Genomic DNA, 144,179 nt, shown 5'->3' with positions numbered 1-144,179 from the left:
GGCATAGTGAGAGACAGATGCATCTGACATAGTCCTTCATTATGAGGAAGTTTCAGAAATCTGGTGTGAAACACATTTATAGAGTCTTCTTTGAAAAATAAATCTAACGCTGCGATGAAAATACAGTCTATCATTTAAGATTGATTTATTTTATTCTCATAAATTCTTTTTTGTGAGGCAGAATCTCTCTCTGTAGCCCAGGCTGACCTCAAATGCATAATGCTCCTGATTCAGCCTCTCTAGTGCTGGGATTTCAGGTGTGCACCACCAAGCATGGCTTCTAGTAAGTTTTATTGAGGTTTGCTACAGACTGGATGCTTGTGTCCCCCAAAATTCTTACATTGAAATTATAATTCCCAAGTGAGGGTATTAAGAGGTGAGCCTTGGGCAGGTGATTAGATCATAAGAATGTAACAGTTATGAATGGGAGTAGTGCTCTTATAAAAGAATGCCTAGAGAGTTCCCTTGCCCTTTCCATGTATGGATACAGAGAGAAGACTGCTAGCTGTGAAGCAGAAGCCTGGCACTCACCAGAGAAGAATCTGCCCATGCCTTGATCTTGAACTTCCTACCCTCTGGAACTGTGAGAAATAATTTTTTGCTGTTTATAAGCCACTCTGTCTATAATAGTTTATTACAGCTGCTAAATTGACTGAGACAAGGCTTTATAAAATTACTAAAAATACACCCTTAGAGCTTACTATGTGTCCACACTGAGCTGAGCAATTTTACCAGCATTATCACATTTAACCTTCAAAACAACCCTGTAAGGATGACAATGCCCTGTCTGTTTTATAAGAAAGAAATAGGTAACCCATACAAGTTTCCCAGCTTGTGATGACAGGGTTTGGGTTCATACTTAAGTTGTTTTCTCTCACTGATAACCACTGTTGTCTATATCCTCCCCAAAATGTGCATTTAAATTGGGTAGACTAGGTAAAAGTTCAGTAGATAGCAGATAAGAGCAGAATATTACCGCTTTGGATCGGAAGGAGAAAAAGGCACAGACACATGAGACACTGTGTTTAGATATCAGTGAGTAAACGGATATGGATGTTGGAAAAGCTTGGCGAGACACTGGAAAGTTGGAACTTAACTGTAAATAGCACTGAGTGCTTCTATAAGGAGTCATTTACTTTGTCACTGACAGGGAGCCACTGAAGGTTGACGGGAGGATAAAAAACATAGTTTATCCTATTATATGGAAACCCCATTGGGGGATTTAAGAAGGAGCTTCTGAGGAGGTTGGAGACAGGACAACACACTTTCCACACTGTACACTTTCCCAAATGCAGTCCAGCACTGCAGCATCCATAGCCCTGATCAAGTCCTTGCCTGTACACTTATGTCTCACCAGCACGGTGCATGGAATATTTGCTGACCTGAGAGTCAGTCAGACATCTGACTCAAATGTCAATGCAGCTTTGGGACAGGTCAGTAAATAATAGGCATCATGATCTCCTTTTCATAACCAAGAAGAGCCAGGAATCTCCACAGAGTTTGCTTGTACAACCTGGATGTAATGAAAGCAATTGAGCTTTCAGGTGTATGAGAAATCCTGGGGAGAACTGACCCCTCCAAGAAGTTCATACATATCCTTCCTGACTTAAGGAGAGACACCTGCTTCCTTTCTTTAATGCCTGTACCCATACATCCATCTTCCTGCCACATTTTTGTACATGCATGTCACTTTGTGCTGCTTCCTGAGGATGATTCTGAAAACGGTATGGTTTTCAAGTCAGACAAGTATCAGCTCAACCAGAAATTCTAAAAATAGCAGCCAGAGATGTCATTGCCCATTCAAGGCTTTCTGTGCACAACTGGTTATTCACTTATTATTCAGAAACAGACTGCCAGTGCCACTTTTAGTGGAGCTCCAACATACAGGAACCAGGGGTCCTCTATTATGAAATTGTCCCCTCCATCACCTGTTACTCTCAAGGACTCCTGTGGCCACAAGTTCTAGCAATCCAGTCAACTGATGTGACCATAAAAGATAACATCCTGTGCAGTAGCAATTGCATTTTGACAGAGAAGTCTCAAAGGAATTCCAGGTCTACTAGCAGGTCCAAAGGGAAGAAGTTTTCATGGAATCCAAATAGTGATGCTGGAAGGATTCTTAGAGACCAACTTACCAACTTGGCCAAAGGTTCCCTGTTTGTGGGTGGAAAGACAAAGATAACCCAATAAGCATCGTAAAGAAACACAGGAATGCTGATACATGTAGAGAGGGGACAAGAACAGTGTATAGAAGATTCCCAAGTCTGTGGACTCTCCTTTTGATAGACCTTCTGAATCTCCAGGTGGATCTGAGTGTGCTATTATCATCATGGCTACCAGACTGCAATGCCACCATCAAGGACCTCTGATGCAGGCTGGTCCTTTTCCTCTAGATGAAGAAACTGAGGGCCAGAGAGCTGGAATGAGTAGTCCACACTCACATTGGTGGGAGCAAAACAAGCTCCTGCAATGCCCATGCTTCTTTCTAACATTTTGAACAGTTACATAGTTATGTATATATTTCTTACTATCTATGTTGTAAGCTTCCTGTAGGTTCTGTCACATCTGTCTTCACACCATCTCTAGCACCTGCCAGAGTCCTTGGAGCAGAGCAGAATGCTCAACAAATATTTGTTGACAAACCCACTGGAGTGTGAGCTTCATGAGAACAAGAATGAAAGCCAGCTTTTAATGAGAGCTTTCATGTGCCAGGAAGTGCTCAGTCCTCCTTATTTATATTAATTTATTTAACTCCCAGAATAATCCTCAGTCAATGCTCATGTTATTTTTGCCTTCCTTTAGATAAAGAAAAAACAGCCCAGAGAGGTTAAGTAAATTGCCAAGTCTCACACTGGGACTGGCAAACCTAAAACTATAATCCAAACATTGTTTTTCAGACCACATACTTTTTTTTTTCATTTTTCTTTTATTATTCATATGTGCACACAAGGCTTGGTTCATTTCTCCTCCCTGCCCCCACCCCCTCCCTTACCACCCACTCCGCCCCCTCCCGCTCCCCCCCTCAATACCCAGCAGAAACTATTTTGCCCTTATCTCTAATTTTGTTGTAGAGAGAGTATAAGCAATAATAGGAAGGAACAAGGGTTTTGCTGGTTGAGATAAGGATAGCTATACAGGGCATTGACTCACATTGATTTCCTGTGCGTGGTTCTAGGTTAATTCTTTTTGATCTAACCTTTTCTCTAGTACCTGTTCCCCTTTTCCTATTGGCCTCAGTTGCTTTAAGGTATCTGCTTTAGTTTCTCTGCGTTAAGGGCAACAAATGCTAGCTAGTTTTTTAGGTGTCTTACCTATCCTCACCCCTCCCTTGTGTGCTCTTGCTTTTATCATGTGCTCATAGTCCAATCCCCTTGTTGTGTTTGCCCTTGATCTAATGTCCACATATGAGGGACAGACCACATACTCTTAAAACACTACCTCTTCATCCCTCTCTTCTATGCCTTAACTCCAGAAGAATACTGACATAAACAGCTCTCATTATATATTTATAGAATAAATGGTGTGTCATCAGACAGGAGCTCTTCCAGTATCAGGTAGTATTGCTGGCTCCATCACACAGAGGGTCATTGTCCCAGCTCTGAATAAGGCACCCTGGATCTCCTTTGGGTGAGAGGAACGGTCTAATTTGGTTCTTTCTTATTCCAGCTCAGTCTTCCTCCTGCAGCCATCTTTCAGTTAACTCACATGGTCTGTTAGGAAAGATTGCCCTCTGCTGACATGGACAAGGTCCTGCCGTCTCCAATCCTAGTGTAGTTGGGAAGTGCCACAGTGCCATTCCTAGTCCCGGCCCTCAGACACTTCACATCCAGATTAATCTTAATGCCAAACAAGAGGAAAAATTGTGTTTATGAGTGACAAGCACACTTTGGCCCAATGTCTAGTTTTCTATCTGCTCCCAGGCTAATATATCCCTTTGACCATCCTGCATCCTCTTCCTGTACTGCCTCACTTCAGGATCCATGTTGAGAGGTCCCAGACTGTCTCTGCATTATCCAAAAAGGGCCTGTGCTTCTTGACTTTTAATCTATCTGATCCTCTCTCCAATCCATTTCTCAGTTATCACTTACTGTCTCAGTAAATGCCATGTTTTCATTTTTTGCCATCTCAATGGGGCCTGCTCCACCTGTGGTACTCCCAGCTCCTACCCATCCAACATACCTGCTCTAGTGGAACTATAGTCAGAGAGTGGCAATGACTATGCTTTTCTTTTGTCTCAGTTCCAGCACTGGACTCAAGTGGAAGAAGAGATATAAGGAAGGTACAGTGGGTGACAGGAAGCATATACTAAAGATGGAGTTATAACTGCAAGAGATTTGGAACAAAAGGGGAGAGAAATCCAAAAAAGTAAAGGAGATGGAGTCATGGGCCCTGTGAAATAGAGGGGAAGACAGGAGGTTGGGATAGAAAGAAACTTAGACCATAGTGCATTTCTGAGGAAGCCTTGTCATTGGGTTCAATGAGAAGCTCCAGAGCAGATTGCTCATACAGAGGTCCCTCATATTAGGGGGAATGGCCATGTTAGGCAGAAAGTACCCCCTACTGCCTTTGCTCTGCTCAGTGACTGAGGCTACCTGGGGAGAGTTCAGCTTTGGTTCCAAAACTGCAGTGAATCCTGACAGCGCTGCAGCTGGTGGCTGCCAGCTAAGTGTACTCCCTGGGTCTCTCTTGAAGGGAGATCTGAGCAGTGATCCTTGTGGTTGCCACAGGACTCCTTCCACAATCTCCAAGAGGGGCCAGAGATGTTGCCCATCACAGCAGCATATACACATGACATCTTAGTTCCACAGCTGGATGAAAGCTAAGTAGATGCACTCATTGGAGACCCTAGAGCTGCTCTTTGGCAGAGCTAAGAAAGCAACTTTGAACAAGTTGCCTCTAGAGGAAATGACATTCAACTTCAGATAAAGTGGTAGTTTTGCTTGGATGGGCTCCAGAGCAGCTCAGAGCACAGATGAAGACTCAACTTATTTTTGAGCAAGCATTCTATTTCTTACAGCAACAAGCTTGTGAACTGACACAGGCTCTTTTTAATGCTGTTGTGTCAACACCATTATCGACATGGTCTATGTGCTGAAACCCTCAGCCAAACAGACCATCCTCTGCTTGAGGACAAGGGCAAGAGAAGAGCTCCCTACTGTTCATTTTTCTTTCGAACATGCCATCAAGTGAGACAAGGTCATAGGATAGAAGGTGGTCCTGACCTAGCTTGTCCCCATCACTGCATGACTCAAGCAGCCTGAGTAACCAAATAATAATTTTATGGCAAATTGACTAAGCCTTCTGAATTTCTTCACTAGTCTTACAGATTTAAATAGTATTTGGTCAGCTGCTTCTAACCTGGCCTGTTAAAACTTCACACTATATACCTCTAAAGTCCCAAGAAAAGACAAATCTAATAATGACACTAAAAATGAGGATTCACAAAAACCAACCTACTGTCAAAAGATGAAACAAACATCCATGAACTTTAAAGCTTTTAAAATTGAACTAAAGAAAAAGAAAAAAATAAAGAACAGATTAGAGAATGTTTTGGCTATGTTGGTACAACAGAGTAAGTGACTTACTTGAAAGTAGAAAGAAAAGGCCATTTTTTTTCACCCCACTTACCCCCATCATACTTCCCACACCTAGTTCAGATATGTCGAATCTGTACAGGGCATCACTTCCACTCAGGGGAGGTGCCTCTTGAGAAGAGACAATGGTCTACTACCACCATTCAACTAATCAGTCTCTTTACCAAGAGAACTCTCTTGAAGGCTGACTTCAGATGTCTCTGTCCTTAATTTTAAATGAAAAGATCTAAAAAAGAATTGTGGGAGAGGAGTTATCCTCCACAATCATGTGCTCAGCCTAACTGGTTTCCTTATATGGGCCCAAATGATTGAAAAAAACAAAGTATCAGAAATGAAACAGTTCAAAACATATACCTATCACACACAAGCTAAACTTGCAACAAATCACCTGAAGCTATTCTGCAGTCAATAAAGTCAGAAACCAAAATTTAAAAGTAGAGAATGGAGATGTTGTCCTATGAAAAACTGGTGGATCTTTCCTTACTTAAATTGGACTCAAATCCAGGAGAAGCAATTGAACAGTGGTGCTATCAAGAAGCTTTGCCAGCCTCAGGTCAAAGTCCAACTTCGCACATTTTCCAAGATTATCTGCTTTCATACAGATATTTTTCTTTTGTTTTCTGTCCCAGACCTCCACATCTGCATTACCCCTGCCCAAAAACAAAAACAAAACACAACAAAAAAACCAAGAAATGTGGTTTGGAAATAATTTCTTGTCAATTTGATAAAAGACTACATAAAACACTAACTGGGTCTATTCCATTCCAACTTTGATGAGCATGGCCAAACAATTTGTACAGTTGGGACACTGAGCTGACATAATTATTAGTTTGAAAATCTTTATTTTTTTCCTTTCTTCCATCTCTCAAAAACAGAAGTATAAAAAAGAACATAATGACCATTTTCATTGCCAAACATTATTAATGACTCTCTACATCTTTAAAGCCACAATGTAGCCTGAATCATTTTTAATTAAACAAGACTCACAAACCACCAGGTGAAAAATGCCTGTTACCAAAACCTTTACATAAAATCCATCAAGTAAATTCTACAAATATGTCTTTATTAATATAATTAAAATTCAAGACATTATGCAACCATGCAATTTTTGAGGCTTTATGAAAATATACTAAAATGCAAACTGAAATTTTTCTCAGTTTTGGATTCTAGAGTTCTATTTGTTCTTTCTTTGTATTTTGTTCTGTATCTATGGATGTTTTCCATAATATGCTTGACTAGTTAATGTGTATGTATGTGAGATCATGTATTATTTTGTGATTATCTCTTGCTCACAATTAAATAATTAAAATCTGTACAGTGAATAAACTGGTAGAAAATATGTTCAAATATTAATTTTACTTACTTTCAGATTGTAGGACAAAGGGTTCTGTTCCTCTGCTTTTCATTGTTTCCTAAATTTCTGTAATTAGCTTTTTTTTGTGTGTGTGGTATTGGGGCTTGAACCCAGGGCCTACACCTTGAGTCACTCTATTAGCCCTTTTGTGTGATTGGGTTTTTTGAGATAGGGTCTCACAAACTATTTTCCCCCAATAGCTTTGAATGGAAATCCTGTTGATCTCTGACTCTTGAGTACCTAGGATTACAGGCATGAGCCACAGGTGCCTAGCTTATTATTTTTTATTAAGAAAATAAAAGCATACTTCTTAAATATTATCATAGGAGCCAGAGTTGGGTGAGACTAAAAAACTGCCCTTGTGCACACAGGCTCAGGCTCAGGGTGTCTGAGGGCAAAGCCAGAAATCTGCTCCTTGGCCATCAACCTTCCTGCCCTATAGAGATGTCTTCCTGAAGTGTGCTATTGCCATGACAAGTTGTGAGCCTGCATCATCACAGAGCTACATCCCACCCTACCCCAAACTGTGGTGAGCTTTGAGGTAAAGGTAAGCGCAGCCACTTCTGGGAACCCAACGATAGGACTGTTTCCCCACTTGAATGTTAAAGATAAACTTCCTGGAGTAGATGGCACATAAACTGAGTCTTGAAATATGTCACTGAACAGAAGTTTGAGGTCAGTGAATCAATGAGGCTTAGAACCACAGTCTTGTTAGGTGGGATGGTGCACACCTGCAATCCCAGCTGTAATTATGTACACAACTGTTTCAGGAGGCTGAAGCAGGAAGATCAAGAGTTCCAAGCCAGCCTGGGATGCACAGTGAGGCACTGTGTTGAAAAAACAAAAACAAAACAATAAACCCCACAAACATGAATACTAGAAGGAAGAGTCTTAAGTATTTTTCCTAAGAATACCAAGAGTCACAACCCCAATGCCAGACTTCAGGATATTCAAAGTCATTGCCTTGGATGCATTTCTGATTCTTTTAAAACAAAATTTGGAGGAAGGGTCCAATGACAGTGTCTATCAGATGGGCTCAGAAAGATATGAGATAAGGATGTGTGACAACTAGGGACACATTGCCTTTACTAATTATACTCATTGTATAAGGCAATGGAAATTTTTATTGTCTGGAATTCCCATATGTGCTGATAGTTGTGACAAAAGCCACAATAGTGTGTGTAATCAGGGAGGGTGCACTATACTTTTCAGGGAACAAAGAAAAACATGTCACTGGTCTAGAGAAGTGTGTGTGTGTGTGTGTGTGTGTGTGTGTGTGTGTGTTGTAATCAGCAAAGGGGAGCCCTGCAGGAGACAGATGACAAAAGGGTAGGAGAGGCCAGTGGACTTCGTAAAGGAGAGTTTGTGAAAAACAGAGAGGAGGTTAGGTTAAGGGTTTGTTTTGGATCCTTTTCCTAGTGTAGGAGAGATTAAAACCAAGAGGGGTGTCTAAGCCAACTGCAAGGTAAAGATAAATGCCTCCTGGTGAAATATGTGAAATACTTTCAATTGCATTTCTCCATGAGACTTCTGTTTCTTTAAATGTGACTCGACCTAGAGATTGGACTGAAAAGTAATATTCTGGTCATGTTTTTTATGTCTGTATTCTTCCTTGTGCCCTAAGGATTTACAGTCTGGGCCAAGAGTCTTTCATGGAGCCACATGATCCACCAGGTGTGGCGAGCTGTGCACACCTAAATCATTGAATACAATAATGTTGATATTGAAAGCAAGCCCAATTTACAAGTTACAACTAAGTCAATCTGAGCTGTAATTATGTGCACAACTGTTTCTGGGCTGTTTGCCATTAAAAAGGTTCGTTAACATGCTTCAGGCCAAAGAAACATTTATTGAGCACCTGCTGAATTCCAGGCCCTGGGTGCTAAATTTCATATGTCTTGTTCAGGTCCCAGTTCTACAGTCCTGGCCTGGATTGAGAGGCCACCAGGTGCTACTCTAGAGGAATTCCTGTTACAAAGGAAGGTTAGCAGAGGCATGAGCAAACTGTCCTTTCCAAGACCTAAATGTCCTAGCTCCACTTTTTCTCTCTGCCTTCTGACTACAATAGAGGTTTATGGAAAAGTTTTCTATGGGAAAGGATTTGATTTTTAGGGTGTTTTGTTTACTTAAAACTAACGAGTTAGTGCATGAAGACATAAGATGGAGGGATGTTCAATGGAACATAATCTATAATTGGGAAGAACTAGAGAGAGCTAAATGCCCATTGACAGGGCTCTTGTTAAACATATCACCATATATAAGCATAATAATATGTTTAGTAGAACTACTAAACCACTTCTAAAGATTCATGCTGCTTCGGGTAAAGAGGTTTACCCCACTGCTAAGGGAGACAGACACATTCAATTTCTCTCAGCCCTTCTTAAGATACAATAAGAATAAAGAAATGCAAAACCTTAAAGAGAAAGAAGTATTCCTTGCTGTTCTAGGCAGTTGTAAAATCTGTAGTTAATGACATGGTCATATACAAGACAGCAAGGAGAAATGTGTGAGGAAAAATAAGATACTCTTTAAAAAGATGTAGAATTTTACTTAGCAGGAAATGCAAATGTAAACCACATGTGTAGAATAATCCCATTTGCTTAATAAAATCATACATATAGACTGTCTTTACGTTTCAGCTCAAGCTCTAAAGTTGGAAACAGTAGGTAGTAAATACTCTTCAACTCTTAAGGGAAGTGCCAAACACAACTGGTTCAATTTATGAAAAGACAAGAAAACCTGTCCTGCAGCCCTCACCCAGTTCCAACCCCATGCTATAAAGGAGACTACAGCATAAGTTACTCATATGAGTAGGGTCTTGAGATGCTTTTCTTCCCTCCTAGGGAAAAAGGATAGTAGGGCTCTTCTCCCCAACACAAGCCAACAGAGGAAAGACCCAAAAGAATAATGCACAAAGATTATAGGTACTGATAGGAAAGGAGACTGGCTCTTTACTCTAACCGCAGACTTGCTGGGCTCTAGCTACTCCTGACTCACATAGGTTCCCTCCTCCCCCTCCCCTCCTCACCCCAGCAAACTTGGCAAGAGTTCTGGGCAAGCAACTGCTGGACATGACAGGGGACAAGAAGAGAGGAGTCAGACGCGGGGCAAGCTGCACTTCTACTACTTTGTGGGGCAAGGAAGTCTGAATTTCCTGATAGCCCAGTGGGTGCTGTGGAAGGTGACCATACTACAGCCATTTTGATGAGATTCACTCAAAAAGGCTGTGTGCTTGGGGGAAGGAACACCACCAGCAAGTGGTTATAGATTGCATCTGTAGGTAGGACTTAAATGAGGGTCACAAGTGGTCAGGAAGCAGGAAATCACAGCAAGGAGGTCTGTGACAGACCTCCCAATAGCTCACTGTTGTACTAGACAGAAGGTATGCAGGTCAACTACCCGAGCCAAGTGAGAACTACAAAGAGCAGCCACTAAATAAAAAAGACTTGATCCATCTTCTACTGCCCCTGGGGAAGGAGATGGAAGGAGAATGAGTGATCTTTTTCCCCTGCAGGTTTCTGAGCCACAGGTCAGGTCTAAGATTGGGGGATGAGAAGAGCTTTGAACTGAATGTAAGATTTAAGTTTTAAATTGAACTGGACTGAACTATTTTTCAATGCCTGGAAGTGACCAGAAAGCTATTGTGTCTGCTCAAGCCAGTTTTCAGAGGGATTCTATGTAACAGAATGAATAGCAGGAGCAGAAGTAAGAGGAAGATGAAGCAGTTTCTTGTTTCAAGTTCAGCCCATTCAATAAGCCAGCATATATATAAAACAGCTATTTTTCTATATCCACAAAAGAGTTCTACAGAGACATAGAAGAAAATAAGAGTAGATATCTCTGTAGCTGGAAGGGAAAATGGAAAAAGACTTTTACTTTTGAGTTTTTATTATCTCTTATTATCTGAATGTTTTATAACAAGCCTGTATTACTCCTTTTTTTTTTTTTTGGTACTGGCATTTGAGCCCAGGGCCTACACCTTGAGCCATTCCACCAGCACTTTTTTGTGAAGGACTTTTTTGAGATAGGGTCTCACGAACTATTTACCTGGGCTGACCACAATTCTCCTGATCTCTGCCTCCTAAGTAGCTGGTGTGAGCCACCAGCAGCCAGCTGTATTACTCTTATAATTTAAAGAATTTATTATTTTTTTTAATGTAGATGCTAACCACATGCCAGGCCAGAATCCTGTAATGTTTTCTTAGCTAGTGAGCTTTAGGAGAAGAATTTGTTCAGTAATGTCCTGGCTACTAGGTGAAACAATGCTCTGATTTGCAGTGCTTGCCAATTCTGTGAGGTAAATAAATGGGTCTCAAGCTATCAACAGTTTAACAAGTAGCGCACAAAATTTCTGGACATTTAACAACTGTCTGACCAAATTTTTGGATATTTAACCATTGGCTTAGAGTGGCTCTAGCATGGCAGAAAAGCACTGTGGGGTAGACAGTGTCCAGTATTCTTTCTCTGGCAACTTATCTCCAGGCACTGTTAATTACAAGTTGACTGACAGGCCAGACTTCTGCCAGGAAGTAATGAAGGGTCACCAGTTTCGAGACCAGAATGTCAGAGCATTCCAGCAAGCCAGCCTCCTGACCCCAACAAGCTGTTCATTTGGGCCAAATAGAAGAGTCCTGTAGGGTTGGGAGGACAGGAACAGGCACAAGAATACATCAGAAGAGACAAAGGAGCAGAGCAAAGCTAAACCTTAGACACCAAAGACCTTCTGCAGCTGGAGAGTCCTCCCAGAGCAAGGATAAAAAAAATGCAGGAGAGTCACAAAGTCGACTATTCTACATCAGCACACCACAGTCTAATAAGTAGTAACCATTCTAATAGCTGCAATTTATTGAATGCTCACAATGTGCTATGTGTTTGTGCTGAAATACTTTACATGGAACCTCTCATTTCCTCCTCATAGCAATCATACCAGGTAAGCACTTTTATAATTTCCACTTTTTAGCAGAAACTGAGTAGACAGATGAAATGACAAAATCATCAAACTAGTTGCTGGTAAAACCTGTATTCAACCTGATATTTTATTCCAAAAGAAAGCTAGATTTCTTCACAGTTTTACTAAATCCCACTTCAAAATGAGACAAAGTCCCTTGCAGGAAACCATGATCCACCCCTGGGTGTTGCAGATGGACTTGAATGTCAGGCCCAGCTGTCACCTTTCTGTCTCCATTTAGGAAAGACTAAATGACCTGGCTGTAGAGAATTAAATGAAATAATCCCTCAGAATGACAGATCCATATACTGTAGAGATAGACCCATTTCCTCTATCAGTATAAATGTCTGTAGTGTCTGGGGAGTGTGAATCCTCTTTATGTAACCATCATTCCACAAATGTGTATTTCTGTGTGCCAGGCACTGTGCTGAAAGGTACCAAGGATACTTTTATTTTCATATAAAAAGTTGAGCATTCAGAAACTAGGAAATAGAGAAGATTGGGCAGAAGAAATTAGCAGTCTCACACATATATCAAAGTGCCTGTCACTTGGCAAGTCTAAGAAAATCACTCAGAAGTCAGATTGTTATAATAAGAAAGGTAAAGCCACTGATACCAGCTTGACCTGTGTTGGAATCTCAGCTCTGTCATTGGGTAACCTTAGGCTGATCATCTCTGAACTATTTCCTGGTCTTTATGTCAGGGATAATGCCAAATTCCCTTCCCAGAATAAAAATGAAGAACTTTATGTAAAGAGCTTAGTGCAGGCTCAGGGACAAGTAGACCATCCTTAAGTGATAGCTATGCATCTTATGAAAGAGATAATGACCCACTTTAGTGAGATCCCCACAGGCACAGTTGTTCAGAGATGGTAAAAACCTGCCTGGGTACATCAGTGAGGTCAGGAAGTAGTTGAGCTCCTGGAAGTTGTCTTAGGAATGTCACAGGACTCAGCAACAATCACACGCTGCACAAGTCTGAGAACCTGAAGGTTTCAGAACACCTGGGAGAAGGAGGAAAGAAGATGGTATCATTGTTTGGCTTATTGGTGCTCCATAGGGATAAACACACATTCCAAGCCCCTGATGCTCCAGCCAGATGAACAGCTGGAGTCTGCCTTAGGTACATCTTCGAGCTTAACAAAGATGGGTCTTCTCAGACTTCCCACTCCAATTCTCAGCACTCTGAACTTCCTGGTATCCAGAGACTTTGTCTTAACCTCCAAGGGGGAGACCTACATTTGTTCAGGGCTTTTCTCTCCCTCTTTATCACAAGTTACTCACTGGTTCCTCATCCTTGCTCTCAAGAAAGCAACAATAGGGCATATATGCCATCAGGGGTGGCACAATGCAAAACTGTGGTTTCTCCTCTGCAGCCCCCACTTACAAAGATTAGAAAGCTTCTCTAACAGCTAGAAGTGTCCGTGTCACTGAGTTCTGGACAATAGAATCAAAGGAGATGTCTCTTGCTTTTCTGATAAAAGAAACAGAAGCATTAGGTGCCATTCCCTTGCTTCTGTCTGTCTTGACTATGTGATGCCCAAAATGAACTCACTTGTGACCTCAGGTGATAGTCCTGGGAATGAAAAGCCAAGATGGCAATGATAAAGATGCAGTCGGGTCCTTGATGATGCTGTTGAGATGGTGCGTCAACAGAGAGACTGTCCAACTCTGGAATGCTTGTCCATAAACAGTGAATGCTCTTTTTATTTTTATTTTTTTGTCTTTTCTTTTTTGGTGCTGGGATCCAACCCAGGCCTCGTGCATGCTAGGCAAGCACTGTACCACTGAGCTACATCCCAGCCCATGAATGCTCTTTTGTCAAAAGCCAGTGTTAAGTAACTACTCTTTTTCTTACAACTGAAAGCATTTCCAAGAGGAAAAACTGGGTGAGACTGTTTTTAAAAGTTAGCATGCTAAAAAAGAAATTCAGGAATGGAGGCATGACTCAAGTGGTAGAGCAACTGACTCAAACCCTGAGTCTGAGTTCAGACCCCATTACTGAAAAAAAACAAAAAACAAAAAATGAATCCCCATCATCGTCCCCAACCCGCTAAGTTTCTTTGCTGGTGGAGTGGCTTAAGTAGTGAGTGCCTGCCTAGAAAAGAGGCTCAGAGACAGGGTGACCAACTTGTCCCAGGTTGTCAAGGGCTTCCTTGGTTTCAACATGAAAGTCTCACATCCTGGAACTCCTTCAGTGTGAGGTAAATGATTGATCTTCCTTCTTAGAGATACCCTTGGTTCACAGATGAAAATACTAAGACCAAAAGAAGAAAGAGGCTTGCCCATGATAACACAGGTAGTGACCAAACCAAACCTGGACCACAGGCTGGACTCCTGACTCTTAATTCAAGGCTCTTTAGCCATGTTGCAAATCCATGTAAATGTGTTGTCCTTCCCAGGAAACAAAATTATCAAAATTACTGCCTTCCACTTGAAGCATGGGGCTCCCCATGTCTCCTAATTTGTACCCGCTTCATTCTGGTATTGTAGACTTTGCTTCTGTGATACTGATGTATTGAGAGGAATGAGAAAAGGCTGCATCTGCAGGGAGCAAAGATGGAGGGAACAAGGCTCCCAGCTCTTGGAATGGCTGGGGCAGGTGCAGAGCCTTCCTTCATGGGCTGTTGTGGGTGTTGGCAACGATTGGCTCCCAGGAAAAACAGTTAATAAAGTTGGTAGTCACCAACCTTTTGTGCAACCAGCCATCTGTTTTTCTTGGTTTCAGTTTCAACAAACTTTTTTTGGAAGCTGGTGCGTTGAACAGTAGGGCCAATGATTTCACTTCAGTAAACATCACTTAATTTTCAAAATAATCCTGTGTGGTAGATACAGTTATATGATGCTTACTTCATAGATGGAGAACATTTTCTCTGAAGACACCCAGGTTGGTAACTGCAAACTCTGAGTGTTCTGGTTTTTGGATCTTATCTCCATACTTTTTTTCTTTCTGTGTGACTTCCCCTTTAGATTCTCCCTGACCATTCCTCTTCTCTGGGCCCTTCTCCTGGCTCCCATTTGCCATCTGCTTCTCTTGCTGTGAGTCTGGTGGGGGTGGGGAAAAGGAGGCAGAAAGCAACTGCTGGCTATGGCTGTTCTGTGATGTGTGCCTCTTAGCCAGATAAACCTGACTCTGGATGACCTTACAGAGATGCAGAAGCTAGGACTGGTGTGGAGAAAAGGAAGGAGGGTCCCTCAGAGCACTGACTTTAATGTTTCACATTCTGACAGATGAGTCAGTGATACCCTTGAAGATCATTTCAGGAGCCATCCCCCAAAAGTATTGTATCATTCATCCTCACTAATGTGTGAGGGGGACCTATCATATTCGTGACCTGACTGTGTGAGGGGGGTATCTATCATTTTAGTGATCTGATTGCAGAAGAGAGTGAAAGAGATTAGAATTAGGAGGGTGAGATAGATGTCATATGATAGAGCATAGAAAAAAATTTTGTCCTGGCAGCTGGAGTGGCAGCGGCTCCAGCCAGTAGATGGCAGCACAGCACCACAGCGAATCGAGCCTGAGGAGAAGGTGGGATGGGTGTGGAGTTGGGAGCTCAACCAAGAACTGTGACAAGAACTCACAGGAAGAGTGTCAGCAGGGAGATCACTACATGCAGGGCTTATGCGCTGGAGCTCCATTCCCAGGATGGAATCTCAGGATCTGGTATATTCAATGGGATCCACTCCTCATTTCAAGCCCTGTCACCTAATATTTAGGTGACTTTGGACAAGCCATTCACATCTCTGAGGCTTCATTTCCTCACCTGTCCCATCAGCTTGGGCTGTCTTAAAATAACACCATAGACAAGGTAGTTTAAGCATAGATATCTCACAGTTACAGAGGCTGGGAGTCTAAGATCAGGGTGCCAGCATGGCTGCTTCTTGGCTTACAAGTGGCTGGCATCTTGCTATGTGCTCACATAGGCCTTTCTTCAGTATGCACAAGGAAGAAGAAGGGGGAAAAAGAGCATGAGAGAGAGAGAGGGAGAGGGGGACGGGGGGGGGGACAGAGAGAGAGGGAGAGGGGGAGAGAGAGAGAGGGAAAGGGGGAGAGAGAGAGAGAGGGAGAGGGGGAGAGAGAGAGGGGGAGAGAGAGCAAGAGGGAAAGGAGGATGGGTAGGGAAGGGAAGAGAGAAAAAGAGGGAATAAGAGAGGGAGAGAAAGGAGATAATATCTCTTTCCCTTCTTATAAGGACAGGAATGTATAAGATTAAGATCTTACCCTATGACCTCATGTGCACTAGTCAGCTTTCCTTTACAAATACTTATAAAAGAGAAAAGATCTATTTTGAAGCATAGTTTTAGAGGTTCCAGTCCATGATTCATTGGTCCCATTGCTTTCGGTTTTTGGCTTTTGGCAAGTTAGCATATCATGGCAGCAGTGCACAGCAAAAAACATTCACTTTGTGGCAGGGAAGGGAAAGAAAAAAGGGGAAAAATCGGGGGCCCACAATCCCCTTCTAGGGCATCACTTCAATGTCCTGATTTCCCACTAGGCCTACCTCTTAAAAGTTTCCACCACCTCCCAGTAGCACCATGGACTGGGAACCAGCCTTTATCACATGGACTTCTGAGAGACATTCCAAGATCCAAACCTGGCATCATGTAAACTTAATTACCACCTTAAAAGACCTATTTTCAAATACAATGAACCCTCCACATCTGAGGGCTCTGGATCCCAGAGTCAACCAGCCATGGATGGAACATGCTATGTAGTCAACCTAGGATGCCTGCATAAGTTCTGAACATGTATAGACTTTTTTCTTTTCATTATTCCCTAAACAATACAGTGTAACAACTATTTACATTCTGTTAGGTGTTAGAAGCCATCTAGAAATGACTTAAATATACAGAAGGATGAACATAGTTTATGTGCAAATACAATGTCATTTTAAAAAGGGGACTTGAGTATCTGTGGATTTTGGTATTTACAAGGGGTCTTGGAACAAATTCCCCAGGGATATAAACGAATGACTGCACAGTCATACTAGGGTTTAGGCTTCAGCATATGGTTTTAATCCGTGATAGAACTTCACAAGAATATAGTCAGTATAGTTGTTATGGGGAACACACGAAAACATATGAATAAGATAACAAACCAAAGGACTCTGGCCAGTCTGGGTGGTGAATAATGACATTAAAATTCACTAAGGCAGTTGAGCATGGTGGTACACATCTATAATCCCAGCACTCAGGAGACAGAAGCAAGAAGATTGAGAGTTCTGGCCCAACCTGTGCTATATTGATAGACTCTGTCTCATGTTCCAAAAATTACAAAAAAAACAAACAAACCCTAGGAACCAGAAGGATTTCAGGGGATGGGGAGAGAAAACCCTGTGAGTAGCGGGACCTTGCTTCTGTCCTTTCTTATCTCCTAACTCACATCAAGAGAACCCAGGATTTTCCTCTCTGGAAGACAAGCTGCTTACTATCTATTCCTTCTTGACCATCACATTAAGACTGTTTGAGATTACACTTTAGGAAGGACTTCCTGGTAGGCAAGAGACACAAGACAGAATGTGGAAAGTGGTAAATCATCTCCTTTCTCTTCCCACTGGTGATCTGAACATAGACCCAAGTAGCATGGAGGGCTTCAAGCAAGAGGTGGGCTTTGAGCTGAAAATTGAATATTAATTAGCAGTTAGACAAGAGAAGAGAAGAGCAATGGAGGTAGCAGAAAAGCAAGGAGCAGGTGCCTGGGAAGAGGGTGATGCATGCCATATCTAGAGTCTCGATGCCTGGTGCTGAGATAAGCAATATGTGATAGATAAGACTGAAAGAAACTGGTGACAGTTCTTGGAGGGTCTTGAATGTCAGGCAGGGGCATGTGGATTTTCCCACTAGTTGCTCTTGGAGATGGGGGTTTATCTTCATTCTGCCTGGACCCAGGACCTAGCAGTTTCTAGCAGTTTCAGAGCAGTGTCTAAATACCTACTTCTTCCCCTCACCACCTACCAAAGATTAGTCCAGGTGCTAAAGCCTCCTGTACTATAAGAGTACAATACAGTCTGACATGGCTCAGAAGGCTCTTCTTGTAATGCCCAGACAGCTGTCCCCTCCATGCAGAAGGCATCTCTCCTCCTCCTCCCCTCCTCCCCTCCTTGGCCTTCACATTCCAATTCCCCAGCTGTGTACTCATGTGAGATCATAAGTCACAGTACCATAAACCACTCCAGAGTGTGTAATAAGTGAATTATTTACCAATGACCCTGGCTAAATGTTCACAGGGATAAATGATTAAGCCGCAGATCTGTCAAAAAGTTCCCATAAATAAGTAATTCTGTGCTGCCTTAATGGGCTTTGTAAATTACTCATTCATGCCACTGCTGTATCACTCTCTGGGGTAAATTTCCCCGACCTACTGATTTACTGCTGCACAGGGCAAGATGAATTCTGCTGGCCAGCTGGGCAGACTCCCCAGGTGCCAAACCACCTGGCAGAGCCCCCAAGGATGAGGTTACTAGAAATAGATTACTTTCCTGTGTCATCTCACAAGAATGTGGGGTCAGACATGAGCTGACCTTCTTGGCCTCCTGGAGTGTGTCCTGCAGGATAATACTGCAATGTCCAGTGTCCTTTTCCTACAGATACTCATTCAGTGAGCATACACATAGCACCTGGTGTCCCAGGTGCGGTACTAGATACTGGGAAACAAAAGACATAGAAGTATACTCCAGTGGGTTCTATCTAGTGAAGGAGAATACAGGTGCAATGTGATCAACACTACACTAGAGGACTATTTGAATCCATGGGGGGGATATCTAATTCAGCTGGAGAAACTGGGGAGACAGCAAAGCACACCTGGCTCCTAGAGCTTCTAGCCAGAGGTGACATTTCTGCTCCTGTTTTATTGGCCACAGCAAGTCCCATAATGGTGCTTGAGTTCAACTGAGACAGAAAATTCTATATGGGAGGAGGAATACTTATAAGCAGCCCTAATGATTACCCAACATGCAAATTCTAGCTTTGTGACCTTTTTAGCTGCTGTGGTTATATAGCAGCTGATATGGTTTTATATGGTTAACTGAATGGTTATAGCCTCCCAAATTTGTATGTTGAAGCTTTAATCCCCAAGGTGACGGTATTTGAAGATGGGGCCTTTGGGAGGTGATTAGCTCATGAAGGTGGAGCCCTCATGAATGGAATTACTCCCTTGAGAAAACAGATGATCCTTCCTCTCCCATGTGAAGATACAGTGAGAAGGTGGCCATCTGCAAGCCAGGAAGAGAGCCCTCACCAGAACCCAACCTGGTCACTCTGTGGATTTGTTATAGCAGCCCAAGCTGACCAAGATACTAGCTATGCATCTATGCTCAGGTTCCTAAAATTCTTTCCTTCCATTTTCAGGGGTAACAACAGTGGTGACGTTTTTAGAAGATTAAATTAGATAATCCATGTAATACACTTTGTACTGTACCGGGCATGTAGTAAGTGCTTAGCAGCTTTGTCAGTTATTGTTAATAAAATTATCACTGTCAGTAGTAGGAGAAGTATCATTTCATAGTAGAAGTGAACACTGGAAGCTGAACATTGATGAGTAGGTCACACCTACAAATACACACACACACACACACACACACACACACACACACACACACACACACTCCCTTCACTGACCAACTTCATCTAAGACAACATTCTCCCAGGCATCCTCTCAGCATGGCCACCCTAAAACCTTCAGCAGGTATTGTAACAGGCTGCTCAGCAGGCCTGAACTGGTATCATCTTCTTCCTCTCTACACACTCACCCACCCCAGGCTTCAGTTGCCAATTTCACTGCAAAACCAAAGTGATGATACAATATGAAGGCCCAAGCACTGGTCCAGAAAATCCTTTGAATTCACCAGTGCCTTTGAGTCTCCTCTCCAACTGGCCTCACCTCCAGCTTGCAGTCTTCCTGGGGCAGCCTCTATAACTGGTCCTTCGTGATGTATGGCCTGGAATCCAGCAGTGGCCAGGGAAGGATAGAGCTTTAGATGGATCCTGGGCCTCCTTTGCCTTCCCAGGGCCAGAGAGACATCTGTTTCTGTGACTGTCACATCAGCACAAAATGCTTGTAAAGGGAACAAGAGGAGGAAAATCATGTAAGTAGCTTGTTTTCTGTGAGTGTCTCCTGCTGACTCCTAGAGGCATGACCCCATTGCTGGACAGACAGCCCTGAACTGCTTGAGCACCACGAGGCTCCCTGCCTCCTTCATTAACTTGCATGGGGGATTATGAGACCTAATAAGCTAATTGTTGCTTAGATTATCAAGGGTGCAATTCTGGACCCACAGGTCAGAGCTCTGCCTACTCTGCCTGAGCAAGCCCGAGGTCACTGGGAGCCTTTATGTTCCACTCTAAAAAAAAGAAGACATGATTTCCCATCTTTCATAATCGAACCAACTCACACTTATTCACAGCTTGGCAGGCTTTCAGCACTGCATGAGCATCAGTCAACTCTTCATTCAGCTCATTCCACAGCAAGTCTCTGCCATGAGCAAGGGCTGTGCTAGGCAAAGGCAGGTACTCAAGACATATTTACTGTGCAGTTTGTGCCTTCTGGAAATGCACAGACGATTAGAGGAGGTAAGACAGAGGTGCTGCAAAATGATAATGTAAAGCAGGAGGCATTAAATGTGGCAAGGGTCAGTGGAAAACAACTGCTCTCTGATGACAATCAGCAGATGAAGGAAAGGCTCATAGTGTGAGAAGCTTCCCCACCCCCTCTCTGGCTTGTGGACATATTTAGGAGGAGGTCAAAGTTCAAATTGCTGAGTAGGGGTGAACTACACCGTATGGAGGTGAGCATAGTGGGTAGGAAAAAACAAGAATGACACTTGAGTAGATCCAAAAGCTAGCCCATCTGTCCCTAACCTATTTCCACAAGCAAGGGCATGCTGGCCTGGTGGGTACAGGACACAAAGAGGAAAAAAACTGGGAGGTTTTTCCTCCTCCCATGTAACATTTCTGATATCAAAATTCAAACAAGCTGGGCACTGGTGGCTCACACCTGTAATCCTAGGTACCCAGGAGGCAGAGATCAGGAGGATTGTGGTTCGAAGCCAGCCTGGGCAAATTGTTCACAAGACCCTATCTCGAAAAACCCTTCACAAAAATAGGGTTGGTGGAATGGCTCAAGGTGAAGGCCTTGAGTTTAATTAAATTATATTTAATATATATTAAATATATATTATATATAAATATTTTGCCTTTCTATTATCTGTTATGCAATGCATTGGGGACTTTCATTCTATTATTTCATTTATTCCTTGCAGCAACCCTTTAAATGTGTTGTACAATTCTTACTTCCCAGATTCCCAGATGAACAAAAAGGGTCAAAGAAGGAATTGACTCACACACTGATAAGTGTTGAGCCAGAATACACAACCAGGTCTGCTGCATTCTCCAGTCTTTCCCACAAAGGCCATCCTCCCCCAGTCAGCCATAGCAAAGCTCTTAAAACACCAAGCTGGTCATGTTCCTGAGCCTAAAACCCTACAATGGTTCCCATGATCCTCAGAATGCAGTCCAATCCTCAATGTCTGGCTAATTGTGTCTTCAATCTCCTATTCTATTAATCCCTGCCTCATTTTCTGTGCCCAGTAATTAGAAGAGCTAGCATTTAGTGAACATCTACTATGTACCAGACATTGCTACAAGCTTTTTGTGTATATTAATTTGTTTCATCTTCATGACAACTCTATGAGGCAGATATTGTTATATTCCCACTTTATGATTGAGGAAACTGATTCATAAAATCGTTTAGTAATTAGCCCAAGGATGTGTATATTGCAGAGTGTGAGAGTCATGCTCAGAAAGTCCAGTTTTAGAAGAAAAGTGCTGAACTCTGTGTGATTCACACACACATAGCAAGTTATTTCCAGCTTCCATGATTTGATCCATATTCTTTCTTCTCTCTGAAGAACAATTCTCTTCTTTCTTGTCTTGAATAAAAATCACTTACCATTCCAGACTTGGTTTGTAACTTATCTGTTCAATGGATTTTTCCCCTAAATTGGTATAGAATTTAAAATATTTTCTAGAGTTTATTGCTAGGGAACCCTATGAACATCTCTATGTCATCACTTTGGGTAATGTGTTTATCTCCCTTATAGGCTTAAAGTGACTTGAGGACAGATCTCACCATTTGTTATCTTTATTTCTCCTGTCTTGAATTTAAAAAGCTTGATCCCATTTGTTCCTGTAACTAGTACTGGAGCTTGAATCCAGGGCCTACTAGCCCCTTTTTTTTTTTTTTTTGGTGATGGGATTTTTCAAGATAGGATCTTGAAAACTATTTGCCCAGGCTGCCTTCGAACCTCAATCCTCCTGATCTCTGCCTCCTGAGTAGCTAAGATTACAGGTGTGAGCCACCAGTGCCTGGCCTCACATTCTAAGGGTTAATGAGCCCACTGCATTAACCCTTAGCCCTCTCTGCTCCATCAAGTTTATGTCAGCATCACTTGTGACCTATTCATTCAGTTCTTATCTTGACCCACAAGTAGCCTGTCACATTATTGAAATCCTCTCTTCCTTTAGATTTCAGGACATCACTCTTAGTGGCTTTTTCTCTGCTCTCCTTCAAAGTCTCCTCTACTGGTTCCTTCTGTCTCCCTGATGTCTAAATACTAGAGTGCTCCCAATTTCAACCCATGGATCTCTTCTCTTTTCTTATCCATGCTCATGCCTTAGGTGATCTCATCCAGTCTCATGTCTTTAAATACCATCTATATGCTAATGACTCCCAAATTTATATCTTCTTCTCAGAATATCCTTTCTTAAATTCTGGATTCCATTATCTACAATTTACTAGCTTTATCTATTTGGGTGCCTAATAGACACCTCAAATTTAACATGTCCAAAACCAAACTCCTTGTGGTTTGCACCCTCTCCAACTCAGACCTGCTCCTTTTGTGCTCTTTGCTATCTCAATAATAGGTGACAAAGCCTTTTTCCTACCAGCATCCTAGGAGTCATCCTTGACTCTGCTTTTTTCTCATACCTCGCACTCATCTATCAATGAATCATTCCCATGCTGCCTTCAAAATTCAGAATCCACCTCACCACTCTCAAAGCTCTCACTTTGGTCCACGTCACTCCTAACTGATGGCAAGCAGTCTCCTCACTGTCCTCTTTGCTTCTGGCTGTCTCCCTTTGCAGTCTGCTCTTAACATGGCAGAACATTGTGGCTGCAGTTAGCACATCTTACTAATATTCAAAGCCCAGAGTCTTTACAATGACCTCAATGGCCCAGAGCTCACTTTGTGGCCACCTTTCTGATCTTTTCACTCTTTTCTTTGCTGCTCCTCAAATGCATTAAGTATGGTCCACCTCACAGCTTTCACACTTGCAGTACCTTCTCAAGAATGCTTCACCAGATTTCTGCATGTCCAACTTTCTCACCTTCAGGAATGTATTAAATGTTACTTTTGCAATGAGTCTTTCCTTAGCAAACCCATCCCCCAACATCTTCCGTTCCTCCTTTCTACTTTATCTTCTTAGCACTTATCAATATCTAACACGCTATATATATACTTATTTATCATATTAGTTGTCTATTTCTCTCCATAAAGGCAGGGATTGGGGGGTGGTCTCTTTTATTATTGCTGTTTCTCCAGTGCCTTGTACAATACTGAACACACAGTAGGCACTCAATAAATATTGGTTGAATGAATGAACTGAGGCCCATCCTCCAAGTCCACTGTACTGTGGAGTTTCCTTATTGGCAGCAAGCGCTGCAAATTTCCACAGCATCAGATGCTACTCCATTCACATGTAAATGTAGAAATGCAGCCCCAAGCCAAAGAGAAATTACTTTTGTGTTCTCCCATATATGTGGATTGCCTAGGCCTCTGCCCATCTATCAGAGAGGGGAACAGACAGCTGACTGGAAAGGGGTTCACTTACAAATAGAAGAAACGGCTTGCAACCCAGCACTTGATGGGCCAGGTTCTGGAAAACGCTCTCTTCAGAAGGAGCGAGGCAGTTTCTTGCTCACCTGGGAGGAAATTTCTGGTTTATTGTGTTTCTCTTCAAAGTTATGGCTTTCCAATCCTGCCAGAAGCCACCATGGGAGCACTGCCTTTCAGAGTGGGGCTTCCAATTCTGAAAAATTAATTTTAAATAGAGACACATTACATCTCCCCACAGAGCACTTAGCAGGAAAGCACTACTTAGACTCAGCTCGTCTGCCAGGTCTACTCAAGCTGGGGTACTGATGGTGGGTGGCTGTCTGTCCCCAGCCCATCCTTATGGGCTCCATGAGGCTCCCAACCTCCCCCTCCCTTCCTAAGTCTCCTCACATGGTTCTGCCTTATCTTGTGCTCTTCATCAGCCGTTTAAATTCCACACATTTATTGTGTGTCTGCTTTTTTGCTTTGCACAGTGCTAGGTACTGGGAAAGCATGTGAAAACAGAGTGTCATTCATTAAGATCACAGAAGATATATTACAGAATCCCTCAAGAACATACTCTTCATGTAAGTCACGTTTATGGAATGCAGGCACTGTGCCAAAGACTGTGACAGGTAAGCAGACAATATGTACAGATACACACACACACACACACACACACACACACACACAATGGAATACTAACAGAAGATGCACAGCAAGCTAAGTGGTAATATGCTGCAATGACACTAACATGTCATTGGGATTCTGATGAGCTAGGTACAAGGTCCACCGTGACATGGAGGCTGAGAGTGCAGGATCTGATCCTATGAGATGTTGCAATGTGGGGTCTGACTAGGCAGTGGTATTCTGAGACATTTGTCCAGAGAGAGAGGGATGGAGTCTGAGGGCCCAGCCTATGTGGAGAAGGGGCTCTGGTACTGGGTAGGAATCGATGAGGCAGTGATGGGGGCGGGTCAGACACAAACTTGGCAAAGGTACTTTGCAGATGTAATTAAGGTCCCAAATTGATTTTGATCCAGGTGATTGAGTTCATCAAAGGGAGGTTATCTTGAGTGGACTTGCTTAATCAGGTGAGAACCCTTAAAAGCGGGGCCAAATTCATCATGAAGAAGAGACTCAGAGCAGCAGAAAAGAATCTTCTGTTGGCCTTGAAGCAAACATTCATGTTGTAAACTGCCTACGGAGAGGGCTGGCTTCATGGAGCCAAGAGCTTAGTCCTACCACCACAGGACCTAGACTCCGCCAATGACCTCCCTAAGCTGAGAAGAGGACTCTGAGATCCAGAGGACAGTGCACCCAGCCAGCACTAATGAAACCCTGAGCAGAAAACCCATTCGCTGGTCCATGATAAGCCCTGCCAGACTTCTCCAGTCCCATTTGGCCTTTGTCTCCTGCATCATGGGCCCTAGACCTACTGGGCTATTTATTGCCTTCCTTTCCCATTCCGTTACCATATTCCAGCTTCCATGTCTTTCTTTCTGCCTGGCTTTCTAACCTATAAAAGTTCGAGTAAATATATCTGTGTTCTTTTAAGTTATTAAATGTCTGATCTTTTATTACATAGCAATAAATAACTAACAGATGATGGGAGAGTGTGAATGGGTCATAAGGCTTACTTCTAATCTTACCTGCCTTTTTTAGTGATATCACCAGTCCCAGAGGTCTTGAAACAGCAAAGCAGTATCAAAGAAATTTGGTCTGGGCCAGCCATGGTGCTACATGCCTATAATCTCAACTATTTGGGAAGCAAAGATTGAGAGAATGGCAGTTCAATGCCAGCCTGGGCAAAAAGGTGGCAAGGCCCTCATCTCAACAAACAAACTAGGTGTGATGGTGAACATCTGTAATTCCCAGATACATAAAGATCTAGGGAGAAGGATTGAAGTCTGAGACCAGCCCTGGGCAAAAACAAGAACAAAAACAAAAACAAGACCCTCTCTGAAAAATAGCTAAAAAGTAAAAAGGGCTGGGGATATGGCTCAAGTGGTAGAGTGCTTACCTAGCAAGCATGAGGCCCAGAGTTCATATTCCAGTACTACCAAAAAAAAGTAAGAGAAAAAGAAAGGAAGAAAAGAAATTTGTCTGGTGTGAAATTCTAAAATTCTGGAAGGTTTTCACACAGAGCAGAATAACCATATCCTCCCTGCCATCTTTTGTTCCTCTTCCTTCCCTCCAGGCCCTGATTTCTCCAGGTGTTAGGAAACCTTTGCTAATTAAGGTTTTCAAGACACTGCTCTGGACAGGACAGGCAACAGAAACAACCCTGTTATCCCTCTATAGAGAATTGATTAAATAAATGATGGTACAACCACATAACACAAGTGTTAAAGAAAAAGATGAAGCCATCTGTATAGCTATGGGGAAATCTCTTGGATATATTTTTGGGCAAAAAGAGCAAGTGGTAAATCAGTGAATACTATCATTTGTGTAAGAAAGGAGAAACTTATGTGCCTGCATTGGAATGGGCTTGTATTTGCATAAAGAAACACTGGGAAGATGAAGAAGCTAATTAAACCAGTGCCCTATGAAGGGTGGGTTAGGGAGGAAAAAGATGGGAGGAGGTAGGAGGAAGAAGACTCCCCAATGTACTCATTTTTATGTCATCTTCTAAAACTTGGAATCTATTCAAAATAAATTATTTAAAGACACTGAAACATTTGAAGGAGAAAAGGAAGAGATTCCTAAAGAAGCAAAGGATTTGCCAAGCTATGGTTCTGCAACAGGCGGCCCCCAAACTGCAGAGAAAGGAGCCAGAGGTTAGCTCTGCTTTGGGGACCCTGTAAATGATATCCCAGTGCTCTGGGTTATATTTACCAGGTCACATCAGCCTGTAGGATCAGGTACTTCTGAGAGGTCCTGAATGTGTGAGGGAAAAGTGAGGTATATTAGGCTGTGTTTGTGGGTGACACAGTGTCTAGACTAGAGTGGTCTCTTATTTGTCGGACTTGATGGTAGACTGGTCTGGACGTTAAAAGTGTTGCAAGCCAACTGGGTCCCCTCCAAATTCATACATTGAAGTCCTAACCCCAAGATTGGGGATGGGGTCTTTACAGAGATAGTTGTGTTAAATAGAGTCATAAGAGTGGGCCCTAATTCAATATAAAAAAGAGGAAATTAAGACACAGACACCACCGAGGGACTTACAAGCCAAGGAAGGAGCTTCAGAAGGAATCTACCCTGTCAACACCTTGATTTGGGACTTCAGCTCCAGAACTGTGAGAAAATAAAATGTGTATTGTAGGCTGCCAGGTGCGTGGTGTTGTTATGGCAGCTCTGATAGACTAGCACAGAAGGGGCAAGGAATGCAGCGGACAGCTTCGCTGGGACGGGTGAGATTGGAGGAGGCCGTGGAGGTGGTACTGGGGTGGGACCTGGAGCACAGCTGGAGGAGTCGGTGGTTCTGGGAACGCTTTGAGAGGGGAATTAGGAACTTTGCAATGAAGGGGGATGTACAAAGCAGCGCCTCTCATTTATCTTTTAAAATCTCATTTCCCTCTGGGCCAGCCCTTCCCCGGGGCCACATTCTCAATGTCGCTCTGTTTTGCTCCGGGAGCAGACGGTTTGGCTCTGAGCAGGGGACTGTGCAGAACTGTCCCCGCCCCTACCCACCATCTGACGGCCCATTGTGCCCACTGGCCTGGTGGGGCGGGAGGGTGAAGAGAGGGGAAATTCCCTCCTCCCCGGGAAGTTGTGGGACTCCCGGGGTTCCTCCGCGCCATGGGAAGGAGGTGGCTCCCAGGCTGGGGAGGGGGCTGCAGTCTGCGGGCGGGCCACCGGGGATTTGCGGGGGCCTAGGCTGCGTAGTCTGCTCCCTCCTCCGTGCTCGCGCGCCCCCCGCCCCGTGGCAGCTGGGCCCCAGCCCTCCCCTTCCCAACCCTTTGTGGCTTCAGTTTATTTTCCAGTTAATGAAATGGGGAGGCTGAGTCACCGCCGCTGCCCCTGGAGACACGAGAGTTATGAAGGCATCTCCTCCCGCCCGAGCCTCCAGCCTGGGCCCTGTCCCTTCCCTCGCCCCGGCCTCAGGCTGCCGTTGGGTGACACCTGCCAAGCGTCCCCTCCGCCAGCCCGCCTGAGCGTGACTGCCAAGGGCCCTGGGCTCAGGCCAGTGAGCAAGTGGTGTGGAGGGAAAACCCTGCGGCTTGCAGGTCTAATCCTGCTTCAGCTATTTGTCAGCTGTGCACCTTCAGCTAGTCACTCAACCCCTCTGAGCTCTGTAAGACAAGCTGTAGAAAGTTCAGGGATTTTGCTCTTGGCTCTGGAGCCAGGGAAGGTGATCCAAGCAGAGCAAAATCAGGCCTCAGGCTTTGCAGCCTCCTGCTGAATAGGCCTGGGCAGGTTATTGAACATCTCAAGGACTTCGGTTCCTTGGTCTTACTGTAAGAGAAGGGAAGATGGAGTTGTGGAAGGGTCATAAGAGAGATCTCACATAAAGTGCTGGGAAGAATACTGGCCACAGCAAATGCTGGGGAAAGTGCTGCCACTCTTCTTACCATTTCACATCACCTTGATAAAATACCAATGCTGTGTACAGAGACCAATCCAAATCATGGGACCTGAAGTTTATGCCAGTTGGGAGTTTCTCCCTAAAGGAAAAGGATACAAAATATCAATGTAAAACTCAGAAGTGAAATCTTATTTCAAAAATGGGAATTGTAACAGTTATAAACTTTTTAAATGGGTAAATCCAAAATCAGGAAAAACCCAGAAAGTAATATAATTTTTTTATTAATTAAATATTCAACACACATATTTTTCCTACCTTTTTTTGGCTGCATACTCTTTGATTCTTCACAATGATTTTGTAATGTTTTTATAGAGACAGCAGAAGGATAATTTAGTTTTCCTCTGGCATGGATGATCAAAATTTGATAGTTTTTAAAAAATGCCTTTCAATTTTAAAATTACTACTGATAATACCATATATAATTTTAGCATTGTCAAATTTTGGGTGGAAAAACAAAAAGCCTCTACAAGTCCTTTTTTTTGTAATTGAACTGAAAATTTCAGGTTTGTTCAAGTCTTCTTAAATAGTTGGTTAAAATGATAGTAGTCCTTTACTAGTTAGTGACAATAGTAACTGTCATTAATTATTGTCACTAACTCTTTGTTCTAGTTATCTTTATCAAATCACCCAGAAATTTAAAACTTTTGCCACTGTATCCATGTGAATCACTCCTGTTCATTAACTGGATTATTAAACAATCCAAGAGCCTATTAGAAATCTGTCTCATTCTCTTAATGTAGTATCTCTTTGGGGATAAGCTGACATCTATATTACAATTCACTTCTTAATGTCAATAATTTCTAATAATTTTGTATAAAAATACATGGGAAGCATTTTTATACAGTGTGTTTATATTAGATATACTGCATGATTAAGCAGACTGCTGGCAGGAAAGGACTTTCCTTTTGGCAAAGCATCAATGAGGACCAAACCCACTGCCACAGTGTTACCTATCTGGTGATGAGTAGACTTTTCTGCACCTGGCTTCTGGCTCCATACATTGCAAACACTGCTTCTTGAGCACCATGACCCTCTCTCTGGTCCTGAGTCTACAAGTCCCAGGGCTGCCTGAGTCAGCTTCAATGACTACTGGAGTCATCCTGGAAGTCAGTCCCATACCAGAGAGCTGGCAACAATCAGATGTGCAAATGGTTGTGCACCCCTTCACATTCCCTTTAATCCAACCTAAATGTGTTCTCTGCTCAGTTTCCACTAGAGGGAAGAACACATGGAGGAAAGAGACAACAGATTCAGTCAGTTGTGGTTATAGTATCTTACTCTTGCATTTTTTATGCAGAATCATATGGGCTTCTTGGTAGGCACCTCCCAGGGCCTTAACAGGGCTTGAGTGAATGAGTTTCATTAGCTTTATGGCAGGTCTGCCTGTAGACTCTTGGACCAGGTATAATTTCGGGCCTCTAGAAGGTCTCTTCATTATATTCCCCAAATGTATCATTATCAAATTTAAGGCATCTATAATTGCACTGTCAGAAATTTGCTGCTTTTGTTAAAGCTTTCTTCCAGTGCTAACTCTGTCATTTAAAATATGTTTGGTGGGGAGAGCAGGATATGAAGCCACTCACACTTTAGTATAAACTCATTCCCCAGACAAGTTTGAGCCATAGGAGAGTTCTCAAAGTCCTGAAAGAGAGGATATGTCACCAAAGACAAATCTCCTTCAGTTCTCCCTTTGCATGTGGAATGGATTTGCTGGGTTCTGAGATCAATTTTTGGATTGCAAGTATGAGGAGATAGAGTGAAGGAGAGCCTCCACAGCATCCAGCATCATTTTTAGTCACTTTGCCATCACAAACAATAATAGAAGTGGTAAGAATGATTCGTGATATTATCAGGAGCCAGGCACAGTTGTGCACACCTGGAATCCCAGCACTCAGGAGGCTGAGTCAGGAGGATTTCAAATTCAAGGCCAACCTGGGCTACATAGTCAGATGGTGCCTCAAAATAATAATAATATCAGTATTTTTCAATGAAATTACTTTTCTTTGTAAATATTTTGGATTTTATTGAATGCTTTAAGTCACATGTAGGTGACTTAGTCTAGGATGAGTTGGAAAAACATAATTTTTCTAATTTACTTTGGCCTCCTTTCCTTACTGTCACCTGTACCCATTCCCAGCCTCAGTTTAGGAGATCCTGACAGGAGCAGGCCCAACTGATCTCCATCCTCACTACCCTGCCCACCATGGGCAATTTCTGGTCCAAATTTTCCCTGAAGTAAGAGTTTGATGTCATGTCTGTCAGAGGGAGAATCTCTGTCCACCTTTGCTTCTTTTTCCACTCAGAGTCTAAACAGAGGTGGTGGTAAAATCACTTAACAAAATCCAGAGCAAAGGGGTGGAAAACCCAGAGGAGACCAGTGTTATGACAAGTGGCTCTCTGGCAGGTGACTTTGCCTCAGTCCCTCAGATTGTCTCTGAATTTCTTTTTCCCATGTAAATGAGCAGGGGAGGAAAAAGCTCTAGAACACAGAAGAGACCTGGGACTGCATCTTTTCTAGCAGCGACTCTCTGAGAAGCTTCCTCCACATTGAGGGCTCCATGGCCTAAGCTGCCTGCACAAGCCATATTGAAGCTAGGGGTGCTTCTTGGTGGGCTGAGGACAGTGATTTGAGAAGAGAGTGTGAACTCTAGGATGTTAGATAGAAATCAGGCTATAGAACACACAGCCCAAGGTCTCCAGGGATAGAAGGAACATAGTCACGTTTGACATATGAGTTAGAATCCCATGACACATCCACTTGTTGTGTGCCTTTGGACAAGCTACTTAACCTCTCTCTACCTCAACTCCCCTACACAAATGTTGGAAAGATGTTTCTTACCGTGTCAATGTAAAGATTGAAAATTATACTTGTACAGTGCCTAGCAGAGTGCCAGATAGTTGTAGATGCACGAGGTGGAGGGGTTGGTCCACAGAAGAGACAGACAATGGATTGAAAAATATTTTCTGGGATTCTTTCATGTGGCAGACCCTGGGTGGAGGGAGCTAAGACATATGGGGAAGGCTCTCAAAGTTTTAGGAGGAAAAAGGGCATGCATGCAGATGACTATAATAGTAAACAGGTAGCCTCAAGATATGGAGCAATAGTGGAATAGGAAAGGGAACCAAAAAGCACCACTCAGGGAGAAAGGATACCTGAGCTTGGCCTTGAAGGAGGCATTTTGGTTAGAGACTGTGGTAGAAAAGCACCTCACATGGAGGGAAAAGCATAGACAAAGGAGCAAAGGGCATCAGTGTGGTGGCTCATGCCTCTAATCCCAACTATTCAGGAGCCAATTGGAGGGCAGTCCAGGTAAAAAGTTAGCAAGATCCTATCTCAACAAAACAAACCAGGTGTGGAGGTATACACCTGTAATTCCAGCTTTGCAGGAGACATAGGTAGGAAGATTGCAATCTGAAGCCAGCCCCAGGCAAAAGCAGCACTGAAAAGTAACTATCTGAAAAGTAACTAAAGTAAAACAGAGCTAGTGACATGGTTCAAGTGGTAGAGAGCCTGCCTAGCAAGCATGAGGCCCTGAATTTAAGTCCCAGTACCACAAGAAAAACAACAACAACAAAAATGGGGGAAGGGGAGCCCAAGGAGCAAAAACCTGGGAACTATCAGGGCAAACATTAATGGATTGAAGAGTTAGGGACACTGTGACATGAACAAAGCTGGACTATAGAGCAGCCCATGAAGCCAGCAGGTAAATAGATGTCCAAGGCTTTGTGTGCCTTGAATGCCCGGCATAAGTGTCCAGAATTCATTAACAAACCTGCACATTTTGGAGCTACAGCTCTGCTCCGCAGAACATGCAAGTACCCCAGCTATCCTGTTCCATCAGAAGTGCAAGGAATGTGGCTGCTGCTAAGCACAGAACAAGGGAAGGCAGGGAGGCGGGAGAACTACTAGTGAGTTACACCGTTATAAATACACTTTAGGGCCGTGTGACTTGGCCATAAATCCCCACACTGTGCTCAGGTGATGTCACCCGATGCTTGGCTATATTTATAGCTTTGTTCACTGTTCCCTGGAATTTTTTTTTTTTTATATTCGAGGTAATATGTGACTCACACACACACACACCTCACACACACTCACCCTGAACAACAGAAGATAAACTTTTATGCCATTTCTGCTCTTCTCACTCTAGCTTGCTGGAAGGATGATTTCCTGGAACTTACCAAATGTCTACTTAGTGGGGAAGTTCCTTTTGCAGTCTAATTACTAGCTTTCTGGCTTTGTACTCTGATTGATGGAGCCCAGTGACCTTGATACTCCAGAAAACCCTGTATAGAACTCAGACCGAGAAACATTTCTCTCTTTTTCTATATCCTGAAAGCCTACTTGGTGCCAGCTCTGGTGACAACAGTGGCCAATACCAGAAGTCTGCTCCTATAGAGGGCTTACAATCAACAGAGGAAACACATGGATTACCTAGCTAACAGTGTGATTTATGTCAGTGGTAGAGATAGAGGGTGTTTGAGGGTTATAACAAGGTGATCTAACCAGTATGGAGGAGTTAGTCTTCTGGGCAGAAGTGACATTAAGTGTGAGGTCTAAAGGGATGAGGTGGGTGTAGGGCCGCAGTTAGGAGTCACAGGTTAGTTCTAAAAGGGATATTGATGTTGTCAACTCTGAGCTTGAAAAAGATCACTGAGTCTGCAGGGAATACAGCTGATGAGGACAGGGTATGAACAAACACGGAGGCTCCTGCTAGTGGTCAAGACAGGAGCATGGACCTGGTGGCATCATTGGAGATGGAAAGAATTGAGCCATTACCTTGGATGAAACAATCAGCAGTATTTGGAGACTGAATGTGAATGGAGTGGGGAGGGGGAGTCAAGGATAGACTGGCAGAAGTCTGGTTTGACCAACAGGATAGGGTAGTGCCATGCTTGAAAGAGGACTACTGATGGAGCAGCCAGGGTTTTCTGTTGTTTTGATTTGGGTAGCAGGGCAACATTTTCTTTCCTCTGAATTTGCTTTCCCTTGCATGTAGTACTGAAGCTTAGAGTAGGGCTGTGCCTGGGGAGGGTTTAGGGATGGGGCAGGAGGAAGATTGAGACTCAGGGCTAAGGGCTGGTGGAGGAAGGGAAGCTGCCATGGCCTGAAAGCCAGGGACTTGATGCCAGGGCCTTATTGCTGGCTGTATCTTAGAGGCTGGAACAGAGGCCTTGGAGAGACATTAAACCAACATTCTCCATCTGTCCATTTAGAAAATACCACCTGAGCCAGCAGACAGACCCTGCCTGGCAGGCATTACTGGGCTTGCTCCTTGGCACAAAAGCAAGGAAGCCAGTAGAAGAGAAGGAGCATCACTGGCTAGAGTGTGGCTGTCGGGTAGAAAGACCCACAAGTCACATGCAGGGAGCAGGAGTTAGGAAGTGGGTCCCTGGCCCTGGTCCTCAAAAGGAATCTTGGCTGCAATTTTTAGGAAGGAAATGGGTCCCAGGACTTTTAAGAAACAGCTCTCAAATGCAGAGAATTTGTAGAACACCCTATGTGCCCTGATGGAACCCTCTTTAGGCACCTCCAGGGAATGGCCCCTAATACTGTGTTACAGGCAAGAGTATCACAGTACCAAGGGGGTTGCTATCTTATCCAAGGTCACACTTTGGACTGACTGAAGACCTTAATTCTCAGTTCTCAACTCTAGAAAACCTTTCTTGATGGCTCCAAACTGAACACAGTTATCCCTATATGCTACTTAAAAAAAAAAATTGGGTATTTTTCTATCTCTGTGTTTCCCAGCCCTGTTGTTTCATCTATCCATCTTTCCCATGGACTGTGAGCTCCTAGAGAAGAAGGAGGAGTGTATCATTCTTCTTTGTATCCCAAGTATTTTGCCCCATTCCTGGCATGGACAAAGCTTTTTAATACATATTTTGCAGATGAATAGGTGGGTGAACAGGTAAACAAACTGATTATTTAATTAGTCTCTCTACCAAACCCTTAACAAGTATTGTGGAGTTACAGAGATTTGTGTGACATTGTTAAGAGTCGTGCTTTGAATCAATGGCCCCTCTATGGTTAACATAAGGATTAAATACAACCCTTATACTTACATTCATATGAAACTTACTCAACTTCATCCTTAAATCTACCATGGTGTTCAGTGTCCTTAATACAACTTCAGGCCATAATCCTGGCTGCATACTAATCTCTACATTGGATGCAAATATAAACTGCAACCATGTAACTCATGCCTGATACTGAATAGGATCTAATGATGTATGGTTTTAGGTCTTCAAAGAGAGCCCTGGAAAATGCTGAAAGTCAAGAGATTGTGGTCTTGGGGCAGGATCGACAGGAATAAAAACCAAGGGCCAAAGGAAAATGATAGATCTCCTTCCTGCCCTCCACTTCCTGCCTACTTGCTTCTCTGATTTCCACAGACCTACAAGGAGACCAAAGCTGTACAATGGTCAGAGCTGTTTGGATATAAGGACAACTTTGCTGGTAAAAGTACTTGGTATGAGTCTGGAGGTCAGGGGTGGGAATGGTGGAAGTAGCAAGACACGTGGGTAAATGCTGGCCTGAGAAGCAAGAGGCCTGCATTCTGGTCCTGTCTGTCCTACAACTTGCTTTGTGACTATTGGCAGATCATTTTGCCATCTCAAAGGGAAATGGGCTTCATGTTGTCTCAGGCTCTTGTCTAGTTCTGAAGCTCAGTGATCCATCTTACTTTCTCCATTTTTTCCTAATTAAGTCAATTTCCCACTCCATGCATCCCCACCCCTCAGCAGCCCCCACCTCAGTGCCTCTATCTGGGGTCCCTGAATCCTATCCCTCTTGTCCCCCAATGGGCCGCTCTTTGGAAGTGAGATCTTCCTATCTCTGTGAACTCAGACAATGAAATCCTCATTAAACCTAATAAGAGATAACTGGTCCATTTAGCACAAATTGTCTCCCCATGTTGGAGATGGAATATGAAAATGAGTGGTATAGAATGGATCACAGTTGTTCACAGGCAATGCTGGTATATGGTAAAGACACACTAGGAGTATATCTTTGCCAAGGTCATCCTTTCTAAGTCCCTGCCCTGGAGGTGCTTCAACCCATTAAAATAATTTCTCCCTAAATATTTTGGACAGTCCTTCCCAACAGTCTCTTGTGAGATCTAGCCATTAGTCCTTCTACTCTAATAGCAGGACTGCTTCTTCACATAGACTCTGACTCCTAAACCCCAGCCATGGTTAGCCATGGCACCTAACTGTTTGGTGTTCCTTCTACTTCTTCAGGAGGCCAAGAATGGCTACCTTAGTTACCTAGGATGCCTACTTCCTGCTGACTTCCTCCTCAACACCTCATATCTTAACATACCAGGGAGCTGGGCCTCCACAGAAAGTCTGTTCTGCACATAGGAGGCAGCGGGAAGATATTCCATTTCAACTGCTAAGACCATTGGTCCTTGTCAAGACATTAAGCACAGTTGATAAATATGAGTTGAGGACCCGCCAGTTTGCAGGCCCAGAATTATTCTTCTCACTCCTTTGCAAATTCAGGTACTCTTTACGAGAGGCCAGACCTGATGGGACCCAGGTGGAAGATCCTGTGGCCACTAAGAAGTGGTCTGGAGCACTTCATCTGATGGCTGTTCGTCCTCCTGTTCTTTTACTTCCCCCACAGTGTGTTGCCATTAAGGCAATCCCTTGCTCCTTCTCCTATTCTTGTACATCTCAATAGTGGCATCTTAAGGAAAAAGAAGAGTATAGAAAAATGGGCTGGTATAGCAGGCAGAAAGTGGAGCAAGAATGGGAAGGAGGCATCTTTGCTGGGAGGAATTTGGAGAAAGAACACATCTCCCATATTCTGGGCTATAGCTTCTGCAGCAAAGCCACAGTGTGGTGCCCTCCAGTGCTCTCTCATCCTGAGAGACTTGAGGTTTCCTTTAGGGTCAAGATTATTTTCCAGGCTGAAAATCAAGATCTTGACCTTTCTCTCCTCTGTCTCTGGTAAGCATCAGGGACACAATCCTCCACCCCCTCTAGGGGGAAAGAGGACAATTTATAGAATTGTTCTGCTGTTCTTAGCCCTCATTGAGACAAAGAATTCATTTTTGTCTCTCAAGGTGGCTTCTCCTGCTGATGGTCATAAATTGCCTTCCTGCTCACTCCCTGGCCTCTTGATCTTTTTGCTTTTGTGCTTGAGAAATTATTAATATTTCTCTTAACTCCATATATAACCTTTGGCTGCTTCTTTCTCTTTTTCTCTAGGTGAAGTAGCATCCTTAGGGATGACTACCTCTGCTCCCATGCCTGCATGTTTCTGTTTGGGTAGAGCTCTGTGCCTGGAATGAAGACAAATCCATAGAAAAAAGAACCAAAAGGTCCCTGCTTTGGGGAGATCTAAAACCAAAAATAATCACAGCTAGCATTTACTGAAAGCTCACTGTGTGTCCAGCACTGCTCTAAGAACAGTATAGATATTAACTTGTTCAGTCCTCACAACTAACCTACCACATCTACTAGTCAGCTTTTTGTTACTATAACTAAGTACCCAAGCAGGATACTTGTGAAGGAAAGAAGTTTCTTTAGCTCACAGTTTTGTAGGTTCAAAGTTTAAAGACTGGACAGCTCCTTTGGTGAGGGTGGCTGATGGTATTATATCATGATGGGACTGCATATGGGTATGAGGAATCACATTTCACACAGGAAACCAGAGAAAGCTGGGTGAGGACAAGCTTGCTCCTTTTATAACAACCCTCTGTAAGAGCCAAGGGAACTCATGAAAACTCCTTACTGCCCCATGAGGAGGTAGTGGCCTCCCAGTAGACTTCACCTCTTAAAGGTTCCAAGGTCTCCAAATACAGCCACTCTGGGAACCAAGCCTCTGACCACACGGACCTTGAGGAGCATCCAAAGCATAACTCTGCATAAAGTAAATACAGTTAATATCTCTGTTTTTAAAGGAAGCAAGGATCAGAGAAGTTAAATTTATAAACTATCCACGGTCGCACAGCAAATACAGAACAAATCTGAATGTAAATTCCCACTATCTGGTTTCAGTTTCTGTGTTTTTTATTTACAACCACTCTTCTACCTCACTGATGTGGAAGGGGTGACCTAGCTTCTTCTTTACCAACAGGGAGCTCCAGACTAAGGGAACATGGACAGTTCTTATCTCCAAGGAGTCCCAAGTTTAATAGGGGAGACAGATATCCTGTCCTAGGGAGGTATGTCTAGTTTAACAGAAAAGACATGGGTTTACTCATCTGATATTGGAGATTCAGCATCAAAATGCCCCTGTTTGATGAGAGTTACGTGATTAGACTCCAGAAATCTCAGCTAATCCCATTGAGACAAAGATGAGAATGGAGCAAAGTTGGGGAGCTTAACTGAGGTTGCCCAGAAGGAGGAGAGGTGATACAGGATTGGCAACAGACAGACTACTAGTAGAGAGAAGAGGGCAGGGTGTCCTAGGGATGGGCCAGCTTGCTGAGGGCAATGCCTAGAAAGCAGGGGCTTGCTTGACTCGGTAGTTCTCAACCTTAGCTGCCCATTCAAATTACCTGGGGACTTGTTTACAACTACTGATGGTAGGGAACACCACAGAACAATTAATCCTTCCAGGAAGAGGCCTTAGTACAGTTTTTTAAAAGCCCACCAGGAGACTCTAATGCACAACTGGGATTGAGTACCACTAGGTGGGAACAGGGGTATAAGCACTAGGATCTGGGACCCTGAGTGGCTTACATAGAAGGGATTTTGGAGAAGTGAGTTTGCTATAGGCTGAGTTGGTGAGGATTTGGGATTAAAGCAAGAGCAGGAAGGAAAGTTAAGGGACCAGCAGACAGAAGAAAGAATGCTGCTTTGTCCCTTAAGGAGCTGGAAAAATTTAGGTCTTCTGATGTAAGGGTATGGAGATAAGGTGAAAGGCCCAAGGCCTCCCTCACATTGAGAATCACTATTAAGTCTAGATGCCATAGACTGGAAAGCAGGCAAGAAGCACTAACCTGAGGATATTGTTTTCCTCCTTCCCTTTTTCTTTTTAACATTTTCCTGTTGCTCTGTCCTTCTACTCCATGAACTTCAGTTCAGAGTGAAAGCGGGAAACTGTATCTCCAGAGCACCCCTACCTCAGGACCTTTGCATTGGCTGTTACCATGTACCTGACACATTCTGTCCTCAGATACTCAAGGGCTGAACCCCTCCTTTCCTTGGTGTGCTACTTGAGCAGAATAGCTTTCTCCGACTTTATATGAAAAGCAATTCCCCTCTATCTTCCTTCCCTCCCCATTCCTTTTATCCTGTTTTAGTTGTTTCCCATAGCATTTCCCAAAACCTGCTATATTTAAATATTTTTCTGTGGTCTCTCTCCCTCCTCCAGAATGGAACACTAAAAGGCAAGGGGGATATTTTTTTTTCCTACTTTTTTCATTGTTGTAATCCCAAAGTCTTGGATTGTGACTGAAACATAGCAGTCACTGAAAAAGTATCTGTGGAATGCATGATTAATGAGTGAATAAATAAAAGCCCTTACATGTCTGTGCGTTGGTGTGTGTCTGTGTCTGGTATCCTGTTCTTGTATCTCTGGGCTAGGTAGGACTATTTTTAAGCTGTGTATTTGGGTGTGCATAGGTATTTTTGAACATATGGAGGATTCTGTGGGTCCATTCATATCGTGCTTGTCAATATGAGCTTGTGTGTTTTTTCGCCTGTGTGTGCTCTAAGTTGTATATGGACATGTCTAGACCATTCAGCCTAGTGTCAGGATTATTGGAGGAAAGGGGCGCTGTGGCCTTCTTACACCAGCAGAGGGCACCAGAGAGCCATGTGCCTTAGTTCGGGGGACGAAATGGAGAAATCCGGGGGATGGGGGGAGTGTTGGGGACCCAGGAGACCTAGATTCCGCGAGGAAAGAGATGGAAATCTCTCTAGACCATTACTACTGTAGAGTTGTGCAATTCCCGTGACTCCTCTGCTATTTTCCCTTGATTCATTCCCAAGGGCCCAGAGCACCAGCACCCCCAGCAATCCTGTTAGCAGGATTTGTCTAGGGGTTGGGAGAGGAGTTGGTTACTACATTGGGCCCTTGAGAGGGACCTCTCCTGAACTCCCACATCATTAGGAATCCTTCCCTCTCCGGTTCCTCCATCTCTCTAACCCAAACGATCTCAAATTCCTGTGTGCTTAGAGATCCTCCTCCGGCCTTAGGAGAGGAGGCCTTGGCCCTTCAAAGCCGTCGGGTTGGCTGGCTCTTCCTCTGGATGGGTAGACGCCCGAGACAACAAAGAAAGAGTCAACTGTGTGTCTTCGAGGCCACTAAGGACTTCAACACTTAGCCTGGCCACACCGTGGCTGACGCTGGGGCTTAAGGCAGGTCCAAGAAGATTCTCCACTCTGGGATTTGTAGGTGGAGAGAGGAACATATACGCCCCCCGACTCCCCCCATTAATGCTGGGGGAAATCCGGAATTAGATTCTGGGTGTGGGATAAAAAAAGAAAAAAAGATCTTTAAGCTTTTTAAACACCCCCTCCCCACTAGACACACACCCAAACAGACATTCATGCCCTTCCCTGTCACAGCCGTTCTCTGTACTTAGAGGGTCGTCCTCAGCCCATGCATCCCACCCCATCCACTTCTCAGTTACGTAGTCTGAGGACAAGATTAGGTCTACAAATGATAGGACCGCGGTGGACCGGTCTAGCCGTCCTTGTCTTGGAGCCCGCGACTGTCGCGTTTCTTTACCCTTTTTGCCCTCAATTCCTTTCTCTTTGCTCTTCTTGCATCTCAGTTCCAGCGAGGGGAGTGAGTGTGTTTGTGCGCGCGCGTTGGGGGACAGGGAGAGGGAGGGCTGTTGGAGGGAGGGAGGCGCCGTCGGAGGGAGAGCAGACGTCAGGAGGAGGGAGGGAGGGAGGCAGCCAGGGAAGGAAGAGAAGGGGAGAGAAAGGGAGAGCGGCGCGGAGATCCGAGAGACTTGGAGAGATCGCGCTGGAGGGCAGAGATAACTAAGGGAGGGGAGCGAGGAGAAGGGCTGGGAGGAAAGAGGGACAGCGCGGAGGCAGGGAAGAGTTTGCGCGTGAGTGCGTGCGTGTGAGTGTGCAGGGCGGCGCGGGCGGGCGGGGGGCGGGGGGCGGGCTCCGGCTCCCTCCTCCCAGCCCGCAGCTCCTGCTCCCTCGCCAACTCCGGGCCCCAGCCGCGGGCGGGCGCACGGCGGGCGGACAGCATGCTGAGCCTCCTCGTCTGGATCCTCACTCTCTCCGACACTTTCTCCCAAGGTAGGGCTCCCACTCCGGGGCCAGGGACCGCGCCGCCGCTGGGGACTCGGGTGCCCCCGCGGCCCGGCCAGGCACCGGGGTCCAGACGCTTCGGGGCCGGGGCTCAGTCAGTACCGGCGCGGAGTCTTGGGGGAGGGGGGCGCGGAGTCACCCGGCTGGCGAGAAGGAGTTTTCCGCTGATTTGCCCAAGTTGTTTCCTCAGGCTGCGCGGGAGAGCGGAGAACTGGGGCCGTGAGGGTCGGGGTCGGGGTGGAAAAGAGACCCGAATGCTCGAAGTCTTTCCTATAGCCCCTGGCAGCTCCACCTCTGAGACCAGGGGTCCCGACGACTGGGTCTTGGCTAAGGGGAAACCTGGGAAGAGGGTGGGATTTCATTTTTAGGGAGTGGGGGTCCGCGGAAAGCTGGGGACCCGGGCTTCCGAAGATGCTGCTGCTGAGGGATCCCCTACTCTAACCTCCCCCTCCCCGGAGGAATCCGGTTCCAAATTGCCTGGAGCTACCAGCTTCAGAGGAGAGAGGGTGCCTCGGGGCCCCTGGTGGGGATTTGGAACCCCTGCCCGGGAGGCTCTGGTTTGGGGGTGGAGTTCCGAATACAGCTTCTGGCCCGGTTGATATGGAGGAGGGCACTTAAGGGGGCTCGGCACTCCACTTGGGGTCAGGAGAGTGTTGATGTCTGAGGATTATTTGGAAGTGACAAGGAGAGGGTAGGAAATGAGGGAGGTGGTTGAGAGAGATGAGGATGTTAGTGTACCCTGAGTAGAGCTGAGGGGTGGGGGTGGAGGACATTGAGGGAACCAAGGGTCCAGACTCCATCCAGGACTGGTGTCTGTGGGAATGTGTTCTTGCCTCCTGGATCTGACTCCAAGGAAGATTTAGTATTGCTGAGCTCCCCCCCACACACAAAAAAAATGGAGCTGACACCTAGAGATTGACACACAAACACTATAAAACAGTCACAGACACTGAGACAGAATACTCACCTACTGAGACACAGACATACACACAAACATCCCTCACACGGAGACAGACACACACACAATGACACCAACGCCTCTGAGAAAGACAGATTCCTTCCCCAACTGAACTCACACTGGCATCACACACTTCACTATCAACTCACACACACAGTACATGCATGCAAGCAGATACTCACAAGGACAGACACACGCAGAAACCCTCAAGCAAACAAAGAAACTTGAACAGACATTCACATAGGCAGATACCTATGGAGATGTGCAATCTACAAAATGGTGGAGGTGGTCCCTTTTTGGGGGTGGGTGCTGGGATCTGGGAAGAGAAAAGTCAGCTTGACTGAAGAGCCTCAGGCACAGCCCAGCTTTCAGTCCCCTTCCTGGATTGTGGGTGTGTGTTTGGAGGTGGGGTGTTCTGCTGGATCCCTCCTCTACTGGCCAGGCCCCTACCCAGCTCTGAAGGCAAAAGCCTGGCTGAGGTGATTCATCTTTCTTCACAGGGCCCCCAATCCCCCCCCCAATACACCCTTAAGATATGGGAAGTGCATACATCCTTGATCCGAGAGTGGGAGGTGGCGCTGGGGGGAAGGAGGCCTGTCCCACGGGTTGGCAGGCCAAGCTAGTCACTTGGCAGAAAGTTGGGAAGATGACTTAAGTTCTGACTTTGTTCAGCCAGGCTACTGGAAAGGGGGGAGGGGGAGGACTCTGGGGGAGGGGTGGCTGGGTTCTTGTTGGTATGTGTAGGGGGGGCAGCTTTTGCCAGCCCCTCTCCTGCAGCTCTCACATGTCAGCAACATGGATACGAATGGGCTCTAAGGAACAAAAGCTGCAGTTAGCAAACAGGAGAGACATGTGGATTGAATCTGGGGACAGAAACGGTCAGGAAGAAATGTGGAAGAAATGTGTGTGGTGTGCTTTTCTGCTTTTGGGAAAGGGGGAAGAGGCTAGAAAACACCAAACTCCCATGTCCTTGCCTCCACTATGGGTGAAAACAAGACCTCATTAAAGTGTGCAAAAGTATTTTGGGGTAGCGGGGAGAGGATACCAAAGAAAGGAAATGGAAGGGAGAGTCAGGAAAGGAAATCACTCCTGAGTGTTCAAAGGGTGCTTTGCTGGGGAGGAAGGCCAGGGAAGGAGTGGAGGACTGAGGACACTATGACATGCAAGGGAGTGGGGGGCTTGGCAGGCCTTCAGCCTTAGCTTTCCTTAATCTTCCTTAGCCTTTGCCCTAAGAAAGGAGTTCTATGCCCAGGACTTGGGCTGGGAGAGAGCACACGGTGAGGGGGGGAGAGTGGCCGGGGCGGGGGGGGGGGGGGTGTTGCCAAGTTGAGAGATGGTTGGGGGGTTTGGAATGGGGAAGGGGTGAAGGTAGCCAGATAAGACAACAGAATTGTGGGAATCAGAGAAGAGCTGGGAAGGAAGAGATTCAGCCTAGGCTGAAAAATAAAAATCTCGTTTTGAAGAATTTCAATGAGCTTCATCAATCTTCATTTTTCACTAAATAATTTTCTGAATCTTATCTAAATGAAAACCATTATCCTTCCCCCCGTTTCCATCATGCGCTGACTCCTCAGACTGATTGCACTGAAAATTGAAATATTTATTCATTTTCTGAGAGATTTTCTCGCTCCCTAGTCTCGGGGAGGAGAAATTGAAAAAGAAAGATTATAGCTAATCAGAGCAATGTGGAATGACAGGCCGGCTGCGGTGGGAGCTGCCTCCAGAGCGGGTGGCTCTGAGGGCAGGAGAAAATCTGTTCTTGTGGCCCACAGAGTTCCTCCTGGCACTCCTGCCACTGCTTTAAGGGGAGTAAGGAGTAAAAGAAAGAGGCCCTAGGGCCTCCTAAATTCCCAGCATTTAGCTCTCTGAGCACAGTTACATCCTGGCAGGGAACACCTAGTCTGGCGGGAAGTTGGGAAAAGCTCTCTCCTGTTCTGCACACACACATACACATGCACACACACTCCAGATGTCCCACTTTTGCCCAGAGCAGGGCATTGAGCTTGAGGAAGAGGCAGGGGGAGGCTGGCAGAAATCAGGATCCTGGGTTCCTCTTCTTGACCTTGACTGGACTCCACCTTCTGCCTGCCACTCATACCCAAAGGGAGGCATGGAGCAAGGACTTGGCATCACAAACCTGGATCCAGAGCACCCAGCCAGTGGTGGAGGATACAGCTAGGCCTTGCCGTCTCAGTTCCTTAATGGTAGCTGAGTGATTGGCTGTTCTGGCTCTGCCATTGGTTCTCCAGTAGGGTAGGAGTGAGGAAGCCCACCCCGTGCCCTTACCATGCACACAGAGAACTGCATGCTCTTAAAAAGCTCCTCCAGGACCTCTTTCTGTCCTCAGGGACCAAGTCTTCATTTCTCTCTTATCCTGTAGCTTTTGGTGCAATGCTATGGGTATGTGACCCTTAAATATCTGATCAACTGATTGCTTCGATGAGAGTGCTGCAGTATTGGAGGGAGGCAGAATTAAATGGTGATCAAATCACAGGCAAACATCCAGCTCCCACCTGGGTAGTCATGCAAACTTGAACAGACTCTGTGCCTCAGTTTGCCCATCTATAAAGTGTGGATAATAATAACATCACATTGGGTTATGGTGGCCATGAAAAACAATAATCCATGAAACAGTGTCTGCCACAGCAGTAAATGCTGTGTTAACGTGTGTGGATATAACAGGGCAGGCAGCTGAGTGGTCTGTGCCCTCTTCTCTCCTCTTTGTGATTCTCTTTTAGTTTTTCTAGCCTCAACTCTTCTGGCTTCTGCTACCCTGGGCTTTGTTTTTTTCTTTTTGGTAGTACTAGGTTTGAACTCAGGGCCTATACCTTGAGCCACTCCACCAGCCCTTTTTTGTGTTGGGTTTTCTCAAGATAGGGTCTCATGAACTATTTGCTAATTTAATCTATGCAACAATCCCCAGAGATAAGCTCTGTAATTATCCCCATTTCATGGATGAGAAACTGAGGTTTAGACATGTTGAGTATCTTGTCTGTAATTATAGGAATCAGCTTGCCTCAAAGCCTGCCCTTCCTCTCCTCTTCCAGAGACCCCACAGGATAGCAGGACTGATGCTGAACTTGGGCAGGGTTTTCCTAATTCATGGCAGAAAGAGGACTGGGGGAAAATGATTGTTACATAAGGGCAAATTCATTCAAAATTTTAAAACAATCCTTTTATTTCTGAGATCCTGTCCTACATTTTTGGGTGTTAACTCATTTTCTTTTCTTTTTTTCTTTATTTATTTTTTATGAGGTACTGGAGCTTGAACTTGGGGCCTTCACTTTCAGTCACTCCACCAGCCCTATTTTTTTTGTGAAGGGTTTTTCGAGATAGGGTCTCACTAACTATTTGCCTGGACTGGTTTTAAACCTCGAACCTCCTGATCTCTGCCTCCTGAGTAGCTAGGATTACAGGCGTGAGCCACTGGAGCCTGGCTAACTCATTTTCTTTTATGACAGTCTTCTAAGTGATTTTTTTTAAAGGTTTACTTGGCAAATAAGGTTTGCAACCTGTGTTTGTTTCTAATATTAAACACAGTCTTACAGATCCTTGAATTACAAACTGGAAACTTCCCATACACCGGGAAGTTCCTGGAGAGGCTCAGAGGTACACAGAGGCAAAGGGTGGAGTGCTGAGTGGGGGTCTTGGAAGAATCTCAGGACAAGCTCTCCCTAGTGTCAACTTCAGTCAGCCTGGTCCCTGGCACATATGGAAGCTGGAGTCTTAGCTTGTTGCAACCTGCCTGGAGAGACCCTCAGTCCTGCTTCTTAGCCTGTGTCCTGGTGACCTGCCTGGCTTATATACTGAGGTCAGCTCTATATTCGAGCATCAAAATTCCTACTGTGTACTTCTCAAGTTGATATAATTGACATTCTTTAGAAAAAGAAAACAAGAATTGAGAATTTAAGTAACTTGCTGAGAGCCATTCCTGGGATGCTAGCTTGCTCCCAGATCCAAACCCTTATATGTCTGACTACAGAGGCCACAAATGCCTCAACCTCCACAGGACAGGAGGGGAGCCCTGGCCTTCTTCCTCTCTTCCTTTTCTGGTGCCTTGCTCAGTCCTGCTTCCCCACTTCCTAGCCCAGAAATGCCCCCGGCCACCTCCATCTCCATCTTGCTTTGATGATGAACATATATAAGGTAAAACTTAGATGATAAGATACATGTTTCAGTCAGTGGGGATAGAACTAAATATTACACCTTGTCAAAAGGAGGTTTGTAATGCCTCAGTCTTTGTACTCCCATCTTGCAAGGATTTTTTTTTTTTTTTTGCATGTATCTGTGTGTTTGTATATGCTGGGGATCAAACCCAGGATCTTACGCATGCTAGGAAAATACTTTACCCTTAGTCCAACTGACTCTTTTTGTCTTTTAGCTTTATATGTGTGTAGTGCTTTCAAATGTTAGCAAACTTTGTCATGTATACCAGCTCAATTGTAGATTACCCTATATCTAGGCAGGGTAGTTGTTATTTCTCATTTGATAGATGAGAAAAACAGAGTCCTTGAGGAGTTAAATGGCTTCTTAAAGGGTGGAAATTGGACTTGAGAGAGGGACTAGGAAGCAAGTTTCTTCATCTACCCGATTTCTGGGAGTTGTTTCCATCCAAGGGCAGGGAAGTTCCTCTCCATGTGTCCAGAGACAAGAAAGTTGTGCCCCTTCCTGACCTACCAGTTCCTACATGGTTTCTTCCCAGGGCTCTGGGGCAGTTCACTTGGCAATCTCCTGGAGAGGGCTTTGACCTGGAAAAGACTGAGGTGTGGTGGTGGGTCTTTAGTGGAAGAGGAGAAAGAGGTTGTTGTATCCTTGATCTTGAAATGTGAGGCAAGGGAGAGGCAGTTCTTGAAGTCAGGAAAGAGAATGAGCTCTCTCTGAGTTAGAGAGAAGGTCATTGTCATTTGTGGAAGACCTACTTTGTGTTTTGCATATATTAGTAACTAATTTAATACTGACACTCCTTAGTTAATGGTGTTATTATTCCCATTTTACAGATGGACAAACAGATGCCAAAATAAGTTAAGTAGATTGCCTAAACTGATACAGCTAGTAATTGACAGAGACAGGACTGGTATCTAAGCATACCAGTTGGGGTAGCAGGGATGGATCCTTGAAGGAAGCTTCTGGAGGCTATACATCTGCCTCTTCATACCTCTCACTGCTGCACCCAAGCCTGTGATGTAATCTCACTCTGTGGCTGGGCATACATTCACACATGCCCTGGTGTGCTGGTACACAGTCATTTCTCACCCCCAGGCACTGTCTGGACAGATACCTCTATCTTTATCCCAACCCTTCCATTCATCAGAGCACTGGTGTGCAACAGTGTTACATTTCTATGTGTCTTTTTCCTTCTGGCTGTAGCAGCCCTCCTGAATCTTTGAAGGCGCTACTTTTTGCCTTGTCTTGCATGCTCTGCATCCTCTCTGATAGATGCACACATTGCCAGGTTGAGAAAGTCAGAGAGCTTGAGTTTCCTGTTCTCTGAATCTGGCTCTTCTGTATCCTGCAACCCCAGCTTTTATACCTTCCCACCCCTGATTCTTAGATAAGGCGAACCCAATTGAGTTCTTGGGGCACCTAGGATGAAAGCTGCTCTAACTCTCAGGCACCACTGGAGATTCATTTTTCTTTCCTCTTTCCATCCCACTCTCTCTCTCTGTCCATCCATTAGCCTTCTCCTATGTGGAAGGAGGTCCCAATTTTCCAGTTTCTCCTCCTTCACATTTAATTTCTTCAGCAACTTTTATTAACCTCTGTTGTCTCCAGGGGCTATAGCCCTCATCCCTTTCTTCCCTTCTTGAGCCCATTTAACAAAATTGGAATTGTATTGAAATAAATGGGCCTTGTAGCCAGCCAGCCTCCTCAGGATGGAGGATCTTAAATCCAGGGATGGAAGTCTCTAGCACTCTCTAGCAAATTCCATTTGTTTCCCAGGAGACAATGATGCTACTTCATTCCTCTGGGAGCCTGAGCCCTGAGAAGGTGATGGGAGGTTCCCAGAAGCCTATGGGGCGTGGGTTTAGAGGCAGAGAAGAGACAATAGGAACCTGAGTCTCAGAGGTGGTGCTCAGAGCCCAGCAGAGCTATCTCAGGAGGCTGTCCCACCCCAGGCTGGCCCAAGAATCATAGATTCTTCTTCAGGACAGGACCATTTGCTTTTTCTGTCTTCCTTGAATTTCCTTCTGAGTTAACAAGAGTATATCCTGACTGGAAGATGTGTGGAAAAAGTACAGAATTTTTCCCTTCCCTCAGCAGAAATGTAGTCATGTGCCATGAATGACGGAGATACGTTCAAAGAGATGTGTTGTTAGGTACTTTCCTCGGTTGTATGACCATCACACAGTGTACATGCACAAACTAAGATTGTATCACTAGGTGAATAATATGGGTCCACAGTTGTATAGGCTGTCTGTCATTTGACCAAAACGTTGTGGGGCTGGCGATGGTAGAACACTTGCCTAATGTGTGCAAGGTCCTGAATTAAATCCTCAAATAAACAAAAACATTGTTACATGATACACGACTATATTTTATGCTTCTTAAGTGATTACTGTACTTAAGTGAAGTACTGTGCTAAGCTTCAGTGTTGCAAGATGAATAAAATACTATCCTTGCTCTTAAGGGTCTGTCTGTGATTTAGGTACAAATTATTCAACTTCAGTAGGCCTCAGTTTCCTCTAACCAAAATGGGAATAACTAGTTTTAAATCAACAAATAAACATTATTATATGCAAATAATTCTGATAAGAGTTATGTGGAATAGAAGAAAATGTAGCATGTGGTCCCTTCCAAGAAGCTAACACACACACACACACACACACACACACACACACACACACACACGATTCTGGTGATGCAGGTGAGAAGATAGTTGGTGCCACCATATCAGTGAGTGGGTCAGAGCTGGAAGGTTCAGGACAGGAGAGTTTGTTCTTGGTTGAAGTGACCAAGAAAGGCTTCCTGGAGGAACTGGGGTAAGGATGGGTTGGATGTGAGTGTGTCAGGCAGAGTATCACCAGGTAGGGCAAACTTCTAGAGCCAAGGTGTGGCTGCCAGCTGAGCTGGTGTGTTGAGGCTGATTGGTACTGAGAATGAGGACTAGGGAGAAATAGATGAGGTGATCTAGAACAGGGGAGTGGGGCCAGATCCTGTCCTGTAAAAAGTAGGGAGCCAGGAATTTCTGATTTTTAAGCAAAGGATATGTTAAAATCTGGTAGGTCCTCATCTCATTCTTCACCAAATCCTCCCTTCCTCTTAAACTCGATCTGCTGGAGCTGCTGTAGAAATTTGCACCCTCTTCAGTTTAACAGCAACAACAGAAAGATGAGACAGGCAGATAATCTGAGTTTGGCCAGTCAGAAGTGAGCAGAAGGTTTAGAGAAATGTCCATTCCACTAGAGGAATGGGAAGTCTGGAGGGACCTGGGACCTGAGTCGGAGAGTCTTTGGAATAATGAGAAAATCTTTTTCTCTGAGAATTCTTGGGTAGAAAATAAAGGTGCCTGGAGAAAGAGTTCAATAAAATATTAAGAGAAGAGCCCTGCAGATGCACAGATACTTAAGTCTGAGCAGTGTCTACATAGCATAGGTCCAGGGAAAGATCTTGTTCTATAGGAAGGAAGGCAAATCTGGTTTAGTCCCCTCAGGGTCAATCCTGGGCTGTTTTTATTGGCTATATGTGCATTTAGGGACTGAGCCTAGAAATTCTTGGAACCTGAGCTCTGGTTTTTCAAATGGAAACCCTTGAAGGGGGGCCCAGCGGGGAGGTGAGAGCCTGTATTCAGTAAACAAGCTTTTGTTGTTGCTGTTGTTTTTGTTTTGTACTGGTCCTAGGCCTGGGGATAAAAAGGTAAGAGAGATTTAGTCCCTGTCCTTGAAGCACTCTCAGCTTGGTGTGGGAGATGGATGTATAAACACATATTGACAATCCTATAAGATAAAGGTTGTAAGAGAGGTATGTGAAAAATGCTGGAGTCTAACTGTCCAAGTGAGGGGGGAGTGGAGTAGGGAGGCACAAGGAGGCAGGGGCATCCACAGATGTGAGACTCAGGGGCTGCCTGGCCTCTGGAATGCAGGCCCGTCAAGATAGCCCAGCTCTGGACAATCCCTGATTGTCCCCCCTGCTCCGGATGGAAGGAGCCGAGGAATCTAAAGGAGTGAGCCCTGGTGCCTCCCAAGGATTATGATTTCCAGGAACAAAGGCAGTTTATATAAAGCGCACTTTCTGAAATCTCCTAACCTCTTGTGTCCACTTCCCCTCTCCCCAACCCCCATTCCTACCCAGTAGAGTTGATTTCTAAATTAACTTTATCCTCATAATCAGCTTAGCTGAGGTTTTATTATTATTATTATTATTTACCCCCCTCCTTTCTGAGTTCTCCCAGGAGCAGCCTGGGGCCCTGCTCGCTCCATTACCCAGCATTGTCAAGCCGAGAGGCACTTTTAACTGCTTCTTCCCATTCGATTCGCTTAACTGGGAGGTTATTAAAAGGAAAGAAGCAGAGATGGGCCAGCGGGAGCAGAGAGGAGAGAAGATAGGAGCGGGAGAAGGCTTTTTCCAGGGAGCAGAAATCTAGGGCTAGGTGGGCTGGTAGGTGAAGCTCCGGGAGAGGTTTTCTTCATCTTGATTTTCTGCTCACTGAGAAAGGCTTCCTTCCTGGACAGTAGGACTCCTGGGCTTTAATCGTAAACCCAGAGCAATGGACGTGCTGCTTTATGTCTCAGTCCTCTCCCTTTCCCAAACCTGTCAGCTTGATTGCACTGTGGACTGGGGTGGGGTGCCCAGAGGCCCCACATTGCCTCCTTTGCCCAACTCTCCCCCACACACTGGTGGCTGGCTGTGCTGTCAGTGCTGTACCCCAAGCAAACACCTTGGGTTGGCTACTTTGCAGATGATGTTTGATCTTAGAATGGCATACCTATCTCTCAGCACACATCTGGGACTTCTCCCCTCACCAGTCAGTGGGTGAAGTGAGAATGCAAACTCATTTTAATGTCAGTGTGAGCCAAATATAATTAGAAAGGAAATCTGACTTTGCAAAAAAAGAATGCATTGCAAAGTTAAGTTGAAATGACTTCTAGATTATCTGCACCTCTGTGGTTCTCCATTTATGCAGAAAATTGAGAGGGGAGCCTGTAAAGCCTGTATCTAAGGGATTTAGTTCGCACACATTGCTTTTGGTTTCATTCCAGGGTCATTACATGACACACAGTCTGGTCCACACAAATGGGTGACGCCAAGAGTGTCCTGGGACCCCCTCCTAACCAGGGTCTGTGGGAGAGTCAGCCTCTTTGCTAGAGGGTTCACCTCCTGAAACTTACTTGGAACCTCAGTTTTCTCATCTATTAAATGCAAATGATTGTACCAACCTCACAAGTTTGTGGTGGGGATTGAACAAGAGAATATATTAAGGAGCAGTATCTGGTACTCAATAAACCACTTACTAATATTGCATAGTGCTTGCTTTTCACAGTTCACAGTTCAAGGCAGATCTGAGAAGAGAAACAAGAGAATGAGAGATGAACAAATAATAGTCCAAATACAGATACAACTGTGTTAGTGGTGCCAAGTGAAGTGACCAGTGATGTGGGTAATCCCTGCACTCTATTGTCTAGGGTTTGGTGCAGGAAAGCTTTTGGGAGGCAGCAGTGTATAATGCAAAGCACCCTCCCTGCTGTAAAATTAGGTCTGTGTCTTGGATCTGGAGAATGAGTGGCCTTTTACCCTTTGTGAACCTCGTTATCCTCATCTGAAAAATGGAGTGACAGCACCCACCTTCCTCTATTTTAAATCCTGGAAAAGCACTCTCAGGACAATGCACAGTAAGCTTGACCATCATTTTAACCCCTGTCTGTCCTGAATGCTTCAGCTCATTGTATTAGAACAAAGATTCTCAAACTTCAAAGTGCTTACAAAACATCTGGGGCCCTCATTAAAATGCAAATCCTAATTCCAAAAGGCTGGGGTTAGGTGGAGGTTCTGCATTGGCACCAGGCTCCCAGGTGGTCTCATGCTTCTTGTCCTAGGATCACACTTTGAGGTGTGAGAGGATGCTTTCTTCTGGGGAAACAGATCTTCAGCGTTCTAATGGGAATCAAGAGAGAATAGCATTCATTAACAGAATTCGCTTGCTTTTCAGCTAGCTTAGTTGTATAACACAGCCCTGATGGATCATTGATTCTGGAGCATTGATATGTTTGTTTTAGAGAAGTAGGTTATGGGACAAGAGAGGGCGCCCATCTTGTCAGCATGCCTGTCCTCAGTCCTGAGACTGACCTGTTCAGCCTCCTCCTGGCCACCTCCCAAGCAGAGCTGAGTCTTATACTGCCAGCTGCCAGCTGTAGAGTTGAAAAGCAACCAGACAATGTGTTGGTGGAAACTCTTCCATGCCTGAGCCAGACATTTTCGCTTGATGGGAGATTTGGGAGAAAGCATTTTGAAAACGAAAACCCTTCTAGACAGGGCCTTGACCCTGTTAGCTTTGGTTTTAAATTGGGTCATGAGCGAATTGTGAGATTTGGGAAGAAACTGGAGGTCATATCATACCTCAACTGGGAGCATGATTTTGGGGGAGCAATGGGGAACTCTTATTAGGCAGGTCTGCTTCTCACCCTCATATAGCCCTAAGAGTTTCTCATCCAACACACTATGCTAACTCAACCTCCCCCTTTTTGGGCTGTGTTGTAAGTGCTCCAGGCAGCAGAGAAAGATCCACAGACCAGAGAAGAGAGACTCCTACCTCCAGCGTCTCCCTGATTCTATGCAGAAGCTTGGCTTTTCTATGTAGGAGTCCTGTCTATTGGGGGGATAGACACTCCCATTGATTCTCCTTCATCTTTTGCCCCCCAAAAAACTGATACACAGTCAGCGATTTGCAAGTACAAATGAGAACATAGCAGATTCTGAGGGGCTTCAGCGTAAAAAAGGAAGAGGTGGCTTAATCAGATTGAGCTTCCTGGGATGGAGAAAGAACCTAAAAGAGACGTTTTCATTTGTGAGGTCACAAATGAAAATGGAGCCATGATTCTTTAAGAACTCCAACATCTTTGGATTTTCTTCAGGCTGGAATAACTGGAGTAAACTTGGACATCGGTATTTGGCCTTTGTCTGAAGAGAAAGGAATTTCATTAGCACTCTCTGCCTACTCACTCTCATATCTGATACTACCTGGCAAGCAGGAAGTTCTTCTTTGTGTCTAACCTGAACTTTCCCAGCTCCTGCACAGAAACTGTCTAATTACAGACTGTAACTGAATATAGCTCCAGTATTTTCTATGCCTGAACAAATAACATTTTCCCCAATAGGTTCATTGTCTCACACTTCAAGGCAAAGCTCCTTTTATTCAGAAGCAAGTCCTGAGAGGTCATGGGGAGGTTGCCTCCTCACAAGAGCCAAAGAAAGTCTCCTTTAGGGTCATATTTGCTTTTCAGCAAACCACCAAGGTTGTCTTCCTGCAGTGACACCTGCCAGGACCAGAAGGATGGAGTTCACAGGAACCTGGCTGAGTCACTATGCCCTTACCTGTCCAGTTTCCCCTTCCCTGCAGCTCAGAGCAGGTGGTGTCCTTTTACCATCTCTAGCAATGGCCTGAGAACCCCTTTGCCTTCCTCCATGGGGGGCCAGGCTGACAGAGGCACCGATGTCTGCTGTTGAAGCCACCTAGTAGAAAAGTGGGCCTAAAGGGCCAGTGAGGTAGCCTGTCCCATAGTTAAGACCCCTTTTAGGTCTGGAGCAGAATGTTTTCCTGTTGGAATTAGGAATGTCCCCAACCTAGCTTTGTCTGAGTGAACCCAAAGTGATGCCAGTATGAGGAGAGGAAGGAGAAGTTGGGGTGTCTGTGGTGGGGTGCCTTCCTAATCTGATGAAGGAATGTGGGCATTTCTCTGGGATACTGGACCTATTAGATATGTGCAAATTCCTAACCCTAAACAAACTGGGGAGGAAACTTGGGTCTGCTATCAGCTAGACAGCTATTACAGGGAAGATGGGATCCCCATCTTCAGAGCCTATAAACACCTACCTAGGTCATCTAATAAGGGGGTAGAGGATTGCGTATCTGCATGAAAGGGGACAGAAAGAGGTACTGGAGTGCAGTGGGTGATCAGTTAGGGAAGGTTCCCTGAGAGGGATAGTGGGAAAGGGCATAAGAGACTAATAGAAGCAGGTGGGAAAGGAGTGACAGGGTGGATGGAATCTGTGAGGAAAACTGAAGGCATCACCCTGTAGGGGGCTTGGTGGAAGAAGAGTGAGATCTAGGTGGCGGTTTGCCCAGCTGAGGTCCTGTAGGCTGGAGGCTCTGGGAGCTGAGAGCCACTATATCACCTTGTCAAGTGTGGCCCCTGCAACAGTCACACCGACCAACCACTCATGTGACAACCTCCCCACATGTACAGCAGCCCTGCACCTCCAAAGAGGGCTGGTGTTAAGGCAGCTCCTGCTGCTTTGAGGGCAGGGTGGAATGCAAGTCCTCCAAGAGGAAGGGCCCATGTCTTTGGGGAAGAGGAGTGTGGACTACCTGACCTAGAGGAGACAGTGACAGGGTTGCGAGTGGGCTCCAGCATGCAGCCTGCCTGTAGGGCAGTCTGCATTTGTGCAGGATAACATACCATTTTTCAAGGGTAGGAGGATAGGACAGCCATGGCCCCAGGTCCTGGAAGCACAGCCTGTAGCCTGGCATGGGACAATCTGCACAGGCTGCTCTGTGGCTGTCCTCTACCAGTAAAGCCACTGGCCCCAGAGCTTTGCCTTCTCCTTATCCCCCAGCCACATGCTCCCCAGGCCCTTTTCCTCCTGCTGTCCTTCCCTGTCTGTTGGTCTGCCACTCGGCAGGAGTGTAACATGCCTGCTCCTGAAGCATTTGGTGCTTGATAATTTGTGGATTATAGCTAACTCTCGATAAAGATTCCCCTAATTGCTTGGCTCACCTCAGGTTCTATCATCAAAGCAAAGCCATGAGGCCCCCCTCTCGCCCTCCTTTTCTTTTTATTATCTCTTAATTAATCACTCTGGCTTTCACACTTAGCAGATAATTACAGTCTCCTGGGCACGAAGCTCATTTTCATAACCTCCTGCTCCAAGCCAGCAGCAGAAGGGGTTGGGGAGGAAGAGGGAGAGAAGGGGAGAGTGGGCAGAGCCACACTGAAGGAAAGTGGGAGATCGGGCAGCAAGTGGGTGAGACCAATGGGGAGAAGGGACATCAGGGAGCATCAATGGGATCATGTGGAGTGGTGAGTGGAGCATGGGAGCCAGGGCCTACCGGTCTGCCTAGCAAGCCCCAGGGAGGCCCTGCCAGTGGGCAGGAGGCTGGTGCTGCCCCTGGGGAAGACTCCACCTGGTGACACAGTCTTTGTCCCCTGAGTTGTGTATTCTGGCTGTCTTCACCTGCTCTGAGCCATGGCAGGAGGTGTTCAGCAGCCAAAAAGTTTGGGCAGAGTAGGAAAGGATCCCAGGTGAAGTTCATTCACCACATGCTGGGGAGTGGGGTCAGCTGAAGCAAACAGTGCAGCATGGCCATGAATTAGTTTCCAGACCTGGGAACACTTCTGTTTTGTAAGCAGGACATTCACTCTGGAGCTTGAACCTATGGAAATGAACAGGACTTGATCACTTCATAGTATGATCAGATGGAGGGAAAGGTCATTTACTCAGCAACTTTGCCTGTGAGGACTGTACCAGGTGGCTCACCATATGCTCATCACCCCCATTTTAGAGGTAGGAAAAGCTGCGACTAGACTAGGGGAGAATGAGAATAAGGAATTTGCCCAAATCAAACCAAGTTAAATCCAGGTCTATCTGGTTGTTTGTAAGGGTGATGTTCTTACCATGGATCATCCTGTCTCCACAGGGTCAGGGCACTGGACAGGATGCAAGGGAAAAAGGGATAGGGAGGACACCATTCTGGCTGGGCCCTCCCCCCTCGACTTAATAGCCAGAGGCTCTGCCATCCAGGGCTTTCTTTGGCCTTCCAAACTAGAGATAAGCAGAGAAGACACACATCTGGATAATGGTTGTGAGAGGCTCAAGAAAGAAAGTTTATTCAGTGAGTTAGAGACAGAGATGGACTGGAACCTAAACCTCTGGTTGTGTGTTCTGTGTCTGTCCCTCATTCCGGTTGCTGAACAAGTCTCTGTGGCCCAGGGTCACAAAGGAGAGGGTGAGCAATGCCCCAGGAGAGTCATTGTCCCCCCTGTGCACACTGACTTTTCCTTCATGACCCTAATCTACTGTGTTTGGTCTGTAGAATGAATCATTAGTTTTCTACTACTTTATTTGCTATTAACCAACATTGAGACCCTAGAAGAAAATCTCTCCCAATCTCAGTTTCTTCATTGGAAGAATTGAAAAGATTGCTGACAGTGTAGGTAAAAGAGTCCCTAATACGTGATAGGTATTGTTAGCCAGTGCTAACTGTTGTTACTCTTACCGTGAATGAGAGGGCCCCCGCTTTTTCACATCCTGGGTGAAGGAGGGAGGACAAAGAATGTCCCTTTGCGCTGCTTCTGGGTGTGCTACTAAATAGAGCCCTGACAGCCTCGACCACTCTATCCCAGTGCAGTTATTCTCTTCTTTCCACATATAAGTTGTCCGTTTGGCTGGGGCTGGCTCCTGCTTAGAGCTTATTGGCACTCAGCTCCATGCAGGGTTGATGTTCCCTTTGCCTGCCATGGGCCTGTGTGCCAAAGGGTTGACCACATCAAGTCTCAAGAGTCTTGCAATTTCTGGTTTCCTGAACACTATAAAAGGAAAAAAAAAAATCAATTTTCGGGAGGCAGTATGGAAAGAGCACTGGATTGCGAGTCTAGATGTGAATTTTAGCCCCCTTTGTGTTCCTGATAGAATGGCCTTAGTGAATTGGGCTTGTCTTTTTTTGTTTTTAATGTTACTTTTTATTTTATTATTATTGGTAGTTGTTCTGGTGTTTGAACTCAGGGCCTCATGATTGCTAGGAAGGCACTCTACCACTTGAGCCACTCTGCCAACCCTGGGCTTGTCTCCTTATCATAAAATGAGAAGGTTAATCTCCAAAATTCTTTCCAGCTGCAGTTTTCTAACTCTTTGCCATCCTGTGGCAATTCACCAAAGTATGGCTCTTCCCTAATGAGGCCCTGGATCCTCTGATTTTGTGAGCCACTGCAGGAGGTACTGATTGCAGGGGGGCAAAGTAGGGGTATTCCAGGAGAAGCACTTTTGCTCAGGAATCAGAGTGAAAGCAGATGCTTTATACACTTTCAGATATGATCTGGACTTGGGGTAAGGTGAGTAGCCCCCCTCCAACACATATATCTGGGGACAGTCCAGCCTGCTCAGGAAGATGGGGACCTGACCCAAGGGTGTTGTGGATGCTTGTGCATGCACGTTGATAAGATTTTCTCCCTGAAGAAATAAACATGCTCTGGCTTTGCCCTGAACTTTAGCTTTGGTCTATGAAAAGGTTTTGCAGAGTCTTGTGGGAACATAAACATTTGGCAGATTTCTTTCCCTGAAAGCTATTTCTTCTCTTTTCTTTTTCTGGGAACTTTAGCCAGCAAGATTAAGGAACCTCTACCCTTCCCTCCTCCCTTCCTTTTGCCTGAGACACCCAACCCCCTCTCTCCTCCTATCCAAAATGAAAACAAAGTTAACTGGTGTGTACTGGGAATCATCTCAGAGCAAACTGGGCCAGAAGAAAAGAGTGAAGCAAACAGATAGCTCTCCCAAGAGGAGAAATTACAAGGGAGGAAGAGAGAGAAAATAAGCAAATGGCATCGGTGGTGAAAAGTGAATTCCAGACATTTAAAATTCTTTTGGTTTTAATCATCTCAGATGCCGACCAGCACTGAGCTGTGGGGGAAGGGAAGAAATGAAAACCAGGGCCATCCACTCCCAGCTCACAGGAATCTCTGTCTGTCTGTAAAGACCCAAAGCTTTCTCAATGGAGGCCTCTTGCTCTTCTCAGCCCAGACCCTCATGACCTCAGCATCTGACCACCTGCTTGGGCGCTCAGAAGGTTTACCTCCTCCAGAGAGCCCTTCCCGAATAACCCTCCCTTTTATCTCGTTTTACAGGCTCAGTTTACACTTGGTTTTAAAGCATTGACCTTTCAGTTTTCCAGCCAGATTGCAAGTTCCCCAAGGCCCTGGATTATGTTTTGTTCAAAACAAAACAAAACTAACAAACAACAAACCCAGCCTCTTTCATTAGCCATGGCCAGGCCTCCTTCATGAGGGTTGGGGCCCTCAGACTGGGTCTCTTTTCCTCAGTTGTAAAGTGGGGGCCTTTGCAATGTCTCAAGAGCTGAGTGGAGCCTTGAAGAGACTCCAGACGGAACAGGGAGCTGTGCTGTTGGGCACCTCAGAATTCCCAACCCTGTGGGTGGGGATAAGGGCTTTTTCTAAGGCCTGGAGGAGTGTAGGTGGTTTCTTCTTGCTCCTGCCTTCCTCAGGGTCAGGCTGGTTGGCAGTTGCAAAGACCCCAGATACTGTGGTGGCTGGACAGGGAGATGGAGGTGGAATTTCAGACTGTCCCCTACCTCAGGCTAGGAGGGCTGTTAAGGTGATAAGAAATCTTATTACCCAGGGGTGACAAGTGACCAGGCCCACAGAGAAGCCTGGCAGTCATGCACAGAGGCTTGTTTTCCCCTTCTGTGTTCCGCATCCTTCTTCCTCTGAACTCCCTCCCCTAGCCCTTTCTCCTTAACAGCAAGTTCTCTATTTCTTTTTTTCATCTGGAGGCTGCTATATTCATTCTCATGACCACCAGCTGTTTCTCCCACTCCTTTCCTCTCCCCCATTTTCCTAAAACTTTGATTCTTATGCCTTTGGATGCATCTACTCCATTTCTACCTCCCACTTCACCAGATAGATTAGAGTTGATCTTAGAATGGGAGTTGGATGACTGGGATTTCACCTCTTCTTGCACTACTTCTGGATAAATCCTGTGTTATTTCAGGCCTCAGTCTGCTCAGCTGTAAAATGAGGCACTCACTAGATGACGCCAATGTTCTAGAAGCCCAGAGTGAATGTGCTCTTCACTTTCTGTGTAAAATAGCAAGATGTGGATTTCAGACTGCTTGGTTCAAATCTCGACCTGCCACTTCCTACCACTGTGACCTTGTGCAAGTTCATGTCACTTCCTTTTAGGAGAGTGGGGCCATCTACATAGAGTGGCAAAGATTGCATTAAGTGATCTTTGTAGAACCCTTGGCATGTTATCTGAGATGCTGCATGTTATCTGAGATGCTTTATGTTACACAAATATAGTGTATGCTAGCTCTTATAGTTGAATCCTAATATTTTATGGTGCAGAGTAATAAAAAGAGGCCTGGATTTGAAGTCAGGAGACTTGGGTTCACACTGCATTTTCATCCTGACTTCTTTGTGACCTTGTGCAAGTCCCTATTTCTAACTATAACATGGAATTCATGAATCCTGCTCTGCCCTGCTCCCCAATTGGGAGTGATGAATATACATTAAGGTAAGGTCCTTGGGGGCATGGCCTTTGTTTGTCTTGGTCCAGCCTGGTGTCAGCACTTAGGACATGTGTGATAAATGAATGATTGAGTATAGAGTGCTAACCTATGAACAGAGAAATTGCGGCTCAGAATGACATAATGACTTGCGTAAGATGGTACAACTAACCCTTCTTGCAAGGGGTCATTCGCTGCACTGGAGTGTTTAGCTGCATCTCTGATCTGCACCCTCTTCTCCAGATGTGACGGTAAACAGGGCTTCAGACATTTCTGGATGCACCCCAGGAAATGAAATTAGCCCACCTGAGGAATACTGAGCTAACCAGAAGAAAAACTAGAAATCAAGTCTTATGACTTCCCGTCTGTAGCATTTCCTAAAATGTCACATGTTGCCCATTTCTCCCTTTACCCAAATATTTAACCTTGACCCATATCTTATAAAATTGAGAAAGAGGTATGTTGTGGAGGAGGAAGTATTTTGTCTTCTTATGCCATTTTAGAAGTGGTAAGGTTTCCATAGAAAGCTGTGATTTACCTATCCAAGGTTGGGGCTAGGGAAAAGAGACAGGTGGCAAAGAAAGTCAGGTGGGTAACCTACTAGTTTGGGTGGATGGAGGCCCTGCCTTCCTCTAGGACAACTGAAGTTTGTGGTGAGAAATGCTGGAAGACCCACCACATTTCTGCTTTAAGGAGGTATAAGTTGACTCCTGGTGATGTCAGATGACAGCGTTTTAGGTACCAGCTGCTCCTCCTTCTTTCATACCTGGCACAACCCTCCCACCCCTGTAGTAGCTGCTGAGACATCAGCACCTTTGAGGCCAAGAGCACTTTAGAGTACAGTTTGCAAACCACAAATTTTGCCCAACCCTTGAATGTTGCAAACAACCCAGGACCTAGAGGGTAAATGACTCACTGCCCCAGAGCAGGGAGGAGAACTGGAAGTTCCACCTTAACCTTCCTCCCTCCCCACCAGCCAACACATACTGGAAAACTTCTGCTTCCTCTCCACAGATCTTCCTGCCTTCCCCCATTGGACAGATCAAAAAGTCTTTTTGGGCAGTAAGGGTAGTGACATAGATATTGGAGGATTTGAGGCCCAGAGAAGAAGGTGGTTGTCCTCAGAGAATATAGGATGACACTGATTCCAAGACTGCCACCAGATTCCCCACCTTCTCTGATATGCCCTTATCTTTCAGCCTCTGCCCCCTTCCCTCCTAAGGGGCCCAACTCTTGCTGTCATAGAAACCAGGGGATTAGGACCAGCTTGGAACCCAAAGGATGCGGGAGAGAGCTTAGAGAGGAGGCAGGTGGAAGGAGGAAATGAGAGGAGGTGATGATAAGGAAACAGCTGGGTGAGGGAGTGGAGGGCAGAGAGGAAGGTGAAGGGAAGGGGGGAGATGAGAGAGAAATCTTATCCCTAGTAAGAGAGAAAAGGGAGGGGGAGGGGAAAGAAAGAGGGAGAGAGAGAAACCTCAACTTTTATTTAAAATCAGAGAGCAGTTGTACGCCTGGAGTTGTTGCCATGACAACGGCAAAGAAAAGGAGATAGAGAGCTTGTGAAGCCGTGAAAACCCAATAGGGGTAAATGTTTAAAGCCAGGAACAAAAACCATTCAGAGATAATTAAGTAACAGGCTGCAGGTTCCATACTCCTGCCCATTGTCAGGGGACTAGGCCTGAGATTCCAGCCTGCTCTGCCTCTCTCCTCCCAGCCTTTACTCCTTCCCCTTACACACCAAAAGGACTTCAAAGAAGTGTCCAGAGAACACCAGCCCTCCCTCCAATCTTCTACCCTCCTCACTGCAGCCCTAGCTCCTCAGACCAAGTTAGATGATTTTTTTTTCTCCCTCATTTTTAAGAAAACATGGTCATCATAGGAGGAAAAGGGCTTTGGTGAAGTAAAAGAGGAACTGTGGACACAAAATACTATATGACCAATTGAGCTGTGGACTCCCATTATTGATTGTTCTCCAGGTTAAAGGTGCAGATGCCACAGACAGGCAAGGACAGCCTCTCCTTGCCCGCCCCCCAGCCTCTAGATTGTGGGGCTGCTTCTGTTGTTCCTCCAAAAGGAAGGTACCTGCTTGGCTGGGAACTCTGTTGGGGCTACTTACTGTATTTAATGCCATCTCCACTTCCTCTGTGAATGCTTCTTAGGATTTTTGCCAGGCTAATCTTCCCAAACTTCAAGATGACCAAATGCTATTTTGGGGGTTAGGTATGCTCTGCAGAATTTTTTTTTTTTTTTAATGCCATAGTACTTTCTCCTTTTTCAAATAAGTCTCACTCAGCATCTCACTCCCACCCCAGACATCACAATAGTTGACTGGCCCCTCATCCTATCTCTTCAGGGAAATAAACCTTTGAGTTCTGCCTTTCCCTACCTTCAGATGCCTCCCAAGAAATCATGAATATCTGAGAAGGCTCTGATGTCCTTTTCTTCATCTCATCTTGGGGATGCAGGACTGAGCTGGGGGCTAATATAGCTCAGTCTGAAGTGTCCTGTTTTATGTCTGCGACTCTCCCTCTCACAGTTATCAGATAACCTCTGTCCATTCCTGCACATACTCTCAGTCTTATCCTTAGACTAAGCCACACAGTCAGGGAGTCACAAACTGAGACCAAATGGATTTGGCCCCTTCAAGAATTACTTTGAAGCTGGGCGCTCATGGCACATGCCTGTAATCCTATCTACTCAGGAGCCAGATATCAGGAAGATGAATGTTTGAAGCCATCCTGGGCAAATAGTTTTCAAGGTCCTGTTTTGAAAAAACCATCACAAAAAGAGTAGCTCAAGTGGTAAAAGTGCCTGCCTCACAAGCATAAATAAGGCCCTGAGTTCAAACCCCAGTGCTTCCCAAAAAAAAAAAAAAAAAAAAAAAAAGAATTGCTTTGAGCTGAGCATTTGGCACAGTGTCACCAGACCACAATGAGGAATGTTCTAAGGAGCATCTCTGTGAAACTCTGCCAGCCCTTTTATGTTGGCTGTTTTTGAGATAGGGTCTCACTTTTTTGCCCAGGCTGGCCTCAAACTGCAATTCTCCTGATCTCTGCCTCCTGAGTAGCTAGGCTTACAGGTATGAACTACTGTCACCTGGCCACTGGTTGATTTTTATTTTATTTAAAAAACATGTAATTTTTGTCACAAAGTTTTAAGTTGTGTTCTTTGTGTTGGCTACTTGGAAGCTCAGTGCTGAACCTTACAGTTCATCTCTGATGAGGCGTTCAAGGTCTTACGGCATATGCTTGTATTTTAGCTTTACTCCAACCTCAGTTTATTTCTCTTGTCCTTTTTCTCTCTCCCTACTTCCCCTAATCACCACCATCCCCACCCAATGTTCTTTTAGTTTATTTTTTGTGTCATTGACCAAATGTGTTGCCTTGAATCTTTTATGGAGCAAGTAAACAAATTAAATAAGTTAAGCTATATAAAACATATAGATAGCATAGTGTCTGGCAAGTAGTAAGCAATGAAAATGTCAACTACTATTTTAAGTAAACAAATAATATGAACTGTCTCTAATCTTCCTTTAGAGGCCCTGTAAAGATGGGCCAGAGGCTGCAGAGAGCTGACCACATTAAAGGTTGTCTATAAATACAGTTAACACCCAGTTGACCCAATACAACAGGAGCCTGTACATGGATAACACACAGCCTCTGAGCTTTTTTAACCTTTCCTTCGAATATTGGACTCTATCATGGTGATAATAATGATGATAATAATCAGATTTGCCTTGCTTATTAGAGTTGACTTGGACTGCTATTTAAATGAGTTTCTAATTCCCTGCTCACACCAAGACTGACAACCGAAACATTCTGGGTGGCAAAGGGAATCAGTCTGCCTGGGATTAAGATTTTTCCATGGATAATCTCCAAAGTGAGGAACCTATGTGTGAGTAATTGAGACTTGACAGCAGTTCTTTGGATCTGTTTCGCCTAGCCAGATGAGGAAGAGAATTGAGCCTCAGGAGGACAGAGGGTAGGACAAGAAGAGGTTGCCACAGTGGAACCTCTGTTCTTCAGTCTTGCACCACCTGCCCTATTTTGGGGGAAGTTGGCCCTCAGATCTCTGTCTCTTGTCTATTGGTTTCCAACTGAACTTTCATTTGGTCCTAGAAGAAAAGGAAAAGGAAGAAAGAAATAGCCATGGAAGCCCTGTTTTGTACAACTCCACATTTACTGAGCACTTACTATACGTTCGGCACTGTAAATGTTGAATGTGCCAAGCCTCCATGAACTCTCCTTACTGCTCAGGGTGAGATACCAATTCTTTTTTTACCTCTTAGTTGGAGAAACTGCTCAGAGGATACACTGCCCAGGTAATGGACATCTCTTGTGACTTTTTTTCTCTACTTCCCTTAAGGAATTTGCAGCCCTTCCTCATTTTTTTGTTACTCTTTTCACTCCTCTATCCCTTTCAAGGGCCTTATTTTCCTTTCATATTTCCAAGCCCTTTATCCTTAAATAAAATTTTGAGAAAGAATAGTTCCATATTTTTTCCTATCTATCCTTTTATTCCTTTTTTTTTTAAATAAACTCTGAATGACTTACAAGGGGGGAAAAAGGCAACCCTCCCAAATCCCTCAGTTCTTTTGCTTAGAAGACAAAAGATCCTTCAGAATTAGAGAGGAAAGGGGGAGGGGTGATATTCCACTTAAAAATCTTCATCAGGGTCAAAAACCTGACAGAAAAGCTTTGTTGGAAGGGAAGCAGGGAGGGGGACTCGCAGCTCTAACCTCAGAAGGCAAATGTCTTGAGAGTCGGAGGAATCTGCAGATAGTGAACATTCCCGTTGAAGCACTGGAAGAGCTTTGATTTCTTTTTTAACCAGTCCTTCCCAGGCTGATAGGATGTGTTGAGAGGAAGGACTGGGGGCAGAGGGAAGGAGAAGCAGGAAGCAGCCATTTTAATTTTGCCTTGGATCAGAATTGCCAAGAGTAAGATGAATGCAGAGGAGATGGAAGTCTGCATGCTGCCCACCCTCCCAACTCACTGCTGGTGAAAGGTGATAAAAGGAGAGTGAGAGGAGCCAGAGTGCAGTGGGAACCCTTGCTGGCTACTGGGAGGCAGCATGGTCATGGACCAAGAGGGCTGAGGTGGTGCAGGCCTGGAAATGTGAGGTTTGTGATGAGGACAGAAGGAAGGTGCAGAACCAGATTCCAACTGATCAGCTTCTCTTGGACTTTCTCAGCAGACAGTACTCAGACACATCCCTTGACTGGATAAAGAGTGACAGCAAAGGATGACTTGTGTGTATATGTCGGTAGGGGGGGCATTGTTGAGGGGTGTCAAGAATGAGACCACTAAGACAGGCTTATGACTGTAATCCGACTACTTGGGAGGCTGAGATCAGGAGGATCTCCTTTCAAGGCCAACCCAGACAATTCCAGAGACCCCCCCCCCCCGCCCCCATCTCCAAATAACCAGAGTAAAATGGACTGGCGGTATGGCTCAAGTGGTTATGCCTGTTTTGCAAGTGTGAAGCCCTGAATTTAAACCCAAGTTCCACCAAAAGAGAGAGAAAGAGAGACACCTGGACACGGGGAGCACTGAAGCACAGAGGGGAGGGCAGAAGAGGGAGCTGGAACCCATCTCATCCCCCATCCAGTCTATATAAATGCTGTTTCCCAGGAGGCTAGGTTGGTGGTGTGACTGGGCCGGTTTGATTACTACTTGTGGCCAGTGTTTAAATCTCAGGCTGGTTTTGCCCCAGCACCTGGTATCCAGCCATCTATCAATATGTCATGAGAGCATATGAACCAATTTTAATATTTACCTGAACAAAACATAATTAAGAAGAAAAAATTTGCTACTGTGGCTGTTGTAGCAGCAAAGTTTCATAAGGCCCATTCAGGTGACTTGGGAGCATCTTCGCCAATCCTGTTCTCCTGACTCCAGCTTGAGTCAAAGAAATAGAGGCCCCGAGCCTGAGCCTCTACCCTGCCTTCTAGAATTCCCAGAGACAAACATGCTGCCAGGGGGCAAACCTAAGACCCTTGCCCTGGAACAGACACTGAACAAGGGTACAAATCAAGTAAGTCAATACATGATGAGCAAGATGGGAAAAGGGCAGAAGAGCGAGGAACAGACCAGAGGGGGTAGGAATAAAGAGCTGATTAGCTCCCATGGTGTTGGAGGAAGAGAAGGCAGAATGAAGGGAAAAAAAGCATTGAGTTATCTTTGTACGATTGCAAAAGGACAAGATGGATTCAGGAAGGAATTAATTCTGTGTATGTCCTGTATTATTATTATTACTACACTCCCAGGCAGGCAAAGGAAAGAACTGGAAGCATTTTGGCAGAGATTCTGGATGATTGGGAGGGGGTGGCAGTGGGGATGCCATTCGTACTGAATGGTAAAGCCACAGACACATCCAGGCTGAACTCCATGCTGGCCCCCTCCACACAACTTTCTACCCAGGGCACTAAACTTGGGTGGAAGGAGGCAGGAGTGGAAACTCCAGGCCTAATTGCTAGGTCCCTCTCAGCTCTTCCAGGGAGCACGGGCAGGAAATTCCTCAAATTCCAGGCTTGTAGGATCATTGCTGAGCATTAACCGCAGAGCTAGGGAAAGAGGCAGGGAGGCAGAAGGAGAGCTGCCTCCTCTCTGTCTTCTTTTCCCTTCAGTTTCAAAACAGCAGCAAATTAAGAGGGTTTAGAGGGTCTACCAGCTAAGAGAGAGGCCCCCAACATAATAATCCTCCTGTAGAGAAAGTGCCAGGTCTGGGAATCCCAGAAAAATTAGCCCTAAATTGAGTAAGTTTGAGGTCAAAAATAGACTAGGGACAAGGACAGGAATTTTTCCCAGGGTGAATTTTTTCAGCTCTCAGGAATAGCAAGTAGAAAGGAACTTGCTTCAGGAGAACCTAGGCAAGAACCGTCTTGTTAAGAGAAAGGATTTGGAGCAGGGAGCACAACAGAAGGGGTGTTGGGTTTGACAGTATTTGCCTTTGCTCTAAGGGGGAAAACAGCATGTCTCCCTCCTTTTTGAGCTCTCCTCTCAGGACACCAGGTTGGTTGCTGTTTTGTATATCACCTGGGCCTTTCCATGGAAAGCCCAGACCTCTCTACTTGGGTTTGTCTTTCCATTGCACCTTACAAGTCACTCACTTAAGGGAGTCTTCTCAAGTTTCCCAAAGAATTACCTATTTCTTCCTTTGGGCTTCCAGAGCAAATTGCTTGTACTTTGAAGGATTATATTCCCTCTTAATCATAGCAAGTTGTTTACCACTACCTCCTGCACATGGCTGCAATGTTCCTAAAGCTAGGGAATATGACTTCTTGTTTATATTTTTAACTCCCCTCAGTTGCCTCTTCTCTCAGCACATAGCAGAGTGACTGCCACACAGCAAGTCCACCAAAAGAAAAAAAAAAAAAAAAGAGCTTGTTGAGTGTACATCCCAGTTGTTTGAGTCTGTATTATCTACTTGGCATTTCCCTATAATGAATGTTTAATTCGAAGTCTGGTTCCTCTTCCAGCTTACCTCCTCACACTATCACTTAATATGTGCTCAGAGAATTCAAAAATTTTTTAATATTATCTTCCATAGAACATAATTAGGTGCTGCTAAAAATTCATTATCATGCTTTCCAATGCCAAAAAGAAATGACTTTTGCATTAACTACACCACTGCTCTTCCTCAGTGATGTGGATAACTGAGATGTGAACGTTTTCAGTATAATTGAAGATGGACCTTCTTAAAGGGCAGTTGGGCATATGGAGTCTATGGAGGAAAAAGCACTGGCTCGTGTCCCCTTTATTCTTCCTTTTCAGTTGTCAGATGTCCTGGGACTTAGGCAGAGCACACAGCATGTAAGGGCCCACCCTAAGCAACATCCTAAAAATGGCCAGTGTGGGCTGGCATCAAGAGATCTCAACCAAAACCTCAAAGACTCATTCAAAAAAGGCTATATTTCCAGAGCTGTGAAATTCTTTTTTGGGATGGAATTATGAAATCCTTTCTGTTCTTCTTCAAACTAGCATGTCTTCCTTTTGTTATAAGGACTCTTTTGGGGGTTACCAGGACCAGTGCACTATAATACAGATTCTCCACCAAAAGAGCAGAATTTGGTTGGCCAGAAGATGCTAATGTGAGCCCTTGGTCTTCCTGATTCTATCAACTAGTGCAAACATCTGGATGTTATAGACAGAGTTCTGTTTGAGGTCTTGCCTTTATTTCACCTTCCTTCTGACTTTGCTATTTATGAGCTCTGTGATTTTGAAAAAGCTGCTTAACCTCCCTGGACTTTGGTAACTCCCAACATAAGGAAATTGGGCTAGCCTTAACTTTTCTGTAACTTTGTAATTGAGGTTGAAAAGAAATGTGCATACCCTTGATTTTTGACTGAATACTATTTGCTGTCTGTAATAGGTTACAGGATACACACACACACATACACACACACACATATGATGTTTTCAACCCTCCTCTGTCCTCTTCTTCCTGGAGAACCCTATGAGGCACCTGGAGGTTCTGTGGGCATGGCAACTGTAGTGGTCTGTGCAAAGGGTTTTCCTTAGCTCCTTCTGTTCACTCTTAGGTTTTAGAGGTAAATCATGCCTATTGTTACAAAGATATATATATCCTTGAACAAATATGCAACTGAAGATAAATATAATGCAACCTGAGGCATTAAGTACTGAGAGACAGGAAATAGTACCAGGTGTGGTGTGGATGGTGCTGGTTTGGCTGGCCTTAAAGAGGTAAGCCTAAAGTAGGCCTTTGGTACTGGACTGGTAATGGGTGACAGGGGGAGGAAGAAATGCACTTCAGGTGTGTGGGTGGGGACAGTAGGGCATGGCTTGGTGGGTAGTTATTAAAGTCTTATGCACCTGGATTCTTGTAGGTAGCTTTTATGGGTTCTTAAGAAGTAGGTCAACATAATGCTGTTTAAAAGCTGCATTCCAATTTCTGGGCACAGGGAAGTGAGGAAGGCAAGCAGCAAGAATTATGGAGGGCCCACTGTCATCCAAATGAGACCACTGGAAAGGGAGGGGTGTGGAGGATGTAAACATCCAGAGAAAGGGAGTCTCAGGGCAGAAGTTCTTGTGCAAACACCTACCCTTGTTATGAGTGTCATTTCTGGAAGGGACTTTAGAGGTGATCCAGTCCCTGCATTAGGAAATTGAAGACCAGAGAAGGGATATGACCTTCCAAGCCATCCAGCCTGGCTGGAAGTCTTGACCATTGACTCCCATTCCAGTGCTCTTTTTGATACAGCAGAATGCCACCATAGTCATTGGCCTCACTTTCCCTACTGGCTTTGCACTTTTGCCTGAGGAGCTCCACTGGGTTGAGTGACCTTAACACACCTCAGAATCCTTCGTAAAGCTTGCCCCTTTATCCTTTCCAGCTGCCAGAATCCTAGGCGTAAAGCTTGCCCCTTTATCCTTTCCAGCTGCCAGAATCCTAGGCTCTGAGATTAAACTCCTCTGGAAGAGAAAAAAATGGCACAAAAAATTAGTGGAAGGGCAGAAGAGAGGATCTCAGGAACTGCTGCTTGGCCAGCCCAGTGTGAGGGTGTCTGCAGGCCTTCTGCTAAAATGTCACCAGCTCCAGCTTTCTTCTGCCCCAGGGATTCTGATTTGCATGCGCTCGTTGTGGGTGCAAGTGAGGAAATCTTACATCAGACCCACAAGGTCCAGGGAGCAGCCACTAGTGACCATCCTAAATGATGGTATGATCTATAGTATCTTCTGAAGTTCTTTGCGGGACCCTGTATGGTTCCTGGTCTTCTGGCCTGCAGCCATGAAGTGGGCTACCCAAATGTAAAGTTCCTAGCCTAGAAGATTATATCTTTCCCCACTGGTCTTTGAAAGGGCAAAAAAGTGCTAGTTGTGTCTGTAGGAATACCTTCCACAGCCGTTTTGTCTTTGGGAGTGGTAGGGAATGGTGGGAAAGGGGCAGCTCCGCAGGAACTGGGCCATGCATTAACATCTTTGTCTGCAAAGAATCTCCCCTCACTTTCTTGTTGGTGGGGGAGACTCTAGTTTTAGACAGTTAGCAATATGTTTTCATTTCAGTTAGCTTCAATTTGGCAAGCAGTCATAGAGTGCTAGGCATCGTTAGGTGCTGAGGAAATAGTTGAACACAATGTGGTTACTTGCCTTCCCATAGCTCACAGTTTAACAATTACTTAAAACCAACAACACTCATCTCAAGTATAGCAAAGAGACCAAATTCAAGGAGACTTGAGGTACTTTGGGGCAGACAATAGGAGGCCTAATAATGAAAATCCTCTGACCATCAGACAGGCACAGCAAGTCTCGCTTCTCTGATTAGCAGACAGCTTGATACAATGAAAAGACCACAAGAAGGAGAATTAGGGGACTTGGATGTCTTCTCCCAACTTGGCCATTAATACTCTCATGTACACTGGGCAAACCTTTTAACTGCTCTGGCATTTGGTACCCTAACTAAATGCCCAAGTTGGAATTAAATAATTTCTTAGACCTCTTCCAGTTTTTAAGGTGGGGGTCACTCCAGGAAAGCTTCCGGGAGGAAGTGCAATTTTAGAAAATAGAAAGCAACATTGAGTTACTGTGCTGGAAAAGACATTCTACTTGTAATATAATCTTAGGGAAATGCAGATAGGAAGTGAAGGGAGGGAGGAAATGGAGATAAGGGTTTGGAACCAGCATTGGGAACTGGTAGTGTTGAGGGTGGGAAGGCCTTCTGCTCAAGCTGTAGAAGATCATTCTTGAGAGTGCAAGTTTTCAGGGGAGAACTGCAAATGGAGGCCAGACAAGAGGGTTCTGGATGTGCTCCCTATAGCGAGTCCCCTCCCTTTAGCTCCACAGACCTGCCTTGACCTCAGAACTGAAGACAGCTCACCACGAACTGCATTTTTAGAAGGAGAGGAGGCGGTGTGGCAAAATTGAGTAACTCTTCAGAGGTTGGAATTTCTTACCCTAAACTGCAGAAAACCAACCCAAAAGAGAGGTCCTCCCTTCAGACTTCCTCAACAACAGCTGAGGGCCTAGGTGTGGCTGTCAGGCACCTGTCACCAAACTGACCCATGGTGACTCCGATACCAAGCAATTGCTTCTGTTTTTCCTGAGCAGAGACAGCATCCATGAGGATTTTCTTCTTGACCCTGACCTCACAAACTGTCACTTAGCTTTACGTTTGGGACTAGCTAGTGGATTTTGAATGTGGGGCTCTTAGGCTGAGGGAAGTCAGCTGTGTCCTCCCCGTGTTTCCCCATGCTCTCCTCCCACCAGGAATAGGAAAGCAGGCACACAAATACCCCTTTCAGTGCGGTAGGAGAGAGGAAGAAGGGAGGAGGAGGAAGATAAGTATGGGAATAAAAATAACAGTATGAAGGGTAAAAAAAAAAAAAGTGGGGGGAACAGACTAAGAAAGGGGAGTTGGAAATAAATGGAACAGAATAAAGAGGTGGAGAAAAAGACAGCAGAAGCAAGGAATTGAGGATTGGAGGTAGAGCTAGCTAGGGGTGTAGCAGGGAGGACAGGTAGCCTGAGAAGGGAAACCAAGGACAGTGGGTAGGGAGGAGGGGGCTTTTGTCCGGGAGAAAGAGAAAATAGCCAGGAAAAGAAGGGAGCAGGACAGGGGATAAACACAGTGAAGTAGGCAGGGAGCCATGTAGCAAGAGCTCTACAAAAGGGAAAAGAAGAGGCCAGAGGGGTGAGAGATGGGAGAGGGGAAAGGGAGCAAAAGAGATAGAGAGGAGAGAGCAGCAAAAAGGCAGAAGAGGTGCATGTTGCTGGTTTAATGAGCCACTCTGCTCTCCCACTGCCCAAGAGAAGCGACTGCTAATTATGCCTCCATCCTCCCAGGCAGGAGGAGGTCAGGAGGGCTGAAGAAATGCCCTGGCCAGGCAGAATGGCTTGCAGGGAGTGAGTGGGTGCAGGGCCAGGTGGGGCAGGGGCTGGTAGGATGCCTCCAAGCTGGCAAGACACAGACGAAGCCCTGCCCTGAATCACCCAGACCTCTCTGAGGCTGGGACTCAACAGCAGCATGTCTGGGGAGTGGGGAAGGTGGCTCACCAATTCGCTTGGCACTCCAGCACTGCTCTCCTCTTGAGTAAATCTTGGATAAGTCATAAGAAGGACAGAGGCTGTGTGAGAAGTAGGAAAGAGAGAAAGAAGCTGTAAGCCGGGTTTTCTTCTTCCCAGCACTTTGTGGGACCTTCCCCTTATCCAATGTCTGATACTAATGCTTTGCTTCTTCATCTCAAGGGCAGGATAGCAAAGAAGCAGAAGAAACTCTAGCCTGGCCTCGGCTCCTGTGCTGCTGGGTAATTAGGAGCTGGGTTGAATATACCTTCTCCCTGGTCTTGTTTGTGTGGGCTCCCTGATTCATATCCTGTAGCTTCCATGGACGTACATGGGATTGAATGGGAGACAACCCCACTATTCAAGTGGAAGTTTGGAAGAGATGAGGGGCAGCATACTATAGGGAGGGAGACACTGTCTCGTGGATTTCGAAGTCAGATATACTTGGTTATAATCACTTATTAGGTCTTGGGCAAATTTCTGCCGGTTTCCTTATGCTGGCATCTTTCTAAATGACATGAATGCATCTGACCTTCAGCATGATCTTCAGAGATACTTATTTCATATTTATTATCCCCATTTTACAGAAGAGGAACCTGAGAAGTTAAGTCACTTGTCTAAAGTCTCCTGGCTGAACTGTGACAGAACAGCTGGGACTGGAGTCAGAAAGACAGGAATGGAGATCATGCTTGTAATCCCCACACTCCAAAGTCTTTCTCAGAAGTGAGGAGATAATGTAACTGAGTGCAAAAGTGTGAAGAGAGTTAGATTGGCTGAAAGCATTTAGCACACAGTAGGTCTGCAGTATGTCTGTGTCCTTTCTAAGTAAGGCGGTAGATGCTGAGTTGACACGTGAGTAGCATAGCCTGGAAGCTCAAAGCAAGGACAAATCACTTCTTATTAGGGCGGCTGGAAAAGATTTGACCTTCTAGAGGAATTAATAGGATTTCAGTCTTAGGGACAAACCAGGAACAGCCCCAGGGAAGGAATGATAATCTAGAGACCACTTCAAAAAGGACCAGCACTCCACCTCTGTTCCCCCCACTATACTCCCAGGAGGGTTTTACTAATGCTAATTTTGTTATTCCTCCTCCCCCCTATCTAATTCTAACACTGGGGCTGCTGACTTCTGCCTCTAGGCTTCCAATGTTCCCTGTAGACTATTCTTGTCTCTCCATAACTGACCCTTGACCTTGACCTCCTGCAAAACCACCCACAGAGCTACAGTGGAGCCATGACTTGATTGTCCTTGACTGTCTGCTCAGGGTCTTTGAAGCCTGAGTCCTCAGGGTGAACTCTTCTGTGGAAATTTGCACTAGCTGGTTTGTAACTTAAACTTCTCTGATGCTGAGGAGTGTGTGGTTCTGGTGTGTGTGTCCCTTCTGGAGTGGTTGTAGAGGGGGTTGATGCAATGTCAATGAGAGTTTGGGTTATTCTTTCTCTCTTCAGTTTTTCCCAAAGCTGTATGCAAATGTGAATTTTACTTGGCCGGTGTTGTGGCTCACCTCTGTAATTCCAGCAACTCAGGCCGGAGGACAGATGTGCAAAAACCAAAATACCGTACTTAAAAAATAAGCTAGGACTGGCCAGAGTGGTAGAGTGCCTGCCTAGAAAGTGTAAGCAAGTTCAAACCCCAGTACCACAACCAAAAAAAAAAAAAATGACTTTTACTTTTTTCAACCAGTGTTTGCAAGGATCTCTGGGGTATTTATCCTGTTTCTATGATTTGGCAGGCCTTATGCAAGGCATGGGGCTATAGCAAGCAAGACAATTTCTTTCACTGGGGATGGAAGGCCCAGGAGGCATTTTGCTGGTGATAAGACCCAGGATACTATAGCATCTTAGAGGTTTGCTCAGTTGTTATTTTTAAAATTAATTTTTCTCCATTTTTTTTAAACTCCCACCCCCATTGGTTGTAGATCAAACCTAGGCCTCCTCTCATATGCTAGGCAAGTACTTTATCACTGACCTACACCCAGCCCCTATTTTCCTCCTTTTTAAACTGATACATAGCACTTTTCCATTTACTAAGGATTTCACAAACCTTTTGTTCAATTTTCGCTCCAGTCTGATGAAGTAGATATTATTTCCATCTTGTAGGTGGACAAACTGCTGACTAAGAGAGACAAATTCTCTTGCTGTAGATCTGGAAGAGCCAGATAGAGCCAGGATACAGATTCTGACCTTTGTCCTGGTATTAGTGTATGTTCCACTGTACTGCACTCTGATGAAAATTATCCTACCCAGAGGCCTCTTTCTCTTTAAGTTGGAATGAATGACCTTTATCTTTGTGGTCATCTGCTCAAACCTTTATTAAGCACAATTGTGTATGGCTCAGTGTGGATGTAGTATGAGGAGAAATGTATGGCCCAGCCCCTGCCCTCTAGGGACTGCAGTCTAAGCCAGAAGCATTGATATGGATCAACCTGTACAGGGCATGTAGGCAGCAGAATAAAAACAATAACCTAATGTGAATTGACAGCAAAGTATTTACAGGATTGTGCAAAGCAAGGGATGTGCATTCTAGAGGTGGGACAGAAAGAGCAACTCTGCCAAGACACCTGGGCAGATCTCCACAGTACCAGACCAAACCACAGGAGTACATTTTCAATAGCTGTTCTAATTCTCTCTCTCTCTCTCTCTCTCTCTCTAGCTATAACAAAAGCCTGTGTGCATGTGTGTGTGTGTGTGTGTGTAGATATGTACTATATATGTATATATCACTTCTTTTTTAATAGTTTTCTTCAGGCAGCTAGTGCACAATTGGGTTGGTTGTAAGGCAAGTAGTTATGGAAGTCCTATATTTAGATAATGATGGGGAAACTTTTAGCCTTCCTGTAACAATATAGTGAAATTTATTCTCCTCCAATATACATCAAGTTTATCTCTGAACATTGAGCTTTTATGAGATAGAATGAGCACTTATAATATAGGAGAGAAAGTACCAAATAGCAACTCTGAAATCATAGAGATATGAATTTTAATCCTAGACCTAACATTTAGTCACATCCATGACTTTGGGGGACCTATCTGAGCTTGCTGAGCCTCAGTTGCCTCATGCAGTTGGGAAAATTATCTCTCCCTTGCAGGACTGCTCAGAGAATTAAGTGAGATTGCATGTGTAAAGCACTCTATAACCTGATGGCTTAATGTGCGTTTGTTAAATTTTTAATTTTATATTTTTAGGAGGTAATACACATAGTACAAAATTCAAAAAATGTAAAAGGGTGAACAGTGGAAATAACTGCTCCTCATCCTTGTCTTCTAGCCACTATTTCTTTTGCCTTTATGTATTTTGGTCCTTGCAAAAATCCTGTGTGCTAAGCAGGGCAGGCTTTATGGTCTTTATTTTTCAGGTATTGAAGCTGAAGCCCAGAGAGGGTACATGGGTTACCTATGGTCACCAAGATGTACATGGTGAGATTGGAACCCAAGTGCTCCATTCTGTATCCCATTTAACCCTAGAAGGCATGATCAAAGACAGACCCCCAAATTGCTGAATCATATGATTTTGAGGACACAGACTCTTTTCTTTTTTTTCTATACTGATGTTTGAAGTCTGGGCTTTATGCTTGCTAAGCTGGTTCTCTACCACTTGAGCCATGCCATCTATCCTTCTTGTTTTAGTTATTTTTTATTTCCTTGGGCTGGCTTGGACCATGATCCTCCTGTTTAGGTTATGCTTCACAAGTAGCTGGGATGACAGGCACAGGACTACATTTAGCTTTTTTTTTTTTAAAAAAAAAAAAGTTGGTTGAGATGGGATCCTGCTAACTATTTGCCTGGGCTGGCCTTGAATCACCATCCTCCTAAACTCCAGAGTAGGTAAGATTACAGGCATGAGCCAGTGACAACCGTAAATTATTTTGACAATTTTATGAAAGTGTGGATTGTTTACTGCCCATATACACATACCATTCAGACTCTAGACGATTTTTCTACCACTAGAAGCTCGAGTTTGAACTATCTCAATGCCTTCTTTATACTCTCAGGAAGGTTTCAGTTCTGAAGACTTCTCTGAAGTACAAATGCAGAAGTACATGTTCACTGACCTGCAAACCAAGCCTGCTTCCCAAGAAGCCCACTGTTCTAAATCAGATCTGGGTTTCACCCTTAACTATGTCATGTCTTAGTTTTGTAACCTTGGCTAAATCCCTCAATTTCTCCAAACTTCACTTTCTTTGTCTGTTAAATAGTGTTGATGTTCCCTGTCCTCAAAGACTTTTGAACCAACAATTATAAAGTCATTTTGCAAACTGTGAAATTATAAAAAAACTTTGCTATTATTTCACCTCATGAGGCCTAGAGGAGGTGAGGAATCCAGAAAGATGTAGATTCGTACTTGGAATTTCATCCAGTAGCTTGGAGAATGTCTGATCTTGCTTGGTGGACGCTGCCTAGCTATACAACCCTTCTCTGGATTTGACATCCAGAATCAATGTCCTCAGCTCTGGGTATGAGTGCTGACTCATGTACCATTGAGCATCCCATCATCAAATCTCAGTTCTATCTGCTTATCCCGGTCCAAAGTGAGCAATAATGCCATTATTAAGACATGTCCCATTAAGACATCTCTAAGATAGAGCCAGCTACCAGTAGACTTGAGGCTGCTGCCTGAGAAAGCTTCCCCTTCCCTCCCCCATTCATTAATGATTATGGGAGGTTTTATTCCCCCCAACAAAAGTGTTAATTAGACATCATTCTGAACAGGGATATTACACAAATGAATTAAACTCAAACCAATCAACAAGCCAGCTCTGTGCTTCAGGTCCCCTGAATGGGAAGGGAATTGAAGGCTGTAATGGGAAATACATGGTGGGATGTCTTCCTAGTATAAAATAATAAGTAGGAAGGTTCCCCTCACTTCTTTGATGACAGATACCTTTGTCCTCTCACCTGCTCTGCCTTCTTCTTCCTTTCTTTTTCTCCTTCAGCACACACACTCACACGCACCTATCCATGAGATTTGGAGAGTCAGGATTCTGTGTTTTGTAACTGCAACTGACTTCAACTTTCCACTGGGACTTCTTGGGTATCCTCTTCAGGCTTGGGGTCCAGGTAGAGGTGCAAAGAGAGTATATCCGGCTCAGAAACCCCAAATCCATTCCCTCTCTGTAATTTATTACTTTTTGTTTTAGATGAACTCTTGAACTTTTTAGTTCAAGGCCGTTAGTTTTCTGATCAGAAAACATGGTACAGTGGCTCCCTACTATAATCCTATCTACTCAGGAGGCAGAGATCAGGAGGATCAAGGTTTAAAGCCAGCCCCTGGCAAATAGTTTGCAAGACACTATCTTGAAAATATCCAACACAGAAATGGGCTGGTGGAGTGGCTCAAGTGGTAGAATGCCTTCTTAGCAGGTGTGAAACCAAGAGTTCAAACTTCAGTATCACCAAAAAATAAAAAAGTGTACATATCTTGCAAGTATGCAATACCTATCTGTTGAGTCTTAAGTGACTGAGTGACTTCTGGAATCTTTGTGGCCTGGCAGTGCATTCTTGGTTCTGGTCCTACTCTGTGTATAGAGTGGGAAGACAAGGAAGGCAAGTTTTAGTCCTTGTCTTTTGAGGCCTCCTCTGACAGGAGGTAGAGATTGAATATTAAAAAGTATTTTTAAACCACACAAATAAGGCAGGTATGGTGATGGGTGCCTGTAATCCTAGCACTCACGAGACAAATGCAGGAGGATTTGAGCCAGGCCTGGGCTGCATAGCGAGACCTGGGCTGCATAGCGAGACCCTATCTCAAACGTGTGCACGTGTGCGCGCGCGCACACACACACACACACACACACACAAATAAGAACAGGATAGGACAAAATTAGGCATTAGGCGCTGGCCATGTGACAGTAACTGAGGGACTGGGTCTGTTGGGGAGACTAGAGCAGGGTTAAGAGGGCAAGGAAGGGATTCTTCTTGGGTGGGAAAGAAACTTTCATAGGGACAGGAGACACTAGGAAGAATACCTTGGATCTGAGGCCAACTCAGGCAGTATAGACCTGGGAGCAGTGAGATGAGTTGGGGTGCCCAGGGGCTAGTACTGTGTGGGCCCCATGAGGGTGGCACTGACTTTTCCCTAACACCTTTGTGACTGAGCACATAGTAGATGCTCAAATTAATATGTGAAGTTGATATGTTGTGAATGGAGTCTTCAGGAGAACTGGGACTCCATTGTCTTGTCTTTGGGGTTAGTAGGAATCAGAAGGAAATTGAATACAGAATTTAAAAACAATGTTCCTTAGGAGCAGGATGTAGAGAAAGTCCATTCAAAGTCCCCACCTCAAGCAGGTCTGAGAAGAGGTGTTCTGTATCACATCGTTTTGAAATTTAGTCTGTCCCCTGAACTCACTTCCCACAAATTACCTGTCCTTAGTTGTCCCCAGTCTTTCTATATGTCATCCCCAGCTGGGATGGGGATTCCTTTGAGATTACCCCTGCTACTATCTCCATGCTTCATCACAGCCTTCCATGGGCACCTCCTTTTTACTTTCAAGGGACACCTATAGTTCTGGCCCATGGTGCTGAGCTTTTTGGTATCATTACCCCATGGTGCCTTCTCCTCCTTGGCTTGCATCTCATTTAGTTGTTCTTCTATACCACTAACCCAGTCAGGAAATTGTTTGATCCTATCTCCAAGCCTGCTGCTGTAGAGTTCTTGTTTAGCCCTTGGCTACACACCATAGAGCTAACACTTCAGAGAAAAACAGATCTTCATCTGTTTTCCTTATCTTTCTCTTTGATTTTAGCTGCCTCAGTTTCTCACAGATTCCCCTTTCACAATTTCCATTCTACATTTATTTATTTATTTAGTGGTCTGGGGTTTGAACTCAGGGCCTACACCTTGAGCCACTCCACCAGCCCTATTTTGTTGTGGTGGGTTTTTTTGAGATAGGGTCTTGCTTAGAAACGTGATCCTCCTGATCTCTCTCCATTCTACTTTTACATGGAAGTACTTGGCATTCTTCATATTCCAGAAACCCAAGCTCTAATAGAATCTTAAGCAATGCCCACAATTAAGGAAGTTGTTGTTTAATCTTTGTTACAATTTACCTGGACCTTTTACTTTGCAGCATGATTTAGGGAAAAGAGAACATGTAGAAGGAGTATTAGTCAGCCTCCATTACTGTAACAAAATGTCTGAGATTATAAAGGAAAGGTTCATTTTGGCTTATAATTTTGGAGAGTTTAAGTCTATGGTTGTTTATCCCCATTGCTTTTGGACTATGGCAAGGCAGTACACCATGGTGGGAGCTCATGGCAAAGGAACTTGTTGCCTCATGGCAACTGGGAAACAAAGAGGGAAGAAAAGGAGGAGCCAGGGTTCCAATATCCACTTCAGATGCACACCTTCAATGTCTTAACTTTCTTTCACTAGGTCCAGCTCCTAAAAGTTCCACCAGTTCCCAATAGCACGACCAGCTACAGACAAAGCTTTCAACACGGACTTTGAGGGACATTGCAGATCCAAACTATAGCAAGGAATCTGATGTAGGTTCAATTTTATAGTCATTTACCAGATGTGAGACCATAGGGAAGTCATTGAACTTCTCTGAGATTAAGTTTCCTAGAGCTGAGTTTTCATGGCTCAAATAATAAAATGGTTGTGAAAGTGATTTTTGAATTACTGGCTGTTCATCAAATGTAAGTGATTATTATTTTCACTTGATATGGATTACACAGTTAGTAGGGACTCCTCAGTCCTCCTACACGTGGCCTCTATGTATGATGTACAATTTAGATTGCTAGAGTGGACATGATTTTTGGATTTGGGGCTATTTCAGTTATTACTGAAAATCATACATTTGTTTTTCATCCCACCAGCTATAAATGAGTGCTATTTGTTTCATTAAAGAAATTGAGGCAAGCTAGAGGAAGCCATCATTTAAATTGTATGCATTTTCTAACCATCTAACAAACAAGCATCTATATTGGACTCGTATATATCCATGTTTGTGTGTTTTGTGTGTGTGTGTGTTTTGTGTGTGTGATTATATTTATATTTTCCATTGTTTTGTTTTTCTTGCCTTATTTTCTTCCACCTCTTTGAGTATGTATCATACCTTGGAATGTAGGAATTGAAGCAGGAATTTGTAGGAGCTATCCCCCACTGCCTTCTGGCTCAGTAGAAATTCAGGTGCCCTCCTGCCTCTTTTAAGGGATCAATTACTTACCATCCATCAGTTTCTTTATTCTTTTAGAAGGAAACCTGTTTGGAACAGCCCCCTTGGGACTGGGGCCCCAGGCAGTGAGTATCAGAAAGACAAGAGGTCCAGATGCTGTGTGCTGATGCACAGTTGCAACTGCATTCACAGAACTTGACAGCAAGAGCTGCAGAGTGCTGTGCCCCTGCCTCTGGCATCTTTCCTCCCTTGTGGAGGGGTAGGGCATTGGAACGGAGGAAAGACCTTCCTGCCTCGCACACCAAGAGGGTGAAATCAAGGGAGAGAGAATATTTAATAAGTACCTATTCTGTACCAGACAATGCTTCTACTTACTGTTGACTCATTTAATTTAATTTTCATGGAGCCCTGTTAAATAAGATTTACTAACCCTATTTTTTGGATAAGATGTTAAGGCCCAGAGAAATGAAAGTAGAGCTGAGATCCAAACCCAAGCCTCTAACCCTAAAATTCTGGCTCTTTTTTCTAATCCACATCTCTCAGAAAAGCACCCTGGTGAAAGAGACAGGCTAACAGGCCATGTCCTTGTGAAACAGAGACCTTGTGGCTAACGATACTAATTGGATTTTGGATGATTTTTGTCACAATCTGTATCCCAGTAGCAACAATGTCAATAATTTGGGAGAAACATGCATTTGCTTCTTAAAAAGACATTTTAGAACTAGGGGTTTGACTCAAGTGGTAGAGTGCTTGCCTAGTAAGCACAAAGTCCTGAGTTCAATCTTCAGTACCACATTAAAAAAAAAAAAAGACATTTTACCACTCCCAAGGTCCCAGAAACCTAAAAAGTCCTACAAACTACACAGAACCAAGGGGTGGTTCTCAACAAATCTCAACAAATGCCAACAACCAAAGTGTCCCTAAACCAACAAACCAAGGGATTCTAGGGATAACCCAGAAGTGTTATGATTTGTTTGATTTCTGATATAGAAGGGATCTTGAGCCTTGACATTGCAAATCAAAGGACATGAGTCACATATACTACAAAATGGCGCCCCCTGGAGCACGGAGTCTAAGTGAGGAATTTCAGACTGTGTATTTATTCATTCAGTTGTTTATTGTTGCAGACTTAGATTCTGGTTGTGACTCATTCAGATGGATACTGTGATGAACTTGCAGCACCAAGCATGCAGGTCTGCTGGCTTTTCTGGAGTTGTGGTGAACAGTTTAGGAGGTTTAGTGAGTCACTCTAAAATGAAGACTGCCCAGCTTCTTCACAGACTGGTACATGGGGGGAGTGCTTGATGCTTAGGTAATAGAAGGCAGCCCATTGAGTAGCCTGTCTTTACAAGGGGTAAAAGGTCATAGAGAGCAAGAGCAATCAGAGAGGGCTCCTGGACTCCTCCAGACTTAGTAGGAGAGTGATAGGGTCTATGGAAGGGAACCATGAGTTCATGGAGTGCATGAGTTGTCTCATATGAGGCACAGCCTGTGAGAGGGAGGTAGCTTGATGAAGGGGATGGACTCCCACTGACCAGGAGCCTGGTGCAACCTTGGTCAGCCTGCTTGGGTTGAGATCTTCTATTCTAAAGTGAGGGGTTGGGCTGAGTGATGTCTGAGGACTCTTTAGAGCTGATACCTTTATATTCAATGGATTTAAGGAGGCAAGCGAAGGCAATTTGGGGTGGAAAGCAAACTATCTGGAGAAAAAAAGACTATGGAAAGGAGATCAATGAGGGCAAACAGGAGTAAGCGTGGTCATCAGCCGGGCCATGTGGTTTTGATCTGTCTGAGGCGCCTTGTCAGTTCTGCCTTCAACTTCAGTGGGGCCTTGGTTGGGGTGAGTGTCAGCTATGTCCTTGAGGAGCCCCATGTATTTTGGTTCTCCTACAGTACAGAAATTCCAGAGGATGCAATGGAGCCATCTGTGCCATGCAATGAGAAGCTCAGATATGGAGTCCTGGACCTCTGGGTTCAGATCCAACTGCTGCCACTGACTAGTGATAGACCTTAGCCAAGCTTGTTTATCCCTCTAGGCTTTGGGTTCCATATTTGTGAAAGGAGTTCATTATACTGATTTCTCATTAAGTGAATGAATTTCTATAAACTAGTTAGCAGAGTACCTGACATACATACGTGTTCAATGAATAACCATTGTTTTAATTATCATCAGCCTTCATACCCCATTTCTCCTTCCAAATCCTGTGTGCAGCAGTCCACTGGGGAGCATCCTCTGATGGACCTCACAGCACTCCAGGTGCTCCCCATACTCAGCCCAGTCTCTCATGGCCTTGCTTTGCGGTTCCCAGGTAGTTGTTCCCTCACTGTCCCCAGTGTCCTAGGAATATGGTCTTTTTTTCTTCCCAATTCTCTTCCTAGGGCTCAAGGCAGATGCTTGGCTATAGATCACTGTGCTGAGCCCAGGTGCCTCGTTAATTGACTTCTGTCACTTGTACCAACTTCCTCACCAGGAAATAGTCCTTGGCTCTGTCAACTAGACATGGAGCAGGACCGGTGTGCCAGCTGCTGGTGGCTCTAGTTGAGTGAGAGCCTGGCTCTGTGCCCACAAACCTTCCCAGGAGGCTCTTCTCAGGCCTGCCACCCATCTGCTTGGCTGATAAGGGAGGTCAGCCAACTATTTCTTCCTGCCTGAGAAGGGGAGGTCTATGCAGAGAGCTTGTCCATTTTTCCTTGTGTGGTCTGCACCCTGTGCCTTCAACCGGTTAGTTCTCAGTTTAACCCGTGTTCATGGAGTTGTCAACTATGTACCCTGCACTGTAATCCACAGTGATCTAGCCAGGAAGGAGACAGAAAGAGGGCTTTGTCCTCGTGTAGCTGGAGGTGGTCAGGTAGTAGTGGTAGGAGTACAAGAACAATAATTGAACAGGAACCTGTAACTAGGGATAAGTATTAGGATGTGAAAGACAACAGGATGACATGAAAGAGACTGGCCATCTCCTTTAAGTTTTGTCTTCCTCTTTTAAGGCATGCTTCTTGGTGTTCAGTAGGAGAAATTGTTCTGAACCCTCAGATCTCACAACTGAAGACTGAACATAAATAGGGTTCCAAAAGGGGAAGTAAGCAATCCTAGGTCATGTATTGGCCCGTTGTTATAGGCATCATAAGGGACTTTGTTTTATTCAACGCTTCAGAATCCAGAATATTACATAGTAGGTCCTCAGTAAATATCCTCTGATTCCAAGGCCTATAGGATGAATAGATGTGACATTATGGAAAGCAGCATCCCACAGACTAAAAAGAACAGCTTTTTAATAGCATAGCTGTTAGCAAATAGAAAGTGCTGCTTCATGAGTCAATACGCCCCCCAGCCTGGGAGGTTCAGGAAGAGCCTGCATGGCCACATGCTGGGCATGTTGGACAGGGACTTCTGATTGAGAGGGAGAGTGGACAAGGTGACCTCCATTGTCCCTTCCAACACTGAGACTATGCCATTCCATCACCACCCCTCCCCAGGCCCAGCCTGCCTGGTCTTGCATCATAAATGCCTGGACTTTGCTGACAATGCCTGTGTCTGGCTTGCCATAGAATTGTTCATGAAGAGGAGCCCTGACTGATGCTCAGCAGTAAAAGGGAAAATCGCCTGGAAATATACTTCCCTTTACTGACCCTGCAGCTCTGTCCTCATTTTATTTTTCTGTATCAAATTGCCAACAGTAAAATTGCTGGATGCACAGCATGTGCTGTTTGCTTCCTTTATGGCCTCTCATTCCCACCAGTTGGCCAGTGGAGAAAACAATTAGCAGCATTGGCTCGAGACTCAAGCTGGAGGACATGAGAGCAGCAAGGGCTGAACGGGATGTGGGAGCCCAGCAGGCCAGGGGACCATGGCCAGGATGAGTGTGCATGCACATCACCATATGCCTGGTCGCTCCCATCCACACTCACATCAAGTCAGCAATGTGGGTTTTCCTTCAGGCTCTCAGTTGTCATCAAGCCCACTGTCTGAAGGGAACCCCATCACCTAAGTACAGTTGTACCCTTTTCCTCTGCACCCCCTCATGTCTCCTATTGAGCCTAGGATGTAAATACAGTCTGGTCATGGATTGTCTATTTCTAGGCCTTCTTTCCAAATGGCCTGGATGTTGCTACCCATGTTGGTATGTTGATCTCAGAGGGAGGTCCCAGAAGGCAGAGAATGTATCTGTCTTTTCTTTATAGGGAACTGCACTTGTCACCTGTGGGTGTTGTTGTTATGTTTTTTGGTTTGTTTTGATGTGTTTGGTTTTCTGTTTTTTGGCAACCATGCCATCTCCTTGTGGCTGTTGATGTGCTTATAAAGCAAAGCTCCAAAGAGAGGAGACAGTTGGTGCACAGGAGGTTCTACTGCTGAGAGTATGGGACTGGGTCTCCCTTGTGTATTTTCCCTCTGGATAGTTCCTCATTCCTGTTCAGGTCTGTGAACAGGGAGTGATGTCATCCTTCCTTGGTTCATTCATTCACTCACTCATTTATTTGCTGTATTTACCACACTTACTGAGCCCTACTATAAGCCCATTTCTGGGCTTGACCTCCAGAAATATAGACACAAGGAAGAACCATCCTCTAACCCTACATCTGACAGAAGAAACAGACATGTGGACTGACAAATGCTGTGAAGCACAGCACACACGCTGAAATGGAGAGCCAGTGAAAGAGGAATCTTTATAGTCAGACCGATCAGGGTTCAAATCCCAGCTCCATCTTTTGCCAGTTTTGTGACATACATGAGGCAAGGTTTAGCAGAATAGTAATGTCTGTCTTCTCAGGTAAGGGAGCATTAAACTAGATATAGCTCTCTATACATTTGGATCCTTCCTCTTTGTTGTCTAGAGATCATAAAAGGAGTGATAGACTGGATTGGAGGGCTACATAATGGGTGATTTCTGCAGGTGCTCTTACAATACCAAGAGGATTTTCCCAGGTGAAAATGGAAGGGGAAAATATTCCAGAAATTGGGAACACTAACCCTAGTAAGGAAAAGGCCTGGCCTGTTCAGAGAAGGAGGAGTATCTGCGAAGTGGGAAGCAGAAGACAAGGTAGAAAGGAAGTTGGGAACCTGGTTATGAAGGGTGCCAAGGTAAAACTTTTGAATTTTATCATTCATGGCAGGAATATAATCAAGGTTTTGAAGCAGTAAGGGATGTTATTGATTTTTTATTTTAGGAATAAATTGAGGGGGTGAGTGTGGAAGTAGGAGGAGAGACAGTAAGAGCAGATATGGATTGGGAAGAAAGGACATGCAGCTATTCAACAAATGTTTATTGAGAAGCTGTTATATGCCAGGTACTCCACTGAGCATTGGAATACAAAGATGCACTAAATAGGATTCCTGGGGAAGAAAGATAAATAGAGAACACAATGAAGTGTAGTAATACTTCTTCTGGAAGGAAGCATAGGTCCTACTGAGGCCTAAGGGAGGGTCAGCTAACAAAAGAAGATGTGGGCAAGGCCGCTTATTCATCCACACAGGTGTGCATACATTGCACAGCTTCTGGGGGTGTCATTCATAGAGATAACTATATAAAGTGGTATTGGCATTGAAATTGTCCAGGAGGGAAAGAATACAGGTTTGAACCAAGGGAGGGGCAATTGAGGAGAGGAAGCATTCGATTAAAAAAGTATTCCAGAGTTGAAATTGATAGCTGATTTGAAGTAAGCTGTGAGGGAAAGAAAGGCATTCAGGGGCCAATGAGTACAGTCCTTCCAGAAGGTGCTGACCTTTGAGATCATAAGGAAAAGAAATGCTGGCAGATCCACCACTGGAAATGATTTGAAAGCTGAGGGACTCCTGCCCATTGAGTCCCACAATTCCTATCTTAGAACTAACCCAGAGGGGTGATTCCCAGGGATGCCCCTGGGATCCCCTAACCCTCCTCTACAGATCTCTGTCAGTCCTTGCCTGGAACCTAATGCACACCTCAACTTCTTACTCACTAATTTGTGCATAATGGCAGCAAGTATCCTCTCTGGTTTGTGCAGGGGAAAGCGTGGGGAGTTCTTTGCTCACTGGAAATCCTAGGCTGGTGTTAGGGTGTTGGCTGCCATCCTTGTGAATAACAAGCTGACTTGGAGTGGGTAGAAGGGAATGAGTTTGGTGAGCTAGGCATGGGGAGGAGGGTTAGGTAGTTGATCTGTTTAAGAACTCCTTTCTAAGGAAGGAGGTGAAAAGAACAAAGTAGGCCTTAGAAGTTCAAGGGCCTTTGCAGGAGTTCAGAGAACTTGCTACATTACCCAGTGCTTCCAGAGTTTGTGATGGTAGGAGAGACATGAAGTGAGGACCAGGGAGACAGGAAGACAGTCATCTACTTCCCTGAGAGCAGAGACAGGTTAAGGACTGTGATCTGGCATTTTTCCAGGGGACCAGTGTATGTGGTGTGGTGTGTGTGTGTGTGTGTGTGTGTGTGTGTGTGTGTGTGAGACTTGGAGAGAGTTGGTTACTGAACAAAGTTGCCAGGTAAGCATGCAGGTAATGGGGTGCCCAGCATGGAAGTCTGAGACATAGAGTGAGGGTGACTTTTGTGTCCTTCCATCACTTCTTGTTTCGTTGGAAGACAATTAGAATATTCAGAAAGATTCTTTCACCTGGGCCCACAAACATTTACATCTTTGGCTACACCATCACCTCACTCTGTTACCTGAGCCTCAGCTTCCATATGAGTAATATGGGATGCTTCTCCCTCCCCTAGGGGAATGTTTTGAGACCAGGTGAGATCTTGGAAATGAAAGCACTTGATAATCCGCAGATCTCCACACTGCTGTAGTGACAGTTAATGTTTCTGAGCCCTTACTCAGTGCTGGGAGCTGTCTGTGTGCTAGACATATGATGGTGCCTCATTAAATCTTCACAACAGGAAGTGGGTATAGTTAATCCCCCAGCTTTGTATGTTAGGAAATGGATGCAGTCAAGTTGTGGCACACAGGCGGCCTGGGTTTGTCCTGTGCCCTTAAACACCTGCCATACTCTTTGTGGTGCGTCCTCTATTCTCTGCCGATAAAGGATTGTTAGTCATCTGGAGGGCACCCCAACCCAAACCTACTGGAAGGAAGCAGATGGAAGAGAGAGGGAGAAGCTGCATGTAGAGTGGGCCATGAGATCCACATTGAAGAGGTTAAAATGGGAAAAGAGTGGATGAAAAGCTTCCTGGAAATGAAAATGGTGACACAGACGTGAGATTTCCTTGTCCCCAGCTAGCATCTCACCTCCTTTCTCTTGGAGGGAGAAGAATAAAAAAGCTGACTCTAGGCTCCCTCCCCCATTCCTGCTCACTTGCACCTCATCCTCTCCATTGGCCCCTTCTGCATGCCTCCCTTCCCCCAACCTGTGGCCTCCACCCCAGCCTGGATCAGATATGGCCTTTGTCTTTCTGCCTGGCTGCTCCCTTTCAAGGGATAAAGGCCCCTGTGTCTGTGAATGCTGATAGTTCAGGGAGCTTGAGGGCAGTTTGGGGAGCTTCCCTCTTAACCCAGTGACCCTTTGTCTCCTTCACCTTCCCTTACCTGGTAGCCCACTGCAGTGAGTTCCAGGGGTAGTGGAGAAGGCCTCTGTTTTCCTGGGTCCTTGCTCAGGGGAGAGGAAGGAAGTAAGCAGAAAATGTGCCTTCCAGAAAGGCTTGGGGAATCATGGTGGGCTGAGCCATGATAGGCAGTTGCAAACAGCAATTCAGGGTGAGCTCCCTGCTTCCCACAAGCTCCCACCAAGACCAGTATGGCTGTGCCAAGGGAGCCAGTGCCATGTTAGGGACACCATGTGCTCCCTCCCACCAGGGAAAGGCATTAACTATTAACTAGCTGAAGGTGAGCCAGAACCATGGTGCTGACGACAAAAAAGGCTAATTCAATTTTATGTCACTTTATCATCATAATTATTACTAATAGCTACCATTTACATAGCATTTACTGTAGCTAAGCACTTTATACACTTTAGTTCATCCAGTCTTTCTAGTCATATTTTATAGATGAAGAAACTCACACTCAGGAGTTACTTCACCTGTCCGTCGTGACAATGGCGAGCCTTTCAGGCAATACATCCATGAGGTCAGGATCATGCTCTCCAAGGCAGTACGACACTGTATTGAATCCTGTTCTTCCATCTTTGCTCTGAAAATTACTAGTTTAGTGATATAGACAAATTACTTCATTTCTCTTAACCTCCACATTTCTATCAGTACAATGGGATTAATAACATTATCTTAATGGTGGATGTTAGGATCTAGTGAGACATCACAAAGGACAATGAACTTGATGTCTGATCATTCATTCATTTAGCAGATGTCAACTGAATACCCAATGCCATATGGATGCCAGGGACTATGCTGTAGGGTAGACATACAAACGTGAGCAAGGTGGATGTCCCTGCCTTTGTGCAAGCAAGTCATCTCTGCAAGGCATAATAAGTGCCATATACAGGAAGCACTATATAAAAGGTAGCTGTAAAAAAGTGCAGAACAAAAGTGAGTCCACTTCTACCTGCCTCCAAACCAGGGCTGGGCTTACTGTGAAGTCTTCCCTGGGGGAAGGGATGCATTGCTCTCGGAGTCCACACCTAGTGAGAACTTCCATACTTTCTTGACACCCACTTGAATGGGAAATGAACCAACTAGACTTTCATGCCAGAGGACAGTGGGAAAGCTTCTAGAAATCATAGCATTCATTTATTCATTCAGTAATTTTAAAGTACTATATACCTTTTATAAGTGCTGAACAAAATGAGAAAACAAAACCGCTACATCATAGACCTTACAAGGAGAGAACCAGTAAACAAATTAGTAAGTACAATATTAGTAAGTTCAATAATGATAAGTGTTGTGGAAAAGAATAAAGCAAGAGAAGGAGGATCCAAAATGTAGCAGGGACAGTTCTGCAATTTTAGGAAGTGTAACTATGGTATGTGTTAGATTTTCTGTGACAAGATAAACCCCTGGATAACAACTTAAAAGGAGAAAAGATTTATTTTTGCCTTAGCCATGGTTTCAGTCCATGATTAGTTGGCTTCATTGTTTTAGTGCCTGTGGAAAGGCAGAACATCATGGTGGGGATGTGTGATGGAGCGAGCCACACTGCTCAGTTCATAGCATCTGGGAAGCAGAGAAAGAAAATGGAGCCAGATCCCAAGGTCTCCTTCAAGGGTACATATCCCCAATGATCTAATTTCCTTTCAGTAGGCCCCATCTCCTAAAGCTTCCACTACCTCCCAATAGCACCATGGACTGAAGATCAAGCTCATGGGGGACATTGAAGATCCAAACCACAACAGAGGAGAACTTACTTAGAAGATATTTGAAAAAAAAAAATCTAACTTAGGTAAGGGAGTAGCTATAGTAATGGGAAAAATATTCCAGGAAGAGGGAACAGTAAATGCAAAGGTCCTGAGATGGTGATATACCTGGTATAGTTGAGGAGAAGCCAATATGGGTGTAGTGAAGTGAGCAAGAGAACCAGTAAGAGAAAGTTGTGTGTGTGTGCGTTTGTACATGCATATGCAGCATGCACATGTATGCAGTACATAGTCATGAGAGGTTTCAATACTTCGATTTGTTTCTGACACCTGAGTTAGTGCAGACTTAACAGGTGGAGGGCACAGTCCCAGTGAGACTGCTCCTACTTCAGATGCAAGTCCCAAATTTGGGTGATCCCAGGTGACCCACACTTATGGTCAATTGGCTACAAATTCAGAGGTTCCCACAACTCTTTCAGGCTTGATAGTTTCAAGCAATGACTCACAGAACTCAGGAAAGTGCTTTAGTTAGTTAAGTTTTATTATAAAGGATACAAATCAAGACAATCAAATGGAAAGTCACATAAGGCAAGATCTGAGAGGATCTGGGGTGTGGAGATTCTGTGCCCTCTATCTATGGAATCAAGTCTGTTATCCTCCTTACACATAGGTCTGCTCACCAGCCTAGAAACTCCCAGGACCATGGGAGTCCAGATTTTTTATTGGGGCTTCACTATTGAATCCCCAGCTGTATAATTGGATTCAGCCTCCAGCCTCCCTCCCTCCATGGAGACCAGCATGCAAGGGTGATATTGACTCTGTAATATTTCCAGCCCCCATACAGTTGCCTCATTAGTATAAAGCCAGGTGTGGTCCACCTTGAGTAACAAAGACATTTCTCTCACATGGAAAATTCCAAGGGCTTAGAACCTCTGTCCCTGGAACTAGGGCAAAGTCCAGACAAATTCTTTATTATAATACAAGGGCCTTGAAGGAAACCTGAGGACCTGGACTTTTACTTTGAATTATACCAGAAGTCATTGGTAGATTTTGAGCAGAGGAGTGACACAGTATAATTTCTGTTTGTATAGAATCACTCTGGCTGCTATATTAAGAGTATATCTGTAAGGAGAGGGCAGGGGCAAGGCAATCCATTAGGTGGCTACTGCAGTTTTACAGGCACAAGACAATGGTTGGCACCTGGGGTACCTGAACAGACCACACAAATGATCCTTCTCTGAAGTTATGTTGAAATTAGAACCAGCAGGACTTACTGATGGATTGGATGCAGGGTGAGAGGGAAAGAGGAGTCAAGGATGACACTGAGCTTTTGTTTATAAAGGTTCTGGAAGAATAAAATTGTCATTTACTGAGACGCCAAGTTTTGGCAGTGGAAGATCAGGAGCTCAGTTTGCTTTATTTTTTATTTTTTAAATTTTTTTCTGGTGATGAGGATCAAACCCAGGGCTTCATGGATGCTAAGCACGCACTCTACCACTGAGTTATACTCTCAGCCCAGGAGCTTAGCTTTGGACATGTTAAGTATGAGATGCCAATTAATCACCTAAGTGGAATTGTTAAGTAGGCAGTTTGACAGATGCAACTGGGAATGGAGGGAGAGATCTGAGCTGGGATGGAACATCAGGAGAGATGGTGTTTAAAACCATATGACTGGATGAATTCACCTTAGGAGCAAACAGAGAGAACAAGGCAAGAAAGTGTGGGACCCTCCCCAACAGGAAGAGGAGGAGCATCAATCAAAGAAGGCTATGGATGGGGAAAAGGGGTGGGAGGAAAGCCAGGAGAGCATGAGGTCCGCTAGGACCATTGAGGGAGGGCCTTGCTGAGACAGTGGTCAACTATAAGAGCAAGACAATGACTAAAGGTTGGGGATGGAACTCAAATGTAGAGCACTTACCTAGTATGCACAAGGCCTGATCCCATCCCCATCACAGAAAAAAAGTAAATAAATAAAAATAAAATTAAGAAAAAGATGAGACCTAGAGTTGGATTTAGCCACTTGGAGGCCCCCAGTGACCATTGGAGAATGTGAGGAGGATTGTGTACACTGTTCTGCCTGAGTTAATTAACTCAGGAATCTCTGCTATTAGGAAAGCAGAGATTGGGGGGTGGTGGCAGCTGGAGATGGGGTCAAGAGAGGGTTCTTTTTTTTTTTAAGAGGGGAGAAAATACAGCCCATTTGTATGTGGATGCCTGTGGAAGCAGCAGTTTAGGAAACTAAGGATGCTTGGTCATGAGTAGAGGAGACTCTGGGGGCATGTCATAACTCTCCTCACATGCTTAAAGGACTGTCATGTGGAAGAGAATTAGATTCATTTTATGTGACTCCAGAGAGAAGGACTAGGACCAATAGTTAGCAGCTACAAAGAGAAGGACTGTAGAGCAGCCTCAATAAACATTCTCTGCATCTGTTATTCTCTCATTCAGGAAGTTGAATGCCTACTATGGGACCACCATTGGCTCAGGCACCTGAGCAGAGTCAGTGTGGAAGCTTGGCCCCTTCCAGCTAGTGGAAAAACAACAAAACCATGCAGCATAATGCTCTGGGGGAAGTGCTGACCTGAAGGGATAGGTCATGGGGGTTCAGGAAAAGTTCAGGCTGGGCTGGGGAATTATAATTGTTGGCTTCAGATACTGCACCTTCTGATAACTGAGAGCCTATTTGGCCCAAATAAATGAGGCTTAAAAAGGCACTTGAACTTCAGTTATCAGGTACATTTTCTGGATGACTAAGCCATGTAGATATATCCTTCATAAAAGTGATGTCTGATAGATGGGTGGTACTTTATCATTTACAGAGCACTTTTAATCTTCACCAAAACCCTTCCAAAGTCGTTCTGCTGCTCCTGTTTTATAGTTGGGTTAACTGAGGCTCAGAGTGGTAATTATGCCTAGGGTCACGTAATTAGTATAGAACCAAAATCACAAGGCCCCAGTCCAGTGGATGCACCATTCCCAGAGCTGTGAAATGCTGACTCTAATTTCTCTTCTTCCTGCTCTGCCCATGCACAGAAGTGCTTTTGGTGTAGGGTTTGGGTCTCAGATGAAACTTTCTTTACCTTACAGCCTTTCCTTCCCCCAGTGTAGTTCTCAGCAAAAGAGTCTGCTGTGATCAAGCCAGTTTCCTGTCCTCTTCCTGGGACTTTCTCCCCTTCTCCGCTTCTGCTCTGATCCACCACTTTCTCCATTTTTCCTGCCCTTGTTTCACATTCTTTTACTTCAAGAAGTTTTCTGGAGCTCGAGTGCCTAAAACTATGTCATTCCCCGTACTTCTGGGCTAGCAGTGCTTGGGTTCTCAGGTGTTGGTGAGACTTGTCTAGTCTAAAAAACTAAGGAAGGTTGGATATCTAAAAACTGTAAATAAGATGAAAGAAGGACAGGGCAAGAATAATGATGATAAGAACAACACCTTATATAATACTAATAGTATCTTCATTTTACTAATGAGGAATCTAAGGCACAGAACTATAAAGCAGACTGCTGTGTGGACATGCTTGTCCACTGTGTTTATTTACCTTCTTTGGGAGGGAAAAGGAGAAAACCAAGACTAGGAAAGGTTTTTGTTCAGCAGGACTGTTTTCAGCCCTCAGTGTTCTGAGGTTGTAGGGGAAGAAATAGATTTAGTTACTGCCTTTAGTGAACTGAAAGCTGAAGAATCACAAAACATCAAAGTGGGATGAGACCTTGGAGATATCATCCAAAGTGGGACACAGGGAGGTGAAGCACAACACCCACAAAAGAAAAGGGAATGAATACTCTTGCACACGTACAAAAATAACATAAAACATACAAGTCCGTAGTTCATGGCAGGCACCTGTTACAGTGAATATGGGTGCTGAAGCAATTTCCTTGCCCTCCAGCGGGAGGGGAAATCACAAGGGTAGGAAATAGTGTGACACTGACCAAGAGAGTATAAAGCATTTAACAGTCTTGAGAAATCATGGGCAGTCCAATTTGGTAGGAATTGAGCTCAGTTCTGAGAATAGGGAATGGTAAGGTGGAGACACTAAGGAATGTCACACAAACTGAGCTGCGAGATTCCAAAAGGAGCAGTTGGGAGAGGTTTATCAGAAATGTCTTCCTGGAAAAGAAAGCATTTGGGATGTATTTAGGGAAAAGAAAAACTTGGATTAGCAAGCAAAGAGGCAGAATCAATAAGGTATTTGAAGTGGAAAAGGATGAGGGAATTGACTTTGGGGCTCAGTTCAGTTCTACAAGTGTTAATTGAAACTCTACTAAGAGCCAGATATCTTAGATATATATATAAATGAATTAAAAACGTGGTGCCTGTCCTCAAGGAGCTTATAGTGCAGTGCTTCATGGAGTTGTAGGACGCACAGGATCATGAGAGCTCAGCTGGCTCCAGTTTAGAAAGGCTCCTGGAAACCAAGTCTGGATTTTGTCTTGAAGGATGATGAGGAATAGAGCAAAAGATGATGGGGGAGGGAACATCCTAAGGCAGGGAACCAGGGTAGGATGCAGCTTGACGTGGGCAGGACTCACTGACAGGCTAGAATTTCTCAAAGGTGAAGTGCACATTGGAGAGAGCAGAAGAGGATGCTAAAGAGGTAAATAGCAGCCAGGTTGGACAGTACCTAACCTAATTTGTACTTCATATGGAGCCAGGAGGGAGCCATTGAAGGGTTTTACACAGGGCGGTGTTATCATTAGATTTGTGCTTTAGAAAGATCATTTTGGCAACTATGTGGAGAATGGATTTAAGAGGAGCAAGCTGGAGGCAGGGGAACCAATTAGCAGGTTATTGCAGCAGTCCAGAGGAGCGATGAAGAGGAGATCAACCAAGAAAGTGGGGCGGAGAGGAAGGGATAATAACAGGACTTATTTAGGAGGGCTATTCAGTGGTATCTGCTATGAGGTAAGAGAGAGATTGGGGGTAGTACCAGGTTTAAATGAGGGTGAGGAGGTAGTAGGTTCACTGGGCAGAAAGGCTGAAGAAATGAAGCTGAGAATGTCCATTCCACAGCAGCCATAGTACCTCAGTGAACTAGGGAGGCTATCAGAGACGGTTCTACAACTAGTATGGATTGAGACCAAGTGATAGTGAGTAGTAGTTCCTGGGAATCCCTGGCTGAGGACCAAGGGCTTGGCAATTCTTCAGGTTTAAAGCCAAAGTTAGTGTTCAGAGGTGGGAGGTGGAGGGATGTGTGTATGTGTGCATGTGTGTGTGTTTGCACACACACATGTGAAATGTGGTTGGAGTGTATGTATCTATAACATCAGTGCAGGGATTCCTGGATTTCAGGAACCACTGCAACTTTGAAGTCACAAGCAGTGGTACTGCCCCACACTACAGCCTCCTAGTGAAAGAGGATTAAGCCAATTCCCTCCACACCAGAATTCTACAAGGGGTCAAAGAAATCAGATTGAGGGCCTGGAGGCTAACAGGAATACAGGACAGTATTGCCCATTAAAGCATGAAGTCACTTGCCTAAGACACCACCGAGCACTGTAGTACAGTGTGTTCAGTGTTTAGGAGACCTTTATAGTGACAGGAAACTGGGGGGAGAGGACTTCTGATTAGGAGAACAGAGAGATCGAGTGACACTTCTGGGCTTTGCTGTTGATCAGCTCTATGACTTTAGGAGAGTCACATCTCCTCCCTAGGCCTCTGTTTTTTCATCTGTGCTGTAAAAGGATTGGAGTCAATCACAGAAAACTAGGGGTTTCTCCAGCTCTAAAATTTCACGATTCTAAAGAATGTGGACAGATATCTGCTTTTATCTAGTTATTTTATCTAGTTGATCCTTTCCTGATCTCACTCTACATTTTTCCAAGATCTTACCTGTTCTGGATTCTTGATAACTTGAGAGCAGGAAGTCTTCTTTCATGTCTACCTTTGTTTCTCCTGCTTCAGCATAGACTTTAGGAAGAACATCTTCTCACCACAGCTCAGAAAAAAGGCTCTCTTCATCTCTTAGTGCTGGCAAAACTGAGTGAGCCATTCTGACAGTGAACGTGGTGGACAAGGAGCATGCAGGCAGCCTAAGCAGGTGAAGGGTTTACGCACACTTAGCTATACTCAGTCTTTCAGTGTCCTGCCTCTGTGCCCATACTCATGTGGTTCCCTCTGCCTGACAGGGCTTCCTTTCCTTCCTGTAGTCTGTCTTGAAGCATCTACATGATCTAGAAGGATTGCTAATAAGCTATTACTTTTATTGGTTCATGGTCACGCAATGAATATCTAAGGATGTCAGAGTTGACATTAATGAAATAGAAACAGTGGCCAATCTTTCAAACTATTTACTATGTATAATTTCATTAAATCCTCACAACTGTCAGCTCTGCCAACAAACAACACACAAGTGCAGCAACACCCACACTAGAGTTGCTTTTCCTGCTTCCAACTTCTGGTTTTCTCATCTGGAGAAGGACACAATGAATGGATACTCACTTTTCTTCTTTCTCCTAACTCATTCTCCCTTCTTGCTTACTCTTTTCCTGGGAAGGGTACAAGTGTAAGTTTTAAAGCATTTTCCTTTTGATGTTTCCCTATCATTTACATGATAAAGTCCAAGCTCTTTATAATGGTCTTGGATGGTCTACAGGCCACATGCCATTGACCTCTGCCTGCCTGCCACCACACACCAGGATTCCTGTGAATACCTTCACCTGCTGTCTGGTTACCCAAACTGAAAACAAGTCCCTCCTCCCTCAGCTTTCACATTTTTCCAACTAGTAAGTCCTGTTGATTCTGCTCTCTTCACATATTTTGTATCCCTTCCATTTCTCTTCATCCACTGTCTTAGTTTTTACATCCTTATAATTTCTCTCCAGAGGCAGTACAGCCTCTCCTGACTGTAATCAGCTTTCCCACAACTACTGGTAGAGTATTCTGACTAATCACTTCTCTTAACCACCGATAAAATCCAAACTCCTGATCTAGCGTAAAAGACTCCATAAGATCTTGCTCCAGCTATCTCATTTTCCCCATCTCTCTTCCCGCAGTCTCTTGAACTCTCTAGCTCATCAGAACCGCTTGTACAGGCCACCAAACATCCCATCTCAGAACCTATGCTCACATTGATCTGCTTGGAGGCACTTCCTCTACAATAGTCCTATCAGCTTGGTGAACACCTCCCACATTTCAAATCTCAATTGACATGCTGTCTCCTCTGTGCAGCCTCCATGACCCCCAGTCTTTCATACTTTTGTCCTTGCACCTATAACATTTATGTGTGGAAGTCTGTATTTGCCTGTAAATTTCTTGAGAGCAGGAGACATGTGGGGTTTGACTTTCTGTTCCCATCCCCCAGCAGAGAGCCTGGCACATACATAGTAGGGTAAATGCACATTAAATATTAAATGGATGGATGAATGAATGACACTCGAGACTGGCCATGATCTAATTCCTGTCTACCTGTCCTTTCTTATCTTCCACAAACAAACAACTGTAACTCCCTATATTTGCCAAGTGCAAATAGTTCAGAAGTGTATTTATGGGAATTATCATTATCAATCCTTTCGTCTGAAAATATCCAGTGCCCCAGCCATGCCAGATATACCATACATGTCCCCACCTCCCTGCTCCTTGTGTCTAGAAAGAACACATCTGTCTTCCTTCCACATCTGCTGGCTTAAGGCTTCACTTTGCCCCTTGCAAAATTCTCAGATTCACTCTTCCCCTCTTTTCATCATTGAAATTAATCATTTCTCTTCTACACACCAGAGCTGATACTTGACTTGAGCCTTCTATTTAATTAAAGATACTTATTATTAATGCTTCAGGAACAACGTTATGTTTTATTAATCCTTTTATCTCTGTAGTTCTCCCCATAAATCCTGCACATAGTAGGGCTCTCATATTTGGTCTGCTGCTTAGAATAGAACAGAATTGAAATGTATTATCTGTTCAGTTTTCAAAGCTCTTCCAGTTTTCACTGGAACCACAGGCCAGAGGACATGGAGAACGTGTGGGATTGGGTTGGGATAAGGGTGAGTGAGGGTGGGGCCAGATGGGAGACTACTTAAACTTGATGGCAACTCATGGAAGTTATATGCAAGACTTCTTGCCACCAAGTTGCATATGATATTTATGGATGCATCATTGTTATGATTATTTAATTTTTTATTATCTTAAACAGCATGCTGAGCTCTGAGTAATGTGCTGATGGCCAACCTAAACCTGTGCCAGGAACTCTTCCATGACACTTTCTCACAATGGTTCTCAGAGCCTCTCCCTGACCTCAAAGAACCCATACATCTAGAGAGATGGAAGTCAACTTCCAGATCTTCTGTCCAGACCATGCACTTTACAGATTATGTAATGGGGTCTGGAGAGGAGTGCTGGCTTACCTTCAGTCTCCTGCATAGTAAGTGGCCAAGTAGAAGTTTAACTTAGGTCTTCTGATTCCAGCAGATGTAGTTTTTGTTTTGTTTGCAAGCTGGGGATTGAATCCTCACACATGCTAAGCAAGCACTGCACCACGAAACTACGACCCCAGCCCCAAGCAGACATGCTTTTTAACTGTACTTTCTTCTAAAATCTACTCCACCAACTTGCCATTAGAATTCCTCATATTCTGTCTTCATCAATTCTGTTCAGTTCAACAAATGTTTGTTTTATCGTCTATCTACTCCTACAGAGAGAACTGTGCTGGCAGATATTGAAACAGTAGAGCAATGGGAACAATGGAAGTTCCTGCTCTTGGCAAGTTTACTGTTTAACTGTCTGGAGGTGAAGTGTCTTGGGGTGTGCACGCAGGGATTTTCTTTGCATAAAGCACTTGACTGAGTATCTTCAGGTTTATTTCTGTGGGCTTTCTTGCTACTCCTTCTTGGGGCCAGCCATCATCACTGTCTTACCACTGATGAAACTGGGGCTCAGAGAGATTGAGCTGGAACTTAGTTGAATTTAAGCACCAAGTACTTAACGACTGCCACCTGCCTTCTCTGAATGGAGGAGAATGGAGAAACCCAGGGTGGCTTAACCTGTGGTTGGTCCACTTGAAGGAGATGGGAGCAAGGAGAAATACCAAGCTGAGGAAGGGGAGGGGGCCTCCTCTAAACTCCTAGAGCCTGACATTTGCTGTCACCACCAACAGCTGTTTGCAACTCAGTAGCTCCACTCTTCTTGGTCCCCTCAGGCCCCTTCCACTTCGTTCTGGAAAAAACACATCTTAAATCTTTTACTTTTGCAGCTTTAACAGAGCTGGGAGTCCAATAGAGATAAGCTAGCAGATCTGGAGGACCTGAATCTAGGGGGGTTTTTGTTGGGAAGTGGAGGAGAATTGTGCATTGGTTGCCTTGGCTCCTCCACCCTCAGAGGTAAGGGCGGCAGCCCCTTCCCTGGGCCCTGGCCATCCGAGCACCATCTCAGGAATGCCAACACGCTGTTAACTTGTGTGCCTTGCAAATACTTTATTGGCATCTCATGGTGTTGAAGTCATGTAATTATGAGCAGAATTTATATGTCACCAGGGCTGCCTGGGCACCCTCCCTGCATCTCCTTCCAGGCACTGCAAATATTGAAGGCTGGCTTAGAAAAGAATCAAACCTACCGGCCTTTATCTGTGCACCCTGTAGATAAGGTTTTAATTGAAAATTGGTTCCTCTGTTCACTGTGCCTAATTACAAGCTGCCTGCACTTCCAACAGAGCGCAGGCACAGGAGCTCAGCACCCTTAAGGAAGACCTGGGGTTAGGGTCCTGGATGTGGATGGCAGTGAATTTGGCAGTTTTCTCTTTTCCGCAGCATCCACCACCTGAGGACTTCTGGCTTCTTACCCATGAGCAGTCACTGGTGTTTGCAGGCAGGACTGTCGCTCCCTTCCATCCTCCCTCCCCTCCATGGCTGGGGCTTCTCTAGTGAGGACAGGATGCAGCTCACCGCCTGCTTCCTCCCTTCTGCCCTGCTGGGGATACACCCTCCACCCCATCCTGCCCACTCCTTTCCTTCCAGCCCAAATGGGCACAGCTAGTTCATAATTGTCAACACCTTCCCCTTTATACCCCTGGGCCTCCCTGGAGGCCACTTGTCCCCATCCAACTCTGTCTCCTTCTCCTCCAAGAAGCCTCTGCAGTGGCAATGGCAAATCTGCCCTGAGGATGTGTCTCTGCCACCAGACTGGGGGAATCCTCTACCTCTGTAACTCCTCCTCCCAGGACAAGACCAGGCCCTGCCCCCACAGAGTGGTTAACAGTGTCTGGGGGTAAGGCAGTAGGTCAGGGCTCTTTCTGCCTTCTGCTTGGGACCCATGATGGTTGATCACCATGATAGGGAGAAAAAGGGTTTGGGTTGGCTGCCTTGCCTGGGCAGGGCCCAGACGTTTGATTCAAGACCAGAGGCAGAAAAGGAGCACCCAGAACCTGCCCCTAGTGGGTGCCCATGGACTCCACCCTCAACTGCTTTCTCTTGGCCTCAGTCACATGTCACCACTGCCACTTTGGGCTCCAATGATAATTCCCCTGCTGGAGAGCAGGAGGAAGAATTCATTTTCCAGCTTCAGCTGGGCAGCTGTGAAATATGATTTCTAAAGTGTTAATAATGCATCACGTTTAGATAGCACTTTACATCTTCCAGAGTAGCTGGCTGGGCAGGGGGCTGACAGCCTGGGCTAGGGCTGGGGGGGTTGACTCCTGTGTTTCATTTCTGGACTTCTCATCTGGAATGCATGTCTACTCCTTGGTGCCTCAGTTTCTCATTCAACCTTAGCTTTTGGTCAGACTATGGAGTTGCCTCTCTTTGCTAACCCCTTCTTCTAAACCTGCTCTTCTCCTTTATTTGTTTTTTAGAGAGCCCTCAGCATTCCTTTATTCACTCATCAAACCCCAGTTAAGTGCCTTTTGCAGAGATGCTACTTACTGCCTTTGGGAGTGGATAGGATAGAGGTGTGAGGCTCTTACCTCCAGCATTGTGACCTATAGTGAATAAAACTGGGGGTGACACCTCCACTGTACTTTATTATGGGATGGGGAGCCATGCCCTCTGCAAGCTGCCAGGGTTCCCAGCAGAACCTAGCCAGCTCATATCTGTGGATCCATAAAGGAACCTCTACCATGTCCTTGGTGTTCTGCTCAAGCCCCTAACCCTTTATAGCCTTTGACCTCCTGAGACCTGGAACCTTTCTCTGCCCCCCTACCACAGCCCCTGCACCTTTCACATGAGTGAGTGTAGAATAAATACTCTCATCTCTTCCTTTCTCTCAAGGGCTTTTCTAGGACCCCGCCATACCACTGAATCCTTTCCCAACATGACTCTATGGCTTGGGAAATCTTTCCATTTCCTAGCCTGTAGCCATAGCCACTCCTAGAAAGCCCTCCTAGGGCAAGCTGAGGAAAAGAAAAGACATGCAGCAGTTATGATGGCTTCCCCAGGTTTCCCCCTTGTTCCCACCTAAAAGACAGCTGCCATGACATGCTCTATAGTACCTAGGTACTGCCCTTTTTGGAGCAGTTAGCCCCCTGAAAAGTATATGGAAATTGTTTTTGTAAGTAAAATCATGTTAATTTTTAGGTGACCCGGATTTCTAGTTTCTAGGAGTCCTGCCTCTGGCACCAATAGTCTGAAATGTCTTTGGACCTCAATATCCTCATCTGAAAACCAGGCCTTTGAAAAGGTTGGTCACTAGGGGCTTTCTTTGATGACACTGCTACTTCAAACAATTCCTTGGTGAATTATTAGGTAAATCTTTTGATAAGCATGTAATTGCTTTCCAGTTGATTTATTTTACAGGGTAAGTTGGGAGGGGGCATTTTTTTCTGGAGGGGTCTTGGCTGTGCTTTGTTGTATCTTCATAGATTGCTTGTGTGTCTTTAGCCACATCTGTGGCCTCTGGGTCTGGCCCAGATTGGAAGCTCCCAGAGGGCCAGGCCTGGGGCTCTTTAATTCTGTTTGCACTTTGTCCTGCCCCACTGGCTGGATGTTAACTGGAAGCTTTGTGGTACCTGGGATAAGGAGGCTCCTTCCTCTCTGCCCTCAGCCCTCTGACTCCTTTCACTTCCCAGGAAGACAATTCTTCACCAAGTTTTCCCAACGGGTTGCGGTGCTGCTGCTGTTCAGCTGACACCATAGCTGACGAGTTATTAAAAATCCTTCATTATTATTCTGTACTGGCTCTCTCCCTCCTCCCTTCCTGCCCTGCCCCAGGCTTCCAAGGCCCATGGCTGTCACTGAGAAATGCCTGGAGGCCCCTAGCCAAGAGCAGAGGCAGGCTATTCCGCCCCCTCCTTCAAAGTGGTCCTCACAGATATTGGCAGCTGGCCAGAGGCATCAGGTCCCACCCAGGACTGAGGTGTGGGGATTCTGACTTACAGTGTTCCTGATCCTGCTCCCAATAGGACTTGGAGACCTAGTACAGGTGTTGGGCCTCTATATCAAGAAACAGTTAGAAGCCAGGAGGGATTTTTCAGTCTGTCTGGGATCTTGGTTAGGGAGACGCCTCTTAGGTATGCATGTTCCAGACAACATCTGGGACCCAATGCTTCATCCCCTGGGGAAAGAGTGACAGGCTAACTCCATCATTCCACTCTCTGAGCTGGGGGGCCAAGCCCAGCTCATCCATCACACATCCTGATAATCAGATTTGGCTGCGGCAAGAGCAAAACATAATACTCAGCTCCTCTCCCAGGCGCCTCAGAGACAGGTCCTGAGAGATGTGGGGAATCTTGCACCTTGGAGATGTGAGAGGGAGGGGTGGGGCCTGGTGGGAGAGGTCCCTGCTTCAGAGTCATGTGGCAAATAGGAAGATGCTTGAGAGCAACTCAGCACCCTGCACGGTACCCTCCCCAACACAACCTTGAGGGCACTCTACAAAGCTCTCCTGCACCCAGGAGTTGGGCAAGAAGACAGGGCTGTGGGTGGAAAATATCAGGTTCTGCCTCCTGAACTGGAGTCCACTCTCTGCCTCTGTCAGATTTCTTTGACTCAAACTTGCCTCTGCAAATCTAACTCATTTATTATGGCTGTCTCTCTCAAGCACCAGGTTCCTTTGTCCTGAGCCTTATAGCTTTGGACCACCCCCAAGACCCTGTTCAGTTCCATGTTCTAGGACACAGTCATGGGGACAGGAGGTGAGACAAAGAGGCAGAAAGCTTGTGTGGCTGGGTTAGAAACAGGCATGAACAACCATAATAAGCCTTAGAATCCAGGGGGCTGCACTTTCATCTTGATGTGGTCTTCAGGATGAGGTGATTTGTTTGTCTCTGCCTTTGAGGTCCTCATTTATCCAGAAGTGTGAGGCCAAAAAAGTGGGATTAGAATTAGGTGAAATGAATTGGAATTTGGGATTGACTAGTGCTCAGCATAGGCCTTGAAGTAGGCAGGAGGGGTCGGGTCCAAGGCAAGGGTTGCTTGTAAGGACAGAGGTTAATGGAGTGGGTTCTTACTCAGTAAGCATCTGTTGATCATTTTGCTGACCAAGCCCTGAGGGGACTCAAGATGCTCTGCTTACAAGGGGTTCATGTTCTACTTAAGATTTGAGGTTAGAGTGATTGTTAGGATTAGTTTGGGGTTGGAATTAGTGTTGGGTTAGGAGTTAATGTTTGGATTCAGGACTGGAGTAGGAAAAAGGGTTAGATTCTTGTAGCCATAAAGGTTGGTGTGAGGTTTTTGTGTAAGTGATTTCCTCTAAGGCTCTGCTTCTTAATTCTCTCCTACCGCTTACCCAAGCTTGTCTGTGCTGTCTAAGGCTTCCCAGACTTACTGAAATCCTTTTAATGACAGCAACCATCTGCCACCCTTCCTAGTGATCAGCCCCTTCCCCTTCCTCCCTGCTCCTCCTCTGCCTTTCCCAGTAGGGAGTCTGCATCCTGCATTCCTGGGGCTGGTTGCTGAGGCTTTTGTCCTCTTTTATAGCTCACATCCTGGGGGGTCTCCAACACTTACCCTTCCTCCATCTCCCACCTATAGTCACTAGGATAATCCATTTGCCTCATTCCTGCCCTCCTTCCCCTCTACCACTGCCCTTCAAAGCCCCAGTCTCTTGCAATTCTGTTTCTCACAGGGGGACCCTTCTTCTGTCTTCAAGTGAATTTGAGTTTTCACCATGCTTTAGGGAGCTGGCTTCTCCTAGTTTCTCCTTTTGCCTCGAAGCAGTACCTGCTTTCACTCCCTCCCTGTTTCCCCTTTGAGGCATTTCTCTGGTCCGGGGAGAAGTCCCTTGCCTCTCCTCAGTTTGCTGGTCCTCTGTTCACTCCCTTTATACTGCACTCCCATACCATCCCTCTTCCACTGCTTCTGGGACTGGGGAAATTTCCTGTCATGTCCTCTCATCATCCATATGGGTGGAGCCCTCATAGAATCCCTTCCCACCCAGCCAGGAGCAAGTGGTTTTGTTAGGAACAGTCATTTCCAAGCGATACAAGGTGTGGAGGAATGTTGGAGGGGGGGCATGAAGCACAGAAGTGTCTCTTCCTCTCCCTTTCATTCCAGGTGAAGTAGCATTATTGCAGGTTGTCCCCAAGCCCAGTGTGTGGGGGTGACTGGATGAAATACCAGGATTTCAGGAGTGGCTTGGAAAGGAAATTCCAGAACTCTCTGAGCAAAGGTCAAACTGCTCCCACCCCCACCTTCCATTTCAGAGAATTCTGCACATCCACCCACTGAGGGCCTGGTTCCAGAGGCTTCTCTGCCCTGCCCCCTCCTTAGTCCTTACTTTGCTTTCTGAGCCTTCCTATGCTCTCATAAGAACCTACCCTCCATCCATCCATCAGAGGACTGTGAGCTTGGTTGACTCTGATGTCAGGGGAAAGCATAGGCTGCTCGTTGGAATGCAGGGCACCCTGTCCCCCTCTCTGGGAGATAATCGAGGGGGAATATTGGCTCATCCAGGAAACGAGGTGCTAAATTTGTTGTGAGATTGGTGTCACAAGCAATCAAAGGGAACCTCTCTGCATGGAGGGCTGGGCAGCTAAATGAGAAATCATTAGGTTATTGCAGAGAGGAGGAAAAAGAGGCCACCTCTCCATCTCCCTAGGGGGAAAACAGTGGGCCATTAAAAAAGGAAGCAAAGAGTCAGAGGTGCAGAGAGGGAGTGTGAAGGAAGAGGCATGCTGCTTTCTCAAGAACGCCCCTGTACCTGGGGTGTTTGCATCCTCTTTGCCACGGCCCCATCAAGCTTCTCTCTGCAGTTTTGTATGAAGCTTTAGTGAAAACCTACCTTGGTAATATGTCTCCAGCTGTCCTGAGACGGAAATGTACTGACACAGAACAAAGAGACCACTGAGTAGGGTTTGGTATCTCTAGATCAACAGTTTTTAGTGAGTAGAGAAGCTGAGAAAGGCATGCATGAGAGGCTGATGAGGGCTCAAGACAAAGTGGCTGGTTTGGATGGAATGGGAAAGGAAAACATCTCCTTTATGACCCTTTTGGAGGATAGCCTGAGGAGAGGGATATGAAGGATGTGTAGCAGGCTGTAGTTGGGATGAGATGCCCACTGGCTAGTATGGATACAACTAGCAATGTTCTGCAAACAACTTGCCTCCTTAATAGAAATAAAGGCCACAGAGCTACCCTGGCTTTCACATACCTTGTGGTAGGCACAGCTTGAAAGAGAAAGCCTCTCCATTTATGCTTGCCATGGCCTTACAGTTGGTCACTACCACCAAGTTCCCACCAAAAGCCTGTAAACTGCTGAAAGTGGTAGGATGAATGGTTTGGCTTTCTTGGTCCTCTTCTGCTCTTCTACCCAACAAGCAACTGAGGCATACAGAAGAAAGATCAGGAGAAGACATAAAAAGCTGAATCCCCCTATATGACTGCCTGTTTTGGCATCATCAACCCCAAAAACCTACCTCTGGGCCTTCCCCTATGCAGGCTGCTGCTTCTTGAATGCTGCCATATTGAGACCCTGCTCTTAGAGTTGTTAATTATGGAGCTCCGCTTCCAGGCTCTCTCAGCTCTCTGTAGCAAATTAACATTCCATGCCCCTTGCACATGTTGAATGAACCAAGTTAGATGGATCGATTCAGCAGCCGGTTGGAGCTGCTTTTACTTTACACAGGATTGATCCAGATGACCCCAACTTGGGGCATCTAGAAACGCCTTTGCGGGAAATCTTTTTAATGGAGATTAATTGGAAAAGCACAGCACATCCTGGTTTATAGGCAGAAAGTGCCCTGTTCTGCCTTTTGGTGACTACATACCAGTACTTGTATACAGACATTCAGTAACACACATGCTTCCCTAGATAGATGAATGTAAGCCAGAACCTCCCCTGCATATACACTCACACACAAAACATACACAGCTATATGCAGCCTTGTTCCTTTTGTTTCTTCTCAAACCTATCCCCAAACCTTACTAGGTTGGCACATAGCTCTCTGCAACTTGGATCAGTCACAGCTTACATTTCTGTCTTTTTGAATCTGTAGTGCTTTCGTTTTTTCTATGTCCATTTTCCCTCACCAGCCCAGAAGTATCTGAGGAATTCCCGGAAAGAGAAAGTGTTAAATGTCTAAAGATGTCTGATCTTGCTTCCAATTTCTATATGTACTTGAATCCCAGCCACTTCCAACTGCTCACTGGACTTTTATGTCTCCATGTCTTGGCTCATGCTGTTCCCTTTGTCTGAAATGCCCTTCCCCCAGTTCTTTGGTTGTTGAAATCCTTCTCATCTTCGAGGCTCAATGCAATTTTCATCAGGAAGTGTGTATTTATTGAATATCTACTGTGTGCCCAGCAAGATCACCGGTGTCCAAACTTTATGGCTATAGAAAGGGTCTAGAACTAAAAAGCCAACAAGATGTGGGTCTTAGCCTCAAGGAAGACCAGTTTAGAAATCAGGCATGTGACAAAATGCAGTTTATTTGTTCATTTAACAAATATTCCTTAAGATGTTCATTCAACGAGCAACTACTAAGGCTGTTAGACCCACATATCCACGTTAACTAGAATGTGTGGGTTGTAGCAGTAACCACATCAATGTCCACCCTGATTTATCCTTCAGCATTGGTCACTGCTGCACAGCATGACGCTGGAAGAACTATACAGCCCTGAACTTGTTGTTACCTCATTCGTCTCCCCTGGTAGAATGTGAGAGCAGGGACAACTTCCCATTTATCCAGCATGCCTATCCCACCAAGCACAGTGTCTGGCTTCTAGGAAACAGCAGCAAGGCTCAACTATTTCTTGGATCCTAAAGGGCTATGTTTTCCTGACTTCACACTGCTGCTCATGCCTTCTGTCTTCCAGGAACACTTGCTTCTCCCTTCTTTCCCATTTGACCAGGAAAACTCTTATTCATCCCTCAGAGCCAAGCATAAACATCACTTCCTCTAGGATTCTTACCTTGACCTCCTACTTTACTCCATGTTGTTCCATCATGGCATACATCTCACTGTATTGCCTGTATACTCAAGATGTCTACTAGGTAATGACAGGTCTGCTGTATCTGTCTTTGCATCCCAGATTCTAGAAGTCCTGGTATGTGTAGTAGGTGCTCAATAAATATTTATTATGTAAATGAATAGATATCAATTGCTTTGATTTTTCTGTTTTATCCATTAATTGTCAGGCATTTATTTCAGTACCCATGTTGTGCAAGGCAGTATCATGCCATTCACTTCAGAAGATGCACAATTGAGATTACATCTTTTGCCTCAAGGAGTTTACCATCTAGTCATCTGTATAAGAAACCAGAATAAAATACAGACTAAACTGCAGGTCTAAGTCTCATGATTTTGTTCAAGTTTTATCACTATGGTGTTGAAGATCCCTGGTTAATTGGCAAGGGGCAAAGATTTTACCTCTGATTTCACCTTTGACTTCTATCCGATTTTTGACCTGTTCTTTTCCCTCCAGGTGCCTCTGTTCAGAATTCCTTTTTTTAAACTTCAAGTCCACCTTGATTGAATTGTCATGAATTGATTATTTGGTGGGTGTTTCCAAAGAAAGGAGAAAATATATGGGCATAAAGCACCAGAATTGAAAGGGATCTTAAATATTACCCAGAACCCTCTGGAACATTGACACAAGGTAGTCATCAGCCTTATTTTGGACACCTCTATTGATGGGTGTCCAAACACTTCTATGTGTTATTAGACAGTTCTTATGTGAGGCTGAGGGTGTGCCTCAAGTGGTAGAGCACTTACCCAGTAAGCATGAGAACCTGAATTCAGATACCAGTACTACTATCAAAAAAAAAACCCCAAACTTAATGTGAATAAAAAAAAAATCTGCTCCTTGGTATGTGCAGTCATTAATGTACATAATGCAGCTTATGTGGAAGGTGCAGTTATGGGGTCTGTTGACATACCTGGTTCTGGGCATGTACAGTACCTGTCAAGTCAGCTTTTCATAGAGGCACTAGTGGAGAACCAGGTGTCCATGGGGTTCGTCAGAGCCACATCCCTTCCCACACTGGTTGCTCGTCTTAATCATAGACTCAGATGACCCATCCGGAAGTGCAAAGTCATCAGTGGTGATGAGTTCCAGATTCTGGAAGAAGAGTAATACCTATACCTGGATCTGCTAGGGGAGGTTGGGGTTGGGGGCATGGAAAATGAATAAAGCTCATTAAACTAAGAAGCAGAGAAGTGTCCTCAAGAACACTTGCCTGGTGTCAGAAGACTTGGATTTCCTTCTGGCTCTTTTGGTTTTGGGGTAAAGCAAAGAATGCTCTCCTCACTGCTGCCCAGACCTTTCTGGATCTGAGCTGAGCTGTTTATTTGGGAAACTGCTCCTAAAAGTGCCAGGAGACCTCTGTGGAAGGGGTCTGGGGCCTGGCCTATGTTTCTTCCTGGGCTTTGAGCCTGTTGAGAGGGACTCAGAGGTACCATTCTAGCTGTGTTCAAGCTGTACTTTGGAGCTCTGTTCATAATAGCGGTAACTAAGAATGTACAGCAGGCAGAGGGAAGCTTTCAGAGCAGAACTGGCTCTTGTCTTAATTATGGAGCTGCAGAGAGGCTGGTTGCCCATATGCCTGGGGGAGGGGCTAGAGGAGATGGCTTCCATGGAGGAGGGAATGGGGTTAGACCCAGGAAAAAAGTCTGTGTTGGCCCAGTCAAAGGCTAGAGGGCAGGAAATGAGGAGTAAGTCAACAGCCTCTGTTTTCAGAGGGAAGGATCAGAGCCCCTTGAGGACACCTGTGTTAGGAAAAGACTGTTAGCTGGTGCTTGAGCAAGTCTTAGTTATAGGAGAGATGGGAACCCTGACCTCAGCTGCCTTCTGAATTGCTTCATATACAGCCTACCTCATTCTCTTCTCCTCTCCCTCCTTGGCTAATCCTTTCAAAAATTCCTTCCGTTTCTCAAGGATTTTGCTTCTTTTCTTTGCCCTAAAAGCTCAAGACCTTCAGATGAGACCAAAGGGTGGTAATCTGCCCAGACCCTACAGTTGCACTGTCTGCCTGTACAACCCCCATGCTGCTGTTTTGTCTGTCTCCCCTCCCTGTCCTTCTCCAGTTTCTTCCCTCTTGCTCCTCTGTCCTTATCTTCATTCTCATTTTCCTCTCCTAAATGGTCTCATTGCTTTTAGTTCTTGAGTCTCACTTCTCTTTATCCATCTTCCTATCCTTCTTCTCCAGGATCCCTCTCTTGGTGCTGGCTGTCCTTTTTTCTTTTAGTGCTTGAGAGCTTCCAGGGAGATTCCTCACCTCCGTCTTGTCCTGCCAGGAGGAGGAGGCATTGGGATGTGCCTGCCTCTAGGATGTGTCTCCTCTTGGGAGGCTCAAAAGCCACAAGGAAGTTGGAGACATGCCTACCCCAACACATTTCCTGTCCCTCCATTTCTTCCAGAATGGCTTTGGATTGGTTTTTATCAATCATTCTGTCTCTATCTCTCTTTCTCATTTCCTCTCTCCCTCTCCAAGTGCTAAGGATAGAACCCAGAGCCTTGTGCATGCCCCAGGTTCTTTTTCTAATTTAATTTAGTTTTCTTTCCTGCCCTTTCCTATCTCTGTCTTGTTCTCTGTCTCTTTCACACCAGTGTCACCTCAGCTCCATCCTTCCTCCTTTTTTCTTTCCTTACCTGACCTTAAAAAAATCTTTTACAGCCCCTCATCCCCCCACACCCAGTTTTCTCTTTAACTACTTTGCTTTGTTTTCTTTCTTCCCATCCATTCTCTGGTCTCCTTTTGTCTTTGAATATGGAGGCATCATTTTCACTGTCCTAGGTCTCCATTTCTTTTGCTTCAACTTTGGGAGATGCAGACATTTGGCCCCTCATCCGTTTGCTTCTGTGGGTTAGGGGAAGGCAGATGCAGGGCCTGGAGGGGGGGTGAAGGGCAGAGGCTGTTTTTCCTCTCTGCCTGCTCTCCCAGTCCCCCATCTCTTGCAGCTTCTCTGGCTCTGTCCTAGTTTCTGCTTCTCTCTCTCTCTCTCTCTCTCTCTCTCTTCTCTCTCTCTCTCTCTCTTTCTCTCTCTTTCTCTTTCTTCTTAGCCTCTGTCTCCCATCTGAGTAAGACCTTGCTTGCCACCTGCCTCCTCTCTCCCTCACCTCCCTTCCCTTACCCACTGAAGACAGATGGAAATTCAGTTTTTCAGCAAAACCATCCATGAGCCCTGCCACCCCCTCTCTTCTCCCTCCTGTCATACCTGCTATAGCCAACCCTACTTGGGCTCACCATGCTATGTCCTTCGTATAAAACATTGTCAGGGTCCCCTGCCAGGTCACATTTGCATAGAGCTGTCAGATGAGGTCTGGCCAAGGTGCCTCAGGGGCTGGAGGCTCAAATGGGACAGGTGGGAGTGTTCCCAGTCACACTGCCAGCCTTTTTCAGTTGGAGCCCAAAGTCCTTGTGAATAGGCCTGGACTGGCAGATGGCTTAGGGACCCAGGCTTGCTTACCCTCTCTCCTCCATTCCTCCACCAAAAGCCTGTTGAAGCAGCTATAAGGAACTTCTTAGAATTCCTTAGAGTTCTCTTAGAGAGGAAAATAAAGAATGGCCTCTCTTCTGTGCTGGGTATCTGATCTGGGTTCTGTTGCCACTTTCTTATTGTCACAAACCTGTGGAGTTTCCTTCACATCCTGCTATGGAGCAAATGCCAGGATGGGTCCCAGGTACACCACTTCCCCTCAGTCTAAAGGTGACAGAGCATGGACTGAGTCCTTAGGAGTATCATCAAGGGGGCCCTAGGTAAACAGGAGGCAGGGGTAGAATCTTATAACATCAGAGCTGGGAAGACTCTTGGGGCAAAGTTATTGGGCTCTTTCCTTTTACAATTTTAGGAAGCTGTGATCCAGAGGAGTGACATGACCTCGCCAAAGTCTCACAGCTGGTTGGTAGCATAGCCAGGACAAGGTATGACCATACCTCCTAACTCCTGACCCAAAAGACTTCTGCTTCTCCCTGGCAAGACCTTGCTGGGTCTGTCCTCTTTGCCTTTCAGGATTCTGTTACTGCCCGTTTGGGTGATTAATCCACTGGGCAAGACCAGTAAACCCACTTCCCTGTCACAGTGAACACCAGCTGGCCCTTGTGGTCTGCCCAAATGCAAGAAAACCAGGCCAGACTGTGGCCACTTATAAAATCCCATCTGGTCCCTGGAAAGGGTCCCCTTTGGCCATCTTCCCTACACCCCAGACTTAGAGATGGACATTGGGGTGCTGTGGCCAAACAGGTTGGGGTGAAGAAAAAGAGTAGTTCTTGGGCTTACTGGGACCAGAATGACATGGGGAAGGTGGTGAAGAAAAGCCAGATCAAGGCATTTGAGGTCCCCACTGCCCAGTGTGTTTTCCACTTGCACAGTGAAATGAAGCCAGACTGCTCTGGTGGGCAGTGATGATAGTCCTTGAATATCTGGGGCATAGTTTGTCATTTTAGACTCTTCATCCCATATCCATAGCACCTGACATCTACTCTGCTATTCCTCTGAGAAAGTCAGTGGAGTTTTCTGATTCCTGAAGCTTTATCTGTCACAGCCTCTAAAGTCACATCAAAATTTGACGTTATAGAACTCTGGCCTGGGCTCTGTATAGGACAAAATTTGACGTTATAGAACTCTGGCCTGGGCTCTGTATAGGACAAAATCAACAGATCCAGACCCTTCCTACCCAGTCAGCTGGGCAGACACAGAACTTCTCTCTTGGGAGCGTCAGGTCTAAGGGAGTGTTCTGCATGCCACAGCTGGTCTTGGTTTCTGTCTTCCTCTCCTGCCTATCCTCATTCTGCCCAGCCCCAGCCCAGTGCGATATCTCTTTCTTTCTCTCTTTTCCTCCTTCCTCCTCCATCAAAAAGGCCAGTTTCTCCCTTTCTTCTTTCCTTCCCCTTTTGCTGGCCCAGCCCAGAAAATCAAAATCTTTTCTCTGAGAGGATATAACCTAATGTGAGGGTCTCTCTGGTTGCTGTATTTTTCATAACACAGGAAGGGAATGCTGGGATGGTGGGGAAGAAAGTCCAGTGGGGGTGGGGAAGAGGGAAGATGTGAGAGCAGGGAGAGGGAGGGAGAGTAGAGTTGAGAGATTAAGTTCCATCTGAAAGCTGTCGGTGCAAATCAAAGGCTTCCCTTTGAACCAGCAGCATGATCTGGAGTAGAGAGCTCAGCGACTGCTCCGGCCCAGGGGGTTCATTACTGCTCGTTTGATAAATCCGGGGAGACAGAGCCCAGCCTTCACCACCCCCCTCTCCTGCTGCCCAGCTCCCTGGCTTCTCATGTGTTTGACTCCACTCCCTCTCTGGTTCTAGGCCTTGGGGACATCATCACATCAGGACATGGAGCAGACAGGTGCCCATGGGCGCAGTGACAGATGTGTGCTTGAAAAAACGCAGGGTGCGGGAGGGGTGTGTATTTAGGCATGAGAATGAATGTTTGTACTCTTGTATGATGGTACGTGTGTGCCCATAAGAAGTGCATGACTGTGAGAAGCTGTAAGAATTTTCCGTCCTATGATAGATTTAGAGGTCACTTTCTAGTTCTCAATTAAAAATGGGACTTGAGGGCTGGGTGCAGCTCAGTAGTAGAGCGCTTGCCTAGCATGCATGAGGCCCTGGGTTTGATCCCCAACACTGCAAAAAGCAACACAAAATAAGCAAAAAATAGGATTTGACCTCTCTGTCCTTGCCAGGCTCAGTGGGAACATGAGATGTGTTCATACACAAAGATTGGCCTGGCTTTGGATCCCAGTGTTGTGGTGAGGATGGAAGAGGGAGCTGGAGAACAGAGCTTAAAAGCCTAGTACCCCAGTAAGGTCAATATTGAGAAGGGGAAGTGGGATGCCACTGAGGAAGAGGAAAGAGTATTCCAGGTAAGGGACAGCATCAGGAAGGGGTGGAGAGGCCCTGGGACAGGTTTGCACAATGGCCAGAATCTAAGGTGGGAGGTCCCAGGAGAAGACAGTAGTGGCCACAGTACTGAGATTCTAAGAGGAGCTAGGTCCTTCACTCTGCTTACTGTGTCCAATACTTACCACTTGTGTGACTGGGGGAAAGTTGCTTGATGCCTCTGAGTAGTAATTGCCCCAAGCTCACTGGGTTGTTGTGACCCATAAGTGAAATAGTATCAGTAAAGTACTTAGTAAAGCTTGGGCACTTCATAAGCAAAAGCTATTTATCATTACTACTTTTCCTGCTGGCAACGTTTGGTGGCTTAAAGACTAAAAGCTCACTGGATGCTGTTGATGGATGTTCCAGCCTTGGGTACCACTCTTTCCTTCATGTAAGGACGTTTACATCAATCTTCTTCTATGTTGGTGGCAGCACACAGGGCAAGTCCTGCATGGCCATAGGACCTTGATCAGATTCAGATCTAAGGATCACTGCTCTCCACCCTAGGAGGTGAACAGGGTTGAGATGGAAACCTAAAACATAAAGTAGAGGTCAGAAATGGCAGATAAGCAAAACTTAGGGACACGAATACCTCTCTTTGGGGTAGAGGCCATAAATCCAGTTCACTCAGAAGGATAGATATTCTTTGATATTCCCAAACATGGCACAAGGTTAAGAGCAACAACTGCAGTGCAAAAAGACCTAAGTTCAAATCCCATCTCTGCCATTGAACAGCTATAATGTCAGCATCTTGAGCTTTATTTCTTTAAAACAGAGGTAGTAACTGCCTCTGCGTAGTAGATTAAAATACTAGAAACAATGCCTGTAAGGTATCTGCCTGGCGCACAGTCAGCCTGTTATCATTGGGAGTATTTATTATTAAGGAGCATTGCTGGGACTGAAGAGACAAGAAAGGTAAATCAAAGCATCTCTGTTATCAGGAGCTCCAGGAGAGTGGGACAGCCAGAAATACACACATGAGTTACTTTTAACTCAAGGCAGGCTATGATGAGTGCTGTAACTAGAGGCCCAAACAATGTGGTCAGAGGACAGGGGAGGAAACTATTCCAAATTTGAGGCTAGAAGAGCTCTGTGATATGGGGGTGATGATGAGGGTGCTGGTTAACCTGAAAGGAAGGGAATCTGGAAGAGAGGCAGTGGGGTAGCTGGTGGGAGATTTCAGTTCCCCAACTCCCATCTCTCTTCACCTTAGCAAGGTACGTGGAGCTCCACACTGTCCCCTGCTGTACTTCTAATCCCTGCCCACGGCCACTCTGTTCCCTGCACCCCTTTGTCTCTAATCTCCACCATATTCTACCATTCACCTACCTGAAAAACCCTGGCTGAGCCTCCAGGGATCTATTCTGGTGGAAAATACAGAGGGTCCAACACTGGGGTAGCACCTAGAGTCTGAGACACCCCTCACACCAGGCCCAAGTGTGACACGGTGGATATACACATGGTGGGCATTCCCTGGCTAATTTGTCTGAACAGGTTTCCCCCCACAGCATATACACATTTCCCTGCCCTCTCTCTTGATCTCTCTCTCTCTTGGTCTCTGTCTCTCTGCTGGCCTTCTTTTTCGCCGTGGCCTGTGCTTTTATTAGTCCATGAGTGTCTGTCTCTCCAGCTTTTCCTGGTGTCTTTTCCATACTGAGACGTTTCTAACCAAGAGCTTCTCTTCCCTTCTCGCTCCCCTCTAGTCTTCTCTATGTGGGTGTCTGTCTTTGTCTCAGCGTCATTTATACCTCTGTCAGCCTCCCCTGTATGTGTGTGTGTGTGTACTCCTGCACATGTGTGTACAGCTCACTTTTTCTCTGTTTGGTTTCACAATGGCTGCTTAAGAGTTCACCACATCTGTGATGGTGTCTGAAAGACTGGGGGAGCAAGATCAAAGCAGATGGGAATTCACTTAAAAACACGGATCAGAAGTGTGCTGGCCTCAGGAGTCAGGCTGTTGATTTGATGCTGCAACAGAAGGCTGGTCTGTTTTCACTTTCTGTCTGTGGCCAGGATCTTCCTTGTTCCCCTCCCACCTAACTCCCCAACCAGCAGCCAGCAGTTTCCCTGCATTGCTGTTTGGCTTTGCTTCTATTTCCTGGATGTGGGCTCAGGCACAAGAATGGGACTGAAATGTCACTCCCAGTTCAAGGAAGGCTCAGCTTAGCATACATAGCTGGGTACCCAGAACCTTGGAGGTGTGCTTGGGTGTCGTATATGTCATTTGCTAGGCTATGTGTCTTGAGTTGTTGGCACCTTCTTAACACTCAAGGACACCAACACTTCCTCCCTCCTTTGTCCCTCCTTTTCATCTTACAATGCTAGGACACCTATACATTCTTGCTAATGAGCTGCTTGCTTTGCCTGATGCCTGCATCCCTCTGCTCATTTTCTAGGCATTCTCCACTCTACCACTTCCTCTCAGAGTCAGTTTTTCCTTATCTTTCCAGCTTCGCTCCCCATTCCTCTTCTCAGGGAGCCTTCCAGGACTGACTCCAAGTCCTGCTCCAGTACTGTTACTCCCCCTACTGGAGAGAGCTCACTGTCCCCTTTACCTTGCTGCCCTGCCTCTGATGAAGAGGTAAAGCTAACTTGAGTGTGTGTGTGTAAGGGGGCAAAGGGGGATCGGCCCCTTTTCCTGGTTGGGGCTTCACAAGGCAAGACTGTTGACTTGGTATTTGCTCATTTACACTCCATCAATCAGCAGACTGATTGGAACACCTGTGGTGTGCTTGGCAGTCAGGCCTTGTGCCAGGTGATGGGTCTCAAGCCGTGAGTGACATAGTCCAGACTTAAGGAGTTGCCCCTGGACTGGGGATAGAGGGGTGGCCAGTATAGCATGGTCTCTGTTAGAGCAGAAGTGAGAAGTGAGTATTAGGGCCTCTGAGCAAGCAACTCTTGGAAGACTTTCCAGATGAGGTGACTATTTGAATCCTGAGCAGGGAAGAGATGTAGGCAGCCTTCCCATGAAGTAACATTCTGAGATCCCCTCTTTTTCTTCTTCTTTGTACTGGGTGATTGCTTCCATTCATTCCTGGTCTCCAGAATAAATTGTTTCAACCAGGCCTAAACCAAGAGCAAATTTTACTTAAAAATCCCCAGAAAGACAGAATATACTTTCTTTGTCACATTCCTGCTCAGGTTTCCAATAGTCCTTGAATTTTCTACCTCTAGTTGTCTAACTGCTCAGGGTAAATAATGATCATAGCACTACCATTAGTGGATACACGCAGAAGATTATGTCAGGCATGGCATACACCTCATCACATTGACTTTCACAGTATCTGGAAGGTAGGTATTATCATTTCTCAGTTTACCTAGGAGGAAAATCAAGCTTAGAGGGTAACTTGGCCAATATCACTTAGGAAGCCACAGAGGTACAATGTAAACCTTAGCCTGCCTCCTAAGCCTATGCTCCCAGTATCTGAGCAGAAAGAAACCTTTGTGCTCAAGTCTACTCCAGACTAGTCATTGTACAGGTAAGCAAATGGAGGCCCACTTGGGGAAGAGATGTATCCAAGATCACCCTGCTCCTCAGTCAGGCAAGATAGCTGTTTCCTGACTCTTACTCCAGATGCTTCCCACCTCCATCCTGGCACAGGGTCAGCCACCACTTCACTCTGAGTAGATGAGGAGCAAGCTGCTCACTGTCCTCTGGAGACTTCAACAAGAGACCAGGATGTCTAGCCTCCATGCAGGAAATCTATGAATATAAATTCTATCTCCTGGCCAGGGATCACTGGTCACCCCACTCTCAAGCCCTTGACTTGGGCTCTGGGGGCTGTGGGAAGGAGAAACGTGAGTGTGGAGAGTTCGCAGCATGTAGCTGCACTACAGAAATGCGCAAGGATATGAATAAATTTGAATAATAATGAGGGCAATGTCTGAATTAATAATGCTGACTGCTCACCTGACCCACCCTTCCCCCAGGATCTTAGCACCTGCCATCATCATCCCTTGAAATGTGGGTGAACCTTATCTTCCTTAGGAGGTATGAATGGAAGTCAGGTCTGCAAAGTTGGGGAGCCACTTACAAGTGTGGGAGAAGGGCCCTTTTTCTAACTTCCTGGACCCCTGCAGACCCAAAGAGCTGAATTTGTTCATTTAACCAAAAGTAAAAAGGCTGTGTCATTGCGACATATTCTGTCCACCAGTCTACTCCTGGCTCTTGCCACTAACTTCTAAGTCCCATTTGTGAGTCACAACCAACATGGATGGATGTCCAACTTTCAGAAAGACTCAGAAGAAGTTGGAAGCATCCCCTACCCCAGCCATTCCATGGAAAAGACAGGGCTGCCTTCTATTTCCTGATAAACAAAACATGGGCATAAGCCTTGAGTGCATCAGACAGGAAATCCCATGGATTGAGTTTCCTCAGTAGGGCTGCCCAAGGGGTCAGGAATCAATCTGAGAGGGTATCCTGGAAGAAAGAAATATAGGGCAGATTTGGGAAGAAGGGGAGAAATGGGGCTGGAGGATAAAAAAAGAAGAGAGAGGATAAGACTAGGATGTTGGGGTTGGAGATGGAGCTCAGTTGTAGAGTGCTTGTCTAGCACCTGCAAGGCCCTGGGTCCCACCCCCAGTGCCAGGAAGAGATGGGGACTAGTAGTGTCTGCAGTGGTTTAGAGGGAGGTCCTGAAATGGAGAAGGGTAATATTTGCTTACACACAAGAGTAATCATGGGTCAGAGATGTTTTAGAAAGCTGGGTTTGGAAAGAGTTGGATTTAGAGATTGTGGCCTCTGCAAAGACACCGGGAGCTGGGAGAGAAAGAAGAGGAGCCCTTGATTTGGGGGAGAGAGCTGATTTTTTTTCTTCTGGTTGTGATTGATTGGAGATGTAACAGCAAAGGCCTCTCCCTTTGCTGTCCCCTAGCACTCCATCTCCTTCCTTTCCTTTCCCGCAAAGCTCAGCCAATGAAGCTGATGCCTGCAGCTTCCATTTTCCACTCACTCCCATGCTCTGTGTGGTGCCCAGGCCTGCCCCACCACTGGGGCCGACCAGTGATAGAGTGAGAGGGTGGATGGGAGCAGTGGGGGAGAAGAAACCCGCAATCCAATTCCCTGCTCCATTTAGGATCCACAATTAAAGGCAATTACACTGCAGTTCTCTAATCAAATGCTCCCGGCCAAGCTGCCAGCCGGGCAGCCATGTGTAGCTCCCACAGCCAGAGGGAGAGTGGAACAAAGTCACACGGCCTCTCAGTTCCCAAGGTGCGGGAGGCTAAGTGCATGTAGGTATTTTCATGTGTACACCCCTGTATCCCCAGCAGTTGGGTCAAGGGGTAAACACATGGAGCAGGGCCAGTGAGCCAGGAAGTTATTCACAGCTACTTGATTTATGTGGACATGATGGATTTGGTTACCCCATAGAATCTACCTTGCTGCTCTTGCTGGATGCATTCAGAGGGGAACTGTACCTGGCGAACTTGCATGTGGCTCTTGTAGGCTCCCGTGACTTGTGTCCAAGTAGGAGTCATGGTGGTATGTTCATATGTATTTGCCTGAGCTGCAAGGACTGGAGTGTTAGGGGGCTTCACCATTCACCATTGTTAGGAATGCATCACCATGAACCCGGATTTCTGGGCAAGAGCAGGTGGTCATAAAGGAAGAGCCCAGAATCTGGAGGGCAGGGCTTGGGCTCTAACCCCAGCTTTGCTGGGTGATTGAGTAAGTTCCTCTTCTCCCTGAACCTAATACTGCTCTACAAAATGAAAGGACTGAGCCAGAGCCATTTCTAAGGCCTTTACATAACGCTGTGCCACTTCTATGATTGCTGTGTTCTCTAGTTCCTGAAGCCCATTCCTGTGGGTCATAGAGGGAGAATGGAATACAAGGCAATCCCATGACATATTGGAGAAAAGGGGTTGGTGCTGAAGTGGGACATGGACTGGGGGCCCCCTTTCCCAGCCTGAGGCTGTCTCCCTCATACTTCATGCAGGGTGGTAGTGGAAGCCTGTGGGAGGTGGGTAGTGGCTGGTGAAGCCTCTCTTTACTCATTTCCTTACTCAGTGCTGACTTTGGTTTTGCCAGGGACCCAGACCCGCTTCAGCCAGGAGCCAGCTGACCAGACCGTGGTGGCCGGACAGCGGGCTGTGCTCCCCTGTGTGCTCCTTAACTACACTGGGATCGTGCAGTGGACCAAGGATGGGCTAGCCCTGGGTATGGGTCAGGGCCTCAAAGGTGAGTGGCAGGCTGAGGGTGTGGCTCAGTGGTAGAGGGCTTGCCTATCATGTGCAGGGCCCTAAGATTGATCCCCAGCACCATGCATGGAAAAAAAGTGAGCTGGGCTGTCCCACCAGTCAGCATCCAGACAGTCACATCTTCACACCCATTCCCCATTCCCATCCTGGACTCCTGGACTTGCCACCCCTTACTTTTCTTACCACACTCCTATGCTTCAGCTTCTCCTCCCCTCCTGAACTCTCTCTCCCACCTAGCAGCTCTGCCTTTCCTCATGATTGTACAGGCTCAAAAAAGGTTCCCTAGGGGACCAAAGGAAACTGAGACCTTCATATAAGAGAGCTTGACAGAGAGGCACTGTACAGTACATCCCTTGCTTAGGTGGGGAGCTTGGGCACCTTCTATGTCCCTCAAGTGCTTCACACTGACCAGCTCTGCTCCAGACTCTCTCCTCCCTGTGCACAGGTCATGTCTTCTCAGAGGCCAAAAACTTGTTTAACATCAGCCTAAGCATTTATTTATTCATTCAACAAGCTGTGTTTATTAAGTACAGGTTATGTAGCTGGTGCTAAAGAAGACAAAATGATTTAGTTAGAAACAAAACTCCATCTTCTATGTTCCAAAGCAAGCATAGGAACCTTTGGAAAGACTGCCTGGCAGAGTGAATGAGGAGTCAGGACACCTGGCTCTTGACCTGCCTTTGCCACCTGATAAGAGGAGAGCCACTTCCCTCTCTAGATTTTGGTCTGTTGATCTGGGAAACAGGTGTAACAGTCCCAGGCCTGCCCACCTTAAAAGTGCAGCTGTGGGTTTGCCTCAAATGGGAGAACATGCTTTTGAAAATACACTGTTACCTATAAAGCACTGAATTAGTGTAAGTGTAGGGAGGGCTATATATTTCTAGCTTTATTGTTTTTGAGGGTGCTGAGATTCTTCTCTGTGGGCTCCATGTATTAGTGCAGGTAGGGGAAATCTTCATGGAGCAATCTGTATAAAGGAAAGAGATGGGTTAGTGGATCTATTGATGATGGAGAGAGAAAGAAACTGGGAGAGAGTGAGATCAATAGATATGGAGTGAGAAGATCGATAGCCTCTAGACAAAGAGAGATAATGGGAGGGAGCTGATGGTGGAGGGAGAGAGGAGGGCATGAGAGTGGTGGGGTGGGTGGGTACCTATATGAAGGAAGGCACGGGAGACTAAGTTGAGAAGGGGAGATGCCCAGAAGCCCACCACCTCAGCCATTCCTGATGCAAGGAACTGGGATTCTGGCTTAGGGGCTCCTTTAGGAAGCCAGCAGGCCCTACCTCATCCCCCTCCTGTGGCAAGTGGAACAAGGCTTTGGCCTGTCCTGGGCTTCCCTCTGTCTTGTGAGCCCCACAGAGGTGCCCCAGTGAGCTGTGTTGAGATGCCCTATTTTTCCCAGCGCCCACACACTCTCTCCCTCTCCTCTCCTCCCCACTGGCAGCCTTTTTTTTTTTTTTCTCTCTCTTTCTTTGCTATCATTATGAGAGACATTTGTCTGCAAACAGCTTCAGAGATTTCATCTGCTCCTGCTCAAGCCCGTCTGCCCCTCCTGTTTTATGTCTTCCAGCCTCACCGTGGGGTCCCTAGCATTATGGAGTCTGTCTGGGACCTCATGGTCTCACTGGTCAATGGAGGACAGAAGGGCAGAGGGAGGAGTGCTGGCCTAGAGTGGATGTGGGTCTTGGCTTGGAGACAACTTGGGGAGACGATGCATCTTCCAGGGTAGGGTTGGTTCCAGCTGTAAGGCTAAGCATTACACTAACCCTCATCCTTTCTGTTTTATCAGCCTGGCCTCGGTACCAGGTGGTGGGCTCTGCAGATGCTGGACAGTACAACCTGGAGATCACAGATGCCGAGCTCTCTGATGATGCTTCCTATGAGTGCCAGGCCACAGAGGCTGCCCTGCGTTCCCGGAGAGCCAAACTCACCGTGCTCAGTAATGATTCAATGCCTCACAGTGCTACCAGGCCCTGTCTTTCCCACTCTCCAATTCCCTCTTTAATTTCCTGGTCTTAGCCCTGCCCCCAGTATTCCCACTCTGTCCATAGTTCTCCCTGAACAATCCCTCCCCTGAACAACTCCTCCCTTAAACTTCTTCCAAAACCAGAGCAGATGAAGAGAGTGAAGGGGGTAGTGGGCAGCCGCTGCTAGGCAATATGGGTCTTGTGGGTCTGGCAGCCACTGTTTCTGCTTCATCCTCTAACTAGGCCACTCCAGGGACCCAAACTCACTTTGGGACATAAAGCTATGGAGATGGGGCTCTCTCCATGGGAGATGGGGCTCTCTCCATGGGAGATGAGAACTGTGGGGTAATGGAGGCCCTGCTCTTCTTTTCTGGCTCCCCTATCAATGCTTATTGGTGAGGGAGCTTCTCCCTTTTCCCTTCCACCCACTTCTGCCACCTCTCAGCCCCACCCTTACTCAGTCCTTCCTGCCTGGCTGTTTCTTCCTCCTGCAGCACTTGCCTCTCCTCTCAGACACACAGGAGCCTCCTCAGGGAACAGGGGAGCAGGACCAAGAGGAATGGGCCTTGAGAGCTGAACCTGGAAAGGCTAAGGATGGGTCCTGCTGTGTCAGCTTCCCACTATAGCTAAAGGAGGGTCATCTCTTGAAACCATGCTCGCAGCAGCAATCCACAGTGGAGCAGAGCAGATGTTCCTCTTGGTAACCCCTGGGGCCATCTGTAGAATGAGAGGACTCTCCTGCACACAGAACAGAAGCGAAGCCATCTGTGGTCTGCCCTTTGCCTCTCTGTGTTTCTCAAACCTTGGTCTTTCTGTCTCCCCAGCTTTGTGGTCTTGAGGTACCTCTACATGGGTTGTGTTTTCTCTCTCTGGCTTGGACCCTTCTGCCTATGACCTTATTCCTTTTGTTATTGACTCTGTCCTATTTCTTTCCTACCTCCATTTGACCTATTCTGCTCCATCTCTTTTCCATCACTCTAAACAGAAGTCATTAAGAGGGGAGTAAGGAGAGAGAGGCTGAAACAAGACAGTTTGGACACCAGGATGCTTCTCATTTGGGGGGAAGTGAGAATGGACAAATTGTACTGGTGTAGCAGAAAGACTTCTGGGCTGCTGGGAGTTCAGAGGGCTGGGTTGCAGTTGTGCCTTGGCCATTTTGGCACCATGGCCCTGAAGGGGTCACACCCGTAGGCATGGGTTTCCTTCCTGGCATGGTAATGTAGCGTAACACCACCAGCTTTTTCTTAACAATGGCTGCCTCATGCTCCTTGCATAGCGAGTGACTATGAAGATCTGGGCAAATGTGAGGTGTCAGAATAAGTGAAGACTGGAGGGACACAGCAGCTGGTTGCATTTTTTTGTTTGTCTTGTTTTGTTTTGGATGTGAAGGCCCCAAAGGACTAAGATTCAAGGCTGGCTGTGGATTGCTTTTCCTCTCTAGGACTAAAAAGGAATGGTTAGCCAGGATCAGGCCTGAGGTTAGAAAGCAAGAATTAGAAAAGAGCATGAGATGCCAAAATGTTATATCCATCCCTTGCTGGATTATGTGAGCCTGCACTGGACCAACATTCCAAGGGAACTACAAGACTTACAACACCTCCTTCCTTCTTTCTTCCTTCCTAACTACCTCTATTTTGAAGCCTGGAAGGTGCTACTTCTTCCCTGGAGAGCTTCTTTCCTAACAAGGCACACTGATGGAGAGATAGAAAGAGACTACACAAAGTCAACTAACTACCCAGTATGTGGGATTAAAGGCTTGTAAAGGTGTCCATTGGCTTGGCTCGGTCAAAGAAATCTTCCTGAAGGAGAATGAAAATGGCAGCCCTAGGTGGGGGAGTGCCTTGTTAGAAAGCTTGTAGGTGAATGAGGCAGAGTTACTTGGGGAAATGATTGATTTGTGGGAGGGAACTGAGGTGGGACTTTCCTGGTCTGTCTGGGGGACTTGAATAGATGAGAGGAACAGGGAGAGGCCTCAAGAGCTGAAGGGAAGCTGGGAATGATCAGTACAGTTACACCTTTTCCTGAACCTCCCCCTGCTTTCTCTTGAGCCCCCAGACATCCCAGCACCTGCATCCCACAAAGGCAGTAAGAAGTATGACATTGTTACACCCCTCCTGCTTACCTGCCCACAGCCTTGGCTTTGGGCAACCTGGGGCCCAAAGACTGGGCAGGGCAGAACCGAGTAGCTGGCTCTGGATTCTGCTCCCTGCACACACCAGCCAGGCTTATAAACTTCCATCATTCCCTACCAAGGGCCTCCTGGCCTCCACCTCCCCGGGTCAACCTTTTTCACAGAATGGCCTCTTTCCTTCTTCCATATGGCTGGCTTTGAGGGAAGGCCTCTGCTCCCCCACAGATGCAGACACAGACATAATATAGATCTGGAGATCTACAGTTCATTATTCACAGTGATAACAACTGGAGTACAGCAGGGATGAGTGTGACTTTGGGGTCAGGTGGGCCTGGGCCACATCCCAGCTGTGCTACTTAACTCACTCTCTCATCTCTGAACACATTGGTATAACTTCCCTGAGCCTCAGTTCCTTTTCTGTAAATTGGAGTTAATGATATTTCCATGAAGGAATTAGTGAGATGTACTTTGTGGTAAGGATTAAATGAAATCATATATATGAGGTGCTTTAGGTGACATACAGTAAACATTCAATGAATGGTAGAAATTATTGTAGATCACTTTAACAGTTTACAATTGGCTTTGTATCCTTGATCTCCTTTTACCTCCTCAATAACAGGCTTAGGGAGTAAGTGTCAATGTTATTTTTTGAGATTTTTTACAAACAAAACTGAGGCTACAGACACATGAGCATATTAATATACAGATTTAAGTCATACATCATAAATACTTGCTCTTAAACACATGGACTCATTCCCTCTAATGGTGGCTGAACTGACACCTCCATCACCTTATTTTCCTTTGGCTTCATATGGTAGGCAGTGATAGGTTCATGGAGGATGGGCAGAGTTTAGAAAACTTTGCAAAATTCTAGAGTGAAGTACAAGTTGGTGGCAGAGGTGACAGATGGATGGTCTTTGCCTAAACAAAGGAAAGAAAACATGACAAAGGCAAGAGGGCCAATGGTAGGAAGTCCTTTGCCCTCTCCAGAGGAGGGACCCCACACACCTAGGTCTGGATGTGCATAGTGTCTCCACATATAGAGGCTCTGGGTTCTGCTAATCCAGAACTTTACTCTCCAGGGTGGCAGCAAGGTGTGACCTTAGAGGGGCCTGGGAAGACAGGAGACCCTGAGTTCCAGCTTCTTACTCATTTCTCTCCACATTTCTTTACTTTTCAAGCTTTTTCCCACCTCCATCCCAAACCTGGCCCCATCTGTCATTGGAACCAGATACACCAGGGAGTGAAGAGGTGGAGCCAGGGACTCAGAGGATAATTAGCCAGGCAGGAGCCAGAGCCATTGCTGGTTTTCATCAGGGAGTAAAGCTAACAGATTATACACATTTCAAGCGTGCTACCATTACAGTGTATACACAGTACTTCACCAACCTTCACAAGGGCCCAATGAGTGGACATTGCTAGGTCTCTGATGAAGAAAAGGAGGTTCAGTGTCTTTAGGGCCTCACCCAGCATTATACAGCAGGTAACCAAAGGTACTATGATTTGAAACCAAGGCAGGTGATTCTAAATTCCATTCTTTTCCCAATATACCAGTCAGCGTACATGAGTTGAACACAAGGCTCAGACAGACTGTAAGCTATAGGCAGTTCCCTTCTACTGGAGACCCCAGCACAGACCTTCATTTCACAAACTCCAGGACAGGACACCCCTGCCCTCTCCCTACTCCATCTTCCCAGCTCTACAGGCCACCCACAGTCTCCTCTCATGGGTCTCCTCTCAGAGTCCTCCTCTTTGTCAAAAAGAAGCGAAAAAAAAAAAAAAATCCTTCCTTCTCATTTCTGGCTGACAAACAGTGAATGGGCCAAAAAGATTATAATGAAAAACCTCTGCCTTTAACCCATCAGTTGCTCATTCATTAATCACCAAATATCCCCCTCCATCCCCAAAGAATCTGCTATCCACCAAGCTCTGGCTAGACACTGGGTATTTAAGAGTAAACAAGAAGAGCCCCTGCCATCAGGGAACTTACGGTCTGGTTCACCTTATCATTTAGAAACCTGTGAAGATACAGTAGAGACAGGCCCCCATTTACTAGCAGGAGACACCTATCAATTAATTCTATAAGCATTTAGCCTACTTTGGACACATTGCAGGCACTAGAGACTGCATACAAATATTAATGAGACAGCATCCTGCCTGATTTTCCAAGGGATAACAGTTTTGGTTGGGGCAGGGATAGATAATTGTCTTAAGCAACCCAAATACAGTGGGTGCTTTGAGCTCTAAGTGACTGGCTGTGCATGGGCATAGAAGCTTTGTGTATCACCTGGGATTTGAACAGGATGAGAGAACATGCTACATAGAGAGAACAGCATAAACAAAGCAAAGAAGTGAGAAACTGCAGAAGACCCCAGAACCAGAGGCCAAGGTGCTTGGAATTCATGCCCTAGGCAGTTGCAGCATTGAAGGTGTTTGAGCAGATGAGTAGCAGTCTTAGCTGTGCCATGGGGAAAGTAACCTGTTAAAAGTGTGATGGACAGAGATGCTGTAATGGGCTTACCCATCTGGCTGCTGCAGAGCAGAGAAGCAGATTGGGGGGTTGGTGGATGTAAGAAGCCCTGTGAAGGTAAACACCCTTCCCCAGTGTATGAGCTGTACTCAGACCCTAAGATAGCCCAGTCCTTTCCTAAGTGTGAGGCTACCCCTCCATCTGTAGTATATGTCCTTAAGCAGTGGTAGGGAGTGAAGCACCAAAGTAGGAAAGACTAACCCATAGGGGCTGGAGAGCTTGTGGGCTGAGGATCTTGGTTGAAGCCACCACAGGAGCAGTACACACAGTGGTTTTTAGAGGTGGGGCAGTACGCGCTGCAGAAAGGGAGACTCCATGCAGATAGAGGGACACCTCCATGGTGAGCCTGTGTTAGCTATACTCTTGCCTTACTTTGGTTTGCTCTCACAGTCCCTCCAGAAGACACCAGGATTGATGGAGGCCCTGTAATTCTGCTGCAAGCAGGCATCCCCCACAACCTCACATGCCGAGCCTTCAATGCCAAGCCTGCCGCCACCATCATCTGGTTCCGGGATGGGACACAGCAGGAGGGTGCTGTGGCCAGCACGGTGAGACCTGCCTGCTCCTCTGGCTTGTCTTGGGCTCAGCCCCAGGTCATCTTTCGTTTCCCATATGTGTCTGACCACAGACTTAGGGGGCTACAGGTGTGAGAAGGGCCTTTCAGAAGTCATCTGGCTCAACACTTTCATTGGACAGTTCAGAAAATTGAGGTTCAGAGAAGAGAAGTAGGTTCTCAGGTTCATTGTGCCATTCAGTAGCTGAGCAAAAATAAAGAGTAATCGTAATAGTAGGTGCTATTGATTAACCACCTCCTGCGTGCCAGGTACTGAGTATAATAAGCACTTTATGGAGAGTCTGTCCCGCTCCTCACAGAAGTCCCAAAAAGTAGGTGCTACTTCCAACTTACCAAGGGGGAAACTGATGACCAGAGAAGTTGAGTGTCTTGCCCAAGATCACAGCAGAATTAGGATTTGTACCTGGGTCTGATTGCACAGTCTCTCCACTGATGCCTTCTCATCTTTTCTTTCTGCATCAAGTTGGCATATTATCACAATAATCATAAGTAAGAGGCTGAAGAAGTAGGGACTATATAGTTCATACAGATGAGGAAGCCCTAGCAGCAAAAGACATTAAGTGACTTGCCCAGTATCACATGGCAAAGTTGCAGTAGAGTCCAAATCTGACTGGGGTTCCTTCTTCTAGCTGTAGGCAAAAACACATGTGCACCCAGCCCTTTGTTGAGTGCTGTGGGAGAAACTTGTCACTGTTGTGAAAGAGATTGTCTACCTGTGTTCCTGGAGTATGAGCCCGGGGGTACTTGGATTCTAACTTTAGCTCTGCCTTTAATGCACTGTATTGCTTTAGGCAATCACTTCACTTCTCTCTGGCCATATTTTCACCATTTGATACATGGTCATTTGGCCTCAGTAGGGCTTAACCTTTTCATCACCAAGAACTCTTATTTTTCTCCTATAGGGCTACTCGTATTAAACTATTCTGGCAGCCAAACAAGTCCATTTGTTGATACCATTTTTGTCCACTCCCCCTTTTCATTCATTTAAGATCATAGTGCTTCAAAACTTTATAACTGTTAATGCATTGGCCTGGTACTGCTCAGCCCCTAAAAGATGCATGATGGCTGTACAACTGAGGGTTCCTATAACCACATTTGGTAATCTCAGCTTAGATGTCACTGAACCAATGTGAGTCTTCTAACCTCTAAGTCCCTTCCCTGCCCTTAAGGAATTTGCAGCTTAGCAGGAGAGACCCTACACAGAAACATTCACACATGGTACCTGCAAACAGAGGTGGGTTGGCAGGATGGCCTGACTATAAGGCACCAGTTCAGGCTGGGAGAGAGCACTGAGGGCTGGGCTGGCCCAGGAAGGCTTTCCAGAAAAGGAGGGACTTGCACTAGACTCAGAGAATTCCAGGATTAAGGCTCAATCCAATCCCATGGGAAAAGTGTTCAGCACAAAGAGGGAACCTCATGTAAGCTAGGAACTTCAGTTTGTAACAATATATCAGCATTGATGCATCTGTTGTGATAAATTATCACACTAATGCATGATGCTAATAACAAAGAAAACTGAGATAGGAAGGAGTACAGAAACTCGACTTTTTATTCAGTTTTTCTATAAACTTAAAACTGCTCTACCCTGAGTTCAAACCCCAGTACCAAACACACACACACACACACACACACAACACACCACCACCAACAAAAAACAAAACATGGAGAAGAAGTTGAGAACAGGGGAGGGTACTGAGCTGTAAAGTCCCCCTCCAGGCCAGGCCCATCTCTCAGTTCCCCCTGAAAGCAGAGGGGTTTTGGTTTTTGTTGTTGTGTTTTGTTTTGTTTTTTTAGTTTGACCATATCTCCCACCTTTGTCCTACCCCAGGAATTGCTAAACGATGGGAAGAGGGAGACCACCATCAGTCAGCTGCTCATCAACCCCACAGACCTGGACATTGGGCGTGTCTTCACCTGCCGCAGCATGAATGAGGCCATCCCCAGTGGCAGGGAGACTTCTATAGAGCTCGACGTGCATCGTGAGTGGGGTCCTGGGGAGGAGTAGTCTGGGACAGTGAGGTGAGGATGGGATATAGAAAACCTTTGAGAATTAAAAACCTTGAGACCCCAGGACAAATGCTTTCTTTATCTCCTTCAATTCCCTTGTTTGAACTGTGGGCACCGAGGACTGGTGTAAACCAGTGTGTGACTTTGGACAATGATTATTCTCTCTGAGCCTCCATTTCTAATTCTGGATAATTATAGAAGAAAAAATGTTGGTCTAGGGTCCCTTACTCACAATTCCAAACAAAAGTGACTGGGTAGCAAAGCCTGTACCCAGGCTCCTTGTATTTTCTTATTTAGCCAAAGAGTCATACATTTCACTGTAGAGGTATTCATGTGTGTCACTGAAGGGTGTTGCCCAGACACTTCTGGGGAATCTTACACTGTAAAGAAGCTATGACAACACGACTTTTATAAGATTTGAAAAATTCCAAATTCTCAAACACATCCAGTTCCAAGGATTTCAGATAAGGGATTGTGAACCTGTACCTATTTTGAGGGATTGTGAGCATTAAGTAAGTGATAGTGGAAGGGCATCTAGTATTAATAGAGTAGGCTTACATGGTAGGTGCTCAATAAATTCCCTCTGCCCAGGGAACCACAGGGGTTAAGGGGCAGAGTGGGGTGGGAGGGGCTGCAATTGGTGATGCTCTCACCCTTTTAATGAGCCAAGCGAGCCCATACCGACGCCTAGTGGTATCAGTGGGTCATTGCATCCATTGAATAATCTGTCCTTTGGGTATCATCCTTGGTGGTCAATCAGTCTAGCCAGCCCCCTAGAGGCTCTGTGTAGAAAAAGTAAAGGAGATGGCTTATTTATTGGACCTGGTATACTGCAAGCACAAATTCTCAGAGCATACCAGAATGGTGAGGTCTTAAGTTTAAGTGGGAGGGAAAAAGAAACCTGACGGACAGAAAAGACCTCTTGACTCTTACTTTGCAGACCCCCCTACAGTGACCCTGTCCATTGAGCCACAGACCGTGCAGGAGGGTGAACGTGTTGTCTTTACATGCCAGGCCACAGCTAACCCTGAGATCCTGGGCTACAGGTGAAAGGGTTGGGCTACTGGAGAGGCTCTTGAGACCAGGGTGGTTGGGGGTACCGGAGAAGTCAGCATCCTTGGGCACAACTGAGAGGGTTCCAAGTTCTGATCTCACTCTTATGTTGCCTCCTCCCCCAGGTGGGCCAAAGGGGGTTTCTTGATAGAAGATGCCCACGAGAGTCGCTATGAAACAAATGTGGACTATTCCTTTTTCACGGAACCTGTGTCTTGTGAGGTTCACAACAAAGTGGGGAGCACCAACGTCAGCACTTTAGTAAATGTCCACTGTGAGTAGCTGGAAGGGCAGGAACCTTCAAAGGCCTCAGGTGGAAGGTTGGGCAAGGCCCAGTGAACCTGTAGAGACAGGGGAGTAAACATGGGGAGGTAGCAGGGCAGGAAAAGGAAGTGAGGGGCTTACTGGAGTGGCCCCCCTTGAGACCTTGATGAGTTGCTTCTGTCTCCTTCAGTTGCCCCCCGAATTGTAGTTGACCCCAAGCCCACAACCACAGACATTGGCTCTGATGTGACCCTCACCTGTGTCTGGGTTGGGAATCCCCCCCTCACCCTCACCTGGACCAAAAAGGACTCAAACATGGTAAGTCTCTCTCTACCCATCCTGAGTGCTGGGAGGAAAGGGCATGGTCACAGGGGTGCATGAGCAAAGGGAGGGCCAGGATTATTTTTTGGTTTCAATCTGGGATATTTCTAAGGTCTTGAAATTTGGAGAAGCACAGTACTTGCAATCAGCCTCATTCCTTCTTTCCTGTATTTGCATGGGATTCAGAGTGAGGTGGAAGGAGGGATGAGGGTTTGAGGTGATGATGCTACACTGGCAAAAGATCTGGTAAATTAATGGTGGACAGGAAAATGAGGCAGCTGGGATGATGCACCAGAGAAGAGGTTGATTCTACAGCTCTAGAGACCCACATTAGACAGTTAGAGCCAGAATTGTAGGAAGAGGACTTTCAAAATAAAATGTTACCTGGTTTGGCAATAAAAATACTAGAACAGATCAGCAGAAGGGACGGTATCCTTTTAAAATTATTGCAGCCATCACCTGCCCTCTCTGGCCTCCATCCTGTCCCTGCCCACTACTATAATGATGGTGTCTAGAGTCAGGGGATGGATCAACTGGACTGGGGACCCCCTTTTCCCTTTGGGGAATTCACTTGTGGCCCTTCCTGTTTTCTTTCCCATGCCTCCAATGTGGGGCCCTCACGGACCTAGGGGCCCAGGCCTCCTGGCTCCCCACCCGAGGCTGCTCTCTCTGCCCAGGTCCTGAGTAACAGCAACCAGCTGCTGCTGAAGTCGGTGACCCAGGCAGATGCTGGCACCTACACCTGCCGAGCCATTGTGCCTCGGATCGGTGTGGCTGAGAGGGAGGTACCACTTTATGTGAACGGTGAGTGGCCTGAGTGCGGTGGGGGCCTGGTAGACAGGTGCTGCAGTTTCTGCCTGGCCCTAACTGTGACTTTTTTGCTTCCAGGGCCTCCCATTATCTCCAGTGAAGCAGTGCAGTATGCTGTAAGGGGTGATGGTGGCAAGGTGGAGTGTTTCATTGGGAGCACACCACCCCCTGACCGAATTGTGAGTGCTGGGACCAGCCTCTGGACAGCCAGCCCCTCTTCTCTGCACTTGCCCAGCTCCTCCAGCTTGCACCCTCAGTTTCCTCATCCCTTTTCTGGTCTTCAAATTCAATGCCTTGTCTGCCTATTCTTTTACCTGTGTAAATCCCATCTCCTCCTTTATTTCTGTGACCCTGAGCAAATTATTTAGTTTTGGACCTGCTTCTTTATCTGAAAAACAGAGGCCAAAAACTGTACTGATAGAATTGCCTTGAGAAGTTACTGTACCAACAGTTGTGAAGAGTCTAGTGGAGCATCTGGTACTCAGGTCACCATTAGCTCCTCTTGCACTTTCCCAGCAAAGGTGCTTGCTCTGTCCTCCCTCACTTCCCATCCTTGTATGTAATTCTTGGCCTTTTCTTTCCTTCCTCCTCCTCCCTCCTTCCCTCATTCTGTGTTTTCCTCCCTCCCCATTAGTTCTTCTTCTCACTCTGCCCCACTCTTCTCTGTCTTCTCCTGCCTTCCTCTCACCAGCCCCTCACCACTCCCTCCTCCTTTCTCCTCTTCCCCACACCATGAGCCATTAATTCCTTCCATGACCATTAACCGTCAAACCCCTCATCACATTTAATGACCATTTGGCTAACTCCAGGGCTGTCCAGGGACACTTCATTACCACAGCAGGCGGCTTGGCTCCCGGGGGGCTTTCCTTGCAGAGCTAGGAGGATTGATCTCTGGAAAGGAGCCAATGCTTGCTCCCCCTTCCTTAGCTTCCATTCTGCAGAAAGGACACATGGGGAAATGCCTCCGTCAGGAGGTCGGGGATAGAAGGACTGGGGGGATATTCCTCTCTATTTCCTGCCTGTTATAAGAACACTTAGATGGGTCTCCAGATACAGCCAGGCAGGTTTATGTGTGTTGGTTAAAGTTAAGACTGAAGACAGAGTTGTGTGTGATTAGAATCTCAGGCTAGACTTGAAGGAAACCTTGAAGCATTGTCCAGTGCTAACCTGGTTCTTTCATTTTACAGATGAAGAAACTGAGGTGTAGAGAGGGAAAGGGAAGCTACACAGGGACTCTGGGATGGGAGAGAGCAGGATAGGAAGCCAGGGTTCTAGACCCAACTCAGAACTTTCTCAGCAACATCTGGGGTTCCCAAATGTCAGTTCCTTGGATCAACTACATCCACATCACACGGGATCACTATAAAAAAAACTCTCAGGACATTCATATTTAGGACATAAGCCTCAAGAATCTATTTTTAAGAGTCTTTCTAGGTAAATCTGAAGTTTGCCATGTTTGAGAACCATTGCTCCTCTTAGAGAGGAGGTTCAGTGCCAAGGGTTCAGTTGATTGATGTAGGTTGTTACCTGATGAGTGTTAGGCTGGACTTGGTGGCACACAGGTCACATGGGAGTGAAGGTATCTTAAGGGAGGATTAGGTGACACCAGGGCACATGCTTCTGCCACCTGTGTCTTTCTTACCTTCTTCCTGTCCTCTCCACCCCAGGCCTGGGCATGGAAGGAGAACTTCCTGGAGGTGGGGACCCTGGAACGCTATACAGTGGAGAGGACAAACTTGGGCAGTGGGGTGCTGTCCACACTCACCATCAACAATGTCATAGAGGCCGATTTCCAGACCCACTACAACTGCACTGCCTGGAATAGCTTCGGACCAGGCACAGCCATCATCCAGCTGGAAGAGCGAGGTGACTGGCCATGCTGGCTGTCTGGCTGGGGTACAGGGCAACCTGGGAATTCTCCTCCCTCTTCTCCCCGGGGCAGAGCACAGAGGGAGAGAACTCTTTCTCTTGGGGGTCACCACCAGAAAGAAGCTGGCCTCCATGTGCAGCCAGGGAAATTTGCTCACAAATTTATCTAGTACTTTTATGAGGCAGGCTCTATAGGGACATCCATGAACAACATGCAGTCTCTGCCCACAAGGAACAGGAACTTTCAGCTTAGTGGAGTAACTTACAAGATAGAAGCAAATGAACTCAGAGAAAATCAAATGATCTGTACAAGGGATTAAACTTTCTTACCTCATTGAGTTGTTGTAAGGATTAAATGAAAGAATATTAATAAAATGCCTGGCATATAATAGGTGCTTAGTAAGTTTGGGTCCCCTCCCATACACACACACAAATACACACACACACATACACACACACACACACCTCTTCAAGAATCCTTAATCTGATAAGAGAGTCACTTCCCTTCTTCAGGCTTGTCTGGATAAGGGAAGTATGATCTTTGACTTTGGGGCACTCTCAAGTCTGATGAAGGAAAGATAGCATTTGTTTTTTATTTAGTTTTTATTTTGGAGGGACTGTTGAGAACCAGTCATTGATACTGCAGATGGGGAACCCACAGTTCGGATTTAGCTGAGGCTGCCTGTGAGGGGTGAAGTGTGGTAGACAAAGTAATGTGGGGCTCAGCAGGGAAAAAAACAGGATGTGGATCCAACAAGGACTGCCCATAGGAGATAGAAGGCCAGAGGCAGGATTCATGAGCTCCTTCTCAGCTCGGGAAGCAGAGGGAAATAAGGAGGAATGTCAGAACCCCAGCAATGCAGTGCAGATAGAGGAGGCATACAGTTTGTATGAAGAAGGAGGTTGAAACACAGGTGGCATGTAAGAAAATCTGGAGACAGCTGACCTCAAACAAGAGCCGGGGAAGGAGGAACCAGGCCTCATGGGCAGGTGGGTCAAAAGAGGTAGTCAGGCAACAAGAGGCCAGGGTCAAGCTGAGGCACAGCTTGCAGGGATTGTACACAACCATGACCTCACCTGAAGCACAGTCATCAGTCCAACCACAACCAGACCTCTCAGATCTCACAGAATCCACAAGTTCAATCAAAATTTAGCCTTGTATACACAATCCAGGATCGCCACTGTGCCTTGCGGCTGAACCTTCAGCCAACACTGAGCTCAGATCCCAGTGTGGCTCCATCCTCACCTCTACTCCTTTCCTTCCCCCATCGGAAGAGGTGTTACCTGTGGGCATCATCGCTGGGGCCACAATTGGCGCAGGCATCCTGCTCATCTTCTTCTTCATCGCCTTGGTGTTCTTCCTCTACCGGCGCCGCAAAGGCAGTGAGTATAGGCTCTTCACAACCACAGCACTCTCCTCTTTGCAGGGCACAGCAGAGGCTGGCAATTTGCTGGCCACTACAGAGGCCAGTTAAACAACATCTGGCCCAACTGTATCTCCCTGTCCCAGGTCGAAAGGATGTGACCCTAAGGAAGCTGGACATCAAGGTGGAGACTGTGAACAGAGAGCCACTCACAATGCATTCTGACCGGGAGGACGATACTGCCAGCGTATCCACAGCGACCCGGGTCATGAAGGCCATCTATTCAGTGAGGGTCCTGCTCCTCCCCAGCTTAGTGCTTTTTTCATACTCCTAGAACTAACCCCACCCAGTATCTAATAATTGCTATCATCTCTCCTCCTTCAGTGAAGTCACCCCACCCACACACACCGACATGCTCACCAGTACACTGATACACTAACACACCCATGCATACTCACATACACTCACACATACACACTCTCACACACACATTCATGCTAAGCTAAGTTCCCTCCAGTAGACGATGGGGGGAGCGGGGGTGAGGGATGGCCCTCTTTAGAATTTCTTTACCCCACACAGAGTCAGAATTGGAAACCCTTAGATATTTTCTAGTCCAATCCCCTCATCTCTGAAATGAGGACGTAGTCCCAGATAACAGCAATGACATACCCAAGGTCACATTGCATGTTAGCAACAAAATTAGTGCTGGAGCTCACGTCTTTGGCCTCTTCCCACCACATCCCATATACTCTGCAAGGAAAGAATATATAGAACAAAAGTCTGCCCTGACTCCAGACCCTTCCATTAGCAGGTGGCCTCTGGGCATACGGTTGGGGTTGGCAAGGGGGGGATAAGAATCCTGATCCCCATTCCTGCTCTGCAGTCCTTTAAGGATGATGTGGACCTGAAGCAAGACCTGCGCTGTGATACCATTGACACCCGGGAGGAGTATGAGATGAAGGTGGGTAAAGGGACTGGGGCTGGGTATAAGGGCTGGTTGGGAAGCTGAGATCCTACTGGGAGGAGGTGAGGACAGGCATGAAGAATGGTTAGGTCTGCTGAAGGAGCAGAGGAGGAGGAGTGGTGCTGGATGGGAGCAGGGGAGAGCCCATAGTGAGACCTGATCCCCCTCAAGAAGGAACTCCCACCTCCCATTCTCTTCTCTCATTGCCCCGCAGGACCCCACCAATGGCTACTATAATGTACGTGCCCATGAAGACCGCCCGTCCTCCAGGGCAGTGCTGTATGCTGACTACCGTGCCCCTGGCACTACCCGCTTTGATGGCCGCCCCTCATCCCGTCTCTCCCACTCCAGTGGCTATGCCCAGCTCAATACGTACAGCCGGGCTCCCACCTCTGACTATGTCCCTGAGCCTTCATCCTCTGGCCCTGCTGCCCCAGCTGGTACTGACACAACAAGCCAGCTGTCCTACGAGAACTATGAGAAGTTCAACTCCCATCCCTTCCCTGGGGCAGCTGGGTATCCCACCTACCGACTGGGCTACCCCCAGGCCCCACCTTCCGGCCTGGAGCGGACCCCATACGAGGCATATGACCCCATCGGCAAGTATGCCACAGCCACTCGATTCTCCTACACTTCCCAGCATTCGGACTACGGCCAGCGATTCCAGCAGCGCATGCAGACTCACGTGTAGGGACCGGAGCCTGGCTGGGGCATCTCTGCGGGGCAGAGGAGAAGGCTTTCACAGCTGTTCCCTGATATTCAGGGGCGTAGCTCGTTGCTCCTTTCAGCCTTCCTCCTCCCGCTGTGGCAGGTGGGGAGCAGGTCTCCCGGAAACACCCCGTCCCGAGGATGGTGCTCTGCGCATGCCCCAGCCTCCTGGGCCTGCCCTTCCCTCTTCTTCGGGAGGATGTGTCTCTTCTGACCTGCACTCTTGCCTGACCCCAGCATGGGGACAGGGAAAGTAAAGGTTGGGGAGAACAGAGGGGCCACTTTTTAGCATTCCCTTTCTATCCCACCCCTCTGGTCTCCCATAAGTGGACAAGGGGGGTAGATGGGAGTGGGCAGGCTTTGACCTAGGGGACATGAAGTATGGAATAGGTGGTTCTGGTACAGACAGATGGAAAAGGGGATAGCCAGGCCAGTCCTTCTGTTGTCTGCCCTGGGTGCATCTCTCCTTCCTCAGGGGACTGCAGATGGTATCTTGCATTTAGTTTAGCTCTTGTCTACAAAACAGACCTAACGCTGAGTTCAGATCCAGCCCCCGCTTAGCTGGGATCAAAATGCAGTCAATCTGGCTGCTACTCTGGACTCCTGTCAGCGTGTGAAAATGATCCAGAAATCACCAGTGGCTCTGCTGCTTTTCCTTCTCCTCTGTACTGGGCCAACCAGATGGTGGAGAAAGTAAGGTCAGGACCACATCTTGGTTACCATCAACAGATCCCTGTGTGCTGCATGGCAGTTCCCAGTTCCAACACCAGAGGGAGCAACTCAAGCCTACTCCCTGTATTTTACTCCACTTCCTGGTTTTAACTCTTGAGCCTGTGTAGGGGGTGATAGGGTGGTGTAGGGTGCTAAAGGCTATTTTTCAAAGGCAACAAAAAAACAATGAAAACCTCATTTGGAAAGAAAAGCTGTAGGGTTCTCCCACCCAAATACAAGTCCCAATGGAAAGGAAAGGGGGCACCCGTCCTCTACCAGGTTCCTAACACCCACCATTACCTTACAGTCTCCAAGCACTTTTGAGTCCATTTTATACAGCCAGGTGGTGAGACCTATCACACCTGCAGGTGGGTTCTGATAGAGTTCTTATGGGGCCTGGTTCTCAGACTCTGCTGCCCTACCTTAGGCCCTACCAGCTGGTTAGAGACCACCTTCCAGGGGACATGGGAGATGCTCTCCCCAGACAAGTTTGGGTTAAGTATCTTTTTTTTTTTTTTCTCAGATCAATCAGATTCCTTCTTCCACTTTCAGTGCCTTGAGTGTCAAGCTTTGGATGACCATCCCTGTGTGTGCAGTTGTGTAGGGAATCAGTACTTGTGAGCTTCAGACAGGTTGTCCAGTGTTACAGTGTCAGGAGAGACAGGTGGGGGAAGAGGCCAAGAAATGGCCCTGAAAGAGAACTTGTACTAACCCAGAAGAAGACAGTAGTTCAAAGGGCACTGCAGGCATGCCATGGCCCATGTTTTCTCATCCCACACATTGTGCACATATGTCTACACACACATTCCATACCACTGCTGTTTAGCCACCACCTTCTGACCAAAGATAATAGGTGCTCCAACGAGAACCTATAACCCTCCACCCATCCTCACCTCGCCTTCCCAAGGACCCACATCTGGAGCTGGCTGTTTTCCATCTCCCCAGTGCAGCCAGCCCAACGGGGGTGCAATTCCCAGAATTCTCCTTGCCCTTTCTTGGTGGTCACCATTCATTAGTCATGTTCTCTTTAATGAGTTACATGCTCATCAGCCACGGACCATCACCACCCTTACAGATGGGCCTGTGAGGTGACATTCCCAACCATCCCCTTGCTGGTAGAGACCAGATAATACCCAGGAAGCAGGTAGCTTCAATTCCACCTTAACAGGCAGCTTCTGGTGTCCTCTTTCACTCTAGCCTGATCAGTTCCTGCAGAGTGGGCCCAATTTGGGACACTTACAGCCTCCCAACTATATTCCATCCCAGAAACACCACACCTTCCTGCAGAATCCTTGCCCGAGAGCTCAGTGAGAAGGTCTGTTAAGAATGTAGTTCCCTGGGCAAGTAAATTCATGCAAATTTTTATTTTTGTAGACACCAGAAGCCATGGGTAATCCAAACACTTTAAGTCTAAACACTGTGACTTATTTTGAATATTCATTTTGTTTTGGGTTTTGTCAGATTCTCTTATTTCCCCTTTTTTGGTCTCAATAGTAGGTCAAGCAGAGCAGCGCTAAAGTCACTGGGTAACTCAGCTAGCACTGTAGGAGAGTTGAGAAAGGAAGCCTGATCGGGAGCTCTGTCACTGTCCTCTGCAACCCAACACATTACTGGGGGCTCATAAGTATAATGTCATGCACCATGGAAGCGCCAAGGGAACATCAGCAACTGGAGCAGTCTCTGTACTCTGCACCTGAGACTCTGCACCATCAGAATTGAAGTAGGGGTCTGTCTGTTAGGCCAAGTGGAATAGCTTGTCTAGTCCGGGGAATTGAAGGTACCCTTGGTCACAGGACTCTGTTGTCTGAGGCTGAAGTCCTTCAGCATGGTGCCCCAGTTCTTGGTGATCCTGATCACCTGTGACATTATTGTTTTAGTGGGAAGAGTAACAGGCTAGAGGTCAGGAGATCCAGGACCCAGTTCTGCAGCTACCATTTGCTGAATGACCTTGTCCTAATCTCATTGCCTCCTATTTTCTGGCCTGCAAAATCTGGAAAAGGGCTGCACAAACCTAGAACTATTTTGTTTTTGTTGTGTTCATTTGGGGAGGTCAGATGGATTGCTACCCATCCTTGGAAGAAGTTTGATGCAGTATGCAATCAAAGAGGGATGGGAAGCCAGGACTGGGGAGTTCTTTCCTACTGAAAGAAGCTTTTACCATGGGCTTTATTATTTTGTCAGCCATCCTAAACCTGACCGAAGTCAGGTTATCTGTACTGCTCCCACTTTGTCTCTGACTAGGGCATGGTGAGTTTCCTTTATTGGACTCCCAGATTACAGATACCTACTTCTGTGTCAGAAATGAGATCCACCCTCCACTTGTTCTTCAGGAACATGCTCCTGGCCTGAGACGGCTTGCTCTGCTTGCCAAGCAAGGTGAAGCCTGCAGTCCAAGGTGTCTTGAGCTGGAGGTCAAAACTGAGTACAACTGACCCCTCCATGAGGGAGCATGCTGCAAGGGGAACTGGTGAAGGGAATTGTGGTGCAGGAGTTTTGACATAAACTTTGGATCCTGAAAAGGTTCTTGTGACTGGGTGAGCCATGGTCTCTGTTTGTAGAGGGCCCATCTTGCTTCCGCAGGAATGGCCCAAAAGTCATCCACAGGATTTGCATGAAGCAAACCCCATCATAAATGTGAAAGGAGAGTATCCAGAAGTGAGAGCATACTAGGCTCTCACAAATACAGGCATGGAATAAAAAAGGCTAGCTTGGCCACCCTGTCTGGTCAAAATGTTCCTGCCTTATGCCAGCAGTTGCTTTCCTCACCATTTTGAGTGGAGCTTTTTGTTTGTGCTCAGTGGTATGAAGCACATTGTAGGGGAGTCTCTTGCACTTGTAACCTATTGTTAACTTGTGAATCATGAGTCCCAGGCTCCTTAAAATGCAGTTAGATGGTCTCCTTGTACACTTGACCCACATACATAGCAATGTTAGGCCATTGGGGTTTGAAGAAACCCATGTTAAAGCCAAGATTCCATTTGGAGTCACTTCTCTGAGGCTCAGCCACTGCCTCACTGCTGTGTGGACACTGGTATTCCTACAGCTGAACTCTAGGACCTTCCAAGGCCACCCTAGGCTCGGAAACCCTGGATTCTCTCCCATTTTAGTTCTGTTGACCTGAACTTGGGCACTGTTCTGTGCTGGTACCGAACACTCTGTGTGTTGAAGGAGTCATCAGAAAGAATTAGTGAGGCTCCTAAGCCCCATGACGAGGTGATAACAACACTGGGGTGCACAAACAGATGTCATTGGACAGGCATTTATTTTTGTGAAAAGGCTATAAAATTAACTTCCCATTCCCTTCTCCCCGTACCCCCACCCTCCATGGTATCTCTCCTAAAGGCCAGATTGTTTCTAAGCAGCACTGGCTAAACTTTGACTGCTGGGTCCTGACACTTTGCCTCTGGACTGGTGGAAAGGACTGAGATGTGTGGCCTGGGAGATTTCTGAATTTGGGAGATTGGGGGAAGAATCCCATTTTCTTGCATCACTGTGAGGGAGCTCCAGGCCCTGTCCCTGGAGAAATAATTGCTGCGCAGAAATCACGGGCCATAGTGGGCAGTTCTGGTACAAGCCTGCCCTTAAAAAATAATAATAAACTCCATGTGCATAGGACTACCATTCTTTCCTACCAGTATGCTGTCCCCCACCCCTGGCTTTTGGCTTGGCCTGACCACTGGCCTTTGCAAGTTGGTGGGCCAGCATTCTTCTGTTCGCTTCTGGAGCTCTTCAAATGCAGCCCCTGGGAACACCCAAACTCTGGGGAGAGAACAAATTGCCAACACAATCAAATTCTTACCACAATCTCCTTAGCAATAGTGACCCAGAAGATTTCAATTTTACCAGGAAGAGACCCAAGTCTCCCTGGGGTCACATTTTCTACCCCAGCCATTCTTGGGATTGCAAAACCTTTATTTCTGGCTCCAGTTGAATTTTCTCCACCCAAATTCCAATGATAAATGGATCCATGATGATAATTAAGAGAAGAGAAAAAAATATTATTTTTGTTAGGACAAACCATCGTAGATTTTTAGCAATGTGTATCTGTGTGTCCCTCACACCTTTTCCTATTCTGCCTTGTTTTCCTTTTTTTTAAATATTATGTACTATATTTTTAGTCTCAAACACACTATATATTATATATATTTAATTTTTTATATATATATAAATGTTTTAAAAAGTGCCATTGTTTGTGTTATTTAATCCCTGAGCAGCTAGTTATTTAAAAGTCTGCGTGGTTTGGGGTGAATGGTCCAGATCTGGGAGAAAGATAAGTTTGGGACTGAGATTGCAGAAGTTATATATGTGTATCACCTTCAGGCCGTGTGGCAAACACATTCTATTCACTGATTTGTGACTGTTGCAGAAACCTGAGGCCAGTTACAGCAGTTCAGGGACAAACAGCTAAGAGTTCGATACTTTTAGAACATTGCATACCAATGTTCGGTGCCAAATCTTGATTATGAAGACAGGAGAGGAGGGGGTTGAATCTGGCATCGAGACACCAAAGGATTTGGGAATGGGTGTGCAGTCTGGGTTTCACTTATGAAAATGCTGTGGTTTGGGTAAAAAGAAAAATTAGCAGCTCTCCATCCTTTTGAACTCATAGTGAAACAAAATAAACAGATGGTTCAGTGGTGTGCACACATAGTCCATCTTGCTGGCGAAGCCTAAATTCTCCCAATTTAGTAGAGGTTGCTGGGGTTTCACATTGCTCCTTTCACAGAAGAGTTGGGGGATTCCTGGGATTGTTTCCAGATAATGATTTTGAAGTATAAATCATTAGGGAAGAACAAGAGTTTATTGTTTTACTCATCTCATTAATGAGCAAGCAAACTTAAGACTTCACAGGAGCCTTTTTGTACACAAGGGACACAGAACACAACCAGAACTAGGATGTGAGGACTGAAAAAAATACTATCAAGACAATGTAAGCCATTTCCAAGAAGGTTGGAGCTGTGGCCAAGAAGCCAAGGAGGGTGAAGGTGCAAAGGGGGTTGGAGTTTGTAAGCATATGGCCGGGACCAAGGGCCTATAGGTAACCCAAGGTGAATACAACCTGATGGAAACAAAAGATCCAGGTACAGAGTGAATCTAGAGGATGCAGCCAGGTAAGTTGCACTGGCACAGGTTAAAAACGTACAAAAAGACATTGATAGGATCTAAAAGCAGACAGAAGAGTGGAGGTGGGGCAGAAGAACATAAGAGGAAGAAAGTGATGCAAACATGGAAACCCAGGTAAATTCTGTTAGGCCAAGTGGTGGGGGTTGGGATACTTGCTGTGCTAGGTGTCTGCTTGTGTGCCCTGCTTCCTGTGCTGTGCATCCATTTAGGACATATTCTATTCATCTTTGCATTCCCAGAGCATAGCAGAGGACCAACACATACTATGAGACAAGACCATGTATAGGGCACCACCTGAGTCTCCAAAACCCACTTCCTTCTTAGCCACAGAAGGCCATAGGCCATACTTGTCTCAGGGTATTAGGCCTCTTCTTATGCCAGGAGCCCCAGCCTCTTCTGCAGGAAACCTCCAGCTTGGGAACAAGTAGTAATGACATGGCCCTTTCATCACCAAACATTGAGAAAGTTTAAAAGATGCTTTCTCCTTGTGGGGTCTTCTGTCTCAGAACAGCCCTTGGCCTAGGTTCAAAGTCCTTCAGGATTTGACCCAAAATTATACTCCCAAAGAATCAGATCATTAAGCCCTCTTTTCACATACTCCACAGGTCTACCTCCTCAAATGGGATCATGCCTTATTTGCAGTAGGGTTCCACAGTCTTGCCTCTAATGTTGCTCAAGCTCGTTTCTCCACCTGGAAGATCCATGTCCCTTTACCTTCTTATTTCTAAATTTTACTTATCTTTGAGTCTCAGCTGAAAGTTCTCCTCCAGGAAGTCTTGCCTGACTTATTAGTTACCTTTTCTCCCTCCTGAGAAGTCCCAAACTGATCTCTCATTTATACCTTCTGCTTTGATCACAGGGCTTTGTGTATAACACATTAGCACATTCCCCTTAAATGAAAGGTACCTGAAGGCAAAAATTATATATGACTTATTTTAATAACTCTATTTAAACTGGAGTTTGGACCAAAGGCCCAAACTCCCGAGATTCTACATGCCAGGTCTGGCCACTGACCCCTAAACGCCAAATAAAGAGGCATGGTGAAGGCAGAGAAAGAAATTTATTACATGGCTTGAGACATGCCATTGGAAGAGATAGAGTAAGCATTCAGCTCATCTTCAGGCATCTTCGGGGTATAGACATGAGCTATAGGTTTAAATAGACAAAAGAACTGGGTGTGGAGAACAAAGGTATGCATAAACAGTTCCAGCCACAGGTGCGTTCTGGTTGACCATTATCTCAATCCAAGGGTTCTCAGAGGGATTCCAGAGAACATGTTATTGTTGCAATCACTTGAGGGGAGTGATCCAGTTCCCATGAGATGATTGTTCCTGCTCCAGGGTACAGCCTCATCCTTATAGGTAATTGTGCCATTTGGAGGGATGGTCTATTCTGCAAGTCTACACTGATCCTTATAGGAAGTTTCAGTCCCTTGTCTTAAAGATGTTATCAGTTCTGTCCTTTCTGGAATCTAAGATTATTGCAAAGTTACTGCAAAGAGAATGGCTTAAGGCAAAGACAGATTAAAAAAGAAAATGGAGGTAAGGATGCCAAGCTCTCCTGTTTTTAGTTAATTCGTGGTCCCAAAGAGTCAGTGCTTTTCAGCAAAAGCAGTTTGAGCACCTCTTACACTATCACCCAACAGCATGCCTGATATGGAGTTGCTCACTGTGTGCTAGAGGAATGCAGGAAAAGAGAGCAGGAAAGAAGAGGTCAAATATATAAAACACATGCATAAGGGGATTTAATCTAGAGGAGCTCTTGCTGGATGCCAAAGGACTGCATGGTGATGCAAAGCAAGGGCTTAGGTCAGTCCAAACTGATAGGCATGACCTAGGCTTACTGATAGGCTGATAGGCATGATACACTTACTGATGCTGGTTTCTCTCTGAGCTCCCAGGCTGCTGGGCAATGCCAATCTGACCTCTTTAGACCAATGTGCTATAAACAGAAGTGACATAGACAAAAGCATTTAATCACCAGTGTGAGGCTCTCCAGCTTTTTCTTCTCCTGCCCCAGTGATAGAAACCCATGGACTCCAGATGGTGCAGCTTTACAATAGTGAGTCTCTGGTTGGGTTCCTGAGTGACTATGTGAAGCAGAGTCCCTTTGCCAACCCACGATGAAACATGTAATTTGAGGGAGAAATTAATCTTTGTTTTGCTAAGATACTGAAGAGGAACACTGGGAATCAAAACATGAGCCTTGTGCAATGCTAAATGGGTGCTCTATCACTGAGCTAGCTCCCAAGATATTGAAATATTGGGGTTGCTCATTACTGCAACACAGCGTATCCTATCCTGATTAACCCAGACAGTGTTAAAAATCATGAATTCACCATTTACTTCTTGGGAAAAATACATCTCTTTGTCTCTTCTCCTCTATGAAATAGACTGGTAATAGTTCCTATCCCACTGAAAGTGCTTAGCAGAGTTCTAGCAGTGCTAGAGTCCTCAGGTAATGCTAGCTTTTGTCACTCTGGAAGGAGAGGGAAGGTGAGCACCTGTCCCTTTCCTTCCTTTGTCCCTTTCCTTCGAGGCATCAAGAAAGGTATCAACAATTGCCCAAGAGTTATGACAGAAGCATGGACTCTTCAATGAGAAGATTTTGGTTAAAATCCCAGCGATACCTCATGTAGTTGTGTGATACACCGTAAGCCAGCACACCATTCTGAGCTACCATTATCTTTATCTGTAAAATGTTGTGAGCATGCAAAGAGATGAAGTATACAAAAGCTGCTTGTAAATTGCTGGATGCTATTCAAATGTGAATTGATCACTTTAGTCTATCAATGCCTTAGCATCCCACACCATGCCATCCCCACTCTCTGTAGCATCTCCTGCCACACACCCCACTCCTTGCCACAAACACAACACAACAAATACTGCTCGAGCAGTGACCTGATAGTGGGAGAATGTGCCCATCCAGCTGGGCCTGATAGAGTCCACTTTGCCAGCCCCCAGGGTTTTAAATGCAGAAGACCAGTTCTGCAAAGCAGGATCCTGGGGGAGGAGAAAGATCAGTGCATAGGCACTCACTTTTCCATTTCCTTTACTCATTGTAATTAGCTACACAGAGGCAACCTCCTGGGGAGAGCAGAGCCATCAGCTCCCAGAACTGAACCGAAGAGCTTTGTCTTTTTGTTCCTCTCCACATAATACTGCTCTCTTGGTGGTCGCTAGGCAAACACATCTTGCATTCATTTGCAAACTGGGGAACATTTCATATTTTGAGGCTCAGATTAATGTTCCACCTCCCCCAAGAGACACTGGTAGGGACCTCTTTTCAAACAGTATCTTGTCAAACTCCTAGCAGGGTCTGGTACCCAAAGTCATGCTACAGCCTGAGAGGAGATCAAAACCTCCCTTTTCACATAACCCTTGTGACTCCTTCACCAAATAGATGCTTACCTGTAGAAAATAGAATCTCAAAGATCAAAAGCACCTCTAGGACCATCTGGTCCAATCATGGACCCAAAATAAGAAGAGCTCCTACTCAGCCTCAGAGAGAAACAGGCTCTGCATGAAGACCATCATGGGACACAAATGCGGGGTAGCCTTTTATGGAGTCTGAATCCAAATGTTTGGGCTTCCCTTCAGCTTCCTCAGTCTCCAGCTCTGTGCTTTTGAGAAAATCTTTTGACCTCTCTGGACCTTGGATTCCTTTTTTTTTCTTTTTGTGATACTGGGGTTTGAACTCAGGGCCTTTACCTTGAGCCACTCTACCAGTCCTTTTTTTGTGATGGGTTTTTTTTTGAGATAGGGTCTCAAGAACTATTTGCCCAGGCTGACTTTGAACCACAATCCTGAGCTCTTCCTCTTGAGTAGCTAGTATTACAAGTGTGAGCCACCAGAGCCCAGGTGGATTCTTCATTGATAAAAAAATCATTCATTCATGCCAAAAATACTTATTGAACATTTACCACATGATAATCCCTGACACAGGGATTATCAAAAAACAAAGTCCCTGCTCTTATGGAACTTCACTGCAATGGTGGGAGATAGGAAATAAACAAATGGGCGACAGAGCAGTAAGTGGTAAGAAGAGACATAGAGCAGTTTACAGAGGATAGATAGGGAGAGGAGGGTATGCTGTTTTATGCTGAG

General features: G+C 45.7%; 1 protein-coding gene across 3 annotated transcripts; it reads left to right on the top strand.

Moving 5' to 3' along the window:
* The first annotated feature begins 40,361 nt into the window (after window positions 1-40,361).
* On the top strand, window positions 40,362-139,132 carry Kirrel1 (kirre like nephrin family adhesion molecule 1). 3 transcript variants are annotated; one of them, XM_074047761.1, is made up of 16 exons: window positions 40,474-40,521; window positions 109,439-109,511; window positions 117,505-117,654; window positions 119,466-119,615; window positions 124,695-124,852; window positions 126,707-126,857; window positions 127,826-127,931; window positions 128,064-128,212; window positions 128,393-128,520; window positions 129,153-129,327; window positions 129,412-129,512; window positions 131,001-131,199; window positions 132,478-132,585; window positions 132,713-132,852; window positions 133,450-133,527; window positions 133,745-139,132. In XM_074047761.1, the coding sequence occupies exons 3-16, from the start codon at window positions 117,636-117,638 to the stop codon at window positions 134,219-134,221; spliced, it is 2,139 nt and encodes a 712-aa protein (XP_073903862.1). In that variant the 5' UTR covers window positions 40,474-40,521; window positions 109,439-109,511; window positions 117,505-117,635; the 3' UTR covers window positions 134,222-139,132. The 3 variants fall into 3 exon arrangements, with proteins under 3 accessions (XP_020032348.1, XP_020032345.1, XP_073903862.1); XM_020176759.2 differs by lacking the exon at window positions 109,439-109,511 and having other exon boundaries at window positions 40,362-40,521; window positions 129,201-129,327; XM_020176756.2 differs by lacking the exon at window positions 109,439-109,511 and having other exon boundaries at window positions 40,362-40,521.
* The last annotated feature ends 5,047 nt before the right edge of the window (window positions 139,133-144,179 follow it).

Source organism: Castor canadensis, chromosome 11 (genome assembly GCF_047511655.1).
Source record: "Castor canadensis chromosome 11, mCasCan1.hap1v2, whole genome shotgun sequence".
NCBI classification, from domain to species: Eukaryota; Metazoa; Chordata; class Mammalia; order Rodentia; family Castoridae; genus Castor; species Castor canadensis.
This window is presented reverse-complemented; position numbering and strand designations above follow the sequence as displayed.

Coding starts and splice junctions, on each gene's coding strand:
- Kirrel1 (XM_020176756.2), top strand. CDS start 40,470: ATGCTGAGCCTCCTCGTCTGGATCCTCACTCTCTCCGACACTTTCTCC. Junction 128,521..129,152: donor CCAAAAAGGACTCAAACATG/GTAAGTCTCTCT, acceptor TCACGGACCTAG/GGGCCCAGGCCTCCTGGCTC. Junction 129,328..129,411: donor GGTACCACTTTATGTGAACG/GTGAGTGGCCTG, acceptor TTTTGCTTCCAG/GGCCTCCCATTATCTCCAGT.